The sequence below is a fragment of the Pinus tabuliformis genome, chromosome J, assembly GCF_031772625.1.
Source record: "Pinus tabuliformis cultivar Carrire ecotype Pingquan chromosome J, CPIR1, whole genome shotgun sequence".
In the NCBI taxonomy this organism is placed as follows: Eukaryota; Viridiplantae; Streptophyta; class Pinopsida; order Pinales; family Pinaceae; genus Pinus; species Pinus tabuliformis.
The window spans coordinates 212,184,704-212,320,160 of record NC_142295.1 but is presented as its reverse complement, the minus strand read 5'-3'; the positions used below and the strand labels follow the sequence as shown (position 1 = coordinate 212,320,160).

The 135,457-nt window shown below is 40.3% G+C and overlaps 1 protein-coding gene across 1 annotated transcript; it reads left to right on the top strand.

Annotated features, from left to right (window-relative positions):
* The first annotated feature begins 14,070 nt into the window (after positions 1-14,070).
* Positions 14,071-123,220, top strand: PDX2 (pyridoxine biosynthesis 2). Its single transcript, XM_089377494.1, has 7 exons — positions 14,071-14,256; positions 14,430-14,557; positions 68,498-68,585; positions 68,712-68,785; positions 69,097-69,285; positions 122,545-122,642; positions 122,792-123,220. The coding sequence occupies exons 1-7, from the start codon at positions 14,205-14,207 to the stop codon at positions 122,943-122,945; spliced, it is 783 nt and encodes a 260-aa protein (XP_089233620.1). The 5' UTR covers positions 14,071-14,204; the 3' UTR covers positions 122,946-123,220.
* The last annotated feature ends 12,237 nt before the right edge of the window (positions 123,221-135,457 follow it).

The following is a 135,457-nucleotide window of genomic DNA, read 5'->3' as shown; positions in this document are numbered from 1 at the left end:
CTCAACTGCAATTTTCACAATAAATTGCGGAAGAAAAATGGCGCTCGAAATTGAGAAAATCTAGCACATACACAAAATAAATTTGGCAGAACTATTTTTGGACAATTGTCCTCGGAAAAACCCAATGCCGGGAAAGCGGTGCAGCAGATGAGGATTTTATTATTATTCTTTAGCAACAAATATGAGTACAAAATTTAGATGCTCTACTAGCGATCTAATTCGAGGAAAGTACTGGCAAAATTATTATGAGAAATTTCGCTCATCCACAGCTAGTTTCTATACCCGAAACTGCCTCCCCAAACACACACAATCCTTCAATGTAACACCACCCAAGTAACCAGCCAATCGGGGTAAACATGTGATCAGAGGCTACTATGATTGGATTCAAACCTCCCAGGTGACCTTAAGGAAATGGGATCGATGGAAACACATCATACAAACCTTCCACATCAGCTACAGGACTCCCAGGAACCATCCCAACCACTCAGGTAGCTAGCCCATGGGTCCCACTAAGGTTTTAGACCACTTGACCTCTGAACGCTCCCATGTTATGAGCCTAACATCATCTAGAAGGCTCTAGACGCTCTCATTACAAGGCATGCCAACGTCCACGGACTATTTTTCTCAGTGTTTTCCCATTGTCCCTCGGATTTGAGCCACTTTTTCAGGCCCAGAGCCCAGGTCACTGGCCAAAATTGAATGACATCTTTAGAACATAATGATAACAAGGAAACAATGATGCAAATGTAACTACTTAAACAAGCCCTTAACCGAACTCCTACTAGCCATGACAACCATTTCGTCAAACATATCACAAATATGTAATCTACTAGTGTAAACAACAGATTTAAGCATAGGGATCTCATACTTATATGAGAATAGCTAAGAACCAATGTTCCCTCATATCATTTGCTGTATTATCATCTATTAGGTCATAGATACATTGTTCATTCATTTACAAGTAAAAAGATGATGAGAGCCATACATAATCATTGTCATAAAACGTATACATAACCAACATCATAGTAACAAAAATACCAAGGAAATCACAACCATATAATCCACATATAAACTAGTATAATACTCATATAAATACAAGAGAGAAATAATCTCATATTAATGATGCAAAATCCATACCCGGAATGGGACTACCACGTTCCACCTGACCATAGAATGGTTGAGCCAAATCTGTCTTCAGTCATTCACCCCCATGCCATATTCCAAGCATGAATATGGGACTCAAACCAAAAGAACCAACCAGGACATCCCGAGGTTAAACCACCTCACCCTCATCAATAGAACCAAGCTTTATTGTAATCCATCCTAGATCACTAGGCCAGTACAATTAACATGTAATAACAGGCTTTACCATGATCTCCAGCAGATCACTAGTCCAAACAAGCATGGATGCCATCAAATTTCTCCACCTACACCGTGAGGAATTTTCCTGTCTCCTATTCTCTCAGGTTTTACCGCAATCCATAGTCTTATCCAAGGATCAATAAGCCCTAAACCTAGACACCACCCTCTAGGCTTTACCGTATATCCCGCCATTCATCGTGAAGGATTCCTAGGCCTAATCAAGGGCAACCATCTCTAAGCTTTACCGTATATCCCTCCATTCACCAACAACGATTCCTAGGCCCACCGAGGCAACACAATCTTGGCTTTACCACAACCCATAGTTTGGCTCAGGGGTCACTAGGTCAGTGGCTTTACCGTGATCCACAGTCTAGTTCAGAGACCACTAGGCCATGTGCTCTATCATTCAAAGATCCACCTCACTCAACTTTGAATCCATTCGACAATCTAACTCAACCAAAACATGAGAACCCCATCATACCATGGCTATCCAGAAATGACAAGGCTAGGCTGAAAACATTGTCACACCTGGCAAAACCCATGCCATAACAACAAAATAACCACATGCAATACCATGCACACCAAATCTAGCAAGTAAAATACACATGTGAATCAATTCCTACAAATAATATTGCCTGCTTGATCCTGCTCTTCTTTGCTTGATCTCTACTTCCTCTTGCCTTTTTTGCCTTTCTTGATCCAATGCCAAAATTCTCCAAGAAAAGTCAAAGTGTCCAAGAGCGAGAGACAAAGAGAGAGAATGATGAGAGAGCTCCAAAACTGAACTGACAAAATGTTACAAATTGATCCTCATGAGCCTTTTTATCAATGAGGCCTCTATTTTCTTCATTTTCATTATTTTCGTTCAATTTCCTCCTCATATGCAACCTATGACCTTTCCCCTTCCTTTTCTCCTAATTTCCTTTATTTTCATAAATAAATGTGCCAAAAATGCCATTTTGCCTTTCCAAAGCCTTATCCATTGCCTTTTCCAGTTTCCTTTAGCCATAATAACCGAAATGAAGACCCACTAGGATGTTTTAACCACCATTCGTCTTGGAATATGTGTCCCATCAACCATGGTCTTATATATTTTTACATGGAGTTTTAACTAGGGCTGTTACATTCAATGTCAACCTTTGCACAGTGCTTGCGCAGTCCCTCTAGGAATTTCACACTTCCTCTTACTACATCTCCCAGAACTAGAATACTTCCTCTGGGAATGCTACTGACCTCCTCTACCACCTGCTACTCACCTTTTGGTTCTATCTTCTCTGCTACTGAGAAAATCGAACTGCCTAGGCAATTGAGTATCTGCACTTGTGTTCTCCATCACCAAATAGATCCCTTCTTATATCTTCATTTTGGGACTCTAACGACCAATATTAAATCTTAATCGATGGCTCAGATCATTTCTGGATCGATCTCGTGAGTTTCTAGACTATTCTCACTTTGACTTAATTAATTTTGATTAATTAGCCAGTTTCCCTAAGTTTAGACTTGGGAAACATTAACAAATGGGTTAATAATCTAATTAAGTCATATCTAGGTGGAATTTACAGAAACAATTTCTGGGTTTTGGAGATCTCATGCATTCTATCCTCTCCACAAAATTTTGTAGCTAAAACACATTTGATGATATAAAAACTAGCACTCCCTCTTAGCAAGGATTGTGTTCTCTCTAGTGTTGCACGTCCTGCCACAACACCCTGTCTTTGTATCACCTCCTGGCATGCTACTAATGTCTGGACATACTCCCCGCCAACCACTAAACAACTTTGATGCTGCATTTATGCTGTTGCTGACACTACCATATTGCTGCCAACTCTACATCTGTACTACAACTACCTCTCATTTGTTGCTGCTGCAATTGCCACTATTACAACTGAGAAGCATATGAAATAATCTGTCCTTGCTACTAAAACGGGTTCTCCACCATACCCATATGTTCTCTGAAATAGATGAACTTATCTCTCCCTGGAGCTTTTGTGAGTATATATGCAACCTGCTCTTATGTGGGAACATATTGTAGCTGGACCACTCCACGTTGTACATAATCTCTGATGAAATGACATTGAATATCTATGTGTTATGACCTATCATGAAACGTTGGATTCTCAAAGAGCTTAATGCAACTATGATTATCACAGTGGACATTGGTCTCCTCCATCCTCTGCCTGAACAAGCTTGCTAACAGCTTCTGAAGCCATATAGCTCAGTACGTGGCTGTGCTTGGTACCATAAACTCTACTACTACAAAGCTCAATGCTACCAACTTCTGCTTCCTGCTACACCAAGAAAGCATCCCTGATCCAACGTTGAAACAATACTCATAGGTACTTTACTGTCCACTAAATTGCCTGCCCAATCTACATCTATGAATCCACACAGTCTAACATCATCCCCTCGGGTATATTTCAACCAATACTTGATTGTGCTGCACACATACTCAAAATATGTCTCGATGTTTCCCAATGTACCCTCTTCAATTCTACCATAAACTAACTGAGGGTATTGATTGGAAGAAAATATTTGGCCTAGTGTTGACCAGATATATGAGAGAACCGATAAGTCATCTATACAAGGTGGGGTTGACATCCTTGTCATCTGATGCATCTATCTTCTTCCAGTTGGTGATCATGGGTCTACAATCCTGCATTCTGAATATCTTCATAATGTCTGTAACATATATTCCATGCCTAAGGAAGATCTCCCCATCCTTCTTCCACACTTCCAATCCTAGGAAATAGTGCATCAACTCGAAATCATTCATATCAAACTCTTCTTCCAGGTTCCTCTTGCAGTCCTCTATGAGTGTTGATGATCCTGTCAAGAAGAGATCATTCACATACAATACTAGGATTAGTGGCTCACCCTCTACCATCAAATAGTAAAGGTTGAGATCCATGTCGCTCTTGATGAATCCCATCTGCTGCAAGTAATTGTTGATCCGACCATACCATGCCCTAGGAGCCTGCTTGAGCATGTATAAAGCTTTATTTAATTTGCACAGTTGAGTGCGCCTCTCGTGAGTCTCAAAGCCATCTGGTTGTTCAATGTACACCTCTTCCTCTATCACCCCATTTAAGAATGTTGTCTTGACATCCATCTGGTGAATCTTCCATCCCATCTGAGCTGCTAGGAATGCAACTGACCGAATAGAGGTGTATTTAGCAATTGGAGTGAAGGTCTCCTCATAATTTATCCCTTCTTTATGTGCGTACCCTTTGCTACAAACCTAGCCTTGTACTTCTCCACATTTCCATTTGTATCATACTTGATCTTATAGATTCATCGAGAACCTACAACTGACCTGCCCTCAAGCCTTGGCACCACCTCCCAAACATCATTCGTCATGATAGAGTTGTATTCTTCTACCATGGCATCTACCCACACTTGATGTTGTGCGACTTCTTGAAAGCTAGAAGGTTCTGCAACTTGAGCTACCAATGCTTGATATCTATCAGGCTTCCTGCGCTCTCTTTTGCTCGTCTTAGGAGCTCCAACAAACTCCTTTGCATCTCTCAATGTCTGACAAACCTCTCTGTTGGTTCGACCACTAGTAGTGGGAGGTTCTACCAACTCCTCCTCATCCTGCCCCTGCTGCTCTGTTTCTTGAGATCTCATTGGATTCCTACTCCTAAGGAAATGCTAATGTTGGTTACTATACTGGATCCCTGTGATTGTCCTATTGCCTGCCCCTGTTGCTGGACCAATGGAGCTTCAACTGGCTGATTCTGATCACCTGCAGGCATCTCATGAGATCTCTTGAAAGCTCGATCTTCCATGAACTTTACATCTCGTCTTACTACAATCTTCCTATTGCTAGGAATGTAGATCCTATATGCCTTGGAGGTCTCACTATATCCAACGAGAAACCCCTTCTCTGCAGTCTGATCCAATTTGGTGCGCTTCTCATCTGGCACATGGCAATAAGCAACACTACCAAAGATCTTGAAGTGACTAACTTCTGACTTCTTCCCTATGAAGACCCTTCTGGTGTTTTCTTCCCCAATGCTCTATGAGGAGTCTTGTTCTAAATATACACTGTCATGTTACATGCTTCTGCCCACAGAAACCTGGACAAATCCTGGTCATATAACATAGTTTTTGCAGCCCCAACTATGGTTATGTTTTTCCGCTCCGCTACCCCATTTTGTTGTGGATTATATGGAGTTGTCCATTCTCTTCTGATGCCTTCCTTCGCACAAAAATATGTGAAGTATTTATCAATATATTCTCCACCATTATCTGCGCGAAGCACCTTCATCTTCTTCCTTGTCGCATTCCCCACGAGAACCTTAAACTCTCTGAAACGATCGAAGAACTCGTCTTTGTTTTCAAAAAGTAGATCCATGTTTTTTTTTTTTTTTTTCTGAAATGGTCATCAATAAAGGTGACGAAGTATTCGACACCACTTAGAGATCTAGTGGACATCAAGCCATAAATATCTAGATGTATAAGTCCTAACATGCCATCTGCCTTGTTGTCACTTCTTGGGAATGTTGCCTTAGCATACTTCCCAAGTACACATCCTCTGCACACATCATCGTGTTCTATGCCAAGTTCTGGAACCCATGTTACTATTTCCCTGAGCATCTTTAGTGCTCCATGTTATATATGTCCCATTCTCCTATTCCATAACTCATCTAGTTCCTTCCCATTACTATTGTCACTGCCTATTAGTGTCATTGGAGAGTCGAGCTCCAATTTGTACAATCTGTTGCTTCAAACTCCAACCTGTCTTACCCTCTTCCAGCTTGAGTGTTTGACAAACACTTTTTTCCCTACAAAGTGGATACCATATCCCTTGTCCTGTAACTGGGATACTGAAATCAAGTTCATACCCAATCTTGGCACATGTAATACATCTGTAGAGTTGGTTGCTTGCTCTTGACTTCCTCTGAAAATTGATGTACCTCTCCCTACTTGAGTACACTTCGTTATGTTTCTCATTGTAATATGGAAGTCCATGTGCTCCTCCTTGTAGCTAGAGAAATATTCTCTAACCCCTGTCATATGAGTTGATGCTCTATTTTCTATATACCAGACACCCTGTGAGGCTAATCCCGACAAGCAAGCAAATTTGTCCTCTAACCTGGAAGAGGAATCTGAAGCCTCCCGAGTGTTAATTATGTCCATGGTCATACTGAAGAATTTACTGTGTGTTATTCCTCTTTCCACCCAACGTTGATTCTGCAACTCCAAACTATTGCAAAACCCTCTGCTTCCAAGCAAGGAATTTGCTCAATGAAAGTCTGACCTGTTCCATTAGAACTTATTTCCGGTGTTTTTACTTCCTGCCAGAACTACTTTCAAGCACTACAAATTTTTCTTGCCACGTGCAAAGAAAAAATCAAACCCTCTACCCAGAATTTCGAACTGCTAAGCCAACCTCTGCGCAGATCTGGAAATCATGCTGCCAAACTCTCTCTGAATCTGGTCGATTTCTACCTATCACTTTTGAGTATCCCACTTGATCATAATTGCTCTGATACCACGTGAAAATTTAATTTATTGCAACAACTAGAAATTATTCTTCTAATTATTAATTTAATTTAACAATTTATTTGCCCACACAAACAACGAATAATTCTCTACTGCAATTTTCACAAATAAACTGCGGAAGAAAAATAGCATTGGAAACTGAGAAAATCTAGCACACACGCACACACACAATAAAATTGACACAATTATTTTTGGACAATTTGTAGAAATTTCTCTATAGATCAGTTAGCTCTGATACCGTGTAGAACTTCTCACTGTAGATCACTTGATAATGCAATATACTAAAGCAAAATACTTGATCTACTTCTACAAACAAACTTGCGAAAGCTTAATCGATTTTGAGCAAGATCAAATAGAACACATATAACAGATGAAGAAGAAATCAATCACACATGAACACATAAGAATACACTGGGGAAAGCCTCATCTAAAAACCCCGCTATCTGTATTATCATACAAGTGGAAATATCTCAGGATTACACAAAGATTTAGCTCACAACCTATCCAATTCTCAGTACAATCCCTCACTGCTGCTCATAGATAGAATAGACAACACCTGTGCCTTCCTTCAATCCTCCAAGCCTCCTATTTCCTTGTGCAGTTTCTCTTGGGTCCTCAAGCTACCACCTATGTGTAATTACCTCACACACTGCTCACTAACCTCTGAAATAACTGCGCAATCCTGAAGGAGATAATTCCTTCTGCATGGATGAGTTTCCTTTATAGGAAAATTCCTCCAATTGATAGTACATTGTCCCTTCCTTTAATCTCAATTGGGTCTCTGTCTGAACTGACATGCATGAGTTATTTATGAGAGAATATTCAGTTATCTGGATAACACTAGTTGCATGCATGCATGCATTAACTGACTGAACTCACAATTAATTCCTCAAACTATTTGGAACTAATTTAACTGGACTTAACTCAGTTAACTGAGCTAACTAATTACAACTCAAATACAACTCATCCTTATCTCCTTAATTAAGGGATAACTTCCTCAATCAAAGGGATAACTGTTGCATGTCTTCACAAAGACTTCATGTTTGATTTTCTCCAACTAATTAACTCAAGATGAATTAATTAATTATTTTTCAAACAGCTGCTGAGACTAAATTCGAATTTTAATTCTCAATTTTAATTCAAGGACAAATTAAATTGGAATATATCCCAAAATGCTATTTATAGCATTTCTATTTTTTGCTATTTCCAATAGAGTTGGAGTATATCCTAAAATGCTATTTATAGCAATGCTATTTTTAGAATTTCTTGTTGCTATTTTCAACACTCCCTCTCAACAAGAAAGGCATTCAACTCAAACCCGATCTTGAACCTTTGGAATGTTCTTCATGCAACACTTCTCTCAAGTGTTGTTGCTGCAGCAACTCCAGAAACAAAAAATATACAACCTGAATCTGTATGATGCATCTGTCATCAAAGTCTCTGACTACTATTGCCTCTGTCGACTGAAAACTCCGCACCTTTGTGCTCTTCAGTATCAGACTGCTCTAGCCTCTATCACTTTGATCTCTGACTACATCAATCCCATTGATTCCTCCTGTTGCATCCGTGCTATTGTTGGTCCTATCTCCTAGCATTCATTCGCACTGCACCTCCTCTCATCATGTTGCATTGTGCTACCCACTACTACATTGCAACTCAGTCATTGAGAAGTAAGTAATTGATCTCCCAACTGACCTCCCTGTTCGGCTAGAAACACCCTCTGATGCTGAAGCTCCCTCTACCACTCCATCTGCATCTGTCTCTACCCACTCAGCTAGTCCTGCTACTCCTCGTCGGGGCTCCTATAGAAAGGTATAATCAAAGAGGTTGGGTACCTCAAGGATCCTGCCCCTGTTTCAGCCCTCTTGGGACCATCACTTCACATCGCCCCACCTCACACCTTGAGGTATGGTTGCATGTGATCCCTCTACCCACTTGGCTCAAAATTTCTGCTATTGGAGGTCTCTGCATGAGTGGATGCCTCCACTTGGTCTCCTCTCGGCCTCTCCAGTTGTGGCTGTTCCACAACCTCCTGAAGCTGCTTCACCAATTGTGGCTCCTCCACAATTGTTTGAGACTTCTTCTGGTGCTGCATGTTGAGAGGTAATGGACTCTCCCTCTCAACCACCAAGTCTCTAACAGTTGCCTTGCTCCTTAAGGCCTTGCATGCATCTTGAACCTCAAGAGCATACAGGTTCTGTACCCGTGAACCGATCTGTTTCACCTGACCCGTGGTGATGTGTCTAAGGAAAACCTTTCCCTTACTGAAGACAACATCGTAGCCTTTGTCCTCCATCATCGCGATCGATACCAAGTTCTTCTTCAGTCTAGGCACATACTTCACATCTATCAAGGTAATGAGAGCTCCATGCTCCCTCTGAAAAGCAACTGTGCCCACTCCTAAAACACTATACCTTTCATCATTACCCATCTCTATGCGCATCTGGAGGTCTTTCTCCTCCAAGGTACTGAACAAACTCTTATCGCCGGTCATGTGGAATGAGGCTCCACTGTCAAGAAACCAACCACAACCCATCATCGATGAAACCATGCATGCGATGAGGGTAAAATCCAATTCGAACTGAGAGGCTAGGGCCTCACCTTCAGATCCTTCCGAGGATCCCTTCTTGGATTTCTTCAATGGACAATTAGTTGCATAATGGCCCACCTCATGACAATTAAAGCATCGCACTTTAGATTTGTCAATCTTCTTCCCACCATGAGAAGAACTGATTTAGAATGAGAATCATTCTCCTTCCCTTTCCTTGCCTTATTGGCTAAGGCTATATTTTCTTCATCCTCCTTGGATGAAGAACCATCTCTGGTGCTCCTCCTGATCTCCTCTTGCATCAGATTCGACCACAGTCGTTCCCAATTTGGCAGTTTCTCTCTTCCATTCACTGAGTCCTGGTAGCTATGCCAGCTCTTAGGAAGACCGAGGAGAGCAAGACTCACCATGTCATCATTGACTGTCGTGATTCCTACACTTCCAAGCTCATCTCTGTAGGTGGTGAGCTTGTTCAGATATGTAGAGATCGTGTCGCCCTTTTCACACTTGATTTTCCAAAGCTTGTCCTTCAACGCCAGCTTCCTCTGGTCACTGCTGTTCTGATATAGATCCTTCAATGTCTTCCACATTGAAAATGGTGTCTCCTTCCCATGGAGACTCGAGACAATATGGTCTCGAACTCCCTCCAGAAGAATCCTCCTCGCTCTCACCACACATTTCTTCCATTCCACCAATTCTTGGGCATTAGCTGCTGCTGGCTTGGGGACTTCTTGATCAATGAAGTCCTTCAACTCGTTGTCCTCTAATACTACTTCCATGTGATCCTTCCAGGCTATGTAATTCGAGCTACCATCCAGGGCCTACTCGAGTCTCAAGCCATTGAACGCCATTAGTGAATTTTGAGATGTGATAAGAAATCGATTTTGTACTTACAATCAAGAACTTCAAAACTTCGAACTTCTCCCTTCTTTGTATATTGTTCTCCGCTTTGATCACCTTTTCTCCGATACCATGTAGAAATTTCTCTATAGATCAGCTAGCTCTGATACCATGTAGAAATTCTTATTCTAGATCACCTAATAATGCAATATACTAAAGCAAAATACTTGATCTTCTTCTACAAACAAACTTGCGGAAGCTTAATCAATTATGAGCAAGATCAAATAGAACACATATAATAGATGATGAAGAAATCAATCACACATGAACACAAAAGAATACTATGGGGAAAGCCTTAGCTAAAAACCCGTCTATCTGTATTATCATACAAGTGGAAATATCTCAAGATTACACAAAACTTTAGCTCACAAGCTATCCAACTCTCAGTTCAATCCCTCACTGTTGCTCATAGACAGAATAGACAACACCTGTGCCTTCCTTTAGTCCTCCAAGCTTCCTATTTCCTTGCGCAGTTTCTCCTGGGTCCTCAAGCTGCCACCTGTGTGTAATTACCTCACACAGTGCTCACTAACCTATGAAATAACTACGCAATCCTGAAGGAGATAATTCCTTCTGCATGGATGAGTTTCCTTTATAGGAAAATTCCTCCAATTGATAGTACACTGTCTCTTCCTTTAATCTCAACTGGGTCTGTGTCTAAACTGACATGCATGAGTTATTTATGAGAGAGTATTTAGTTATCTGGAGAACACTAGTCGCATGCATGCATGCAATAATTGACTGAACTCACAATTAATTCCTCAAACTGTTTGGAACTAATTTAACTGGACTTAACTCAGTTAACTGAGCTAACTAATTACAACTCAAATAGAACCCATCTTTATCTCCTTAATTAAGGGATAACTTTCTCAATCAAAGGGATAACTGTTGCATGTCTTCACAAAGACTTCATGTTTGATTTTCTCTAACTAATTAACTCAGGATGAATTAATTAATTATTGTTCAAACAGCTGTTGAGACTAAATTCGAATTTTAACTCTCAATTTTAATTCAAGGACAAATTAAAATTGGAATATATCCCGAAATGCTATTTATAGCAATGCTATTTTTAGCATTTCTATTTTTGGTTATTTCCAACAAAGTTGGAGTATATCCTGAAATGCTATTTATAGCAATGCTATTTTTAGCATTTCTTGTTGTTATTTTCAACACAATTGTCCCGAGAAAAACCAAATGCGGGAAAATCGAAGCAGCAGATGAGGATTTTATTATTATTCTTCAACAACAAATCTGAGTACAGTAATTTAGATGCTCTACTGGCGATCTAATCTGAGGAAAACACAGACAAAATTATTGTGAGAATTTTTCCTCACTCCACAACTAATTTCTATCCCCGGAACTGCCTCCCCAGGCACACTCAAATCCTTCTACGTCAACCTCTGTGCAGTGCTTGCGCGGTCTCTCTGGGAATTTCACACTTCCTCTTACTGCGTTTCTTGGAATTGAAATATTTCTTCCGCAAATGTTGCTGGCCTCCTCTATCACCTGCTACTCACCCTCTGGCTCTATCTTCTCTATTTCGTTTCTGCTACCGAGAAAATAGAACTGCCTGGGCAACTGAGTATATACAATGGTGTGTTCTCCATCGCCACATCAATCCATTCTTATATTTTCTTGTTGGGACTCCAACGACCAAGATTAAATCTTAATCGATGGATTAGATCATTCTTGGATCGATCCATGTGAGTGTCTAGGCTATTCTCACCTTAACTTAATTAATTTTGATTAATTAACCAATTTTCCTAAGTTTAGACTTAGTAAACATTAAAAAATGGGTTAATAATCTAATTAAGTCATCCCTAGGTGGAATTTCTAAAAATGATTTATGGGTTTTGGAGATCTCATGCATTCTAGCATCTCCACCAAATTTCATGGCTAGAAAGCATCTGATGTTATAGATACTAACACCCAAGTGGCCCAAAATTGTCTGAGAAACAAAATCCATCCCACCTCCATCATTAAACTACAATATTGCTTAGTGCCGAATCGTCGAGGCCATTGTCCCTACGTTGGATATCATCGATGAATCCAATGATCTTGTTATGGTCATTATTTCTATCCCTAGATAGTTGTTTAAGTGCAATTGTCACTTGAAGAATATGCGCTTCAAGCGAGTCAAACAACGGAGGCAAGTCGACATGCTTAGGGGAGATGGCATTCGACTGCTCCAGCTCCTCTACATCATCCTAATGCTCCATATGATGCGCCGCCCCCTAGCCCTAGGGACCCACTCGTCTCTTGGCCCGACCACATTGGCGATTCATGATATCCCCACTATAAATCTTATGCGACCCACACCACTGGCTTTGGCCCACTCTCTGACCATCAAAACTAAAGAGATGTCCCTGCAACTAAAGTCCCCCAGAAACCGGCACACCCACACTCCACATGACCATCCTACAACCACTTCTTTCCCTAGCATTGCAACAATGCTCACCTAGAAACTCAAGAGTGGTTGACTGTTAACTCCATGCTACGGAAGCAAGCCACTAGCTACAAGACCACCCCCCACATTCCGACACAATCCACAACTAACAATCCCAACCACTAGGAATTAAGACCTTCAGCTTCTAGCTTAACCCCACTTCGAACCAAATGTGGCCAACAACCAACACAAGACCAATTACACGTCACCCAGGGGTATTTACCAATCGAATTGGCCCCCTCGACGTAACCTCAGGGACCTCCTCTCTCTCTTGCAGGAATATAGAAACTCTCCCAACCAAATTCAACAACATAAAAACAAGATATTGCGGCTAACTCCAATAAGGTAACCACACAACTCCCAGACAAAGGTTTCCTTGGGAAATTCCCCTTAATTATCCAACCATATATTACAAGGTGATGACCACGCACTAGAGAGCACCTTGCTACCACAATAGTACTTCAACCAAAATCAAAACCAAGTAAAGCATACCAAACACTAAAATCAACAAAAGACTGCCTAACAAGAATTACCTATACACGAAATCAATGAATGCAAACCCAAGACCCAACTGCCACAGCCCCGACCCACCACAACCATTCCAAGCCTAATTATACACCTTACCAGCTCCAAAACCTTCGCCTTTGGAGCACTAAACGAAACGTCTCTTCCACATCTTGGATTTATTTATACACGAAATCAATGAACGCAAACCCAAGACCCAACTGCCACAACCCCGACCCACCACAACCATTCCAAGCCCAATTATACACCTTACCAGCTCCAAAACCTTCGCCTTTGGAGCACTAAACGAAACATCTCTTCCACATCTTGGATTTATTTATGACCAGTAAAGAAAGAATTATTACCTTTGCCCTTAGTTACCTGATCTTCATTTACCACCCCATAGGAGAAACCTATTAAACATTTTTTATAAAGTAAACTCAAAATATATGTCATACAATTTAAAATACTTTTAAATTCAATAATATGTATCTAAATTTATATAATATTAATTGATATTTTTGAGATGTATATTGGTAACCATTTTGCATTTTCTTTCAATATATTTAACTCATTTCATGAAAATACAATTTCCAAAATATATTTCAACGCATTTAATGAGTAATACAATTTCTAAATATTTAAACTGATTTCATGAATAACACCATTTCTAAAATATATTTTTAAACCTAAAAGAAAGTAAACCATTTTTAAAAGGACTCATTCTCAATAAAATAAAATAATCAGATGTCAACGCTAAAAGTCCAATACACCCGAGATATCACCTTTACCGTGCCGCACGTTGGATTTGAGAAGGCTGAGGTTTTACACCCTTTTTGTTAATGAGAAATTTATTATTTGTGGAGACTGAAAAGTGAGAAACACATGCATTTTTAGCATTAGATTCAGGTAAATTACACAACGGAGGAGGAGAAGATGTCGGTGGGCGTGCTTGCCCTCCAGGGCTCTTTCCACGAACACATGACTGGTGAGCATTCTTCTATTCACAGTGTCTCCCAAATACTCTGTTTTCATGGAGGTTTATTTTACTTAATTGTTTTGGTAAACTAGAGAAACAACAATACAATATGGGCAAGAATGCAAACATGGCAGCGTTTGAATGGATTGAAGGTAATGTTTTGTGTGGTGGTGTGTATACAGCTCTGGGGAAGCTGGGAGTGAAGGGTGTTTTAGTGAAAAAGCCTGAGCAGCTTGAAGGGCTCGTGGGGTTAATAATTCCTGGTGGGGAAAGCACTACCATGGCCAGGCTTGCAGAATATCACAACCTTGTATGCTTTTTTTTTCAACCCACCAATTTCAATTTTCTTTCTTATATCAGATGTGAGGGAAGGCAGGCGAACTTTTGGGAAAATCAGAGTTGCTTTTAACATTGTTTGGTTAAACCATTCTTCTTCTTGTTCTTATTATTATTTCTTCGTAGTTGTATATAAAAGTACACATCGAGGTTGGATGGATTTCTTTTAGCTTAGATGACAGGTTTGAGGATATTTATTCTACCATCACTGTGGACTTGCACCTGGCCTCTGACCCTTTTAAAAATAACCAGAAGGGTGGGGCAGACCGCAGCCAGAATACAATTCTGGTGGACGGACTTCATCAGTGAACAAAGGCCCCGTTGGCTATGATATCATATCTTATACCATGCTATGTTCTTTGGAACGAAAAACGTGGGCTATGGTAAGGTCTGTTAGTGTTGGGGTCTATATCCTGTTGTCTCTACATGCAGTGGAATTGTCCTCTGTTCATAAGCTTTGATTGGTGACAAAAGATGCGTACTGTTGCAACAGACACCATGGCTGTCATTAGCTTAACGGTTCTGAACTTACTTTTAGTTTAATGCCATGTGTCCCTAATTATCAAACACCTGGAAAACGGTCAACAACAAGTATGTCAATGGCCCAAGAAGTATCATAAACTTGGGGTGCACTTTCTTGGATACTTCAAGAAGCAGTTTCTAGAAATGGGAGCAAAGCTTTTTCTAGTAAAATGTATCATCTCTCTAGCAAATTGTTAAAATTGACAACTAGGGCCAAACTCTACCTAGGTCATCTTATTTATGACAGCTAATATTTTTCTTGGATTTCTCTCTTCGAGAGGTGTAGGATCGATTTAAAGATCATCTGATTTTGACATGTACAAATGAAGTTATGAATTTATTTTGATTATGGTCAAATTGTCAAGGTCGGCCAGCGAACTTATGTAGGCTCAGAAACCCACCAATCACGTCTATTCATCCTCAACATTGCATAAAAACAGAAGGTGACTTAGCCTCATTTGGACAGAATCATTTTCACACTTCTCTCTCTCTCTCCTCATTGATTGAGTACGGATTTCTGGGCCTCTTTCTCTCCACACGTCCGAAAAATCTAGAGAGCGAAATTTCAAGAGGCCGAAATTTCAAGAGACCGAATTTTTGGACAGTTTGACCAAGCGTTGACCAGCATGCGTTGAATCATTTGACTGCGTTTTTGTGAGGGCTATTTTTGTTTGGGTAGGCCACATTTTTGGGCAGAGAAATCGAGGCTAAGCGTTGATTGTTGACTGCAACTAGGGCTGATCACAGGTGGGCTGTTTGACCAGACTTTGACTGGACTGAATTTGACTATTTTATCTTGTTGTTTGGAGGCCGAAGTTGACTGAAGTTGACCGATTTGCTGAGGGTCAAATCTGCTCTGTTGACCAACATTGACTTTTCTGGTTAGGGCTTTTTTGCTGCTGTTATAAATTATCAGATTTGTAAATTGTACTATCTCTCTCTGCTGAACTATTGAAGACTAAAAGAAGATTTGATCAAGGGTTTCCTCACATTGGGGTTTGTCCCTGGCTGGTGCCACATCTTGTGTCCTCTTGTCTTCTACTATTTATGTTTATGTTCTATCTGCATTTTACTATCATGTTGATGTGATTGCTAATCTGAATATTGATACGGGCTAATAAAGAAATTGAAGTAAAATTGCTCTAAAGCATAGAACATACCATTGTTGCCTAAAATTAACATGGTATTGGAGCTGAGGTGAAGACAAAGCCCAAGCAAGAGTGAAAGAGCAATCACCAAAGGCAATTGGACAAGGACAAAAGGTTCAATGGGTTCCTCATCCTACTTCCCAGTTGAAGACAAGCTCCATGATAAATCTGACTATCATGGATGGAAGATGTCTCTTGATTTGACCTTGGAAGAAAAATAAGTGATGGACTATGTGCAGGGTAAAATCCCTGAACCTCCTTCAAATGCACCAATTGTTGCGAAGACCAAGTACAATAGGGTTGAAGTCAAAGCAAAGAAGATTATCAGGGATTCCATTGACAAGCATCTGGTGGCCTACATCTCTGAATTCAAGACCTCCAAGGAGATCTATGACAGGTTGGTCAGCATGTTCAAGGTTAGTAATGCTAATCAAATTCTATTTCTCAAGAATAAGTTGAAGGATATTAAGAAGGGAAAGGACGAGGATATTCAATCCTATTTCTTGAGGATTACTGAGATCAAGAATGATCTACTCTCGATTGGAGAAGTCATTCCTGACAGGGAACTTACTCTCACCACCCTTGGAGGACTCCCACTTGAGTGGTATGTATTTAGAACCACTGTCCTCAACAATGATCGAATTCCAAGGTTTGAAGAATTGATGTTGAGATGCATTCAAGAAGAAACAAGAATGGTGGAGCAAGAAATGTCTTCTAATAGAAGCAACCCCACTGCATTCTCCGCTCATGCGAAAAGGAGAAATAATGCAGGGTCTAAAGGTCATTTCCATGGAAAGCTTGGATCTAAGGGAGGAAGGAAGGGCAGGTGCTTTGTTTGCAATAAGTTTGGCCACTATGCAAGGGAGTGTCCAAATAGAAGGGACACATTGCATGATGATGATCACAATCATTCCAGGGGAAACTTCAACAACAACGATCAAAGGAATGGTAGGTCCAATGGCAAAGGAAAAAGGAATGTGGGACATCAAGGAAATGGTTGACCCTCCAAGAAATCAAGGAACTCCAGGTATGAAGAATAAAATGTTGTTAACAATAAGCAAAAAAAGTACTATCTTATATTGATCCTCTCCACTGCCTCTCCTCCAGACACTTTGGGAAATTGGCTGATTGATAGTGGTGCCTCAAGGCACTTCACCGGATACAAGGAAGCCCTCTCTAATTTGATAGAAAAGGAGACAAACTTGGAGATCATCTTTGGAGACGATGCCACCTATCCCGTGAAGGGAGTAGGGAATGTTACCCTTCAATTGAATCAAGGTAACATTATTCATTTGCAAGAAGTACTAACTGTCCCTGATCTCAAGAAGAACCTGGTGTCCATTTTAGCCATGGAGGACAAAGGATTCAAGGTGGCATTCATTGATGGAAAGGTACGTGTTTGGAAAAGAAATTTTAAAGATGCTTTTACTCTTGGGTTCAAGGTTGACACTTTGTATCAAGTTGGAGGAAGTCCATTGGGAGCCATGTCTTGCAACACATCTCTACAATCTGAACTATGGCACCGAAGGTTTTCCCATCTTCATTATAAGGCCCTACCCGATGTGAGACAAATGGTGACAGGTATGCTTGAGTTCAAAGTAGAGCATGAAGGTGTATGTCTGAGATGTGCTGAAGGAAAACTTACAAGGGGACCATTCCCCTCAAGTAATAGCAAGACCACAAATATCCACTTCAACATATTTGGTATGATGCCCGTAAACTCTTTGGGAGGATACTTATATTATCTCATCTTTACGGATGATTATTTTTGTAAGACCTAGATCTACTTCTCGAAGAAGAAGGATGAAGTGTTCACTTGGTTCTAACACTTCAAAGCCTTGATCGGAAACCAATCCGAGAAGAAAATCAAGATATTGAGGACTAATAATGGGACCGACTACGAATCCAATGAATTCCAAGATTATTGCAGAGAAGCTGGCATTAAGAGGGAGACTACAATGCCATACACTCCTGAGAAAAATGGTGTGGTTGAAAGGAAGAATCGTTCTATTGTAGAAGCAGTTCGTGCCATGTTTCATGATCAAGGTCTTCCGAAATTCCTATGGGCTGAAGTTGCAAATATTGTCGTGTATGTTCAAAACTAATGCCCTCATCAAGCATTGGACTCCAAGGCTTTCGAAGAAATGTTCACTGGTAAGAAACCCGATGTCTCTCATTTTAGAATTTTTGGAAGTCCCGTATATTTTCATGTGCTGAAAGAGAAAAGAAGCAAATTGGGTGCATCTGGGAAGAAAGGAATCTTTGTGGGCTATAGTGAAAATTCTAAGGGATATAGAATTTATGTGGCTGGTCAAAAGGAAGTTGAGATAAGTCATGATGTCACCTTCGACGAAGATATGGCCCTCAGGAAGATCAACAACCTTCCTATCCTAAGGACAAAGAAGTTGACATCGGAAATCAGGGTGCAAAAGAAGACGAAACGATGCCTGATGTTGATGAACCTATGGATCCTATTGATCCTCCTCCTCATGAGCCCTCCTCCAAAAGGAGACCCTCATGGCTTAGGGAGACTCTCGAAGATGCCGAGAGACACATTGCACCAAGGGGGACTTTCCGTGAAAGCAAGAAGCTGAACATGTATCAAGGATATTTGACTGCCATGAGCACTATCATTCAAAATGAGCCTTCATCATTCGAAGAAGCCGTGAAGCATCAAGTATGGAAGGATGCTATGAATGAAGAATACGAGTCAATTATGAAGAATGATGTTTGGGATGTGGTCCCTAGACCCTAGGACAAATCGGTTGTCACCTCTAAGTGGCTCTACAAAATCAAGCATGGAGCTGATGGAAGTGCAAACCCTCTCATTCACAAATGTAAGAGGGAGTTGGCTTCTGAATTTGAGATGAAGGACCTAGGACCGATGCACTATTTCCTAGGGTTGGAGGTCTAGCAAAAGGTAGGTGAAATTTTCCTCTATCAAGGAAAATATGTTATGAAGATATTGGAAAGATTTGGGATGTTGGACTGCAAGCGTGTGACTATTCCAATGGAACTTAACTTTAAGAAGTTATGTGGTAGTGCTGCTGAACCTGAATTGGGAAATGCTTCTGAGTATCGTCAACTCATAGGAGCACTGATGTTCTTGGTGAACTCCTATCCAGACATATGTTTTGCAGTTAACACATTGAGCCAATATATGGTTGAGCCTCATCATATACATTGGATTGGTGCCAAGAATCTTCTGAGATATCTTCGGGGCACAATCACTCATGGACTGAGATACACTGTCGGAGATGTGAGGCTGCATGGTTATTCTGATGCTGATTGGGCTGGCAGTGTGGTGGATCGCAAGAGCACTTATGGATGCTATTTTTCTTTGGGTTCTGCTTCGATATCCTGGATGAGCAGGAAGCAGAAATCAGTTGCCTTGAGCACCGCCGAGGCCGAATACATAATTGCTAGTATGGCCTCCTGTGAAGCTGTTTGGTTGAGGAAGCTCTTCAGTGAGTTGTTTGGACATGTGTTGGATACCACCGTGATCCTCTGCGACAACCAGAGTGGGATTCGATTATCAGAGAATCTCATGTTTCATGATCGCTCCAAGCATATAGATATCAGGTACCACTTTATCTGGGATATGGTACAACGAGGAGCAATAAGGCTCCATCACATTGGCACTGATGAGCAAGTCGCTGATATTTTGACAAAGCCCTTCGGGAAGGTCAAGTTCTTGTCCTTCCGAGAACGACTTGGAATCGTGGAGAGACCCTCTTATGAGGGTCCTGTATGAGATGGACATTGAGCTCTGGGGGGCTTGGGGTACTTGGAGCGATGAGCAACCATAGGGTGTGTGGTTCAACCTTCCCCTAGTACTTTTTTGTGTACAGGGTGAGTGTTTTAGCCTTCCCCTACGATACCCCTTGGTGACATGTAGGCAGGATGAGTGGTTCATCCTTCTCCTGCTGAGACATCCTACCCATGCAGTCTGAGATTCATGGGAAGTACCTCTCATTTAGCCAATGACTAGGGAAATGAGGATAGGGACCATAGTACTACCGATGGACGCATTATGCTACCATACTCCCTATGCTAGGATGATCGATATTGATCTAGGATCAATTGGAACTGACTTCAGATCAGTAAGAGTGGTATGAGACACTCTCTTTTGATTGGAACTGACTCCGGATCAGTGAGAGTGGTATGAGACACTCTCTTTTGATTGGAACTGACTTCGAGTCTGTAAGAGTGTTATGACACACTCTCCTTTGATTGGGACTGACTTCAGGCCAGTAGAGAATGGTATGATACATTCTCGATCACTTCTTCTTCATAGTTCATCATAGCAGAGTAGTGCAGAGTAGTGTATTGATGGCAAAGATAGTACAAATTGGCAAATGGATTAGCAGATGGAGTTCTCCCTGTTCAAATTTCTAAATGTGACACATTAGACAAACACACAAGGGACACCATTAGTTTTGGACAATCGTCCTTGGAAAAAGCCAATGCGGGAAAATCGGTGCAGTAGTTCTGAGAGTTTTATTATTATGCAGATTTCTTGAGTACAACTAGGGTGCCGAACTGGCTCACCCAACAAAGATTGTTAGACGACAATAATACCTCTTCTCGAAGACAGATATTCAGCTAGTCTGCCCCACAAAAATCCTTCCGGCGTTTCTCCTAGCCTCTGTATTAGCCCTTCTAGCCTCAGCGTAGCTCTTGAACCCTCTGCGTTAGCCTTTTGCCTCTCTGCATCAGCTCTCTGGCCTTCTGCGTCACCCACGCAGGCCCCTCAGCCTCTGCGAGGTCTCTAGTTGCCTCTGCATGGCTCTTGTTGCCTCTGCATGGCTCTGGCTGCCTTTGCGTAGCTCTGGCTGCCTCTGCGTTAGCCTCTTCAGTCACTGCGCTGACCCTCAGGCACTATCTCTGCCTCTCTGCTATGTACTCACTGCCCCTTGCTGCAACAGATCACTTGTTCGAATTTTCTCAGCAAACCCCGCTCTAGAAAATCGAACTGACTGATCAATCTTGGTGTGTCTCCAACTGACCCTCAAGCCTCCTCTTATACTTTTCCTGTTGAGTCTTCAACGACCGAGATTAAGTCTCTAATCAACGGCTAAGATTAGATTTGGCTTGATTCATGTCATTTAGAACATTCTCACCCAATTTTATATTAATACCCATTAATATTTTAATTTTCCAAAGTTTAGACTTAGGAACTCCTTTAAAAATATTAATTATTTTAATATCTCTCTAACTGGGTGGAATTTCCCCAAATCATTTCTGTGTCTTGGAGATCTCATGTGCTTTAGCCTCTCCACCAATTTTCATGGCTAGAGCACATCCAATGCTACCACAAATCAACTCTCTAGTTAAGAGGGAGTGTTAAAATTGGCAACTAGGGCCAAACTCCACATGGGTCATCTTATTTATGACAGCTGATATTTATCTTGGATTCCTCTCTTCGAGAGGTGTAGGATTGATCTAAAGATCCTCTGATTTTGACATGTACAAATGAAATTATGAATTTATTTTGATTATGGTCAAATTGTCAAGGTCGACCAGCAAACTTATGTAGGCTCAGAAGCCCAACAGTCACGTCTATTCATCCTCAACGTTGCATATAAGTAGAAGGTGACTTAACCTCATTTGGACACACTCATCTTCACACTTCTCTCTCTCTCTCCTCATTTGATTGGGTATGGATTTCTAGGCCTCTGTCTCTGCGCACATTCGAAATTTCAAGAGAGCGAAATTTCAGGAGGCTGAAATTTTAGGAGAACGAAATTTCAGGAAGCCGAAATTTCAGGAGACCGAATTTCTCGAGTGTTTGACCAAGCGTTGACTAGAATGCGTTGGCCTCATTTGACTGCATTTTTGTGAGGGATATCTTTGTTTGGGCAGGCCGCATTTATGGGCACAAAAATCGAGGCTAAACGTTGACTGTTGACCATTGTTGATTGCAGCTAGGGCTGATCGCAGGTGGGCTGTTTGACCAAACTTTGACTGGACTGAATTTCACTATTTTGAGGGCTGTTTTATCTTGTTGTTTGGAGGCCGAAGTTGACTGAAGTTGACCGATTTGCTGAGGGTCAAATCTACCCTGTTGATTAGCGTTGACTTTTCTGGTTAGGGCTCTTTTGTCGCTGTTATAAATTATTAGATTTTTAAATTGTACTATGTCTCTCTGCTGAACTATTGAAGACTAAAAGAAGATTTGATCAAGGGTTCCCCACATTAGGGTTTGTCCTTGGCTGGTGCCACATCTTGTGTCCTCTTGTCTTGGCTTGTCTTCTACTATTTATGTTTATGTTCTATTTGCATTTAATTATCATGTTGATGTGATTGCTAATCTGAATATTGATACTGGGCTAGTAAAGAAATTGAAGTAAAATTTCTCTAAAGCATAGAACATACCATTGTTGCCTAAAATTAAACAAATTCATAGTTTGGTTTAAATATAAAGCAATAAAACTATAAAATATAATTTATAACTTGAATCTCCTTGCCAAACTAAAAATTGGACATTATACAATTTTCATAATCCATAAAAATATTTTTTAGGATTCTGGAAACAAAATCATAAATGCCAAAATGTCTAATGGCAGCATCATGGCTCAATTGGCTACTTAGGTGGTGCCTCGAGATCGAGATATCATCCAGTGAGAAATTGCCCCCAAAACCCTGCTGAGTTCTTTTTTGCTTTTGTTTTGAGAAATCATAATTTTTTTGGCTCTTTCTTTTTAAAGTATTTTTTTGTGTTTATTTTAATGGGTAGAGTTATGGATTCGTTAGTATTATTTAGTATTGTATCTACAAATAGGAATTGTGATTGCCAATGAAAATGTATACATTTAGATATTTTTCCCCTCCATTCGCTCCTCATTAACATTTCCTTTCTTGGTTATGAATACACAAATTGTTTATCGTGTTCTCTCATTTTTGCTATATATTTCTAGAGGCAAGTGGGGTAGTTTTTTTTTTTTTAATAAGATTTTTTTTTGTTAAGTTATATTGATCAACCTTATTGCTTGTTACAACAAAATCTAGCACCCCCATATGATGTAAAGTCCCAAACATCATTGGGTTAGTCTTGTGCAACTTAGGAAGGCTACCTTCTATCACAAACGTAATTCTTCCTCTCTCTTTTGGTTTGCTTTTCTCCAACTCAAGAGGAGCTTCCCCAAAGATAGTATTGCTAATTGGCTAATGCTATAGAGTGGAGGCACAAGGTGACTTATTGAAGATTTAACTGAAGAAAAACAAATGGATGTAGTGTCTTTGGAATAATGAATGGTGTGAGAAGGAAAGGCGAAGGTAGAAACTCCAAGACCAATTGTCTAATCACACAGGCAAATGGAATCAAGGAAGCATGGATAAAGAGGGTGAATGCATGAAAATGTCGAGAAATAAGGGCTACTATGCATGCCGCAAATCAGCCCAAGCTCACTAAAAGTTATAGTGGAAAATTGCCTTGGAAGGCTAAAGGTTACATTTTCAAGCATTTTTTTGAAAGTGAGGTTATGTTAATCTAGCAAAAATTGGGTTTATTAGATGAAAGGTTAACACAATATTAATATCGATAAGAGGGATAACATCAATGTTCCACGAAGTTTCCGAGATGCACGAGTGTGGGAGCGAGGAAATGCACATGGGGGACATGTGGAGATACCCCCCAAATTTTAGGGAAATACATGGGGTATACCATGTGGGGGGGCGATGATGTCCCTAGTAGAAGGAAGCTTGTCTTTAAAATTATAAAAATTAAAATTGAAATCCCAACAATAATAAGTCATCCCATGCAAATTTATTATTATGTAATGTAAATATTAAATTCAAATTTGTAAATGATATAAACATGATTCATATTTAGAAATGAAATGAAATACTTTGGTTTAGATTCATCATTCTAAATAGTACTAATTAAAATAGCAGATATTGAAGTTTGAAGTAGTAAATTGAAATTACTCAAAGATAGATTTGGTCTGAGGTCATCAATATCTAGAGTCAAAAGTTAAAATTGAAAAGTAACAATGGATAATGAACATTGAAAATAAAATGAGCATCAAGGAGTCAACACAATTGATTAGTCCTCTACATTATTGTGTTTCTTTCTTACACAACAATATATTTTTTTAAAATAAGCTTTTAGGGCTTTCGACAAAAAAACGAGGGGGGGGGTTGAACATGTGTCCTACTTTTTGAGGTGTGGGGGGGTTTTGCCCACAAGCCCCCCATTTTATGAAATGTGTTTCAATCTTCAGGGCACAGTGCTATTCAACAACAAGGCTTGAAGCCATTACAACAATATACTTGTTATGAGCTCAACATGTCACTTGTGGGAATTGAACCTGGGTTGTGAAAATAACAATCATCCCTTCCAACGACCCGAGATAAACCCAATTTACAGTACAAAAATTAGGATATGAAAATAAAGTGCACAATGAAAGTCTCATGAAATGATATTATACCTCCAATCCTCCATTCAAGATCCAAGCATATGATGTACAAATGAAGTCCAAAGGAAGAGCTCCTCAATCCCCTCAACACTCAACAACCATGACAATGAAGAGAAAGATGAGTCTTTTGTCTCATACAATAAAGAATTATTATTTGCTAACTAACTCCATGACAAGTCAAAGAAATAATATAAAATTGGAGTAGTTAGATCCCTCCTCAATCCATGGTTGACCATGTCACAATATGTGGACACAAGCCTCTCAAGGAGAACTCACCCTCATCCAAAATAGGAAAGAGATTACATCGAAAGTCTCCAAGAGAGGGTGTACTACTAAGAATAGGCATGATGACTAGGTCAACATGCAAAAGGTCCACATAGAATTCGCCTCCCAAGAATGGATGCATGCAAAATATAACTAAGTAATGTTCAACCTAGGATGATGTGCTTAAGGCTCCTTCTAGAAAAGCTCACAAGGGCGTACTTCTAAGAATAGGCATGATGACTAGGTCAACATTCAAAAGGTCCACATAGAATTCGCCTCCCAAGAATGGATGCATGCAAAATATAACTAAGTAATGTTCAACCTAGGATGATGTGCTTAAGGCTCCTTCTAGAAAAGCTCACAAGGTGCATGAGAGAAAAAAACAAATAAAATATTCCTCCTAGGAGAATTCTCCATAATCATCCTCCAAAAATATCAAAGTGGTCCACAAAGTGCATTTAACCAATCCATGTGTGAATTCTAAGGCAACCATGCAAGGCACCAAGTAGATGGAGCTCTCCATAAGAAAGGAAGTGGTCAAACCCCAAAATAGCTAATGGACTATCTCCAACAAGATGAATCCAAGAATATAAGGTAAAATTGATGTTTTGACCATGCCAAAACTCCATGAAATGATAAATTATATACCTCCATAAATAGTAAGAAGTGTCTCCACAAGTGTGCCCTTCAAGGATTTGCTCAAATATAGTAAGAAGTCATGCCAAAACCATGTGTTATTTCCCAATACCATCAACAAATCCCACTAAACCATGTGCACAAGAGAAAGTATGCCTTGGGAGAATGTGTTGACTTCTTTAATAATAATAAAATAACCATGCAAGCCTTAGAAATTGTTCCCAAGAGAGGAGCGTTCCATCCAAGAAATTGCTCAAGAATTCAACCCCACTTGTGATCTCCAACAAAAAGAGTACATTGGAGCCAACATTCCGTGGAGAGCAAAGATTCTTATTGCTCAATTAAGAACTAACTCACATCAACTTCAGTGTGAAACAAGATGGTGGAAGAGACCTAAAGAAGCTTGGGAAGAATGAGTGTGTACTTTTTGCACTTCTGGGGCAGTGGAATCGGAAAAGCATTTCATTTTGGAATGTGATGCTTTCAGAGACATCAGGGACAATTATGGTAGTATGTTAGCCTCAATTCCTTGGCATTGTCTTTTCAGTGAGGGGACTGTTAGAAGGTTGGGTCAGCTCATCATCAATTTGAGTAAGAAAAGGATTGAATTGCAAAAGGAAAAAAAAACAGGGAGGTTGGTAGTCCCATAGACTAATTTTAGTCTTGTGGACATTAAAATATCATTCATTCATTTATTGAAGTCTCCTCCAAATAGACCGCTCTAAGTGTGAACAACTACCAAGTGAAGTAGGGCGCTCAAGCAATTAATCTCCAAGGTAAATAAATGGATTAAATTAACCATTAAATAGTTAAATCAACCTCAACATTATGCACAAAGGTTATTGCTCAAATAAAACCATAGTATAACATCTATAGAGTCACGAATTGATTAAATCAACATGAACATGTGTGACAATGAAGGGGTTGCGCTCCAACAAGCATCGTATTAACAACACAATGACAAAATAGAAGCTCCACCCCGGTTTGAACCTAGGGTGTACCACCAAAAGACTGTAATAGAATAAAATCAAACCTTAGAAACATGCATGATCATCAAAGATGTTTATAGTAACCCCCTCCCCTCCTCCCCAATCTAGCTCAAACTCAGGAAAAGGTACATCAATGAGGGTACAACTGTTGGAAAAGTAACTAGGTTCAATCTTCATATTAATTTGTATTTTATGTAAATAAAGAAAAATAATATAATTCGTTTCAAGCATGGGTTTCATGCTCAACTCTAGGTTAAGCATGTTCTTCATGCTTTTAGGGATTTGTTGAGTCAAAGATTTGAAATTGAGTCAAAGTCCATTTGGACTCTTTGTAAGAAAAGGAAAAGAAATTTTTGTTTAATAAAAAAGAGTCAAATTGACCTCCATAAGATCAAGTCGGCCCTCCAGATGGTCAAGTCGGCTCACTCAAGGAGACGTGTTTGTTCATATGTGAAAACAACTATTTATAAGCATGAATCCCTCCAAAACAGAAGTAAGTTTGGTGATATCTTTGTGGAAATATATGTGAGTTCTGTAGCAAAATCGTTCATGTTCTAAAATGTGAAGTGAGTTTCAGAAGCAAGTATATGCGAGTTTCTGTGGGAGAGAAGACTTGTAGTTACAAGATTGAAGGACGAATTGCAGACCTATAGTTGCAGGATTGAAGGACGAGTTGCAGACCTATAGTTACAGGATTGAAGGAGGGGTTGTAGACCTGTAGTTGCAGGATTGAAGGACGAGTTACAAACCTGTAGTTGTAGGATTAAAGGATGAGTTGCAGACCTATAGTTGCATGACCGAAATCTTGACTTGGAGTAGATTGACCATCTTTGACTTGGTGAATGTTGACTTGATTGAAGAAAGTTTTGGAAGGGCTGACTTGGTGCTTGGAGGAGGTCTAGGTTTTTGGGTCTTGAAGGTCTCATTTTGATCTAATTCTATAAGGAGATTGTTCGGGTTTTCCCCAAGTTGTGGGGTTTTGCCCTGGCGTGGAGCCTATATCTTGTGTCTATTGTCTCTTGTGATCTTCATGTTTACATTTTGATAATTGTTTGATGAAAGAGAATAAATATAATTTAATAAGAAGCCAACAAAGTTCACAAGTAATTATCAAATCAAGGAAAATCTACATCTTCTTTGAATTTCCAACACTAACATTATTAAACATTCGACCTAGTTGATATTCAACAAACGTTACAATATTAAGTCATATCACCTAGGGAAAACTAACCAAGGCGAGTGCACTACTGCAACACATCCATCATCTAACCACATCAACATCATAAGAGAAGGGGACAATAAAAATGCTAACCCATCTAATCATCAAGTATGTATGCACCATGCATCCATGAAAAGAGGACCACGTATAACACCCCTCATAGTGACACAAGGAATAATCACATCACCGTGCAAAGTTACTAGGGAGCTTCAACATCATCATGAAACATCTACCTCCTAACACCATTGTCATCTAACCCCTTTGAGTGCTAGACCAATCATCCAAGAACAAGATGTAGCACATACAAGATAAACAAGTACATCACAACCGTGCCATAATGAGATAGTATGCTCTATAACCATCAATTATGCAACCAAAGGGTGATCAATAAGGCAAGCACATGTGAGAAGATCACAAAACTAGCAAGCACAATCATTCAACCAGGGAGAAGTGAGATTCTCTCCACCCAAGACCTCCATCATGTTGAGAAATGTAACTAGTTTCGGTCTTCATAATTATTGTACTCATTTCAATATGTATCTTATGTAACAAACAAGAAAAGAAAAGAAAAAGTTATTATTATTAAAGCATGGGTTTCATGCTCATTATTGATGGTCTTCTAGGTAAAAGCATGTTCTTCGTGCTTCTAGGGTTTGTTAGGTCTTAGGATTTATTGTCATGAGTCAAAGAAGTCAACATCATGTTTATAAGACCCTTCCGGGAAAAAATATATTTGTAAAAAGAATTATTTTTGAGTCTAGAAAGTCCTGGAAGCTCCAAAGTACAAGTTGGCCTTGGGAACATCAAGTCGGCCTAAAGGAGGGAATTTGACCCCTTGAGAAGGCTATATAAAGAAGCAGTTTGACCTCATTTGGACACACTCACTCCACAAGTTCGATCTATAAAAGAAAGAGTTCGATCTGAAACTGGGAAGCAAGAAGAAGAAGAGCGAAGGTCTGGAGAAGAAAGAAGGACGAAAAATTTATGTTTTGGTCTCTATATCTTTCACATGTGCAAAGTTCTAGGGTTTCTGGTGCTGCAGAAGGGGGCCGAAGTTGCAGTAGGATGAAGTGCAACATCTTGTAGCAGGAAGGATACTCTATCTATACCTCGTTGACCTTAGGAAGAGTTGTCTTGCTCCAAGAAGGTCCCAAGAGGAGGTTATTCTAGGGTTTCATTAGAAGCCGCAAGAGCGAAATTGCAGGGTTGAAGTTGCAGGTTGAGTAGTAGTATCGAAGCTAGCAGGTCGAAGTTGTAGTGTGTAACAGTTTGGTGTAGAATCAAGAAGGACTTGAGGAAGGGCTGACTTGGTACTAGGAGGACTTAGTCTAGGGCAATGTTGCGAAAATCGCGATCGGGATTAAATCGGCGAGGGGAAAAAATCGGAAAAATCGGGAAAAAATCGTAAAATACAAAAATATTCATTTTTTTCAATTTTTTTAATATCTAAAGCATCTACAACATAAAATAAATACATTGACACATAAATATGATAAAAGAACTAATATATAAGATGTGTAATATCATTTCTAGTGCTACATCACACATAACAGTGAATCATGTCCTGAATAGTAAGTCCTGACTCCTAAGTCCCAACTCAGCCTCAAAATATCAACAAAAAATATAATAATGTATCTCATATCATGAGTCATAATTTCATATACAATGAAATGAACCAAATAACTAATACCACTAATTTCCTCTACCTCTCTTGTGAGAAAATGCAATAGCTTTCCCCTTCCCTCTAGATGTAGATGCCGATGGAGTTGGCAGTGGACTTTGCTGTGCTCTAGAAGCTGAAGAACTAGGAGCTACAGGAGGTAGACCACGTCCTCTACTGGTGGCAGGGGTAGCCTGGGTAGGTGGTGTCACCTCCTCCTCCTGTTGCTCCTCCTCCTCCTCCTCCCCCTCTATGCCTTCCACTACCTCCTGCTCTAACCAATCATCGACAGACTCCATGAGAGGCCTCTCGGCCTCAACCCTCCATGCAACAGTGGTGTCAATCCCATCCAATGAGATGGCCTCCATATCAGGTATCCTCTCAAGTTGCCTCACCCACAATCGAAGATTGTAGTAGACGTAGACCATGTCATTAAGTCGCTGGGACTCCAACCTGTACAAAGATCATAAAATAATAATTATAAAAAAATATTATTTAATGAATTCAAAAAATTAATTGGAAATTTGGAATATTTTAAGTTTTAAGTTTAACCTGTTGCGCTTCTTGTTGTGTATTTTTTCAAATACACTCCAGTTGCGCTCGCATCTTGAGGAGCTACATGTTTGGTTGAGGATTCGAATGGCAAGCTTTTGCAGATGGGGTACTCTGGCACCATAGCGAGTCCACCATGCATCTACAACAAAATTACAAATAAGATAAACATAAGAAAAAAATGAAATTTGAAAGTTGAAGCAAAGTATGAAGTTATGAACTTGAAGAGACAATGAAATTTGAAACAAACTAAAAAATACCTGGCATTTTAGTCTTCCTATCAACCACAACCATCTCAAAGCTAAATGTGCCACCTCCCATCTTGTATATCTCCATTTCTTTGGAGATTTCTGGACGTTCTGCTGGAGATCACACCATCCTCTGAACACAGGTTAAGAATCCATCCATGATCTCAGCATCAAATAAGAATCCACATGGGTAAGAAAATGCGGGGTTTAGGTAGATCCCTGCAGCATGAATGGGACGATGGAGTGTGTTGTTCTATCATTCATCAATCACTTCCCATAGGAGGAGTTGTTTCTGAAACCCCTCATCTCCCTTATCATCATAGTAGGCCCGAATGGATTCTTTGGTCCTGTCCATGGCTTCATACAAATAGCCCATTGCGGGCTTCTCACCATCAACTAATCGAAGAACCTTTACCAAAGGTTCAGTAACACTGCACACCTCCTGCACTCCCGCCCATAAGTTTTCCTGGTATGAAACTAATCTGCATATGGTCTCTCCCTCTGGTTTGCGGCTAAATGTCAAAGCACGCCACTCATCTGAAAGAAACATTCTCTTCACATCCCACATAGAATTCAAGAGGGATTGAAGAGATATGAAACTGGTGGCAAACCGTGTAATGGTGGGGCGCACCAACTTCTTGTTGTTGGTGAATTTTCTCATCAAGCTAAGCACAAATGCATGATTATATATAAATTTTGTAATGCTTTTTGATAAGTGAACAATATCTTTGACAAAAGAAATTTTTCTTATGTCCTCCAACATCAAATCAATACAATGTGCAACACAAGGTGTCTAAAATAAAGTAGGATGCGTCTCCATAAGCATCTTGTTAGCAGCAACATAATTTGCAGCATTGTTCGTTATGATTTGGACTACATGTTCTGCACTCACCTCCAAAATAAACACATCCAGCAAATCACATAATAATTTTGCATCTTTGATATGTGAAGATGCATCAACGAATTTCATAAACATTGTCCCCTTGGGACAATTAACCAAGAATTTTATAAGGGTTCTCCCCTTTTGGTCAATCTAACCATCTAACATCACAGTGCATCCTGTTTGTGTCCATGATGCCCTAAACTCCTCTAATCTTTTGGTGTAGTCAACCTTTTCATCTTGAAGAATGCGGCCTCTAAAGTCATCATAAGAAGGGATTTTTTACCCTAGGTCAACAATTGCAATAACATCAACAACAGGCTGGAAAAATGGATTATTCCTTGCAACGCTGAAAAGAATATCACTCCAAAGGAGAAACTTGCCCAACAACGTGTCAGCTTGTTCTTTCTCCTTTTTTTAAGCATTGAAGTGATAGATGGTTGTGAACCAGTCGTGGTTCTAGGAACAAAAAATGATGAGGTAGCTACATGGTTGGTTGTAGACATTGATGCTAAAGTAGAACCAGTGACACTTCCATATTCACATCTTAACACACTCCCTGCTAGTTGCTTCTTCAGATCTGCTTTGGTCACTTTGTCTTGCTCTAATTCTTCCAATGATCTCATGGCTTTTCGGATGATTTCTGTATTTGTATTGGTGCAAGGCCCAACATCACGTCCAGGGATTTGTGTAAGGTGATACTTCAATCTATAAACCCCCCTTGACATATGCTGCCCACACAACTTGCAAGACAAGTTTATTCTATCAAAACCTCCATCAAGTTCACCAAATTCCCACAGAAGGTCCAATTTCCTTGGTATGTTTGTAACTTGGTTGAACTCTTGAGTTTTAAAGTAAGATGAAGTTTGAAGTTGAACCTATGGCACAATAACAATTGCAAGTTAAAAAAAACACTCAATTCAATTCAACAATAATAGAAAAATGCACATTCAAACCCAATAAAAAATGATTCAAAAAAATAGAGCACAAGAAAAATTAAACTAATAAATCTAACAATCAAGTTTTTGCATTTTTGACCAAAATGAACCCTCTCCACTTTATGCAACAAAATGAAAAAAAAACACCATCAAATCCACTCAAAAATCATTGATAATCAATGGGTTATAGAAACTCAAGCAAAAACAAGAAAAAACCAAAACAAAATGGCCAAATTTGGTGCCCATACCTGGAAACCATGATTTGCCGAAGAAATTTGGTCCAAACACGAAGTTTTCTTGCTTGAGATGCTAAAATCTCTCGTTTTTCTCCTCCTTTGCCCTAGTAGACGCCTTCTCTCCTCCTCAGCTCTCAAACAAGTCCGCTGTCTGCTAAAAATGAGAAATACAACTCATCAAGTCCCAGCGGGTCGCGATTTTTTCCTTTTGAATCGCAATTTTTTTGGAGAAAATCGCGATTTTTTCAAAAAAAACTTTGTAAAAATCGGGCTATAATATCGGCTAGGTCAAAAAATCGTGATTAAATCGCGATTTTCGCAACACTGGTCTAGGGTTTGGTTCTTTGTATCTCATTTGATGCAAATTCTAAGAAGAGAAGAGTTTCCGGGATTTCCCCTTGGAGGGGTTTTGAACTTTTGCCCTGGCTGATTTGTGTCCTCTATTGTTGCTATTATTTCTTGATATTGTTTGATGAAAAGGTCTAACTAAAGAACACATGAAAGATAAATAAGATTCACAAGAAAATATCAAGGTTAAGGAAAATACGATTAATAACTGCCACTATTGCTTTTCCAACTCATCAAATGATCAATGCGATGAAGAGATATGGCTTCATGAAGATGTATCCCCCTCAAATCAGTTCCATGCTTAAAGGTACCAGCAACAAATCACGCCAATGTGATGAAAACCACAAAGTGGAACCTCATCCAATATGAGGTGTAACAACAAGCTCCAACTTGGGGACATGCACTCTTTTTGAGAGTGCACGAGAACCCCATAAATCTCTGGTCAATCCTATAAAAAAAAGAGAGGAGGCAGGACCATGTGGTCAGATGGATATATCAATATCCACAAACACCACATATTTATTCTTCTTCTTCTTATTTTCTTTTTTATATATCACGAAGAGTTCAAAATCTGACTTCAACAATGCCCAGAAGATATAACTAATGCTTACATGTGTTGAGTTTATTCATCGTACATTACTCTAACATAGGATGAAACAAAAGGCTAAGTTAAATCAAATAGCAAATGCAACCTTCCAAGCATCACCTCAAGGCCATGGATCCTACCCATGTGTTTCGTAATGATCCAAAACAAGGTTACATCAAAGGTGAAATGAATATATGCTGGAATCTCTACTACATTATGGCTGTAAAATGAAATTACATCACAAATATGGCAACCAAGACAAAAATCTGGAATAGAATAGCATTTTCTAACAGATGCTAACTCATTCCAATGTTGAAAAGGGCTGAAAAATGCACATGGCAGCCCATTATCAACCTTCAAATAATCAAATATTGACCTACTAAAAGGCGAATCCGCATGAAAAACATTAATAACACCCTCGAACATTGAGGATGTAGGATGCTCCAACAAGAAATGTCTACAACCAAGCATAAGGATGACGCAGAATATGAAATTTCAGATCTGGAAATGACTTTCTGCGCACTATTTTATGGCTGGAAATCACTTCTCGAAATCTGCACTTAGTATCTTGCTGCCCCAAGCAATTTTCAGCACCAAAAGCACACTTTCCAGTTGAAAAATCACAAGTAAAATTATATAAATCTGGAGAAGTAGATGACTGGAAATTTCCAGCACCTGCATAATCCAATTTCTGTAAAATTTCTAGACTGTATGGCAGAAAATGGACGAAAGTTTTCTGCACTATCATTGTCAAAAACATGGTACAAATGCTGAAATAAATCTGAAGTATGTATGGGAAAACAAGGTTGCAAAATTTCTAATTATACCCCCTCATCTTCAACCAACTCATCCACAATATAGGGTTGTCCAAAGGACCCAAAATCCTCAATGTTTTTTTCAAAAAATCCACTATTAGTATGATAGATGGGGTCTTCATAAAAACTCCAACAATCCCACAATCCCACAATGATTACTAATAGGAAAAACTCGATCTGCATGGCTTCCCTTGAACAAATCTAAACAATGTTCTTCTTCCAAGGGTTAGTCTTCTAATTTTTTTTTCACGGTAAGTGGTGAATCGGTAACTTCGGAGGGCTGTTCTGGACGAGGTCCAGGATCGAATCACAACGGCTGCCACTATTCACCTCAATCTCAAGATATTCAAATTTTCCTGCACCTGGCTTATAGGAATTACTCATCATGATTTTCAACTTGTTCAAATTTTTTCCACATAGACTAACATGTCTTTGGAGAATAGAAACCAGGTGGAGGGGGATTTAAACCTGCTAGCTACCACTTGAGCTATTGTCCTTTGACAGGGTTTGTCTTTTAAATTGTTTTCTTCAAAATCACAAGAATTTTTTTCTTCAAAATCAAAATTTTGAAAAGTATCAAAACTTACCAATTCCTTAACTTCTTGAGTGGATGACGTGGATGCCCCATCACCAACAATGTCCTCCTCATGTAGATCTTTAATGGAAACATAAGGTGATCCTTCATGTCCTTGATCTTCCACAGGGGATGATGTGGGTACTTCTTCAACAATTATTTCTTCAATTATGGCTGTCCTAAGATTCTCAAAAGCTCTCATACTTGTTTTCTTCATAATGAGGATCACAATGCTTGAGAATTTTTTTTATGAAATCTACAAGTGAAGAAATTTCTTTCCTACCATGATTTTCATACCATTTTAACGATTCTAACCTAATAAGAATCTATAGTGAGCTGTGGTTTGTTTGTCTAGTCAATTGAGAGCATCTCCTGCTTTCTTGGACATGCCTTTGACTTGGCAAATGCTGCACTCTAACCTGGAAATATTGTAATCCAATTGCCTTAGTTGACCATGCAGTGGGGTGAATAGGTGCTATAAGTTAATGTGATCTTATCAGACTATGCTCTTGTTCACTCTAAATAATGCATTGCCCTTTTGACTAATATAAAATCAATAACATTTTTTACCATAGATTGCCCTTTATTACATGTAAAGTAACTTTTTCACAAGAAGAATTCAAAACTTGTGACATAGATACTGCTACATTTGCTTTCATGCATCTACCACTATATTAAATATAAAAGGTCGAGAAAAATTAAGCAAGATTAGGGCAAGTGCTTACTAAAACATTTGAAATTATGTAATCTGGCCTGATCTTTATTCTCATTGTTGAACTGCAGCTGTAACAAATTTGTAGGTGGAGATACAATTTCTGAAAATGTAAAATATATATTTCATTAAATGTGAGTAATCTCAAGAATGATTTTAAATGGCTCAATTGACTTAGGGACCAAGCCATTTTGGTTTATATTTTCATGCACCTTTATGCCCAACTAACATAGGATGGAACTAGCTAGTATGGATGAGTTCATCGCCTCATGATCCTGAACAGGCCTCTGTACTGGACCTAATAGGTTGGTTCTGTCCCAAAATGATCTTCAACCTATGGACCCACTAGAACGCCATTTCGGGGAAAATACCAAAAAAGGGGGAAGCCAACAATAATTGGTAATACTAAATTCTTAAAATAAAAGTTGTCATTCCTCTATATTTCCTTTTATATCCTTTTACTTAAAATTTTAACATTACTGTTAATAGCTCTAAGATGTTTGAGGGTGGTTCCAACCTCATCAGACTTCATATAAAAGAATTTCATAACCCATTCAATAGACTTAATAGTCTGCCTGATTTCGACATTTCAGGTTTGGCAGGATTGTAGCACTTCAAAATTGAATTCTGTAATCTAAGAGGGCACGGGGTTGGCATTTAATCAAGAGCACCAAACCCTCTATGTACCCTAATGTTGGCGGTGTTGATTGTTATACTCACACATCATGACCTTAGTAAAAATGTACCCTTCTCTCTAGAGTCTATCCAAAACCATTAGTTAGGCATTTTAAATTTTCTGCCTCATTTTAAGTTTCATCAAAATTGGAGGGTGTTGAGCAAAAACAGGGTGGATGGACTCAGATCCAACTAAGGTCCTTGGAGTATTGAGGCAAAGGGACCTACAGTCCTACTGATGATGAGGATCGCAATATCAACAATGATTTTAATGAGGACAAGAGGAAAGAAAAGGCAGACATGCACACAAAGTTTGATAAATTTTGGTAAGGACCATGTAAGATTTAGGAAAAAGTGGGAGTTAATTCTTATTACCTAATGAACCTTGAAGGAGAACACCTCCCTTTACCTATAAATGGGCAAATTTTAAAGGCTTTTCTCTTTGTTGAAACTTGATGCATGTAGTAGTAAGTAGTTAGGTTAAGATTGTGTTCCTTGCATTCTTGTTTTTGAATGCTTCTTTGGTTACGTGCATGATAATTTTCCTTGCATATTTAGATAGATTTCAAATTTTATTTTAACTAATACATTATTTATTATCTCCTATATCGCAAGGGTGACGATCAACATCTTGCTTAGTTGCTATCAACAAGTTGCTTTGAGTGTATAGGTAACATGTCTGTAAACACCAAGGATTACTGGGATTCTCGTGCACTCCTAGTTCGATCTCATGGATCATGCACTCTAAGGTGAGCACATGTCCTCGAGTTGGAGCCAAATATCACCCACCCAAGTGGGTAGCCCCTAGGAGAAATTTTTTCTCCTCTTTGGTTAGCCAACTAACAAATAACCCTATGATGATCCATAGGTAGCTTCACTTCAGGGCTCTCCACTTATGCTCTGGTTAGTCCTCTCTCCCATCTAGCGTACTTCATGAAAGAAGGTGGGTCATCTATCAAAAGATACACTAACCGTTTTTGTAATTCGGTGCTTTCATTTAATGTTAAGGGCATTCGAAGATGGCTCACACGGTGAGTTGGATGATCCACTGTTGTTGTTTGTATCCTTGTTTCCACACTTCACTTGGGAGGTTATCCTTTGCCCCTAGTGCATTGTGACTTCCCTTAAAGCCTTTTATTTCCATTATTCAGGATGGGCATGAACAAGAGGCACTGATTGATGTAGCGTGCCCAAGATAATCCATACTTGTCACTTTCCATCTGTCCCTAATATCCTCTTCCATTCTTTGGGTTGATTGTCACTTGTCACCAGTATTAGCCCCTTCAGCTAAATCTCTAAGTTAGGGCCTAGAAACTTTGCCTTAAGAGGTTGATGCAACTGAAAGAAAGAGAAAAGCATATATAGTCACAAATGAAAGAAAATGAATAATGCAAAAGATGGCTGGGACTGATAATAAGCACGTGGGAAAAAGCCTAGGCTGAGCTCTACCCTCATTAGCTATCACTGAGTTCTTAAGCATATCATGCTCTCTCCAAATCAAAGAACTCATAAATGTCCCAACCTCGATGAGCAATAAATTGCTACATCTTTAAGGTATATTGAAAAAACATTAAGTAAGTTGGTCACCCAAGATATGCAAGAAACAAAAGAAAGATCATTGAAGTAAAAGGCGCAATAGAGGGGTGGTAAAAACAGGCCTTGGAAAGGGGTAACTCAGATCTCCACAATTTCCCCCTCTTATCATCATTACACTCAAGATGGTGGACCTCTTTCAACTGGCACTAAGGCAGTGGCATTTTCCTTGAAGTCTTTCCCATTCCGCGTACACATTTATCACATGCACCTATTCGTTGATGGATCTACCTTGAGGCTAGGAATTGTCCTTCTCCTTGGTGCTGGAAGCACCTAATAGGGATAATTTTATAATCATCCCTAACACAAGTGTGGTAACTTGCTTAGAAATCATCAACTGGAAAGATATTTGAAGTGGTGTGAAATATTTTTGTGCCCCTATCATTGAATATGGTCCGCTATGACACTTTAATGGTTTCTTTACCTAATGATGTTGGTCTCACTTGATCTTGAGGGTATGTTTTAGGTTGTTTCTCATAAACTTATACTCCTTGAGGGATGGTTTGGTCCTTCTGCAACACAATAAAGAGAATGTCTACCCCAACATGAGAGCACTTGTGACCTTGCAACCTCAATGTTCCCCCCTAGAGATGAGCGTTGGGCCTTGAGGAGCCTCCACTTGGATATATGGTTCCTTTCACACCTCTAGATGATGAAACGTTGAGCCAAGAAGTCAGGTCATTGGCAGGATTCCTGAGGTGCCCCAGAAGACCCAGGATGCCCCCAAGCTAGCCTTGTATCTATTTGATGGGTTTTGCTTGGTTCCAGAGTGTAGATGAAGATGGTGATCACTTGAGACACTTTGGAGGGCTGACACACCTTTTCTTAGTGATGACATCATGCTCTAGGGTTACTGCACCCACCCATGCAAACTCTAGGATGATGACGCATGGCTTCTTGATGATGATGTCATGCTCTAGGGTTGCCAGTCCACCCATGCAAACCCTAGGATGATGATGCATGGATTCTTGATGATGACGTCTTGGATGAGGGGTTGTGGCCGGGAGATGCACCCATTCACTTTGATGAGGTCTCCTGGAGTGAGGAGAACTCTTGGACCAATTTTGTCACCTTGCTTGATGGAGATGCTCATTAAAAGAGGATAACATCATGTTGGAGAGACATTTCTCCCACACATGGAAAAGGATGCCATTTTATTATGTTTTATCATTATGTGAAGATATCTTTAGGTCAACTTGTGACCCACTAGCCTTGTTGAATGCTTAAAGTTAATTTTTAGGGCTTTTGATTGTAAATTAAGGGAAATTTGACTGAGTTACTCTCCTATAAATAGAGCAGAGTCAAATTCCCTTGGATCATTGTCACACACTCATTTCTCTCTCAAAAAAGAGTGTGCACTAGTTATCTTATTTTCTCTTGGACACAATGGCTAAGTAGGAGTGTGAATTGCCTTGGGGAGGATGTGTTTTGCATGGAAAAGTCTTCCTATGGATTGATGAAGTGATACTTCTTGAACAATTAAGTTTAATGCTATTTTCTTCCATTTTACATAAAATTGCTGAAATCAAGGTTTGTCATATGCCATATTAAAGGTGTAATATCTTCCATGGAATCTTGTTTCTTATTTATTTTATGCAAAATTTGTCATCAAATATCCATCAAAGGGACTAGATTTGCATCCTTTGACCTTAAATCTCCTAAAAAACAAAGTCGCTAGGGTTTTGAAAGTGAAACAAACTCTTCCTCTACCCTCTCTGTCCAAGCTCTTCTTGCATATACCTCCTCCTATTGACCTAATTGCCCAATTGATGGAAGGTGCTAGTCTATGTGTGTTGATCAACCCAGTTTTTCCATTTTTATTTGTTTTATGGTAAGCAAGGGTTAGGGTTTGGTTAAATCTGCATTTATAGCATAATTCCATCTATATGATATTGTCCTTTAGGTAGGCATTGCTTCTATTAATTATTAAAAAGAAAAATCTATCATTTTATGCATGTTCTACCCTCAATCTTATAGCTGTTGTCTAGATTATTTATGTTGTTTTGTGCATTTTCAACCTTTAAAAACACATTCTTGACCTATCCCTTGTTTACCTCCTATAACAACCTCAACCTTTTGTTGATCTTAGCATTAATAGGCTATTTTTATAGTTGTTGTAATTCTTTGGCATGCTATAAACTTGCGTGCTTTTGAAACCTTAATTTACAACATCATTTTATAAGTTGATGGTGGCTAGTAGAAAAACTTACTTGAACATCCTTAGACATTATCTCAACCTCCAAGGCTTTGTTGGTAGTTTCTTCCAACCCATCATATCCTTTTCATCCTAAGCCTTTCTTAATTGAGGATCATGCTTGGGTGTATGTTTTACAGGCTCCTTAGAGAGCCACTTGGCCTAGGATCCTTCATTATCTAACCTTTAAGTCTTGCTATGGAAGCCCACCTTGTGGGGATAATATCCAACCACAAAACAATAGGGGGGAAGCTACTAAGGTGAGAGTGGTCGTTGATCTTTTTGTTGCCCTAAGACCTAGAGTGCCTAGTGAGGCTCTACTAAGGTGAGAGTGGTCATTGATCTTTTTGTTGCCCTAAGACCTAGAGTGCCTAGTGAGGCTCTATTAAGGTGAAAGTGGTCGTTGATCTTTTTGTTGCCCTAAGATCTAGAGTGCTTAGTGAGGCTTTGCACTAGGTTGCTAGATTTTGTGATAACAAGGGCAACGGAGATGGAGAATAATCTTTTAGTGTAAGGACATATCCTAAGGTGTGAAATGGAATTGTTATGAACATAAATATATAAAAATAATATAAATAAATAATTATAATTAAATAATAATTAGTATAATGGAAGGACATGTCTCAAAGGACATGACTATCAATGAAAGGGCACTCTGCTTAGGTATATATACAAGGCCCCATTGTATCAAATCATATCATTCTTTCAAACATTTATTCAATATATATTTATTTACCTTAAATGGATACTTTTATTTTCCAAGTCTTTTGGAAACTTTAATGGTGAGCGATAGTTTAGCTACCGCATTTGGTATTAGAACCTTGTTTTTTAATTTTATTTTGGCCACTCTTATTCCTGTAATTAAGAAAGAAGAATAAGAAGTAAAAAGGTAAATATTGTGGCCAGAATCATTGATATATAAAATTTTTCCAAGTGTTGTTAAGAAGTTCATGTGAAAAAGTAAAAAGTGAATTTTACTAATATCCTTAAGAGTGTACGAAGAAGAAATATGCTATAATTAGTTCACCATTGGTGGTTTACAAGCTCGTGGTTTTGGCAACCCATGGTAATTTCCCACTGTATTTTCAAGGTAAAGAAAAACAAAAGGAATACAAACATCTCTTTCTATGAATGGTAAATTTTATCTTTTTACATGGAGGAAATTAACCAAGGAGTTAAAGGTGCATAAATGGACATATATTTTATATTATATCCCAAAAAGGGTGAAGGAAATTGTATATATATATATATATTTTTTGAAGTTATAAAAAGGTATTCAAAGATATATATATATATATCTTTCTTGAAGTTATACTTTATAAAATGTAATAAGCAGGGATCAAATTATGTTAAGTTATGGTATGTTCTATGCTTAGAGCAGTTTACTTTTTTTTTTTTATTAGCCACAGATTGGCAATCACATATACATTAAGTAAAGTGCAGATAGAACATTAAACGATCAACAGAAAACAAGCCAAGGCAAGAGACACAAGATGTGGCGGCTAGCCAGGGACAAACCCCACTGCGAGGAAACCATTTGATCAAATCTTCTTTTATCTTCAATAGTTCAGCAGAGAGATAGTACAAAATCAGAATTCTGTAATTTTATCTCAGCAGTAGCAAACCCTAGATCAGCAAAGTCAAACTTGGTCAAACAAGTTGAAATTGACCTCCAATATACTTGGTCAATTTCCGGTCAACTAGCCCTCGAACAGCCTGAAGAAACAACCCTTGAACAACCCCAAAACACAGTCAAACTGCTATTGACTGAAGTCAACCTGCTGCCCAAAACTAGGGCAGTCAACGCTAGTCAAACCCGTGGACCGATTGCCTCGATTTTTGTGCCAAAATTTGCGGCCTACCTAAGAGAGGAACCCACACCAAAACCGCACCCTTGATGAGTCAACGCTTGGTCAACGCAGGTCAAAGAGACCTTCAGCAGCTTTTGTGTCCTCCTTGCTCTAATGCGTCCTCCTTACCACGTGTGAGCTGCTCCTTGTATAACCCAAAGCTAAGGAGAGAGAGGGAAGAATGAGTGAGATGAGATGATGAGGAAATGAATCAACCTCTCTTGTATTTATATGATTCACTGGGCATGTGTGCCACACATTTAACTGCTGGTCGACCTTGACAATTTGTCAAGTAAATACAAATATATTCATATCTCCATAAATACTTGTCAGAATCGGATGATCTTTAGATCAATCCTACACCTCTCGACAAGAGGAATCTAGGAAAAATATATGCTACCATAAATGAGGTGACCCACATGGAGTTTGGCCCTAGTTGCCAATTTTAACCCTCCCTCTCAACTAGGGAGAACTCCATCTGCAATCCGTCTGACCGTTGCTACTATCCCGGCCATCAAATGCACTACCTTGCACTGTTTGGCCTTGCTCTGCTCTGCTTGAACTATGAAGAAGAAGAAATGATCAAGGATGTATCATACCATCCTCCACTGACCCGAAGTCAGTCTCAGAGTGTGTCATACCACTCTCATTGATCCCAGATCAATGGAGGTCATCCTAGCATAGGGAGTACGGTAGATACATTGATGCATCCATTGACTGTACTACTAATGGTCCCTAACCCCATTTCCCTACTCATTGATCAAATGAGAGGTACTTCCCATGAGTCCCAGACTGCATGGGTAGGATGCCTCGATAGGAGAACTAATCATCCTGTCCACAGGAGAACGAATCATCCTGTCCAACAGTCGCCACAGGAGAACTAATCATCCTGGCCCATAGGAGAACTAATCATCCTGTTCCACAGTCGCCATAGAGAACTAATCATCCTGGCCCACAGGAGAACTAATCATCCTGTTCCACAGTCGCCACGGAGAACTAATCATCCTGGCCCACAGGAGAACTAATCATCCTGTTCCACAGTCGCCACGGAGAACTAATCATCCTGGCCCACAGGAGAACTAATCATCCTGTTCCACAGTCGCCACGGAGAACTAATCATCTTGGCCCACAGGAGAACTAATCATCCTGTTCCACAGTCACCACAGGGTGTCATAGGGGAAGGTTGAACCTTTCACCCAGTACATAGTGCACCACTAGGGGATGGTGAGTCGCCATGTGGTTGCATGTTGCTCCAAGAAGTACCTCGTTCCCCCCTTGGAGCTCCCAGAGCTCAATACATCATGCTCGACCCTCATACAAGGGTCTCTGAATGACACCAAGTCGTTCTTGGAAAGTCAAGAATTTGACCTTTCCCAGGGGCTTCGTCAAAATATCGGCGACCTGTTCATCTGTACCAATATGTTGGAGCCTTATTGCTCCTTGCTGCACTATATCCCGAATATAGTGGTACCTGATATCGATATGCTTGGAGTGATCATGAAATACAAGATTCTCTGGTAAACGAATCCTGCTCTGGTTGTCACACAGGATCACGGTGGTATCCAATGTAAATCCAAACAGCTCACTGAAGAGCTTTCGCAACCAGACCGCCTCACAAGAGGCCATACTAGCAACAATGTACTCTGCCTTAGCGGTGCTCAAAGCCACCGATTTTTGCTTCCTGCTCATCCAGGATATCGAGGCAGATCCCAAAGAGAAACAACACCCAGAAGTGCTCTTTCGGTCCACCACACTGCCTACCCAATCAACATCGGTATATCCATGTAGTCTCACATCTCTGGCAGTGTATCTCAACCCATGAGTGATTGTGCCACGAAGATATCTCAATAGATTCTTGGCACCAATCCAATGTGAGTGGTGAGGCTCAACCATATGTTGACTCAACGTGTTGACTGCAAAACATATATTCGGACGAGAGTTCACCAAGAACATCAATGCTCTGATGAGTTGACGATACTCGGTAGCATTTCGTAAAACGAGTCCGACAACACTACTACTTAACTTCTTGAAGTCAAGCTCCATCGGGGTAGTCACGGGCTTGCAGTCCACCATATTGAATCTCTCCAATATCTTCACCACATATTTTCCTTGAGATAGGAAAATCTTCCCTGGCTTCTGCCAGACTTCTAGTCCTAGGAAATAGTGCATCAGTCCTAGGTCCTTCATCTCAAATTCAGAAGCCAACTCCCTCTTACATTTGTGAATGAGAGGGTCTGCACCTGTTAGAAAGAGGTTGTCAACGTACAACACCAGTATGAGAGGATTGTCATCTTCAACCTTAAAGTAAAGGTTAGGGTCAACTTCACTCCTAGTGAATCCTAGATTCATCAACTAGCTATCGATCCTCTCATACCATGCTCAGGGTGCTTGCTTTAGCCCATAGAGGGCCTTCTTTAACCTGCACACATGAGATTCTCGATCATGAATCTCAAATCCTTCGGGTTGCTCCACATAGATCTCCTTTTTGATCGAACCATGCAAGAACGCAGTCTTGACATCCATCTGATGTAGGTTCCATCCTTGCGAAGCAGCAAGGGCTATGATCGAGCGGATGGTGGTATATCGGGCAACAGGGGCAAATATCTTGTCATAGTCTATACCTTCCTTCTGAGAGAAGCCATGAGCGACAAAACGAGCTTTATACTTTTCTGAACTTCCATCAATTGCATGCTTTATCTTGTAAAGCCATTTCGAAGTGACAACTGCTTTGCCCTGGGGTATGGGGACCACATCCCAGACATCGTTTTTCATGATGGACTCATATTCCTCAGTCATAACATCCTTCCATACTTTATGCTTGACAGCTTCTGCGAATGACGAGGGCTCATTTTGGATGATCGTGCTCATGATGGTCAAGTATCCCTGATACCTGGTCGGTGTCTTCCTTTCCCGGAAGGTTCCCCTGGGTGCAACATGCCCTTCAACATCATCAAGTGTCCCCCTAAGCCATGAAGGCCCCTTTCTAGAAGAGGAAGGCTCTTGCAGAGGGGGATCAATAGGATCCATAGGTTCTTCCACATCGGGCATCGTCTCATCTTCCTTTTCCTTTGGTTCCCTGGTGTCAGCGTCTTTAGATCCCTTTTGAGTAGGAAGATTGTCAACTTTGCTAAGAGCCATATCTTCGTCAAAGGTGACATCATGGCTAATCTCGATTTCCCTTTGACCAACCACATAGATTCTATAGCCCTTAGTGCTTTCGCTATAGCCCACGAAGATTCCTTTCTTTCCAGATGCACCCAATTTATTCCTCTTCTCCTTCGACACATGAAAATATACCAGACTTCCAAAAATTCTAAAATGAGATATGTCAGGTTTCTTACTAGTGAACATCTCTTCGGGAGTCTTGGAACCCAATGCTTGATGAGGGCATCAGTTTTGCACATATACGGCGGTATTCGTAGCTTCGGCCCATAGAAACTTCGGAAGTCTTTGATTATGGAGCATAGCACGGAAAACTTCCACAGTCGTACGATTCTTCCTTTTCGCCACACCATTCTGCTCAAGAGTATATGGTGTTGTAGTCTCCCTCTTAATGCCAGCCTCTTTGCAAAAGTCATGGAACTCATTGGATTCATACTCAGTCCCATTATCAATCCTTAAGATCTTGATCTTCTTTTCGGTTTGATTCTCGATCAAGGCTTTGAAGTGACGAAACCAAGTGAACACTTCATCCTTCTTTTTCAAGAAGTATATCCAGGTCTTGCGAGAATAATCATCTGTAAAAGTGAGGTAATATAAATATCCTCCCAAAGAGTTCACAGGCATCATACTAGATATGTCTGAGTGAACCAACTGCAATATATCGGAGGTCTTGCTTTGGCTTGAGGGGAATGGTCCCCTTTTGAGCTTCCCTTCGGCACATCTAGGACATACACCTTCTTGCTCTACTTGGAACTCGGGCATCCCTGTCACCATTTGTCTTGCATTGGGTAGAGCTTTATAATGAAGGTGAGCAAACCTTCGATGCCATAGTTCGGACTGAAGTGATGTGTCACAAGACATGACACCCAATGGACTTCCTCCAACCTGATATAATGAATTGACTCGAAACCCAAGAGTGAAAGCTTCCTTAAAATTCTTTTTCCATACACGTACCTTGCCATCAATGAAGGTTACCTTGTAGCCTTTGTCCTCCATTGCCGAAACGGACACCAGGTTCTTTTTGAGATCAGGTACATATAGGACTTCTTGCAAATGAATTGTATTACCCTGATTCAATTGAAGAGTGACATTCCCTACGCCTTTCATGGGATATTTTGCGTTGTCCCCAAGAACAATTTCCAGGTTGGTCTCCTTTTCTATCAGATTGGAGAGAGCTTCTTTGTAGCCAGTGAAGTGCCTTGAGGCACCACTATCAATAAGCCAATTTCCCAGCGAGTCCGGGGGAGTAGTAGTAGAGAGGGCCGCTGGTAGACAATATTCATCTTACTTATTGTTAACAACATTAGATTCATACCTGGAGTTTCTTGCCTTCTTGAAGGGTTGTCCTCTTCCTTGATTTTTGGCATTTCTTTTACCTCTGCCATTGGACCTGCCATTCCTCTGATCGCCTTGAGAGTGATTTTGGTCATCTTCATGGTGTGAGTCCCTTTTATCAGGGCACTCCCTCACATAGTGGCCCATTTTGTTGCAATTGTAACATCGACCTTTTCTTCCACCCTTTGGTCCAGCCTTTCCTTTGGATTTAGCCCCAGAATTGTTTCTTCTTTTAGCATGAGAAGAAAAGGCAGAGGGATGGCCTTTAAGTGCGGGCATTTCTTGCTCTTCCATCCTTGTCTCTTCTTGAATACATCTAGCCATCAATTCCTCAAATCCTGGGATGACATTATTGTTGAGAAGAGTAGTCCTGAATATATACCATTCAGGTGGCAGTCCTCCAAGAGTTGTGATAGTCATTTCCCTGTCAGGAACTACTTCCCCAATAGATAGGAGATCATTCTTGATCTCGGTGATCCTTAAGAAATATGCTTGCATACTCTCATCTTTGCCCTTCTTAATTTCCTTCAGCTTATTTCTAAGGAACAAAACTTGATTTGCATCATTAACTTTAAATAAACTCACCAGTCTATTGTAGATTTCCTTGGAGGTTGTCAGCTCGGAAACATAGGCCACCAGGCGCTTGTCGATAGAGTCCTGGATGATCTTCCTTGCTTTGACTTCTCCCTTGGACCACTTGCTTTTGGCAGTAGCGGATGCATTTGATGGAGGCGCAACAGTATTGCCTCTCACATGGTCCAACACTTCCTGATCTTCTAAAGTCAGATTGAGAGACATCTTCCATCCGTGATAGTCAGACTTCTCATAGAGCTTGTCTTCGGCGAGGAAGAGTGTTGAGGACCCCATGAAGTTTTTAGGATAGCCTTGCCAACCTTCTTTTTGGTGATTGCTCTTGCTTGGCCTTTGTCTTCACCTCAACTCTGATACCATGTTAAGTTATGGTATGTTCTATGCTTAGAGCAGTTTACCTTTTTTATTTTTTTTATTAGCCACAGATTAGCAATCACATATACATTAAGTAAAGTGTAGATAGAACATTAAACGATCAACAGAAAACAAGCCAAGACAAGAGACACAAGATGTGGCGGCTAGCCAGGGACAAACCTTAATGCGGGGAAATCCTTTGATCAAATCTTCTTTTATCTTTAGTAGTTCAGCATAGAGAAATAGTACAAAATCAGAATTCTGTAATTTTATCTCAGCAGCAGCCAACCCTAGATCAACAAAGTCAAACTTGGTCAAACGAGTTGAAATTCAACTCCAATATGCTTGGTCAATTAGCCTTCAAACAGCTTGAAGAAACAAATAGCCTGAAGAAACAACCCTTGAACAACCCCAAAAACACAGTCAAACTGCTATTCGCTGAAGTCAACTTGCTGCCCAAAACTAGGGCAGTCAATGTTGGTCAAACCTGTGCACGGACTGCCTCGATTTTTGTGCCAAAATTTGCGGCCTGCCTAGGAGAGGCAGCCACACCAAAACCGCACCCTTGATGAGTCAAAACTTGGTCAACGCAGGTCAAAGAGACCTTCAGCAGCTTCTGCGTCCTCCTTGCCCTAATGCGTCCTCCTTCCCACGTTTGAGCTGCTCCTTGTATAATCCAAACCTAAGGAGAGAGAGGGAAGAATGAATGAGATGAGATGATGAGAAAATGAATCAACCTCTCTTGTATTTTATGATTCACTTGGCATGTGTGCCACACATTTAATTGTTGGCCGACCTTGACAATTTGTTAAGTAAATACAAATAAATTTATATCTCCATAAATACTTGTCAGAATCGGATGATCTTTAGATCAATCCTACACCTCTCGACAAGAGGAATCTAGGAAAAATATTTGCTGCCATAAATGAGGTGACCCACATGGAGTTTGGCCCTAGTTGCCAATTTTAACAAATTACATATTGAAGGCATATTTGATGAAGTGGGTTTTCCACACCTTATACATTCACTCATTACGAAGAATACATAATCTTCATTATTAAAACGTCGTTTGGTATAAATTATGAACAAAGCAAAATGGAGACTAGTAGTGGAAGATTCTCTTAGAAAGGTTTCCCAATTGCAAATTGCATATTTTTACATCAAAAGGGATTATTCAAGGAAAAGAGATTAATATTATTATCTGTAGGAACAACAAGGAATCCATCAATATTAATCCGGCAAATCAATTTCAATTCCATGATCAAATATAGGTGAAAAGGAAGATTTTTTTCACAAGAAACATTATAAAATTAAGGACTTACAAGTGACAATTGATTATTATGAACATATACCTCAATTCAATGCTGTATCTATGTTTGAAGAAAAATCGACATAATTCTTGATTTACTCTAGTTTGAAAAACTAGGTACCTCCATCTTAAACATAGAGATTTTTTTTTGATATTTCTCAATAAGAAGAAGAAGGTGGCAGTTTAGGAAATTACGATGAAGTCAGATTTCATAGTGCCTTCATCCAAATATCTGAAGGATATGAAAGGTAAACAATTAGGAAAGTAGCACTTGGGCGTATATCTCATGTGGTCGGGATGGATGGCTTTCCGCCTCCCCACCCGTGTTCGAACCCTTGTCGCATGATTGCGCTGCCCGACAACTATTGTGAACATTGCGCTTCTGTACATATATGTAAATATTGTGAAAAATTGTGAAAATTGGGCTAATATATAGCTTCTAGTTGAGGGACTCGCCCGCCGCCACCCCCCCCTGCTTCTTTAAAAAAACAATCAGGAAAGTCAATATCAAATATGCAAAAAGAATTTAATGAAATTATCACGAATAAAAACAAGGAAATTTCTTGCTTAAAAGAGAACGATTAGAAATTACTTGCACAAGTCAAGGAGTCCAAGACTACGAAGCAAAAATTAGAAGAAGAAAATGAAGACATCGAAAAGAAATTCAATGAAGGCCTTTCAGAATAAGATGAAGAAAATTCCCACTTGAAAAGACTCAATCAAATGTTGTTGGAAGAAATTAAAACATTAAAAAATAATGTCGATGAATTAGAAAATGAAGAACCCTCACATTTAAATAATCATAATCAAGATATACTCACTTAAATCAAGAAGCTTAAGAATGATAAACAATCATTGGAAAACAAAATAGAACAAGTTATACAAACAAAGTCATCGAAGTCTTTAGGTAAAAAAAGTCTAAATTGTGGATACAGATCCCATTAATCTCGTAGCTCCCAAATTTTGGAAAAAGGAACAAAACAGATGATGGATCCCATGAATCTCATAACTCACAAAGATGTTGATCCAATCAAAGTCAAAACATACTCAGATATTGCAACACAAATGATGGAAATTTCAAATGAAGATCTAGCAATCAACCCAATAACATTAGTATGTGAAGATCATATATCGAAAATAAGCCAAGAAAAAGCTAAAGGCACAATAAAGGAAAATCATGTTACAAAAATACCTTATTGACATCCTCATCACAAAACCAAATACTTTAACTAGTTATTGTATTAGCATAACTGACTTATGTTCTGAAAGATATTGATATCGACAAAATTTAGTCTCATAATAACAATTTACCTCGAGTATCAAATAACTACAAGGTTCCATAGAGGTTCCACAAATATGCTTTGAGGAGGAAGCACTTCCAAGGGGAAGGCAATGTCATAAACATAAATATATAAAATAATATAAATAAATTATCATAATTAAATTATAATTAGGATAATGAAATGATGTGTCTCAAAGGACATGACTATTAATGAAAGGGAACTTTGCCTAGGCATATATACGGAGCTCCATTGTATCAAATCATATCATTCTTTCGTACATTTATTCAATATATATTTATTTATCCTAAATGGATACCTTTGTATTCCAAGTCTTTAGGATCTTTACTAGAGAGCCATAATTTAGCTATCACAAGAACGTTCAAATTTGTAAATTTGTAAACAATGGTTCCAAGAATTTGTAAATTTCCCTAGAACATCATGGATTTTGGCTCATTCCTTGTCAAGTCTCATAGTTCTAGCTTTGTTATACTTGAGGATCTTGTATCCTTTAGCGGTACCATTGATGGCTTGTATCATTTCATGCCAATAGGGTGAGCAAAGAACATTGAATGGTACACCACAATCACATAGAAACCTGAAAATTTTTACATCCATATCATCCTTACAACCTTGGTCAAGGAAATCTGGTATTGTTATATGCCCTGAATGCGGATGTGAGAATACACTAGCGTGGGGGGATGGGGATCGACCACTAAACCTTCTTTGTGAATTTTCATGTTCAATCCTTGATCTTTTGGATTTGTTTTGTGTTGCTTCCTCTTCCCTCTTGTATTGAGTTTGTCTTTTGGTGGCACTTTCACATAGGTTTTGATTCCTATGGTCTTACCTTCATCCCATGGCATAATCCCACATAGATGCTTTCCCACGTGGGTATAATAACATGTGTAAGTAGTATGACAATGGGGGCATAAAATTTTTGTGATTCCACCCCCTTCACCTCCCCTAGGCCTTGTCATATATTTCCACAAGGGTGTTAAGATCTCTTTGGGTTTTTGTGCATCATCACTATCATTTTCATTTTCTTCATCCCCATCCATTTCATCCTCCTTTCGATGGTATGTGTTGTGCATTTCTATTTATTCATCATTATCATGCGTATTTGATGGCCTCCAACTCCTAACACCACCATCATAATAAGAATTGGAACCAAAAAGATATACCACATTGACATACCTATGTGCTTGTTGAGTTTGCCCGCAATAGAATGATGGAGGAGAAATGGGAATGACTGGGAGGAGATCATTCAAATATTCAACATAGTATGATATACAAGTTTACAACATATGCAAAAAAACCAAAACAAAAAAGAACAAGAATGGGTTTTAGAGCCTACCCTTTTAGCTTTCTAATGGTGGTTGAATCTCCCTCTCAAGCTCTCCAATATCCCTTAAATCTTTGTATGGCAACCTTCAATCTCCTCAAGAACTAGCAAAAACCCTCTCAAAATCCTCCTAGCAAAGATAAGTGAAATGAGAAATAGAATGAGAGAAAATTGGAGTGAGTGAGTGTTTTAAATCTCACAAACCCTACACATGCATTTTGAACCCTTTTGGAAGCCTACCTTTTTAGCTTTTTAATGGTGGTTGAATCTCCCTTTCAAGCTCTCCAATCTCCCTTCAATCTTTGTATGGCAACCTTCAATCTCCTCAAGAACTAGCAAAACCCCTCTCAAAACCCTCCTAGCAAAGATAACTGAAATGAAAAATAGAATGAGAGAAAATTGGAGTGAGTGAGTGTTTTAAATCTCGCAAACCCTGGACATTCATTTTGAACCCTTTTGGAACCTTGGCTTGGTTCCCAAGCTCCAGTTTTTCTGGCCAAAATCGTCTAATTGAGTAGGAGCATTTTTCTACTCCCATGAGCATTTAGGGAGCGCTTCCAAAATGGGTCGGGAGCAAAAATTTATGAAGGTAACTGCATTCCTGCAATATGTAGGGAGCAAAAAATTATGAAGGTAATCACACTTCGTAAAAATGGAAGCACACTTCGGGGGTTGGGGTGGGGTGCTCCCTTGCAACATAGCTACAATCATCTCCTTTTTCCTAGACTTGTCTTCAAGCTAATTGGGGTGCTCCCCTGCAACATAGCTACAATCATCTCCTTTTTCCTAGACTTGTCTTCAAGCTAATTTTGCAATTTTATCCAATCTTCTCTAAGGGACCATGCATGGGGCAGCTTGGGCTCTTCTAGCAACCAAGTATTCTTTCAACCTATGAATCCCATCACCCCCACCCGCACCCTCACCCCCTTATGCATTCCTTTCAATATTTGCAATAAATTTTCTCATCAACATTGTCAGCAAGGATTCATGCAAGGTCTTTGAATTATGGGGCCATGGTAAAATTCAAATATACGACATTGAAAACTCCATCTTAAATTCTTATTATGTAATGTTCTTACTTCAAACTTCAAAGTTCAAAGGTCTTTGAATTTTGGGGCGATGGTAAAATTCAAATATGCAACATTGAAAACTCCATCTCAAATTCTTATTATGCAAAGTTCTTACTTCAAACCTCAAAGTTAGATCACCATTTTTCAAGGTTGATCCAAAACTCCAAATGCTCAATAAGAGAGGTGTGAAGTATGAGACAATTGTTAAACCAACACCAAGCTCAAGCCTCACAACTGTTGTTTGAGATATCATCTTGCTTCAAAACTCCAAATGTTCACAAATGCTCAATGAGAGAGGTGTGAGGCAAATGTGTGGTGGTGGGCGGGGGGTGTTAATCTACTTGGTCGACTAGGTATGGTCATTTTGGTGTTGAACCAAGCTAAAGGCTGAGTAGAAGTGGTCCCAAGTAAACTCAGCCAAGTTGACAGACTCCGAGTTGACTTGGGCTGCTTTTTAAAACATAGGCAACGACGTAGGTGTTGTAGTATAGTGTGTGGAAATTGTTAGTTCTTAGCCTATGTTTAGTCATAGAGGACAAATTTAATCTAGAGGATCGAAAACAGGTTCAAGATCCTTTGTGGTTGGAGTTCCCTCCTAGTTGACCTATGAGCTTTTGTAGACTTGTTTGCCAATAGGCTTGGCAAACTGTTGATCTTGGATGTTTGACGCAATTATTTTCGTGGTAGCCTTAGGGTTTGCATAGAAGTTGATTTGAAGAAGTTGGCCCCATCTAGTTTAGTTACGACAATTAATAGGGTTAGTTAGTAGAATATGCACATTCTAAATCTACCCAATGTTTGTTTTTCCCTTAAAGTTCAGGATCACAGTCTGTTGTCTAGACAATCCAAACCTTTACAGTGCAATACTAGAAGCAATAATAACATGACCCTCATCAATTGTGAATATTGCATCATTAACATAAGATGTATGACGAAAAACTTCCTTTAATGCTCTGCCAGATCCGATACCATGTTTTCTTGCAGTACTGTCAAAAAATGTATTTAAAAGATGACTGCCATCACGATAAAAGGAAAGGCTTGTGACACCCTGAGGATGTGCATGCTCTACTAACCTGTTTGTATATGCCATACCTTAATTTTCCCATCCTATGAACCAGAAGCCAGCTTCTGCCATTTCCTTCACATGGTTCCTAATGTAAATTTGCTTGAGAAAGTCTCATGTAAAAGATCAGAATGTCAATCCAGAGGTACAACTTCCTTGATTTTATCAATGAAACCAGACCGATACCAGAATTCTTTTCCTGAATGGTTTCAAATAAGAAGCTTCAAACTCCTCCATGCATTCCCCCTGTACCAAGGAGTATAAAAGGGCCCCTTGTTACTCCAACTTCACTGAGTGCCCATCCATTTTAGCAACAATCACAGCTCCTGTGCAGCGTGGACAAGTTTTCTTGAAATGCAGCCTGTTAATGCACTCTGTGGATATCAACTGTCATACAGGATGGTGGGTAACACCTCACATCATCATTATCCAACCCCTTGGGGTGATATTAGATAAAACCATTATACCTGGACAAAGGTATAGCATTCTCTAGATACGATGAGCAATATACCAAGAAAAGCACCATGATGCCAAACATGTAAAGTAGCAAGCATCCATGAAACATATAGAAAGAGGGATTCATGAATTAAAGGCATCAACATGAGGAATACTAGTAGATGTCAGAAGAACCATGACCATGCCATTCCACCAAGTAGAAAAGTGAGTTTCCTTAACCAAAACACCAACCCAATCAAATAAAAAAGCATCTCCAAGCATATGAGCGCAAGCCAAAACCATCATGAATGGAAGAAGCTTCAAGGTGTCTACCCGAAGTCCATCCCATGCTCCATCCATGTCATCCTGAAAATCCTGTGATGTGATGAAAATCACAAGTTTATCCCTCCTACAGTGTGAGCGGTAACACTACTTTAGTCTGACCATTTGTTTGTGGATGGAAGGCAATGCTACTCTTCAAATTGGTGTCCATCAATTCCCTTAGCCTGCCAGAAGTAGCTGAGAAACCTACTGTTGTGATGAGTATTGGAAAAATTGACATCAGCAAAAAATCGGTGAGTGTCCAAAAAACATCTTCTTGGAAACTTTGTCAAAAAATCATCAAACCATAGCAAACTTTTAAAAATACAAAATATATTCATTTTTTCAAAATCAGAAAAACTGGCAAAAAACTGTAAAAACCGTTAAAAGGAAAAAATGGTGATTTTTTCAGGCTGAAAAAATCACGATAAAAAATTGGTGATTTTATCAACACTGGTTGCGATCAAAGATGATTGATGATAAGCCAAAGTGCATCCATAGCTTTTGAAAGAACAATTGTGTGGCTTGCTGCATTGAAATTGTTGTCTTGCATGGTATTATCATGACCATTTTGTTTAAGTGATTCATGACTGTTGTCAGATAGTTATTGCACCTACTGGTATTTGGGAGAACCCTAATGAAATGGCATTGACCTTTTACCAATTTTTTAATGCATGGTTCATTGCCCCCATGGTGCTCCTAGGCAGTTATAACTCCAAGTGCACCTTATAATTTATTAATATTAATATTATGCTATATTGTTTTAATACAAGTAGATACAAATATGATGACAAAATACTTACCCTACCTACCATTACAAATCAGAATTACAACACAAGTCTTCTACAGACAACAATTACAAAACATTACTCAGCAATTGAATTTATTTCTCCAATACATGAATTCGACAATAATTAACTAAAAAATATCACTACCACAATTTCTGCAAAAGATTTTATGAAGGAAAACAAAGGATAATACACCTATAGATTTTATTGCATTTAATAGCCTAGCCTGTCTCTCTACACTCTCAAACAGACTTTTCATCTTTCAGGAAAGAGCCCTTTCTCCTTCTGTTTTTGCTGCTTCTGTCAGTCTTCAGCACAGTTCTGCACTAAACTCCAACTCTTTGCCTCCTTTCACAGACGTTACAATGGAAGCCAAGGAGCTTCTGTTATTAATCCCGTACACAACCCCAGTCAATTGCATGGAAGTTCAAACATTTAAGTAAAACAGCTGTTTTTGTTGTTCTATCATCTGAACATAAAAATGTTAATTTTTCAGTGTTCTATGCTGTAATAATCACTTAAGACAATTTCATTCACCCCAGTAACACTTAAACAATCATAGATAGAACTGTAAACAGTAATGGACAACAGAAGATAGCCAAGCACAATGAGACACAAATATTTTTGGTCAAAGACTAGGGAAAAATTCCACAAGGGGGAAAACCCAGAATCAATTCTTCTTCTTCTTAGTCAATCAATGTTCAGCATGAGATACATAGTTCAATAGTACATCCATAAACCAGTGAAAGTCAACCCTTTGACTATCCAAGTCAACCAAGACAAAGATCAGTCAAATGAGAGAGTCAAATCTGATCAAAGTTCAGATATGCAACAGAGGGCTGAATTTCGGCCTGTGGAAGTTTGGTCAAATGCCTCAGTCAACATGCGGTCAAAGCCCAGTGAAACCTTTGGTCAACGCACAGAAAACAGTCTCAAATATTTGACCTTCTTTCTTCAGTCAGAACTCGGCCAAAGAAAGATAAATTCCTCCTGCAATCTTCGGTAAAAAATCTCAGTCAAAACCTGCAGTCAAACCCTAGTCCAAATCTGCGGTCAACCTCAGTCAATGTGCCCAGAAAACAGAGATGAATTTGGTCAAACAATAGTCAAATAATCCTGGAATATTTGGCCTCTCAAAACAGTCCAAACAGCTCGGTCAAATCAGAAAGTCAATGCTGGTCAACTCAGTCCAAAACAGAAAATCAACACTGTTCAGAAAAGAATCCTCTCTCTCCTCCTTCGCACGTGTTGATGCCTCCTGCAAATTTCAGATCAGATTTGATTGATGTGATGTGTTGATGTGATGCTCCAAATGAGGTCAACGATGGTCAATTTATATGTGATTTAGGAGGACCATTTTCCTCTAGGGGCCGACTTGACTTTAGGCTAACTTGGTCAAAGGTCAAAATACGAATTTTCTCCATCAATTTTAATGATGAAATTCTGACCATAGCTGCTAATTTTCAACGCTCCCTCTCAGCTAAGGAAGGATTTCCGGCGGCACTCATCTCGGATGTACATGTCTCAACATAAGAGAAGCTCATCTCATCTCAGTCGAGCAATGATGACCTGATCCAAAGAAGAAGAAGAATGATCAACATGACAATAGGGGAGATCGATTTACCACAACCCAGTCCATGGCAGTCATAAATGACCTTGGTAAAGATTGTTGAGAAATATAGGGCATCCATTTGGGTTAGTTTATTACATGATTTCTCTTTAACATTGACATTTACGTGACATATATTATCACTTCATCATCATCATTATTATTTCTTTTCCATCATCAAAATAAATGCTAGCAAGAAGATCACGATGCAAACAAAGAGAGACACAGGAAATAGGCTCCAAGCCACGGCAAAACCCCTCCAAAAGGGGAAAACCCAAAGAACTCCTTATAGAATTTTCAATGAAGACTTCCAAGACCAAGACACTAAACCATCTACCAAGAGACCAGGTCAACCACCCAAACAAAATCTGTTCTTTACTTCACAATTTCAGATCTGAGGCAATCTGACCTTCCACAAAGAATTCGGCTGCCAAAGAGAGAGATAAACCAAAAATTCAAGACCAAAACAATCTTCCAGATTCGCTGTCCTTCTTCCTCCTTTTCGCACTTTTGATTTTCCTTAGATCTCCCTTAGTAAGTCGAATGCATAAGAATGTCTTTGGAGGGCGAATTCAAGATAGTCTCTATGACAAATATTTTTCTTTACATTGATACAAGAGCCCTTATAGGGGTTTCACATTATGACTTTGACTTTAACTCTCTAGAGCACTCAATGGGTGCATAACCTAGGACCAAAACCACTAGCAAGAAAACCATGTATAAATAATTTTTCTTTTACAAAAATAAATATTTTCTTTTATTTCTTTTTGAAAAGTACAATGATTACATCAAGTCATGACATCATAATTATGAAGGCTGACACTAGTTCCATTTTAACAAAGATCACACACCCTATGTCCACTGATTGATCCTCAGTAATCAAGTGGTAGAACACCTGACTCCAACACTTAGGGGAGATCAATTTACCTTAACCAAGTCCATGGCAGTCACATCTGACTTTGGTAAAGAACACACACACCTAAGTCTCCTCACCCACTGGCCAGATGGGTGGCTTTCTCAACAAGCTTAACCACCTCAATATGGCTCTTGGTCAATAAAGACACAAAGGTGACTTGCAGGTAGGATGCATACTGGGGCATTTACTTAGCCAAGTCCATGGCTTCAAGGAGTAACCTCACACCCAGGGGCTCTGCTGCTCATTCCCCCCTCATCAATTCAATGGCTAGTCGAAAGACTAGGGGAAGAGCATATGCTTAGTGTTCTTGATCAGCAGTGTTCCCTTACAAGGAGGGTTAGATTCTCCTGCACTCCAAGCTGCTCTTTGAAGAATAATAACTTCGCTTTCAACAAAGGATTGGTGAGAATGTTTGCAACTTGCTCATTTGTAGAGATGTGTTGGAGCCCCACTGCTCTTTTGTGTACCTTATCTTTGATGAAGTGTTACCTAATCTCAATGTGCTTCAACTTGTCATGAAATATTGGATTCTTTGAAAGTCTGATCCTGCTTTGATTGTCACAATATATTACAGTTGTATCAAGCCCCTGATCAAACAAATCTGCAAAGAGCTTTCGCAACCACACCGCCTCACAACTAGCCATACTAGTTGCAATGTACTCTGCCTTGGCTGTACTAAGAGTGACAAATTTTTGCTTCCTACTCACCTAGGAAATCATGGTAGATCCCAAGCTAAAGCAGCACCCTGAGGTGCTCTTCTTGTCAGTAACACTCCCAGCCCAATCTACATGTGTATATCCATGTAGTCTCAAATCATCATCGGAGGCATATCTCAGCCCATAATTGATCGTTCCATGTAGATATCTCAACACATGTTTTGTCGCTGCCCAATGAGCATGCAAAGGTTCCACCATGAACTAGCTCAAGGTGTTAATAGCAAAACATGTATTAGGTATGTTGTTGACTAGAAACATCAAAGCCCCAATCAGCTGCCGGTACATAGGATTCGCTAGATCTGGTCCTGCTTTGATTGTCACAGTATATTACGGCTGTATCAAACACCTGATCAAACAACTCTACAAGGAGATTTCGCAACCACATTACCTCACAACTAGCCATACTAGCTGCAATGTACTCTGCCTCGGTTGTACTAAGAGCGACAAATTTTTGCTTCCTACTCACTTAGGAAATCATGGTAGATCCCAAGCTAAAGCAACACCTTGATGTGCTCTTCTTTTGGCAACGCTTCCAGCCTAATCTGCATTTGTATATCCATGTAGTCTCAAATCATCATCGAAGGCATATCTCAGTCCATAATTGATCGTCCCATGTAGATATCTCAACAGATGTTTTGCAACTGCAAAATGAGCATGCAAAGGTTCCACCATGAACTAGCTCAAGGTGTTAATATTAAAACATGTATTAGGTCTATTGTTGACCAGAAACATCAAAGCCCCAATCAGCTGCTAGTACATAGGATTCACTAGATCTGGTCCTGCAGCTTCACCACATAACTTCTTGAAGTTTTTCTCCAGCCATGGATTTGCAATCCACCATCCCAAATCTCTCCAAGTGTTTGACAACATATTTTCCTTGGTTGAAGAAAATCTATCCAAGTCTCTGCCACACTGTTAATTTTAGATAACAATGGTATGTTCTATGCTTTAGGACAAGTTACTTCAATGTTCCTTATCAACCCAATGACAATTTCCAATTATCTTCAGTAGCAATCACATTAACTTATACACATTGACATCAAATGTAGATAGAACATAAAAACATATGCAGAAGACAAGCCAAGACAAGAGGACACAAGATGTGGTGGATGCCAGGTACAAACCCCAATGTGGGGAAACCCTTTGATCAAATCTTCTTATTATTCTTCAACAGTTCAACAGAGAGAGAGAGAGAGTACAAATATAAGAAATACATGCCCAAAACAGTTCTGCCAAATCAGCGGTCAATGCAGCCCTAACTAGGAAGTCAACGGTGGTCAAAGCTACCCCAAAACGTCCTCCAAGCAGCTCGGTCAACAACAGAAGAATGCGACCTTCCAAGGGAGTCAAAGTCAACCCAAAACCTGCTCGGTCGACCCAGTCAAAGTTTGTTGTAATTATGTGGTCAAACTAGAAAGTCAACGTAACAGTCAACTCGGTCAAATAGTCCCCAATCACCTCGAAATCTATGCCAAAGAATGCGGCATGTAGAAATCGAAATTCTTCCCACAAAACAGAAGTCAACGCTAGTCAAATACTCCAAGTCAATGCTGGTCAACGCTTGACCTAAGCCCTGAAATTTTTGGCCTCCAAAACCATTCCAGAAATTTGCCTTCTTCCACACGTGCGAAGGAGAGAGAGAGCCTCCAAGTTGTACGAACCAATCAAGAGAGGAGAGAGAAGAAGATGTGATGGGATGAGTGATGTCCAAATGAGAGAAGGGTCACTTCTATTTATACAGTTCGTTGAGGGTGAGGAGACACATCCATTGGGCTTCTTGAGCTTACATTTGACTGAGGCCGACCTTGACAATTTGTCTATGAGAAAGAATAAATTCAAAATTCCATTTCTACTTGTCAAAATGAGATGATCTTTATATCAATATTGTACCTCTTGAAAAGAGGAATCCAATGCAATAATCATATCCATCATATGAACTGTCCTAAGGTGGAAGTTGGCCCTAGTTGCCAATTTTAACAATAGCAAAACTTGTATTAGGTCAATTGTTGACCAGAAACATCAAAGCCCTAATCAGCTGCCGGTACATAGGATTCACTAGATCTGGTCCTGCAGCTTCACCACTTAACTTCTTGAAGTTTTCCTCCATCAGTGTGGCCATGGATTTGCAATCCACCATCCTAAATCTCTCAAAGTGTTTGACAACATATTTTCCTTGGTTGGGGAAAATCTGTCCAAGTCTCTACCATACTTCTAAGCCCAAGAAATAGTGCATCAACCCAAGATCTTTCATCTCAAATTCGGAGGAAAGCTCCCTCTTACACTGGATGATCGGAGGCTTTGCTCCTGTTAAGAACAAATCATCAACATATAAAACCAAAATCACAGGCATACCTTGGACAACCTTGGGTCTCTACCATACTTCTAAGCCCAAGAAATAGTGCATCAACCCAAGATCTTTCATCTCAAATTCGGAGGAAAGCTCCCTCTTACACTGGATGATCAGAGGCTTTGCTCCTGTCAAGAACAAATCATCAACATATAAAACCAAAATCAAAGGCATACCTTGGACAACCTTGAAGTAGAGGTTAGGATCGACATTGCTTTTGTTGAATCCAAGCTTCATCAGATATGCATCGATCCGAGCATACCAAGCCTTGGGGGCTTGCTTCAATCCATAGAGGGCTTTCTTCAATTTGCAAACATGGGTTTCCCTGTCATGTTCCTCAAAGCCTTGCAGTTGCTCCAAGTACACTTCTTCCTTGAGTATGCCATGAAGAAAAGTTGTCTTCACATCCATCTGATGAAGACTCCAACCTTGATTAGCAGCAAGAGCAATAATAGATTGGATGGTAGTGTATCGGGCAACAAGAGCAAATATCTCATCATAATATTCTCCCTCTTTCTGGGAGAACCCTCTAGCCACAAATCTTGATTTGAACTTCTCAACACTACCATCAACTGCATGTTTGATTTTGTATATCCACTTGGAAGTCACAACAGACTTCCCCTTAGGTCTCAGAACAACCTCCCATACATCATTTTTCATGATAGACCGATATTGCTCTATCATGACATCTCTCCAAACCTGTTCCTGCACTACTTCATAGTTGTTCATGTTGATTTGGGGTAGCATCATATGTGCTCTAGCCTTGAAAATTGGCGGAGAGGCTAAAGCACATGAGATCTCCAAGACCCAAAAATGGTTTGGGCAGAATCTAACTAGTTTGGGAGATATTAAAATAATTAATATTTTTAATGGAGTTCCTAAGTTTAAACTTAGGGAAAATAAACTATTAATGTGAATTAATATAAAACTGAGTTAGAATGGTCCAAAAGTCATGGATCAAGCCAGATCTAATCTTAGCCGTTGATTAGGGACTTAATCTCGGCCGTTGAATTGTCAACGAGAAAAGTATAAGAAGAGGCTTGAGGGTCAGTTGGAGAACACATCAAGTTGATCAAGAATTCGATTTTTTGGGGCAGGGCTTGCTGAGGAAATTGAAGGAGTGATCAGAGTTGCAGCTGAGGGGCAGTGAATACAGTAGAAGAGAGGCAGAGATAGTACCGGGAGCATCAACGCAGAAGCCGGGAGAGGGTTGACGCAGAGCCAGCTAGAGGCCACGCAGAGGCAGCCAGGAGCTGCGCAGAGCCTGAGGAGGGCCAGCGTGGGAGACACAGAGGCTGACACAGAGCCCCGAGAGGCTAACGTTGGGCCAAATAGGCTGACTCTAGGCCAGAGCGGCTGACACAGACCCTAGAGGCTGACGCTGGGATATTTCGTGGGGTAGATTGGAACTGATGTCTGTCTCCGACTGAGAGGTACTACTGCCAAGGGCATTCTCTATTGGGTGAGCCATTTCTGGCACGTAGATTGTATTCTAAAACTACTTAATAATAAAACCCTCTAATAGCTGCACCGATTTTCCCGCATTGGTTTTTTCCAGGGACATTAGTCCAAAAATAACTATGTCACTTGTGTTTTGGTCTCTTTCAGTTGATGATCTGTATGTGTTGATACTATACTTGTATTTATTTTTAGTATTTACATGGTAAATAACTTGTTAAGTAAATGAACAAGTAGGAAGAAATAAATCAGATAGTACAGGAAGAATTTTTGATGGATAGACTTGGAAATTCCAACAGTTCAGATTGTATAATGTCACTCATCAATGCAACATATCCTTGATATCTACAAGCTTGCTTACTTTCTCCGAAGGTGCCTCTTGGGGCTGAATGTCTCCCTGCATCTTGTAAAGTATCACAAAGCCACAAAGGTCTCTTCCTAGTAAGAGGATCACAAGGAGGAGGATCTAAAGGATCCATGGGTGCCATAGGCTCATCTGCAAGGTCAGGCTTTGGCATGGATGGCTTTGCATCTACATCCATAGTATCATCTCTTCTCTCAGTGTTGGCAGGGATAGGAGAGTCCCTTGCTTTTCCAAGGGCAACATCTTCATCAAAGGTCACATCCTGACTGAACTCAATGTTCCTTTGACCTGGCACATATATCCTGTAAGCTTTAGAATTTTCACAATAACCAACAAATGTAACTTTCTTTCCTGAAGCTTTTAGCTTTGACCTTTTCTCCTTTGGTACATGGATGTAGACAGGGTAGCCAAATAGTCTGAAGTGTCCAACTTCTGGTTTCACTCCTATAAGGACTTCTTCAGGAGTCTTGTCTCCCAAGATTTGATGAGGGCTTCTATTTTGAAAATATACAACAATATTTGTTGCTTCTCCCCACAGAAGCATGGGAAGATTTTGGTCATGAATCATGGCTTTGGCTACTTCCATGATGGTCCCGTTCTTCCTCTCAACAACTCCATTTTGTTGAGGGTTGTATGGAACAATTACCTCCCTCTTAGTTGCGACATCTCTGTAGAAGTCTTTGAAATCATTATAAGTATATTCTCCTCCATTATTTGTCCATAGGATCTTGATCTTCTTTCCAGTTTCATTTTCCACTAGAGCTTTGATGTTCTTGAACATGTCGAAACCCGATCCTTGGTCTTCAAGTAGAAGATCCAAGTTTTACGGGAGAAGTAATCATCAACAAAGACCACATAATATAGATATCCTCCAAGTGATGTCACCGACATGGGCCCATGAAGGTCAGAATGTATAAGTTGAAAAATCTCCTTGATCTGCTGCTACTAGAAGGGAATGGTTCCTTGACATTCTTTCCACTAGGGCTTCCCCGACATACACCTTCATGTTCCACTCGAATCTTTAGAATCCCTGTAACCATCCTGCTCAAACTAGTGAATGCCTTATAATGAAGGTGAGCAAATCTCCAGTGCCAAAGCTCACACTGATTAGTAGTATCATTTACGAATGCTTGAATTGGTTGCCCACAAACTCTGTATAGGCCTTCGTTTCTGACACCGAGTGTGAAGGCTGCCCTCAATTAGATCTCCTTGGCCAGGCAAGGACTTTTCCATTAATGAATGCAACTCTAAACACTTTGTCTTCCATGGCAGAGATGGAGACAAGATTCTTCTTCAAGCTCGACACATGCAACACATCTTGTAGATGAATGGTTTGACCAGGATCCGAATGAAAAGAAATATAACCAGACCGTTTGACAAGATGAATAGAATTATCCCCAAGTATGATTTTCAAATTAGTCTCCCTCTTAACCAAATTTGAGGGGACTTCACAATACCCAGTAAAGTGTCTAGGTGTCCCACTATCCACTAGCCAGCTATCAATGCTATTTGAAGATGAGCTAGAAAGAGCAACAACAAGACAATGTTTAGATTGAGTACTAGCAACATTATTAGCATACTTGAGTTTCTAGACCTCTTTTAAAGACGTTGGGTCTCTCAACACTTACATGGGTAGCAGGACCTCTTTCTTTCCTTCTATTGTTGAAGTTGTTATTGTTTCCATTATTGTTGTTGTTGTGGGGCCTTGAGCATTTCTTCTAACAGGACAATCTTGCTGGTTTTTGTAGCATCAGAGGTGTTCTAGTATCGAAACTTTGTGGAGAAGCTAAAACACATGAGCTCTCTCCATAACCCAAAAATCATTTCTAGAAATTCCACCTAGAAGTACCTCAATTAGAATATTAGCCTATTTTTAATTATGATCTTGGTCCTTGATTAAGTTTTAATCTTGGCTGCTGGAGGTCCAACAAAGGATTATAAGAAGAAGTCGATGGGTAAATGGAGAACACACTTGTGAGAACCACAAAGAGTTGTACTGCAACTCAAAGTGAGTCGTCCAAACTGCGCAGCCCTATGTCACCCTTGCGCAATCCTTTCTATGCTTTTCCTGAATCAACTGCTCATGTAGCCGTCCTGTCTGCCACTGACTGAGAAACTGTCTCTTCGGCCTTTTGGAACCCTTTCCCGGCCTTCGGAACTGAAACTCGACTACTCTCCAACAAAATCGAATTGCCTCTAGAGGCTTCTGTGCAACCCTTGCATCAGTCTCACTGTGGCTCTTTTTGCCTCTTTGTAATGCACTTCACTGGATCTGGAAAACTTCCTCTGGCTCACTATCCCTGCCCCTCTTTGTCATTGCTTCCCTATTGAAGCTCGAACTCTTCCAACACTGCTGGCTCTCTAGAAAATCGAATTCTCCAAGGAAATTGAATTGTCTGTGGTTCTCACAAGTGTGTTCTCCATCTACCCATCGACTTCTTATAATTCTCTGTTGGACCTCCAATGGCCAAGATTAAAACTTAATCAAGGGCCAAAATCATATCGTAGTCGATCCGTGTGAGTTTCTAGATGATTCACACCTTATCTCAATTAATACTGATTAATTAACCCCTTTTTCTAAGTTTAGACTTAGGAACTAATTAAAATTAGGCTAATAATCTAATTGAGGTACTTCTAGGTGGAATTTCAAGAAACAATTCCTGGGTTATGGAGACCTCATGTGTTTTAGCCTCTCCACAAAGTTTCGAGACTAAAACACCTCCGATGCTACAAAACTAACACTCCCTCCTAGCGAGGAAGGTGTTATCTCTAATGCTGCACATACTGCCACAACACCTTGCTTCTGTACCACCCTCTATCACGTTGTTGATGTCTGGCTACTACCCACCAACCACTGCACAACTCTGATGCTACATCGGTGCTGTTGCTGACACTGCCATACTGTTGCCAACACTGCACTGCACTCCTCAATACTTGACTGCTACTAATCTGCAACTGTCACCTTGGAATCTGAATGCATCACTGACACTGATCCATCCTGCTACAGAATACTTTGGGTCCCTGTAGCAAAGGTGATGGTCTCGTTGGAACAATCCGGAACTGATCTGACTGATCTCCTTGTTGCAACTACATTGGACCTTGACCATTCAACATGCTTGAGTTTCATACTCCTTCTGGATTTGGTGCCTCACTATCTCCTTTCAAGCCTAGTCCCTGGATGGGACCCTTCCTTTCTTTGCAACTTGCACTAGACAACTCGCATTTCCTCTGGTATTTGTTTCCAGCAACTAGAAGTCGAATTGCTGCCCAGTTCTGCATTCTGGGTAACTTGCACGACCTCCTCTGGCAATCTCGTACGATCATCCCTTCAAAGCTGCAAAATCTGTGAAGCTCAAAAACTGGGAAAAATAAACCTGGATGCTCCTTCTCTTCCTTGCTTGACTGCTAGCACTGCTATTCACACTCCTTTATGGAGTGAGAAAATCTATCTGCTGCTACTTCCATCTGCAACTAGAAGTTTGGATTTCTAAAACTCGAAACCCCTTGAGAGAAATTTCTTCTATGTGTGCCTTTCTCTTCCACCCGGCGTTGATTCTGCGACTGCAAACTGTTGCAAAACTCTTTTGTGCCCAAACAAGGAATATGCCCACGAAAACACTTGAGTTGCTGCTCCCTTTGCTTGCTAGAATCACTCTATTGGCAAGCTGAATTTTTCTGCCAGCCTGCATTGAAAAATCGAACTTCCTTGAGCAACTCTTACTGCCTGGTTTAGGCTCTATGCAACCCCCATAAAAATTGCCCTACTGCTCCCTCTGAACAATGAATTGTTTTGTCTCCACTTCCGAGCTTCCCTATTTGATCAATCACGCTTTGATACCATGTGAAAAAAATTTCAAGTCTGAAATCCTATTGCAACAACTGGAAATTATTTTTCTAATTGTTAATTTAATTTAACAATTGATTTGCTACGACAAACATCAAATAATTCACACTGCAACCTTCACAAATAAACTGCGGATGATAATAGCGTTGGAAACTGAGAAATGCTAACACACACATAAAAAATTAACAGAGTGATTTTTGGACAAATATCCTAGGAAAAACCCAACTTGGGAAAACCAATGCAACAACTGAGGGTTTTATTATTATGCAGTGGTGAGAAATTCTGAGTACAATCTGGATGTCGAAAACTGGCAATCCTACAGAGAAACTACTGGCAAAAATTTTGTGAGGAATTTTCCTCACCCCCACTATCAATCCGAGCTTTGACTGCAGTTCCAAGTGAGCCGTCCAAACAGCCTCTGCGCAGTTTATTTGTGAAGGTTGCACTGTGAATTATTTGATGTTTGCACTAGCAGATAAATTGTTAAATTATATTAAAATTAGAAAAATAATTTCCAGTTGTTACAATAGGATTTCAGACTTGAAATTTTCACAAATCTCGGGCTATGTGGCCAAATTTGTCACACCTATATCATTGGACTTTGGACAAGTCCCTCCTATTATTGTTGAATGCTGGAGCTGGCTTCTTTGATTTCCATTTGGAAGGTCTTCCTCCTCCTTTTCCTTTATTGACATTGGCTGCAAATGTTGTAGGTTCTCCCTGTTCTTGTCTCTGAATTCTTCCTCTGGAAATGAGCTTGGATTCTTCTTGAGTGCAATTGCCCAAAAGCTCATCAAATGAAGGGAGCTCTTTTCTGCAACTAATGCTTGTAATGAATGTCTCCCAAGACATGGGGAGTCCTCCAAGGGTTATTTGCAAGAGCTCTTTGTTAAGAATGATTTCTCCAATGAAAAGAAGTTGATCTCCTATTTGAGAAATTCTCATGAAGTAGGCTGTTATAGATTCTGACTTGGTCATCTTGATGTCACGAAGTTGACTCTTCAAGGAAATGACTTGGCTAAGATTGTTGACCTCATACATCCCAATCAATTTGTCATACATCTCCTTTGACTTCTTTAGCTTGGACACATAGGTGATGAGATGGTCTCTAAGAGAGTCAATGATGATCTTCGTAGCCTTGATCTCACCCTTCTTGTACTTGGATTTGACACTGGCATTGACATTCTCAACAGGTTCAGCTACTTGGCCCTACACATACTCCATCACATCATTCACTTCAAGGGTAAGATCCAATCTATCCCTCCATGCTGCAAAGTTGGAGGCATCATTCAACTTCTCTTCAATCTTGAAGAGGAAGTCATCATGTCCAAGAGAGTTGATTCCCAGTCAGCAAGAAAAGTGTCTCAAAGGGATGTTCTCTAGTCTCCAATGGCTAATCTTCACCTTAATTTTTCAGTGTTTTATGCTGTAATAATCATTTAAAACAATTTCATTCACCCCAGTAACAGTTAAGCAATTATAGAAAGAACAGTAAACAGTAATGCACAATAGAAGATAACCAAGCACAAGGAGAGACAGAGATTTTTGGTCAAAGACTAGGGCAAAACCCCACAAGGGGGAAAACCCAGAATCAATTCTTCTTCTTCTTAGTCAATCAATGTTCAGCATGAGATACATACTTCAATAGTACATCCATAAACGAGTGAAAGTCAACCCTTTGACTATCCAAGTCAACCAAGACAAAAATCAGTCAAATGAGAGTCAAATCTGGTCAAAGTTCGGATCTGTAACAGAGGGCCGAATTTCGGCCTGTGGAAGTTCAGTCAAATGCCTCAGTCAACCTGCAATCAAAGCCCAGTCAAACCTTTGGTCAACACAGAAAACAGTCCCAAAGATTTGGTCAATGCAGTCAAAGATTCAGCCATCTTTCTTCAGTCAGAACTCGGTCAAACAGAGATAAAGTCCTTCGGCAAGCTTTAGTAAAAAATCTCAGTCAAACCTGTGGTCAAACCCTAGTCCAAGTCTGTCGTCAGCCTTAGGCAATGTGCCCAGAAAACAGAAATGAATTTGGTCAAATAAAAGTCAAACATTCCTGGAATACTTGGCCTCCCAAAACAGTCCAAACAGCTCGGTCAAAGCAGAAAGTCAACACTGGTCAACGCAGTCCAAAACAGAAAGTCAACGCTGATCAGAACAGAATCCGCTCTCTCCTCCTTCGCATGTGTGGATGGCTACTGTGAATTTCAGATCAGATTTGATCGATGTGATGTGTTGATGTGATGTTCCAAATAAGGTCAACGATGGTCAATTTATATGTGATTTAGGAGGACCATTTTCCACTCTGGGGCCGACTTGACTTCCTTAGGCTGACTTGGTCAAGGGCCAAAATTTGAATTTTCTCCATCAATTTTAATGATGAAATTCTGACCATGGCTGCCAATTTTCAACAAAAAAATGTTTGAAGAGAGCACGAGTTGATAAAAATGTAATGCAACATTTTAACGAAGTTGGATTTAGATATATTGCATAAGTTTGGGCGTCTGCCATCAACATATTTTATTTTAATCTTATATCTCTCAACATGCAGATTCAAGCATTGCAAGACTTTTATAAAAAAGGAAAGCCAATATGGGGTACATGTGCAGGACTTATCTTTTTGGCAAACAAAGCAATTGGTGAGTCACTGATTTGTAAAGTTTGCCATTCATTAGAATTGAGGGGTGCAATTGTTTATGCAATTAAAGTAATGATATGTTGAATGATTTAAAAAATTAACTCAGAATTCATGATGCTTTACTCAGGACAGAAATCAGGAGGGCAGGAACTTATTGGAGGGCTGGATTGTACAGTCCATCGTAACTTCTTTGGCAGCCAGGTAACTGTCATCATCTGTAAGCTAATGTTCCTCAAGGTTTTGTTATGCATCTTGTGAGAGAAGAAGCTATCAATCATATATATTATGTATGCCAAGTCTAAGGAAACTAGGACAATCCGGTGAACTAACATTTGTTGAGGATTATGTTTCTTTGTATAAAATAGATGTATTAGAGTTTTAACTCATTAATATTGTTTGACCTATATTAAATGGCACTTTGTAGGTACTTCGTAGGTACAATATATATGGTCGATAGAGTTAGTCACACAAATAATGCCACTAAATGCATTCCATTTTTGGATTGAATGCAGCTGAATAGTTTTGAAACAGAACTCCCAGTTCCTAAGATTGCAGCAGAGGAAGGTGGACCAGAAACTTTTCGTGCTGTTTTTATTCGCGCTCCTGCTATTCTAGAGGCAGGTCCATCTGTTGAAGTTCTAGCTGAATATACCATTCTCTCAAAGGAATCAATGTCTACCATTGAAAACATGGAGAATGAGGTTTGCTATCTGTACTCTTAATAGCATTCCTTGATTAGTTAAAATATTCTTGCCTTGTTATAGCTGAGAAAATGAACAGTTAACAGTATTAATTGTGGAAACTGCATGCAGCCTAGATAGTGTGTACAATTTACTAGCTTAACCTGATTGATGGGGAGTGTGTATTGACCCTTTATGTGGCATACACATTTGAGTTCTGATTCTATTGTTCAACAAAAGGTTTCTGATTTGTGTTGCAAGGACTGCTTACTTTTTTTGTAAAATCCTCCATCAGATGGTTAAGCAGGTATTTGATTTGAATTATGTTTTATTTTTTATTGCTAAAACAAATGTAGTCATAGTTTCTTGTTGCTAGATCCAGGTGCGGTTAGTGATATTTAAGTTTGTAAGCAAAATTACACTCAGAAGATAGCAGCATCGTAGAAATTACTTTTATTCAATGTACCACCAAGTTTCCAGGACAGGGGAGAGTGGGAGCGGGGAGATGCACATGGGAGACGTGTGGAAACACCACCAATTTTTGGGGAAATTCAGGGGGGATGTCAGGGTCCCCATCTCAAAAAGTACAAAAATAAAAATAATGATGATAAAATCCCAACAATAACATATCATCCCATGCAAATTTGTCACTGTGCAATGTAAATAATAAACAGTAAAATAATACTAAATTCAAACTTGTTGATGATATAAACATGATTTAGATTAAGATTCAGTAATGAAATACATTGCTTCATAAACCTTAAATAGAAATAATAAAATATTGATACATTGCTTTAAATTCGTCATTCTAGAATCAAATTAGTATTAAGAAAAATTGTAGATACTGAGTCTGAAATAATAAATTGAAATTACTCGAAGTCAAAATAGAAAAGAGTGACAAGTCAAAGGCTCAGTCTGGGGGTATCAATATCTAGAGTGAAGTCTCAAAAAAGGTTAAAACTAAAATTATCAATGGACACTGAACATTGAAAATAAAATAAGCATTGAGGAGTAAAATTGAATAAAAGGTAAATAAAAGTGAAAGTGAGGAAACGATTTTTTTTAATATATCGTTTTTGCTTCTTTTCTTTCTTTTTTTTGTTTTACCATTTTTAAGCCTTTATAGGCAAAATTTGGGGGTTATGCCTAGAAGCACCCTTTTCTAGGGGGGATGCCCAGAAGTCCCCCTTTTGGGGAAATGTGTCCCCCACCTTGGGGAATCATTTCCCACTGCATTTGCCCAGGCGTCCTTCCCATCCTGGGAGCATGGGAAATGTGGGGGCTGTGTCCTTGTGGAATCCTAATTTTATTGGTCTAGGCATCCCATTTCTCAGTAGCTATTAAGCAGCAGAATTTGGTTGACTTCTCTCAAGTTACTTGGCATAAATAATGTGCGGAGTCATGATGCTGCTAGTGACCATTTTCAGGTGCATTCACCTTATTTTGATATGCTGGAGCATTTGATGTTGAGATACTTTCAGCCCGAATTTCCACAAAGTAATTCAAGGAAGAATGGAAATTGCCATTGGAATAATTTTCTTGTCAGCTCTCTTTGTTTTTTAATTTCATAATGGAGGCATGATCCATTCAATTTGTCAATCTCTTTGAAGCTACCAGCAGCTCTTGTCATTTTTGCCCACTTGGAATGGATGTGAGAATTGCATGAGATATATGATAGAATAATTATATTAATGTCCAACGAGTCATTTGACCTTTGGACGATGTAAGAGCTATAGAGAGGTCAATTTCCTTACAGGGAAACTGTGTTTTGAAACAAACTAAGAAAGTAAAAATATTCAAATGTCAAAGATCACCTAGAAAGCATAAGATAAGGTAACATATGATAATATTATTAATGTCCAATAAGTGACCACTACAGCAGGTCAAGGGTACTGTTGGGTACAATGATGTCAATACAAAGTGGGAGCGCTGAAGCGGCTCCCATAAAAATAAAATGTAGAAAGCAAGAATGTGAATTTTTTCCTTACAGGGAAACTGTGTTTTGAAACAAACTAAGAAAGTAAAAATATTCAAATGTCAAAGATCACTTAGAAAGCATAAGATAAGATAACATATGATAATATTATTAATGTCCAATAAGTGACCACTACAGCAGGTCAAGGGTACTGTTGGGTACAATGATGTCAATACAAAGTGGGAGCGCTGAAGCGGCTCCCATAAAAATAAAATGTAGAAAGCAAGAATGTGAATTTTAGCGGCTCGCATAAAAATAAAATGTAGAAAGCAAGAATGTGAATTTTCTCTAAATCATGAGGAAACAATATCGAGATTCTATAGCTTTAAGTCAATTTGAGAGGAAGATGCACAATATAAGTAGATCCAAGATATGGAAAATGGAAACAGGCAATGAGCTATGTATCTCATAGTCTGCTGGATCTGGATCTGTCTCTCCTAGCAACCAAGGCTAAATGGAGGAAGCTCAAGATAGAGACTGCCAAGATCAATTTCTATGCTATTGGGCAATGGAGACATGATCAAAGAACAAGCGGGTCTAAATATTATTGAGAGAGCTATTCACTAATGTGCCATAATAATCCAAAATAGATTTTTAGGATGCAGGAATAAGTGAAAGCTTATACAAGATGCACCATCACAACTATGAAATTACAACCAAGAATAACATGTAGCCTAATATGAAACGAAGAAGGACAACCATAAGATGAAACCCCAGATGAACTAGACAAAGTAGGACCAGCCTTCTTATAGAATAAATTGACAACAATACATTATATATTCAAATCTGATTTACCAAAAGTTCAAGAGGGCCAAATAGGTCTCACGTAGCCTTCCTCCCACAAAGATGAAGTAAAATAGCCCACAAAGATGAAGTAAAATAGCCCTAACTAGAAAATTACAGCAGCAAATCCTTCAATAGTTCGAGATTGCTTCAAAGATTGAAGGTTCAACAACCTCAACCTTACTCTCTTCTTTTTAGAGCAAACTTGCCCTTCTACATTTATTATTTCACCAGCGAACCCTAATGCAATTCTCGCAAACCCTCATCCATTAAAAGAATTAAAAAATGGAAAAGCCTCACACTGGACTTGCCCCCTTAACTTCTTCCTCCCAAAGATACTCAATTAAGCTTGGAGGGGAACTCCCAATCTTCCAACTATGCCTTTAGCAAACAAGGTTCCCTATTTATCGCTTTCAAACCAAACCCTAATGAATAAAATAATAATAAAAGTGAGCTAGAAACCCTAGAAGTAGGGTGCTTCTCTTAGTGCTTTTAAGGGTTTGACTTACTGACAAATGACACGTGTCAACCTGTCCTTGAATTCATGCCTCAAAATATGTGTCCATATGCCTTGATCCACGTGAAATCACTGAAATGCCCTTCTAACATGTTTTAAATGCCCTCTTGAAGAGAGTGTCCCTCTTTGAGGGGTTCGTAACTAGTTCTATAACCAATCGAGCAAGTACCATTCTTTTTCATTGTATGTGTGGATTGCTCCTCTTCAAGTGACACCATTCACTACCACATGGCATTATCTAAGCAAGGGCTTTTTTCCTTTTGCCACATGTCATGCTTTGGTCCTCCAATGTAGGATGTTTTCTCTTTATGTATTTGAGTGAAAAAAATGGGTTAATAATGCCACTTGTTATCTTCAAAAGTAAATGTTTCTCTTTTGAGTGTTTGATCATGTCCACAATGCGACATGGCACCTCTTCATGCAAAAAGGTTACCTCCAAATATGTAGAAAAGGCCTCGAATAACACACCTTAACTCCAAATACCTCAAGAGGTGAAAAGTGCCTCTAAATATGTGGAATATGCCTTGAATAATATGATATGCCCCAAAGGGCCCTCTTTGATCATATAAATACTTTCTAGTGCCACATGGAACCATTTCAAGCAAGGCACTCCTCCTTTAGCTCCTTCCCTTGCCACCTATCATGCTTTGGGCCTTTTCCAAGGTAAAGTGTTTTGCTCCTTTGGTTTTGTCTTATAACATGTCATGCCTAAAGCTCAAATGAGGTAGGTGTATCTTCGAGGGCTTTCTTTGATCCTTGCCTTGCCATAAGTCATGCCTTGAAAAATAATGCATTGTAGGGTGTTCATCATTTAGGGTTGTGTCTAGCCTTGTTGTCATAAATTATGTCTTGGGCACTTTTTAAGCTAGGGTGTTCATCTTTTATGGTTTGCTTGCTCATGTTCTCCATTTATGTGGCTTGGGGTCCTACGTGCAATGAGGGAACAAATTGTTGAAAAACGTGTAACTAGGTTCGGTCTTCATAAATACGAAATAGACTTTTGATTCATGTAAATTATAAAATGAAAGAAAAATATTATTATTATTTTTGGAGCTGGGTTTCATGCTCAATGTCTTTTATTTTATAGGTCAAGCACCCATTGAGTGCTTCTAGGGTTTCTCCTAGGTCAAGAAGTCAAAAAGAGTCATTGTCATAAGTTGAAGACCCATTCGGGCATATTGTAACTTGTAAAGAAAATTATTTTTGTCCTTAAAAGTGTCAAAATACCCTCCAAGATCAAGTTGGCCTGACAACTGGCAAGTCAACCTAATTTGAGGAGCCATGTCCACCTTTGAGAAGCCTATATAAAGGAGGAAACTCGACCTCCCTGGAGCACATTCATCTCTCACTCATTCAAGTGAAGGAAGAAGAAGAAGAAGACAATGAAGAAGGAAGAGGATGGAGAAGATTTGATTTTGGGCTAATTCTCTCTCACACATGCGAAGGAAGGCTAGGGTTTCTGCAACATATTTATGGTTTTCCTCTAGAAGATCGAACTTGAAGAAGAGAAGGCAAGAAGGTCAAGCGAAGGTCACAAGAAGCCATCCTCAAGCTCCAGAAGTCAGAGAAAGCCAAGCAAAGGTCTAAGGAAGTCCTGGGAGGCTAAAAGAAGCTCACATGTGTGGCAACAACAACTGCAGGAGGGCTGAAAATTTTAGATCTGCAGTGGAGGCCAAAATTCTGCAACTAGAGGTCGAAGTTGTGCTACTGGAAGAGATTTGACTAGGTTTGACTTGGACAAGGAAAGCACATCATCCAGAAAGGTTGGACTTGGTCTTGGTCTAAAGGTCTTGGAATTCGTCAATTGAAGAATCTATAAGGAAGAGAAGAGATTTGCGGGTTTTCCTCTCAAGTGGAGAGGTTTTGGACTTGGCTTGCAACCTATATTCTGTGTTCTTGTTCTTCTTGTTTTTGGTAGCTGTTTGATGATACACAACTGGTAGAGGTGTTACTAGGAATGGTATCAGAGCCAAGTTGAGCCAAGTTGAGGCTTAAATCTTCATTTTCATTCAGCTGATATAGAGGATAGCAAGCTACCAAAAGTCTTCAAACAGTGAACCATACTTTTGAAACTTTGCCAGAAACTCAAAGACTTCAACAGTTTAGAGGGAGAGAGGTTCTAGCTTCCAAATTTGCTTCGTTTTGTTGTTTATGGGGTCATGGCTATTGGGTTGAGAGTCGAGGATAGATTGATGGGGGTTAAAAACTTTGGCCCATGGAAGGAGAGGATTATGCTTTTATTGGAGGAGGTGGAAGTGTGGGATGTTGTTGAAGCAGTTGTGCAAGCACCCACTAATCCAGCTCAGTTGGTGGAGTTCAACAAGAAGAATGTGAAGGAAAAGAGGATCCTTCTAGATGCCATCAAGGACCATTTATTCCCTCATGTTTCAGGGATGAGATATGCATATCAGATGTGGGAGTCCTTGGTCTCTTTGCACCAGAGTTCTAATGAGAACAAGAAGATGGTGTTGAGACAAAAACTATGCAACACCAAGATGACCAAGACTGACAGTGTGACATCCTTCCTCACCAGAGTCTCACAGGTGAAGGATGAGTTAGTTGCCGTTGGAGAGGTTGTTCTAGAGGAGCAGTTGGTTTGGATTGCCTTAGATGGGTTCACTGAGAAGTGGGATGGCTTTATCCATGGCTTGGTGGCCAGAGAGCACTTTCCTGGTTGGACGAGGATGTGGGACGATTTCATTTAGGAGGAGGTCAGTTGGAGTGTGAGAGGTGGCAACAAGAGTGGTGGGGGAGGTGAAGAGGACAATGTTTCTCTTGCGGCAAAGGGCAAGAAGATCAAGAAGGGGTCTTCTAGTGGAGCAAAGCAAGAGAAGGGGAAGCAGAAGGCTAAGGAGAATGACATGAGCAAAGTGAAATGCTTTGCTTGTGGGAAGATAGGTCACTATGTTGTTCAATGTCCCAACAAGAAGGGTAAGAACAAATAGAGAGTCGCAACTTCAGCAAATGTGGATGATTTTGTGCTATGTTTGATTAAGAGTGTGCTTTGGTGGTGAGTTTAGCCACTCATGTCACTTCTTCCCATTGCATGGTTCATATACGGTGGAGGATCCTGCCATATGACCAGATTTAGAGAGCACTTCACGAGCCTTTTGGAGGATGACATTGACTTGGAGGTTGTGCTTGGCGACAACTCCAAAGTCAAGTATGGGGATAGTTTCATTTCAGAGGGAGTCATCACCTCTTCTGAAGGTGACATATGTTCTTTATGTTCTAGGGTTGAAGAAGAGTTTGATATCAGTCTCTAGCTTGGAGGACAGGGGGTATGAGGTACTATTCCAAAAGGGACAAGTGTTGATATATCCCAGGGGATCCAGTATCAAGTCTGCTCATGTGATTGGAGCTCGTAGTGGGAGACTATACAGACTTTTGTTTCAGCCTCTTCGAGTTGTGGTAGCACGGACAAGTAGTAGTGACTTATGTGAGTTGTGGCAGAGGAGGATGACCCACTTGCATCATAGAGCTTTCAAGATGTTGAGGGAGATGATTACAGGGTTACTTGACTTCAGCACAGATTATCATGATGTGTGCAGGGGGGTGTGCTTTGGGAAAGTACACCAAGACACCTTTCCAGAGCAGTGACAACAAAGTTGCAGGTGTCCTTGACTTGATTCACTATGACGTATGTGGTCTTATGTCCCATGTTTCATTGAGTAGATATGAGTACTATGTGACATTTATTGATTACCTTCTCCAGGAAGACTTGGATTTACTTCTTGAAGACAAAGGATGAGGTCTTCCGCCGATTCCAAGAGTGTAAGGCTCTTGTGGAGAACCGGACAAGGAGGCAGATCATGGTGTTGAGATCAGACAATGGCTGAGTACACTTCAGTAGAGATGAGAGATTTTTGTGGGAGTGTTGGCATCAAGAGGGAGCTCATATTGCCCTATAACCCTCAACAGAATGGGGTGGCAGAGAGGAAGAATAAGACCATTGTGGGTGCAGCTAGAGCCGTGTTGCATGATCAGAGTTTACCTTTCTTCTTGTGGGCTGAGGCATGTAACATTGCTGTTTATTTGCAGAACATGAGCCCACGCAGTGTCTTGGAGAGCAAGACTCTTGAGGAGATATATATATTGGCAAGATGCCAAAAGTTGGGCACATCAGGATATTTAGGTGCCTTACATATTCACACGTCCTTGAGGAGAAGAGGACGAAGTTGAAACCCACTGCAGAGAGGGGTATCCTAGTGGGTTACAGTGAGACCAACAAAGCCTACTGCATATATCTTCCTGCATAGAGGAAGATTGTCTTGAGGTGGGATGTGACATTTGAGGAGGAGAGGGCTTTGAGGAGGTCTCGGGAGGTTGATCAGGTAGAGTAGCAGGCTCCTCAACAGGGGGCCACACCACAGGTTTCAGGGGCATCAGGTGGTACACTAGGATTAGGAGGTTCACCTTCTTCAGGGGTGACAAGTTCACAGGGCACAATACTTCAGAGTTCAGGATCTCCCTTAGTTATTTCAGAGCCTTCCTCTCCTAGAGGAGAGGCACCAGTTGAGGATTTTATTACCACCACAAGAGACTACTACAGGGAAGAGGAAGCCAAGATGGCTTTGGGAGACCCTAAAGGAGGCAGTGGGGAAACCCAAGTTGTCAGTGAGGGAGAGTAGATCGCTAAAGAGGTTTGGTGGCTTTGTGGTAGATGTTGCGGAGACAAAGCCATCTAGTTTTGAGGAGGCTGCTAGATAGCAGATCTGGAGGGATGCCATGGTGGAGGAGTATGCCTCTATCATGAAGAATGATGTTTGGGAGGTAGTGCCACATCTTGATGGGAAGTCAATTGTGAATTCTAGGTGGCTCTACAAGGTCAAACATGCTGCAGATGGTAGCGTTGAGAAGCTCAAAGCTCGGTTGTGGTGTGGGGTTTCTCACAGGTATAGGGAGTTAACTATAAGGAGACCTTTGCACTGATTGCTCGCTATACTTCCATTAGTGTAGTGATATCTATAGCAATTGAGATGGGATGGAGGATTCACCAGATGGATGTGAAGATCTCCTTTCTCAATGGTGTTATACAAGAGGAGGTGTACATTGAGCAACTTGAGGGATTTGAGTTGCATGGGAGAGAGTCTCATGTTTGTAGGCTGAAGAAAGCCTTGAATAGACTGAAGCAGGCACCGATGGCATGGTACGAGAGGATAGATGCCTACTTGCAGTAGATGGGATTCCAGAAGAGTGATGCAGATTTGAACCTTATACTTTATTCTAGTACGTGACAATCCACTCATTCTGGTACTGTATGTTTATGACTTTTTTATCATAGGGGAGGAAAGTTTGATCCAACACTGCAAGAGAGATCTTGCTTCAGAGTTTTTATGACTGATATGGGGTTGATGCATTACTTTTTGGGGTTGGAGGTTTGTCAGGAGGATGGACATATCTTTGTTGGCCAAGGGAGGTATGCAGGAGATATTTTGAGGAGATTCTATATGGATGGTTGCAGGCCTATGGCTACTTCTATGATCACCAACTGGAGGAAGTTGCATGATGCTGATTCCGAGTTAGTGGATCCCACTTTGTATCGTCCGCTGATCGGGTCATTGATGTATCTGGTCAACACTAGACCAGATATTTGTTTTGCAGTCAACTCATTGAGTCAGTTTATGATGGAGCCCAAGACAGTACTTTGGGTGGCTGCAAAACATGTGTTGAGGTACTTACAGGGCATAGTGGATTATGGGTTGGACTATGTCAAATGTGATGGGGTTAGATTGTTTGGTTGCACAGACTTTAGATTGGGCTTGCAGTGTTAGTGACCGAAAGAGCACTTCCGGATGTTGTTTCTCAATGGGCTCGGTAGTTGTGTTATGGTTCAACAAGAAACAAAAGTCAGTGGCATTGAGCAATGCAGAGGCAGAGTATATGGCAGATAGTCAGGCAAGGTGCGAGGCATTATGGCTTTGCAATATGCTTCATGGTCTTTTTGGTAGATGCTGAGACCAATTACGATTTACTGTGGCAATCAGAGTTGTATTAAATTCTTTGAGAATCTAGTATTTCATGATCGGTCAAAGCATATAGAGATCAGATACCACTTCATTAGAGATTGGGTTTAGTGAGGGGCAGTGAAGCTTGAGTATATATCCACTGATGAGCAGGTAGCAAACATTCTCACCAAGTCTTTGCCAATAGGAAAGCATGTTTTCTTCAGAGACATGATGGGAGTGGTGAGCAACACCTTCCTCAGTAAGAGGGAATGTTGGAAATAGTACCAAGGAGAGTTGTTACTAGGCATTTATCCCTTTTAGCCTACTAGACACATTAATGACTTTTGTCTTGGTGACATTTATGAGTTATATTAATGTCACAGGTGGAAAAGGTACTTAAAAGTGTTGTACTTGTATTTTATAAAGTGACTTTATGTGTAAAGTACTAAGTGTATTTTTCTAATATTAAAGTCACATGTACTTTATAAAGTGACTTTATATGTAACGTACTAAGTGTATTTTTCTAATATAAAGTGAGTTGAAAAATCACTTTATGAGAAAAATATGAAAAGGTACACAACTTGAAAAAGTTACTAGGAGGCTTTTAAGTAATGGGGCCAATGTGTGTGGGGCATCAATTGAGAGAGTTAATTTCAACCACACATCTTGAGATTTGAAGATTAAATCTCATCCATTGGATCCTAGGTTTAAGGATTCAATCTTTTCTAAGAGACAAAAGGAGAAAAGGGAGACTCATTTTTTACTTCACACTTGAGAGAGCATGAGGAGAAGAGAAGAGAGAAAACTTCAAGGAGAGGAGAGTTTACTAAAGAGAAATTGCAGCAAGGAAGGAGGCTCGAATTTCTAGGAGGGCAAACAATAGCACAATTTTTGAGGAAGTGGGAAGCTACAGCTGGAACAATTTTCGAGGCAAGGATGCACACTTTTTGAGGGCTGTAGCACACATTTCGAGGAGCTGTTTTGCCCAAAAATCGAGGAGGTTTTTGCTGCTGTCAGCAGCCACTGTCAGCGGAAATTTCGAGGCAGCAGACATGCATGAATTTCAAGGCAGTCTGTCTCAGTGTCAGCGCAAATTTCTATGTACCTTCAGCACAGTTTTCAATGCAGATTTCTGGGCACAATTTCCTAGGAGCTGAGCTGAGAAATTGCAGAAATTCTGGGCAAGAGATTTTGTGAAAATCTGAATTGTTCAGTGGGCACAAATTTCCAGAAATTGTAATTAATGCTACAGCAAAAAAAGGGAGATAAGTACAGTGAATTTTTGTACTTTTTTTGTAATTTCCTAAGCAATAAAATCCTCCTTTGATGACCGGTTTTCCCCTAAAGGTTATGGGGTTTTTCCGGGGTCACCTTGACCAAAAACTTGTGTCTCACATGCTTGAATGCTTGCCTAAATTTTGTATTAATTTCAGCTGATAGGGAATGTGAAAAATAGTAGAAGTACTCTTTGAATGTTACAATTAATGCATTCTGAAATTTATATCAGCGTGACAAAACATGTGGGTTAGACCTAATCAACACATGCAAACTTGTAAACTGGGTTAAGAGTGTAGATCATAATTTTTCTACATGGTATCAGAGCTAATTGAGTGTAGTTGAGGCTTAAATCTTCATTTTCAGTCAGCTGATAAAGAGGGCAGTAAGCTACTAAAGTGTTCAAACAGTGAACCATACCTTTGAAACTCTGCGAGAAACCCAAAGACTATAGTAGTTCAAAGGGAGAGAAGTTCTAGCTTCCATATTTGCTTCATTTTGTTGGTTGTGGGGTCATGGCCATTGGGTTGAGAGTAGAGGACAGATTGATGGGGGCTGAAAACTTTGGCCCATGGAAGGAGAGGATTATGCTTTTACTGACAGTGTGACATTTTTCCTCACCAGAGTCTCACAGGTGAAGGATGAGTTAGTTGTCGTTGGAGAGGTTGTTCCAGAGGAGCAGTTGTTTTAGATTGCCTTAGATTGGTTCATCGAGAAGTGGGATGGCTTTATCCATGGCTTGGTGGTCAGAGAGCACTTTCTGTTGATTTGGGGTAGCATCAGATGTGCTTTAGTCATGAAAATTGGTGGAGAGGCTAAAGCAGATGAGATCTCCAAGACCCAGAAATGGTTTGGGCAGATTTTCACTAGTTTGGAAGATATTAAAATAATTAATATTTTTAATGGAGTTCCTAAGTCTAACTTAGGAAAAATAAAATATTAATGGGTTTTAATATAAAACTGGGTTAGAATGTTCTAAAAGTCATGGATCAAGCCAAATCTAATCTTAGCCGTTGATTAGAGATTTAATCTTGACCATTGATGGACCAACGAGAAAAGTATAAGAGGAGGCTTGAGGGTTAGTTGGAGAACACACCAAGAGAGATCAAGAATTCGATTTTCTGGGGCAGGGTTTGCTGAGAAAATCGAGTGAGTGATTTGAGTTGTTGCTGAGGGGCAGTGAATACATAACGGAGAGGTAGAGTTAGTACCAGGAGGATCAACGCAAAGCTGGGAGAGGTTGACGCAGAGCCAACTAAAGGCCACGCAGAGGCAGCCAGGAGCTGCGTAGAGCCAAAGAGGCCAGCGTGTGAGACGTAGAGGGTCTAGGGGTTGATGCAGAGGCTCCAGAAGTTGACGCAGAGGCCAGAGAGGCTGACGCAGGGCCTAGAGGTAGTGCTGGAGGATTTCGTGGGGTAGACTGGGAGCTAAAGAGCTGGATAGGGTGACGCAGTCCCTATAAGAGTGACGCAGAGCGGCAGAAGTTGCATTGTTGCTGTGGGATCGTTCATCTGGTAATTTAGCCGGAATATCTGTCTCCGACTGAGAGGTACTACTGCCGAGGGCATTCTTTGTTGGGTGAGCCATTTCTGGCACCCAGGTTGTATTCTGAAACTGCATAATAATAAAACCCTCTGAATAGCTGCATTGGTTTTCCCACATTGGGTTTTTCCGGGGACATTTGTCCAAAAACAACGGTGTCACTTGTGTGCTTGTTTACTTTTAGTTGATGATCTGTATGTGTTGACACTGTACTTGTATTTATTTTCAGTATTTACATGGTAAATAATTTGTTAAGTAATTGAACAAGTAGGAAGAAATAAATCAGATAGTACAGGAAGAATTTCTAACTGGTTAAACTTAGAAATTCCAACACGGTATCAGAGAGAGGTTGCAGATCACAGGATAACTGAAGGCATCAGCTAAGTAGAGTAGTAGCAGCAAAAACAATTGTCTTGAGTGACAAAAGTTGTTCCTAGCAGAAAGCAGCAAGGAAGGGGTGACATAGAGGGCATGCATCATCAGTTCGAGCCAGGAGGAGGATCAGCGCAGAGGCAGAGAGGAGTAGACCTGACCTACGCAGTGCTTGATCATCTTTCTCAGTCAGGAAGGATCGATGCTGTGGCTAGGAGGTGCAAATTTTGCCGGTGCCAGGATTGCGCAGAGCCTAGAGACTTAGTCTTTCAAGTTGCTGGGATATAGGAGGCCGCAGATAATTTGCAGAGCGAAGCTGGTGGGGTACTGTGGTCAAAACAATACCTAACAGGGCAAGACCAAGGAGGAGGGATTTCCAGAAGGGAAATCGAGACTCAGAGGGAGTTGAACCAAGGACTTCCAGGAGGGAAGTAAAGAGACTTAGAGGAGTCAGAAGAAGAGCAGCATAATGGCCGTGAATGGACTGAGAGATCAGGATAGGTTGGACGGAGCATCCAACTTCGTGGTCTGGAAGGCCAAGATCTTGTCCATTCTAGACAGATATCACATCAAGGACTTCGCCTTGAAAACAATAGCGATCCCAGTTGACCCAGCTGAAAATGAGAAGTACGAGGAGGCAATGGCCAAGGCGAAGTGCATCATTCTTGATGGGGTCAAGGATCATGTGGTGCCGCATATTGCCGAGAAGGACACGACAAATGAGATGTGGGATGCCCTGAAGAAATTGTACCAGCATACTTCCGTGCAGAGGAAGATGTTACTTGAAAATCAGCTGCGGTCATACCAGATGTAGAAGGGAGAGCAGATAGATGTCTTCCTCGGTGGATTGAAGGAGATCTATGACCAACTAACTTTCATAGGGGCCATGCTGGATCAGGAACTGATGGTGAGGACCACATTGAACGCAGTCTTAGAGGATTGGGAGGTATTTGTCCAGAGCATACTGGGCAGGTCGAGCCTTCCAGATTGGGAGGAATTGTGGGTGGCTCTTCGTCAAGAAGAGATCAGACAAGTGACCAAGGTGAGGAGTAGCAGAAAAGGTGTCAGAATCAAGGAGGAAGAAGAAGATGCGGCTCTCGCATTTGCGGGAAAGCAAGAGAAGGGAAAGGAGAAGGACCTCTCCAAGGTCAAGTGCTTCCATTGTGGGGAACTGGGTTAATATGCGAACCAGTGTCTGAGGAAGAAGAGTATGGGAGAGGCTTCTGACTCGAAGGCAACGCCAGCAAAAGCGGAGAAAGAAGTCGAGGAGGATGACGATTGTGCCATGAGTGCTCATGCGCCACTTGAGAGGAAGTGGGGTGACATCAAGCTGTAGTCAGACGGACTACAGGTGACGAGGGGCAGGATCCTTGAGGCACCCAACCTCTTGGATTATACCTTGCTACGGGAGCCTCGAAGAGGAGTAGGACTAGCAGATGTTGGTAGAGACGGATGCAGATGGAGCGACCGAGAGTGCTACAGTGCAGGAGTCCTGGGACAACAGGCTGCAACAGTGCGAGAGGCACGAAGAGTGTTGCAACAATGCAGGATGGCACAAAGAGGTTTGCAGCGGTGCGAGATGCAGGGAGTTGTTGCAGCATCACAAAGGTCAGTAGAGGGAGCTCTTGTTAGCGGCAGAGGGAGCTTTAACATCGAGTGTGTCTCTAGCCTGATAGGGATGTCAGAGTTGGGTGGATTAGTTACCTACTTCTCGGTAATTGGGTTGCAGTGCAACAATTAGCAGTGGCAGTGCTATGGGCATCACGATGCAGCTTGATGAGAAGGGGATGCAGTGCTGGGAGTATGGACAGCAGCAGTGGCAGTGGCAGGGGCAGTGGATGCAGTAGTGGCAGTGGCAAGGCCATGAGCAGCAGTACAAAATGCAACAGTGCAAAGGATGTTGGGCAGGGAGGCCTAGCATCAACACAGAGACTGGTGTTGGATAATCAGGTGATACTCAGTGTGGAGTATTACTAGAGCACATTCCTCGCTAAGAGGGAGTGTTGATTTGGGGTAGCATCGGATGTGCTCTAGCCATGAAAATTGGTGGAGATGCTAAAGCACATGAGATCTCCAAGACCAAGAAATGGTTTGGGCAGATTCTAACTGGTTTGGGAGATATTAAAATAATTAATATTTTAATGGAGTTCCTAAGTCTAAACTTAGGAAAAATAAAATATTAATGGGTATTAATATAAATCTGGGTTAGAATGTTCCAAAAGTCATGGATCAAGCCAAATCTAATCTTAGCTGTTGATTAGAGATTTAATCTTGGTCATTGATGGACCAACGAGAAAAGTATAAGAGGAGGCTTGATGGTCAGTTGGAGAACACACCAAGAGAGATCAAGAATTCGATTTTCTAGGCCAGGGTTTGTTAAGGAAATCGAGTGATCTAAGTTGCAGCTGAGGGGCAATGAATACATAGCAGAGAGGTAGAGTTAGTACCAGGAGGATCAACGCAGAGTTGGGAGAGGTTGACGCAGAGCCATCTAAAGGCCACGCGGAGGCAGCCAGGAGCTGCGCAGAGCCAGAGAGGCCAATGTGCGAGACACATAGGGTCTAGGGACTAACGTAGAGGCTCCAAAAGCTGACGCAGAGGTCAAAGAGGCTAACGCAGGGCATAGAGGCAGCGTTGAAGGATTTCGTGGGGCAGACTGGGAGCTGGAGAGTCGGATAGGGTGACGCAGTCCCTATCAGAGTGATGCAGAGCAACAGAAGCTGCATTGTTGTTGTGGGATCGTTCATCTAATGATTTAGCTGGAATATCTGTCTCCGACTGAGAGGAACTACTGCCGAGGGCATTCTCTGTTGGGTGAGCCACTTTTGGCACCCAGGTTGTATTCTGAAACTGCATAATAATAAAACCCTCTGAATAGCTACACCGGTTTTCCTACATTGGGTTTTTCCGGGGACATTAGTCCAAAAACAATAGTGTCACTTGTGTTCCTGTTTACTTTCAGTTGATGATCTGTATGTGTTGATACTGTACTTGCATTTATTTTCAATATTTACATGGTAAATAACTTGTTAAGTAATTGAACAAGTAGGGAGAAATAAATCAGATAGTACAGGAAGAATTTCTAACGGGTTAAACATAGAAATTCCAACACTTTCCTGGTTGGAGGAGGATGTGGGACGATTTCATCCAAGAGGAGACTGGGAGGAGTGTGAGAGGTGGCAGCAAGAGTGGTGGGGGAGGTGAAGAGAAGAATGTTTCTCTTTCGGCAAAGGGCAAGAAAGGCAAGAAGATCAAGAAGGGGTCTTCTATTAGAGCAAAGCAAGAGAATGGAAGCAAAAGGCCAAGGAGAATGACATGAGCAAAGTGAAATGCTTTGCTTGTGGGAAGATGGGTCACTATGCTGTTCAGTGCCCCAACAAGAAGGGTAAGAAGAAACAGGGAGTTGTAGCTTCAACAGATGTGGATGATTTTGCGGCTATGTTTGATTCAGAGTGTGCTTTGGTGGTGAGTTTAGCCACTCATGTCACTTCTTCTCGTGCATGGTTCATAGATAGTGGAGCATCTTGCCACATGACTGGAGTTAGAGAGCACTTCACGAGCCTTTTGGAGGATGACATTGACTTGGAGGTTGTGCTTGGCGACAACTCCAAAGTCAAGGCGATAGGTATGGGGACAATTTTATTTTGAAGGAGTCATCACCTCTTCTAAAGGTGACAAATGTTCTTTATGTTCCAGGGTTGAAGTTGAGTTTGATATTAGTTTCTAGCTTGGAGGACAGGGGGCATGAGGTACTGTTCCGAAAGGGACAAGTGTTGATATATCCCGGGGGATCCAATATCGAGCCTACTCATGTGATTGGAGCTTGTAGTGGAAGACTATACAGACTTTTATTTTAGCCTCTTCGAGCTATGGTAGCGCAGATCAATAATAGTGACTTATGTGAGCTATGGCACAGGAGGATGGCCCACTTGCACCATGGAGCTTTTAGGATGTTGAGGGAGATGGTTACAGGGTTGCCTGACTTAAGCATGGAGCATCATGATGTGCGCAGGGGGTGTGCTTTGGGAAAGTACACCAAGACACCTTTCCAGAGCAGTGACAACACAACTGTAGGTGTTCTTGACTTGATTCATTTTGATGTATGTGGTCCTATGTCCCATATTTCATTGAGTGGATATAAGTACTATGTGACATTTATTGATGACCACTCCAGGAGGACGTGGATTTAGATCCTCAAGACCAAGGATGAGGTCTTCTGACGATTCCAAGAGTTTGAGGCTCTTGTGGAGAACTAGAGAAGGAGGCAGATCAGGGTGTTGAGATTAGACAATGTGGGTGAGTACACTTCAACGGAGATGAGAGATTTTTGTGGGAGTGTTGGCATCAAAAGGGAGCTCATTGTGCCTTATAACCCTCTCTTGTTAAGAATGATTTCTCCAGTCGAAAGAAGTTGATCTCTTATTTGAGAAATTCCTCCAGTAAAAGCATAATACTCTCGTTCCATGGGCCAAAGTTTCCGGCCCCCATCAATCTGTCCTCTACTCTCAACCCAGTAGCCATGACCCCACAACCAATAAAATGAAGCAAATTTGGAAGCGAGAACCTCTCTACCTCTGAACTGCTGAAGTCTTTGGGTTTCTGGCAAAGTTTCAAAGATATGGTTCACTGTTTGAAGACTTTGGTAGCTTGCTGCCCGCTATATCAGCTGACTGAAAATGAAGATTTAAGCCTCAACATGGCTCATCTTGGCTTTGATACCATGTAGAAAAATTATGATATGCACTGTTAACCCAATTTACAAAATTGCATATGTTGTTTAGGCTCAACCCACATGTTTTGTCATGCTGATATAAATTTCAGAATGCATTAATTGTAAACATTCAAAGAGTACTTCTACTATTTTCACTTTTCCTATCAGCTGAAATTAATACAAAATTTAGGCAAACATTCAAGCATGTGAGACACTAGTTTTTGGTCAAGGTGACCTCGAAAAAACCCCACAGCCTCTTGGGGAAAACCGGTCTTCAAAGGAGGATTTTATTGCTTAGGAAATTACAAAACAAGTACAAAAATTCACTGTAATTATCTCCCTTTTTCTGCTGTAGCATTAATTACAATTTTTTGAAATTTGTGCCCAGAAATCTGCCTCAAAAACTATGTTGAAGGTACTTTGAAATTCGTGCTGAAGGTGAGCAGACTGCCTCAAAATTTGTGTCTATCTGCTCCCTTGAAATTTGCGCTGACAGTGGCTTCTGTCCTGAAATTCATGCCTCGAATTTAGAGTCTGGCAGCAGAATAAACTCCTCGATTTTCGTGTAGAACAACTCCTCGAAATGCATGCTACAACCCTCGAAATTCGTGCCTTATATAGCTGCCCTCTTCCTCGAAAATAGTGCTACTACTTACCCTCCACCTAGAAATTCGAGCCTCCTTCCTTGCTGCAATTTTTCCTTAGAAAACTCTCATTCTCTCCTCTCTTCTCCTCATGCTCTCTCAAGGGTGAAGTAAGGAATGAACCTCCCTTTTCTCCTTTTGTCTCTTAGAAAAAATGGATTCCCTAAACCTAGGATCCAATGGATGAGATTTAATCTCCAAATCTCAAGAAGTGAGGTTGAGATGAACTCTCTCAATTGATCCCCCTCACACATTGGCCATGTTACCCACCACTTTGTGGGTGATATCCCGAGGATAAATGTTTCTCCATGATGAGCCCCAGTCAGCAGCCAACAACCCCTTGATGCCTCCTACTAGTTCGTTGTGCCATTTCTCTGCCACCTGAGCCAGCGATGTGGTCCCTCTCCCACTTGTATTGGTCGTATGTTTGAAGGTGGTCCTCCTGAATCTAAAGGTATGTCTTGTCATTTGGTAATTGAGTATTGGGTTTACTTACCATGGATACTTCTAGGTGTAGATGATGGGGGGTTTTGGCAGAAATAGTGGGTTGTCCCCTTGATCCCTTTTGGTTGTTACCCTTGGATCTTAGTTTTGTGGGATCTCCTTTATTGACCATTTGGTTCTTGGGTGGTACTACTTGGGAAACTCCAAAATTGGGTGCGTGGTCCTGCTCCTTTACTTTCACATATTACTCCCTTTCCACTCATTATACCCCCCACCCCATTCATTGTTTTTCCCACCTGGGCCCACATTTCCATTTTGGGTCCACATAGGGCCAACCACCTTATCCCTTTCCCCCCCACCTTGGGTCAGGCCTAGAATGATGCCCCGGAGGTTGAAGCAGCTAAAAGAAAAAAAAACCATACTTGGCCACATTTAACAGGAAATTGTACCACAAAATGCAAAAGATGGATGGGACAAAATAATCAGCATGTGGGCAAAAACTAATGCATGAGTTCTGCCCCAATCCATGACCATTACCCTGGTTCCATAGGCCCTAGATGACTCTCCTTTATCATTCAGGAACCCATGATTGTCCCAACCCCTGGAAGGCAATGAACCACCCTACCTTAAAAGGGGTAATCACTGCTATATCTTACACATCATGCTCTTGTCCTTTGAGCCCGAGCAATTAATTAAAGAAAATTCATAAAAGGCAAAAGGCATATAAAGAAGGGTGGAAAAATCAAGGTCGGGGCACCTCATGTACCACGATTGCTCCCTCCTATACATTACATACCCAGGTGTGGGCTTCCCCTTATCTAGCTACCCCTATGCCCCAATATGTGGCCCAGGATTGCCCCTCTCATTCCCTACTCCATTCCACTTATTTATCACTTGCCACCCCCATTAGAGGGATGTACCTTGGACATACTATCCCCTTTAAGGGCTAAAACCACCTAATAAGGTACTTGGCTAACCCCCTTTGGAGCTTGGAGACACTAGCACATGCCAAAGCCCACTACGGAAGGGCATGCCATTATGAAGTGCCCACTTTGTTATCCATGATTTGTAAGCTCTTTTACCCGATTATTTTAATGACTGGTTGTACTGGAAGCCTAGGGGACACATTGGATCTTATGCAGGATTATAGGTGGTTTCCATTTGGGTTTGGTCTCCCTATATGGGATCCTAACCCCCAAAGGTCTACATTGGCACATGTAGGGTGTGCATAGAGAGCCATTGGCCTCCACAGCAACAGACAACACTCCACGGATCTTCATGGATGCTCAGAGACTACTAGCGATCCACTTTTGGGATGATGGTGATATGCTTGGTACATTATGCCCCATGTTAGCGCTAGGAATTTCACCTCAGGCTGAAAAAGGTAAACTCCAAGGCAACATCAAACCACTTAGCCTCGTAGCTAGCCTTACGGGGCAGGAGAGGGCTCTCTCCGGTTTATCTCAGTAAAGATCTTCAATGGGCGAGATGACCAATAGGGAAACACTGATTTTAGGCTAGTAAACTGATCAAGAGGTTTAATTTTGGGATTTTTAAAGTTTTGGTGGAAAATCGGGGAATGGCAATTTCGGGTGCGGGGATTGGACACAGTTTTTGCAGGGGGTTTTTTGGGGCGAGGTAGGAGACAGTATTGATGCCTTTGATAGAGGTGGATGGATGAGAATGACCGGTGAGAAGTTAAGGAGAGCAAGCAATAACCTTGAATTCCCCTTAAACAATTGAAAACATTGATATTAAGCAAACTTAAAAGGAGAGCATGACAGTCATGAATTCTACTTTAACACTTCATTTGCCTAATTTGCAGAAGGAAAAGTAAGGAAATGATTCACATAACACACTTACAAGTACAAAGAGAAACACACCATCAATACATGTGACCACAAGAATCCCAAAAAGGACTGCAAAACCCTGGTCTTCCTTTGCCAAAAATTGCAGAGATATAGTGAGTAATACAATAAGAGCTTCTCCCTCAAGAGTCCAACCATGAAAATGAGCAAGAGAGTACATAATATAGATCATCTAACATCTTTTCCTGCCTCTAGGGGTCGAGCTCACTATCCTAGGAGCTGTTTCAACCAATTCTAAACTAAGCACTGAAAACTAGGCAGTCAAAACAACTTGCCTCTATAAACTAGGAAACCAATTCATTCATTTAATTTTCACCTATCTCATGAATGAATCTTCCAGAAGAGATACATAAGTGTAAAAGTGTCATAAATTTACATCATTTACAACAAGAAGGATAAAAATCAACTCCAAAAAGTCAAACACAGTCAAAACTGCGTTTTGCTGAGCTGTACACTGAAATTTTGAGAAATTTGCCTGATGGGTCGCGCGCCATTCCCTGACGGGTCACGCGCCTTTGAGGGAACTTTTGGGGCACTTCCAGGTGTCCAAATGGGGCAAGAGTAGGCTTGTTGGAAAGGTCTGGATGTCTACTTTCCAACCCAACTGGAATTTCTGAATTTGGTGGTCATTTGCCCCTCCAAAATTGCAATCTCCCAAGACTGCTTTCTGTGTGTCAAAAATGTGGCAGAAAGTCATTTTTTGCTTTTTTTTTGACTTTCAGGAGGCCCAAAACTTCATAAAATCTCTTGGCAATGGGTGAGCATGTGTAACTTTTCATGCCAAATCCAAAAATGCTGAGTTTTTTGAAAATAGAGTTGCCAAGTGAAAGGGTCGCGCGGGGGGTGAGACCCGTCAAGCGGAAAAACCTGTTTTTTGCCTTAAAAACCAAAAATCACCCAAAATGCTCAAAATTTCTTGGAATTTGTGCTGGAGTTGAGCTATTTAGTGCCATGCTCCTTCAAGGAAGCCTCGGCCAAGATGTGGAGGGGATCGGGCCTTTTTCTCCGTTTTTGTGCTTTGACCAACCGCCTTTGGAGCACCTTCATCTTTGCCTTGCACACGTGCATCTGTGCCCAATAATGATTCTTCATGTTTCTCAGCAATTTCTTATCTTGGTTGGCCTTAGCCAACAGCCTCTCTAAATGAGCATTGAGCCGGATAAGCATAGCCTCTCGCTCAACTGGCACTAAATCACCGGGTCTTCTTCGATTCAAGTTGCGGTCACCACGAATCCTCCACAACTCATCAAGAGTTTGCTCATCCTCCAACTGCTTGTTGCGCTGTTCTAGATATGAGATTGTCCATTGTGCCCCTTCTAATCTCTTCTGCAATGCATCATTTTCAGCTCTAAGGTGCTGAATGATCTCCTTTGACTCTAGGCTAGGAGAACTGACATCAAGATCAACAAGCTCTATATCTGGAACACCTGATGGCCCCTCATCAATCCTGGACTGTTTGCCCCTCTCTGATACCTGTGCTGCTGTCGGAGACGAGGCCCCTTCCACCTGGTGTGGAGATAACACTCGTGGTGCTGATGAAGAAGGCGAGACCCCTTCCACCTGGTGTGGAGAAAATACTCGCCTAGCTGCTGCAAATAAGGCCCTGTGGCCTCTCTGATAAGTGACCAATGGAGAAGAGCTGACATGGCTAGTCCCGGGGATATCATGCTGCTGTGATGGTCCTCCCTCCTTATGAACAATCTCTGGATGTGGTGGTGGTGCTGTAAAGAACTCACGAGAGATGAACTCCTCCCATGTGATGCCCTGCTGAGCCAACTGATGTCTGACCACAAGTTGAATCAAACCGTAATGATAGAGGCTCCTATACTGCTGTGCTGGGCTCTTCCTCTGCATCAAGGGCACCATCCTCTCAATGTTTTGGCACATGAAAACAGGGATGTTCATCATCCGTACCCGTGTGAAATGCATCATCAGGCGAATATGGTACGAATATATCTGTGAAAATCTGCCCTCACAGGTGAAAAAGAGCATGATAAGCCTCATCATGGGAGCATACTCACTCCTCAAAAATCTGAAAGGAAATACACCCGTCAAATGTCTCATGAATGCAGGTCTAATGAAAGGCTCAAACTGAACATTGTCCAACATCCTGCGCTTGTTCCACACCTCTCCGACATTAGGTATCCCTGTGGCCTGTGCAATCACCTCGGGTGTCAATGTAAAATCCACCCCGGCAAGGTTGACATGTCCATCATGCAAATGTAAAACAAATAGGCGAGCCAACTCCCTGTGATGCTGAATCCGAGAGATCCTCTCGCAAAACTCATAGCAAGACATATAACGGAAACATGAGACTGCCATAGGACAAGCCTGTAAATCTGCCAAAGAGGTGGGCTCCTCTCTTCTATGATGTCCACCCTTTCCACCCTTATGAGGCCTCCTCTGTACCTCAATCTCTGAAGCTGATGCCTGGTCATCACTTTGCTCATAATTGGTTTCGGTTTCTGACATTGTTTTAAGAGCAAAGTGGCTGAAATATACTGCTGTTTCTGCTTTGTAAAATGCTGTTTCAAGGGGACAAGGAGCACGAGGGGAATGTTAGGGGAGGGATACTTTAAAGGGAAAATGGGATAATAATATATAAAACAGGGATTTTAGGGAAAAATCATAGCAAAATCATTGCATATGCATCATTATATAAATTTATTTACATGGATATTATGAGAGGTAGGGTTAGGGTTTGATTTTTATTTCTTAGGGAAGAGGGGTAGGGTTTAGAGCCTTTCACCAATTTTGCAAGGGAAATTTACATAGAAAGACAAGGAAAAAGAAATGGGAAATGGGGAAAAAATGATAACAAGGGGATACAAAAATGATAACAAGGGGATACCTTAAAACAGCATATAAACCCTAGCCATTTTTACAATTTTAAACCAAAGCAAAGTGGAGCTTTTCATTTGCAAATGGAGACCTTTGAAAATGCACTCATGATTTCCTTTAACCATAACAAGCAACAAATTTTTGAGTTGGAGGGCCTACCTCACACAATTCGGTGATTTTGTGGCTCCTTGGTGAATTTACAGGCAGTTTTTACAATGAAGGCGCTGACGGGTCGCGCGCTTCACCCAAGGGGTCGCGCGCTTCACCCAACGGGTCGCGCGCCTCTGACGGGTCGCGCGCCTGGTCTGACGGGTCGCGCGCCTCTGCAACTCACAACTTCGGCTCGAACTCACTTGCAATCACTTGCTCAATGACTTGGATGCACAATGAGGCTCGATGGAGGGAGATTGGGGTTTTTATAACTTTATTTGAATTAATTTCATATCATAACCCACTTTATAATGTTTTTCTTTGACACTTTATAAACTTGATTTTTTTTTTGGTTTCCTTTTGTCTTGAAATTGACTAATTTGATGCTTTTCTTTGATACTTTTTGCAGGGATAGGCTCTGAGGGATCTTGGCAAGGGAGCCAGGGTTATATGTTGTCCTTTGAATCATTTTGAATTTTTTACAATTTTCACAAATTTTTTGAGAAATGACTTTGGCTTTAAAAACAGGGTTTTTAAATCCAAGGTGAAAATTAACTGTACAAGATAGAATCTTTTGAAAAAACACTTTAAAAATCATCCCTCTGGCTTGCTGGGTACTTATTGACCTTCAGAGACATGAGCTTGAAGACAAACTTGACCAAAAACCCTAGACCTAAAAATTTGATCTCAAGACAATAGACAAGTAACCTTGAAAAATTTTATTGACTGAAACAACGTGATCCAGCAGTGCCAAGAGGGGAATAAAGACACCAGCTCCTCCATCAGGGTTATGGCATGCCTAATGGAATGCAATAAGATGACACTGATGAGACACCTACTTATGCAAATGCAAAGAGCTTTGATCGCTGATGGAGGGCTACTAGACCGACTCTAACACCCCACAGGCCCCCAGAGGCCCCCACAATAGCCCCACACTCTTGGCAGGTGTCCCAAGACTTGTATGTTGTCATGGCAACATTCATTACACCACTTGGACCCTTGTAGAGGATCTACAGGGATCTCTGATTCATATGGAGACCCATGGGGTCATTTATGTGCCCTCATACCCACTGGGAGCACCATAGGTCTACTAATTGGAGAACAAGGGGCCACCCCCTTGTCCATCATATTTCGAGGAATTTATTCCTCAATATGGCACTTCAGGATATTATTGGGCCTTTGGAGGGCCCCACGACATGTACATATTATTATTTGGCCCCTTGTGAGGCTTTTTTTTACACTTTTGAGCTAGTTTGGTTGGCTTGTCACCAATAGGGGTTTTATTTGCACATTATTTTATCATTAGGGGCTAATGTAGGCCCATAGGCTAATTCGAACTCCTTAGGAGGCTATATATTGATGTTAGACACATTCATTTGGATCATCACTTGACTTGGGATCTCTCTAATCATAGAGAACTTCACATTTTTTCCTTGGGAGGATATTTTTTGGAGATGGATGAATTTTGACATATGGATTTGGACTATTTATCTTGTCTTGGAGTTGTCTTGTAAACGAAATGCTTGTTGGATATACTCTACAACGTTGTAAGTAAATTTTGATGTTATTATTCTTGTTGCCACATACTGCTAAAATTAGGGCTAGTTGCTGCATAATCGAAATGTGGAATTGAGCATGTTTTAGTTAATTTAATGTATGGGCCAATGTTATATGAATGAAATATCCTAGAGATTATTTGTCTCGATAAGCTTGCATGTTTGCTTTGAAGTATAAATGCTTGAAGGTCACTTTTATTTTCTTTCTCTCAACATTGGATGATGCTGACTTTTTGAGCCTCCTTGATCAAGAAACCAAGTTCTTACTCATCACCATCCTTGACTCCATATCCCCAAGTGAATTAGGCACTGGTCTCTTAAAAGGGGTGACTCCGATGAGTTTGAAGACCTATTCATGAAAAGGCAGTCTTGCAATGCCCAGGGAACCTTCAACATCGAGAAGTTTTATCAGATATCCAAGCAAACGGAAGATCTCTGGGAATTCATTCAAAAGTTTGATAGGGTTGTATGGGATATCCCTGATCACCTAAAGCCTTTCGATGCCAACATCCTTGATAAGTTTGTCAACGCTGTTGGGGGCCACCTAACCTATGCCTTAAGAGACAAGAAACCTTCCACATTGGCTGAAGCTAAAGAGATGGCAATGCAGGTTGAGGAAAACCTTTGTATCTCAAAAATGAATGTTGATGACCTCCCTAAAGCCAGAACTGAGACTAAGAAGGAGAAGTCAAAGGATCAACATGAAGAAACCCTTTGGGCTATCCTAAAGAAAATGGACAAACTTACTGAGGAAGTCCATTCACGAGATCGAATTGTTATGAACAAAATCACTGCTTTGGAGAAAGCCCAAAAGTCAAATTTTGTTCTGAGAGGGAAGCCTTTTCCAAGAAAGCAAGGTGAGGAAGATAAACCTAGCTCATCTCAAGTCCCAAATACCTTAGCCCCAACCAATATAGTAGACCAAGATTTATCCTCTGAAGATGAGCCTAATGAGAGTGATGAGAGTGAAGATGATGAAACAAACGAGCAAACTAACCTTGTAGAATCCAATATTTTCAACATTCTACTTGGACGTTCATACACTCATCCTCTCATTGATGAGGCCACAACCAAAGATGAGAAAGAGGAGCCTATTTTAAACACTGATAAGAATAGTGGAAGATTCAAAGGGGTCCAATATTCCCGAAGAGACAATAACAAAGACCCCGCAAACTCCAAAGAGCCTAGCAAAGAGGACTCTCTTCCCAAGCAAGATCCTCCCAAAAATGTGCCCTCTAAAGAGCCTCCCAAAGAGAAAGCCCTTTCAAAGAATCCTTCGAAAAAGGATTCCCAAACTAAAGCTGAACCAAAAAAGGGCCCTCAAAAGGGAGAAAACGCCAAAAAGAAAGAAAAGGGAAAACATGTTGGGCTTAACATTGACATGGATGCTGCTATTGGAAAAATGATCGTATCTGTCTCTCTAAAGGAGATTGCTAAACTTCTCGAGCAACAACAACAAATTAAGAAGTCCTTGGGTTTTGAAGAGGAAAAATTATCTAAAGACTTGCAAAAAATTCAAATTCCCGATCATAACCCCAGACATGAACCTTTTATGCTCACTTTGGCTATCAATGACCTCTACCTCCATAATTGTATGCTTGACTCAGGGGCTTCCGCAAACATCATGCCTTTAACTGCTATGAAGCAATTGGGTCTCAGCGTCACTCGCGACCATATAAGATGTGTGGATTTAACTCCAAACCTGTGGAAGTGGAAGGTCTCATTAAAGATCTTAAGGTTTCTCTGGCTAAGAACCCCGACATATCCCTTCTCATGGACATTGTTGTCATCGATATTCCTGATGTATGGGGGATGTTGCTATCTAGGAAATGGGGAGCCACTGTTGGGGGTCATGTTCAAATGGATCTATCATATGCTACCATCCCTCAATCTGATGGGACCCCCTTCATCCTTCATAGAGAACCTACCTACCTATCTCATGTAATTGAGCCTGGTCCCTATTATGAAGCACATAACATCGAGAAGCCTTCCCCCATTCTCCCTTCACAAGAGGTCTGTATCCTTAAAAGACCAAATCACAAGCCAAGCAAGAGGTGGAAACCAAAGAAAGAATACAAAATAGGGGACTTGGTCTTGGTGGACAAAGAGTTAGTTCCCATCAGGATTCATAGAAAAGTTGGGGATGACTATTACTACATTGCCAAACTCAACGACGAACTTTGGCCTTAACTGGTCAAAATAAGTCGCATCACTCCTTTCCTTAATACTTGAGGTTCTACTATATGCATCTTAGGGTAGGATGCATTGCATGGTGATTTTTGCATTAGAACTAATCGCATCTGATGTTTCTCATGATAGATTAGATTGCATATATATATATATATGCATTGCATGATGATTTTTGCATTAGAACTAATCACATCTGATGTTTCTCATGATAGATTAGATTGCATATATATATATATATTACATATTTTATTGGTTTATGGGCTAACATTAAGCATGGGTGATCATTAGACACCGTGAAAAACATGCTGCCCCATGGCTTTGATCCTTTACATGCGCAGATAACAGGTCTACGGTGACCAAGATATTGTTGGAGTTCTCGTGACCTCCCGTTTGAGTAGCCTCGCCCACTTCTTTGAGAGATCACGTCCCAGTTGGAACCAAATGTTACTCATTACTTTGTGGGTGATTATGATATCCCCAAGAGAAATGTTTCTCCATGATGAGTCTCAGCCGACAACGAACAAACCCTTGATGCCTCCTACTAGCTCGTTGTGCCATTTCTCTGCCACCTGAGCCAGCCATGTGGTCCCTCACCCACCTGTATTGATCATATGTTTGAAGGTGGGCCTCCCGAATCTAAAGGTATGTCTTGTCATTTGGTAATTGAGTATTGGGTTTACTTATCATGGATACTTCTGGGTGTGGATTGATGGGGGGATTTGGCGGAAAGAGTGGGCTTAGTTTGTGCTCTTGTCCCCTTGATCTCTTTTGGTTGTTACCCTTGGATCTTAGTCTTGTGGGATCTCCTTTATTGACCATTTGGTTCTAGGGTGGTACTACTTGGGAAACCCCGACTTTGGGTGCGTGGTCCCACTCCTTTACCTGCACATATTACTCCCTTTCCACTCACTATACCCCCATTCAACGTTTCTCCCACCTGGGCCCGCATTTCCATGTTGGGTCCACATAGGGCCAGCCACCTTATCCCTTTGCCCCCCCCACCTTAGGTCATGCCTAGAATGATGCCTCAGAGGTTGAAGCAGCGAAAAGAAAAAGAAAAGCATACTTGGCCACATTTAATAGGAAATTGTACCACAAAATGCAAAAGATGGCCGGGACAAAATAATCAGCACGTGGGCAAAAGCCAATGAATGAGCTCTGCCCCAATCCATGGTCATCACACTTGTTCCATAGGCCCTAGATGAGCCTCCTTTATCATTCAGGAATCCATGATTGTCCCAACCTTTGGAAGGCAATGAACTGCCCTACCTTAAAAGGGGTAATCACTGCTATATCTTACACATCATACTCTTGTCTTTTGAGCCCAAGCAATTAATTAAAGAAAATTCATAAAAGGCAAAAGGCATATAAAGAAGGGTGGAAAAACCAAGGCTGAGGAACCTCATGTACCACGATTGCTCCCTCCTATACATTACATACCTAGGTGTGGGCTTCCCCTTATCTAGCTACCCCTATGCCCCAATATGTGGCCCAAGATTGCCCCTCTCATTCCCTACTCCATTCCACTTATTTATCGCTTGCCACACCCATTAAAGGGATGTACCTTGGACATACTATCCCCTTTAAGGGTTGAAACCACCTAATAAGTTACTTGGCTAACCCCCGTTGGAGCTTGGAGACACTAGCACATGCCAAAGCCCACTATAGAAGGGCATGCCATTATGAAGTGCCCACTTTGTTATCCATGATTTGTAAGCTCTTTTACGTGATTATTTTAATGACTGGTTGTACTGGAAGCCTAGGGGATGCGTTGGATCTTATGTAGGATTACAGGTGGTTCCATTTGGGTTTGGTCTCCCTATATGGGATCCTAACCCCAAAGGTCTACATTGGCACATGTAGGGTGTGAATAGAGAGCCATTGGCCTCCACAGCAGCAGACAACACTCCATGGATCTTCATGGATGCTCAAAGACTAATAGCGATCCACTTTTGGGATGATGGTGAAATGCTTGGTACATTATGCCTAGCAGGACCCCACAGGAGCCCCACACTCTTGGCAAGTGTCCCAAGACTTGTACGATGTCATGGCAGCATTCATTCCACCACTTGGACCCTTGTAGAGGATCTATAGGCATCTTCGATTCATATGGAGACCCATGGGGTCATTTATGTGCCTTCAGACCCACTGGGAGCACCACAGGTCTACTACTTAGAGAACAAGGGGCCACCCCCTTGTCCATCATATTCTGAGGAATGTTTTCCTCAATATGGCACTTCAGGATATTATTGGGCCTTTGGAGGGCCCCATGACATGTACATATTATTATTTGGTCCCGTGTGAGGCTTATTTTTCCACTTGTGAGCTAGTTTGGTGGGGTTGTCACCAATAAGGGTTTTATTTACACATTATTTTATCATTAGAGGCTAATGTAGGCCCATAAGCTAATTTGAACTCCTTAGGGGGCTATATATTGATGTTAGACACATTCATTTGGATCATCACTGGACTTGGGATCTCTCTAATCATAGAGAACTTCGCATTTTTTCCTTAGAGGATATTTTTTCGAGATGGATGAATTTTGATGTATGGATTTGGGTTATTTATCTTGTCTTGGAGCTTTGTCTTGTAAACGAAATGTTGGTTGGATATACTCTATAACGTTGTAAGTAAATTTTGATGTTATTATTCTTGTTGCTGCATACTGCTAAAATTAGGGCTAGTTGTTGCATAATCGAAATGTGGAATTGAGCATGTTTTAGCTAATTTAATGTATGGGTCAATGTTATATGAATGAAATGTCCTAGAGATTATTTGTCTCGATAAGTTTGCATGTTTTCTTTGAAGTATAAATGTTTGAAGGTCACTTTTCTATTCTGTCTCTCAACATTGGATGAAGCTGACTTTCTACACCTCCTTGATCAAGAAACCAAGTTCTTACTCATCACCATCCTTGACTCCATATCCCCAAGTGAATTATTCACTGGTCCCTTAAAAAGGGTGATCATTTTAACCCTTTACCATTGTCCCCTTTTTCCCCAAGTGAATTATTCACTGGTCCCTTAAAAGGGGTGATCATTTTAACCCTTTACCATTGTCCCCTTTTTCCCCACGTTAGTCCCATTAGGTCACCTAAGGCATCAATTTTCCGGGAATTGACCCAAGGAAAAACTTTGATCTCCTACAGGCTACTGTGTTGGCGGGTCCCCTCCCAATTCGAACGGTGAATCTCCGGGAATCCCAAGCCCTAGCTCTAGGATCAAATTTTTCCTAGGCATCCCCAAGGCTAGACCTTAATAGGATCATTTCAATCTTTCGAAGTAAATATTCTTGTTTGGTCATTTCCTTTCACCTTGCCCATGATAGGAACATCATTGGTTGCTACATTCCATCCCCAAACCTGGACTGGGTCCACTTGGTCCCATGTGTTCCCACTTCCCAATAAAGATTATTTGTCAAGGGCCATTTGGGAATCCAAGTTTCCCAAGGATTATAGGGATTGAGAACCTTGCCTATAAGCCTATTCCTTCTCCCTCAACCCTCCTATCCTCACCCCTTACCCCTGGTGGACCAAGTCCCTTGCTTAAAGAGCAAGTAAGTTCCATTCTTCACTCCATGCTTGGGAAAGGGTTTCCAGGGTCACTTCTCACCTATCCATTGACATATACTTTACAAGTGATCCCTACACTACTAGGACTCCTCCCATCGGTGAAAGTTCGTAAAGAGTAGGGAGACTTAGCTGTGGTGATAGTGGGCTAAGCCTCCAACGTTGCCCTTAACCTAGCAGTTGTCCTTTTAGGAACCCCTTTTAAGTCCCTTGTTGGTTTGAGTTGTAACAAGCCCCATTACTTAAAATCCTCCTAGTACCCTTTTCAAGTTGTGTACCTTTTCCTTTTTTCTCATAAAGTGATTTTTCAACTCACTTTAATATTAGAAAAGTACACTTAGTACTTTACACATAAAGTCACTTTATAAAGTACAAGTGACTTTAATATTAGAAAAAGTACATGGTACAACACTTTTAAGTACCTTTTCCACCCATGACATTAATATAACTCATAAATGTCACAAAGACAAAAGTCATTAATGTGTCTACTAGGTTAAAAGGGATAAATGCCTAGTAACACCTCTTGTTGGTACTATTTCCAACACTCCCTCTTACCGAGGAAGGTGTTGCTCACCACTCGCATCTTGTCTCTGAAGAAAACATGCTTGCCTCTTGGCAAAGACTTGGTGAGAATGTTTGCTACCTGCTCATTAGTGGATATATACTCGAGCTTCTCTGCCCCTCATTGACTCTAGTTTCCAATGAAGTGGTATTTGATCTTTATATGCTTTGAACGATCTTGAATACTGGATTCTCAGAGAGTTTAATACAACTCTGATTGTCACAGTGAATCGTAGTTGGTCTCAACATCTGACCAAATAGACTATGAAGCATCTTACGAAGCCATAATGCCTTGCACCCTGCCTGACTAGTTGCCATATACTCCTCCTTTGCGTTGCTCAATGCCACTGACTTCCGTTTCATGCTGAACCATGACACAATTATCGAGCCCAATGAGAAGCAACATCCAGGACTGCTCTTCCGGTCACTGACACTGCCAACCAAATCTCAGTCTGTGCAACCAATCAATCTGAGCCCATCACATCTGACATAGTCCAACCCATAATCCACTGTGCCCTGTAAGTACCTCAACACATGTTTTGCAATCACCTAGTGTACTTTCCTGGGCTCCATCATAAACTGACTCAATGAGTTGACTGCAAAACAAATATTTAGTCTATTGTTGACCAGATACATCAATGACAGGATCAATTGGTGATAGAAACTGGGATCCACCAACTCGAAATCAACATCATGCAACTTCTTCCAGTTTGTGATCATAGTAGTAGCCATAGGCTTGCAACCATCCATACAGAATCTCCTCAAGATATTTCCTGCATACTTGCCCTGGCCCCAAAGATATGCCCATCCTCCTACCAGATCTCCAACCCCAAAAAGTAATGCATCAACCCCATATTAGTGATATCAAACTCTGAAGCAAGATCTCTCTTGCAGTGCTGGATGATATTGTCCTCCCCTGTGATAAACAAGTCATCCACATACAGTACCAGAATGAGTGGATTGTCACCTACCAGGATAAACTATAGGTTCAAATCTGCATCACTCTTTTGGAATCCCATTTGTTGCAAGTAGGCATCTATCCTCTCGTACCATGCCCTTGGTGCCTGCTTCAGTCCATACAAGGCTTTCTTCAGCCCACAAACATGAGACTCCCTCCCATGCAACTCAAAGCCCTTACGCTGCTCAATGTACACCTCTTCCTGCATAACACCATTAAGAAAGGTGGTCTTCACATCCATCTGGTGAATCCTCCTTCCCATCTCAGTTGTTATAGATATTGCCGCTCTAATGGAAGTATGGCGAGCAACCGGTGCAAAAGTCTCCTCATAGTCAACTCCCTCTACTTGTGAGAACCCCCACGCCACAAACCGAGCTTTGAACTTCTCAACGTTGCCATTCGCAACATGTTTGACTTTGTAGAGCCACCTGGAAGTCACAACTAACTTCCCACTAGGACGTGGCACTACCTCCCATACATCATTTTTCATGATAGAGGCATACTCCACCATGGCATACATCCAGATCTGTTGTCTAGCAGCCTCCTTAAGACTAGCTGGCTTTGTCTACACAACATCTGCCATTAAGCCACCTAACCTCTTTGGCGGTCTACTTTCCCATACTGACCACTTGGGTTTCCTCACTGCCTCTTGAGCCTTCTTCAGGGTCTCCCGAAGCCATCTTGGCTTCCTCTTCCCTGCAGTATTCTCTTGTGTTGGTATGGGAAAATCCTTAACTGGTGCCTCTCCTGTAGGCGAGGAAGGCTTTGAAATAACTAAGGGAGATCTTGAACTCTGAGATAATGTGCCTGATGAACCTGCACTAGATGAGCCGATACTAGGCAAAACTATGCCTTGTGAACCTGTCACCCCTGAAGAAGGTTAACCTCATGATCCTGATGTACCACGTAATGCCCTTGAAACTTGTGGTGTGGCCCCCTGTTGAGGAGCCTGCTGCTCTACCTGATCAACCTCCCGAGACCTTCTGAAAGCCCTCTCCTCCTCAAATGTCACATCTCTCCTTGGGACAATCTTCCTCTATGCAGGAAGATATATACGGTAGGCTCTGCTGGTCTCATAGTAATCCACTAGGATACCCCTCTCCGAGTGGGTTCCAACTTAGTCCTCTTCTCCTTAGGGATGTGTGAATATGTAAGGCACCCAAATTTCTGATGTGCCCAACTTCGTGCTTCTTGTCGGTATATATCTCCTCAGGAGTCTTGCTCCCCACGACTCTGTGTGGCCTCCTATCCTGCAGATAAACAATAGTGTTACATGCCTCGGCCCACAAGAAGAAAGGTAAACTTTGATCATGCAATATGGCTCTAGCTGCACCCACAATGGTCTTGTTCTTCCTCTCTGCCACCCCATTTTGCTGAGGGTTATAAGGCACAATGAGATCCCTCTTGATGACGAAAGTCTTGCATTCGAGAAATCAAAGGATCTCCCTATGGACTCTGATGATGAAGAACTTCTAGTATTTGAAGAAGTTATTACGGAAGAAGAAGAATAAAATCATGGAGATGAAGGTCCTAGTGAACCTATACAACATGTGGTTATCCCCGAAACTAGAAAGAGACCTAACTGGTTGAAGTCTACACTACTTGATGCAGAAGGTCATAGAGCAACACAAGGCACATTCAAGGAGAGCAAGAAGCCCAAACGATACTCTGGGTATGCAACCTACATGACAAAACTAATAGAAGGAGAGGCATCCAATTTCGAAGAAGTTGTCAATCACCAAGAATGGAAGGATGCCATGAATGAAGAATATCAATCTATAATGAAGAATGGAGTTTGGGAGATCGTACCTAGGCTTGAAGACAAATTTGTGGTAACTTCCAAATGGATCTACAAGATCAAACATGCAGTAGATGGAAGTATTGATAAATATAAGGCAAGATTTGTGGCTAGGGGCTTCTCTCAACAAGAAGGCATTGACTATGAAGAGGCATTTGCTCCGACAGCAAGGTATACAACTATACGTTCGTTAGTCTCTTTGGCAACATTGATGGGACGGAGCATCCACCAAATGGATGTTAAGGCTACCTTCCTGAATGGCAAAATTGATGAGGAAGTTTATATAGAACAACCCTTGGGATTTGAAGTTAAAGATAGAAAGGCATATGTGTGCAGATTGAAGAAGGTATTATATGGCCTCAAGCAAGCACCAAGGGCATGGTATGCTAGGATGGATGCATACCTTCAAAGATTAGGCTTCACAAAGAGTTTTGTTGATCCAAACCTTTATATTAAGGTGGTGAAGGGAGAGCCGGTAATCATTATTTTGTATGTGGATGACCTTCTCTTGATAGGTGTGGAAGGTTGAATTGAAGAATGTAAGAAGCAACTAGCAACAAAATTTGACATGAAGGATCTAGGGTTAATGCACTACTATTTGGGACTAGAAGTTTGGCAAGGACTGATGAGATCTATCTAGGTCAAGGAGAGTATGTGATCAAGATGTTGGAAAAGTTTGACATGATGGATTGCAAACCAATGAAAACCCCAATGATCACAAATTTGAAAAGACTAAGGAGTTTTGAATTGAGCCCTGTGGATCCTTCCAAGTATAGACAATTGATTGGCTCCCTGATGTACTTGGTGAATACTCGACCAGACATATGCTTTGTAGTAAATGTTCTCAATCAATTCCAAGTAGAACCGAAGCATGATCATTGGATAACAGCAAAACATATTTTGAGATATTTGCAAGGAACCATCCACTATTGCCTAAAATACAATAGGAGGAATGATGTTCACTTGATTGGATATACAGATTCCGATTGGGGAGGCAGTGAGCAAGATGGAAGGAGCACTATAGGAGGATGTTTTCATTTGGGATCCTCCATGATCTCATGGATGAGTAGAAAGCAAGATACAGTTGCTTTGAATAGTGTTGAGGCAGAGTATATTGCAACTTGTGAAGTAAGCAGGGGAGCGGTCTGGTTGAGGAAGCTGTTATCTGACCTATTTGAAGGACCTATGGACCTACAGTGATACATTGTGATAACACCAGTTGTATTTGAAAAACAAGCTTGGTCTGGTTGATATATCCTCCCTAGTTGAGAGGGAGAGATAGGCACATCATTCTTGTCTTCACTTGGGAAGACATAATGGAGGATTGGGTAAGCATCTAACATCCGATACTCTTTGAGGATGAGGTAGGGAATCCAAGATAAGAGTAGTCGTGGACCGATATTCTTTGAGGACTAGCTATCCAAGATAAGAATAGTCTAAGGAAGGTCATACTCTGTGAACACTCGGGTGGGGTATGTACCTTGAGAGACAATGATGATGGTGTCTATAAATCATTGGTCTTGTTAGCATTGTGCTCTTATCTTGTGGAGTGATGGAGCTGTTAGTCAAGGCCTTGCTATATGACAATGCTGGTTGTTATGATGCTAAACATATGGGTTACCAATCCGACTCTTCTTATGAGATCTCTTCAGATTGAGAATGTCCATGTACCATTTATGAATACCTCCCTAGTTAAGAGGGAGTGTTGAAAAATGTGTAACTAGGTTTGGTCTTCATAAATATGAAATGTACTTTTGATTCTTGTAAATTGTAAAATGAAAGAAAACTATTATTATTATTTTTGGAGCACGGGTTTCATGCTCAAGGTCTTTTATTTTATAGGTCAAGCACCCATTGAGTGCTTCTAGGGTTTGTCCTAGGTCAAGAAGTCAAAAGTCATTGTCATAAGTTGAAGACCCCTTCGGGCACGTTGTAACTTGTAGAGGAAAAATATTTTTGTCCTTAAAAGTGTCAAAATACCCTCCAAGATAAAGTCAGCTTGACAGCTAGCAAGTCGGCCTAATTTGAGGAGCCATGTCCACCTTTGAGAAGGTTATATAAAGGAGAAAACTCGACCTCCTTGGAGCACATTCATCTCTCACTCATTCAAGCGAAGGAAGAAGAAGAAGGCAGCGAAGAAGGAAGAGGACCAAGAAGACTTGGTTTTGGGCTAATTCTCTCACATGTGTGAAGGAAGACTAGGGTTTCTGCAACAGATCTAGGGTTTTCCTCTACAAGATCGATCTCGATTCTCGAAGAAGAGAAGGCAAGAAGGTCAAGTGAAAGTCACAAGAAGCTATCCTCAAGCTCGAGAAGCTATGTTGCCCGAAACTTCTAGGAACTCGGCTTTTTGGGCCGTACCTGTACCCGAAACTCCGAAACTTCGCTGAAACTCAACCATCATGTAATCATCTATGAGAGTTAATATATACTTGTTTTTCCTTCTAAATTGTCATTTATGGGTCTTATTCCCTTTTTTTTGCAAGATAATGTGTTATTCACTTATTTATATATATATATATATATATTTATATATACATATATGATGGTTCGACTAACGTTTCCTTTTTTGGGAGGTGACATTTCTAAATGTACCCATTTCAAAAATTCCGAAACGTTTCGTGCAACTTAGTCCAGAAGTCCGATAAAGCCAAGCGAAAGTCTAAGGAAGTCCTAGGAGGCTAAAAGAAGCTCACACATGTGGCAACAACAACTGCAAGAGGGCCAAAAATTTCAGATCTGCAGTGGAGGCTGAAATTTTGTAGCTGGAGGTCGAAGTTGTGCTACTGGAAGAGATTTGACTAGGTTTGACTTGGACAAGGAAAGCACATCATCCGGAAAGGTTGGACTTGGTCTTGGAGGGTATTGGTCTTGGTCTAAAGGTCTTGGAATTCGTCAATTGAAGAATCTATAAGGAAGAGAAGATATTTGTGGGTTTTCCTCTCAAGTGGAGAGGTTTTGGCCTTGGCTTGCAACCTATATTCTGTGTTCTTGTTCTTCTTGTTTTTGGTAGTTGTTTGATGATACACAAACATAATAATAATAAGTGAAGCTAATAAGTAAGATAAGTAAAAAGACATCACAAGCAGTTATCAAAGAAAGAGAAATCACTCTAATCATTTCCCTTTAGATTTCTCAACACAAATCTCATCATTAATGATGCAATGGATGATAGTGGAAGTCATGTAACCATGCCTCTGAATCAATATCAAGTGCACTCGAGTGGAACTTCATCGTGAAGTGTCTTCGAATTTTTTTCCATCTAAACCTATTAAAGTCTCTTACTACAACATGTGACTACCACTAAACTCCAAGGATCTATTGTGCTACTGAAAGAAAAAGGGCCCTTGAAAATGCAAAATGAACCTTGCATTTTCAAGGGGTAACACTCCACATACTCGATAATACAAGAAAATGGAAAATAAATATTCAAAAAAGTGACTAACGTGTATAATGATACTCAACATACTTGGGAGTACTTGATGGTACACGAGTATGGTGAGTATTGAACAATCAATGCTTCATTAATTAGAGTCAGAGGAGTACTAAGTTGAGTACACATTCCAAGCCACACTTGTTGTACTTAGGTGTACTTGGGAGTCATACTTGAGAATATCACTTCTATGGATCAAACCATGTGAGAATTCTATTGCAATTAATCTGGTAATTATTCACCTATCTTTTATAGATTATTTGACTTACCAAATTAATTTACCACAAATACTGAATAAAAACACAACTACAAATTTCACTAATTAATAAATCACATGAACTAAGAAAACATCACACATAAAATAGACACCAATAGTTTTGGACAAATTGTCCTTGGAAAAACCCCAGAATGGAGAAAACCAGTTCTGCAGATGAGTGTTTATAACTTTATATTATTAATTCTTCAGCAAATTGACAATGTACATAAATTTTATCTTGACACTGGCAAAGCTCTGAAATATTTCTCTTCACTTTCACTGATCAATCAAACTAGAAAATCGAAGATCTTCCTCTACAAATTAATTTGGCCTCAATTGGGCAACTCACAATTCCTTTGTGAACTTGCATTGCCCACTGGATATATGCACTAATCGTCCCAAAAATTCACATTCCCTCCGAGAAATTATTACATGAGTTTTTCTGCCTCCAACAACTTGAAAAGCCCACTTGTATTGCCCTCAACAAATTGATCTAGCAACTGGCAATCGAAATTGTCTTTGGCAACTCTCACTGGCAAATTTGTCCCCCCTCTTGCAGGATAATTCGACCTCCCTTAGTCTCTTAGAAAACCAGAATCACTATAAGAAATTACTCCAACAAATCTCTCCTCAATTTCTTATGTTGAAAGCCTTGCTGCTAGTGTCTCCCACGCTATCATCGTGCATCACTTCAACTTGAATAGTGATCTCTAAGAGCCCCATCAATTTCCTCTTTATAATCTCTTGTTGAGCGATCAATTGCCACAATCTAATCCCAATTGATGGCTAAGATCATCTTGACCCCATCAAATCACTTTTCTAGAAGTCACTAGAGAGAAATCAACTCGTTTCAATTAATATTGATTAATTAACCACTTTCCCTAAGTTACACTTAGGAAAATAATTAAAAACTGCTTAATAATCTAATTAAGACATTTTTACTTTATAAAATAACTGGGCTTGGAGATAATTAATCTAGTTGTGTTCCTGTCTTTATTGACACCACTCAAGACCAATGTTTTAAAACCTCGACTCCGACTTCAACTCGGCCGAGGGTCGACTCCGACTCGGTATCGACTCGGCCGACTCGATTTCAATGACTCGGTTGTTGTAAAAGATACATTAAATATTTTATTTATTTATAAAAAAAGATAATTTTAAAGATTTTCATTCATGTTTCCAAACACACAGCATTAGAATATAGATAGAAGATAACATATGATCAAAGTAGTCTCATGAATATATCCATTATATCAAAATGGCACCCAGTGCACGGTCCAATACATACATGATGATGATATAGAGATCAAAACAAAAACACATAACCAAGAAGTCTAGAAATGGCCTCTACAACAGAAGTAAACTGTGACCAGTACTACTGGCTACTGCTAGAGGAGCCAAGATCATCTGGCTCAACCTCTGGATCATAGTCAGACAGGCCAATTCGTGGCTCCTCCTCATCATCATCTCTAACTGCAACTGTAGAAGTGGTAGCACTAGCAGGCTGTGCAGCAGTTGCAAGTTGAGATAGACGAGATATGCGCTTCTGTCGTGGTTGAGCAGAGGAAGCGCCTGCAACTGGAGGACTTGGCGCTGGCCCTGAGGCTGGTACAAGTGGATCAGGATTTGCATTCAAATGAACATTATGTTCGAGTGATGCCTCCACTTGTAAATCCAAATCAAGATTCTCATCAGAATCAAACTCTACTGGATTACTCTCCACTACCCAACCTTATGTTGGATCAATGTCTTCCAACACAATGGGATCTGAATCAGGTCTTTTGTTCAACAATTGGTTGCGTCTGAGCCGGAGGTTGTATTGGACATAGACTAGATGATTTAACCGTTTTTGATCCAAACGGTTTCTCTTCTTTGTGTGAATCCTTTCAAAGACAGACCAATTGCGCTCACACCTAGTAGCACTCCAAGTTTGACTCAAAATACGAATTGCAAACTTCTGCAATTTAGGACAATGGCTACCAAAAGCCTCCCACCATTGTGCTGCAAAAAACATAGTAGTGTAATGAGTTAGCTCAACAAAATTACAAATTATATCCAACTTTCAAATTATAAACGATTTAACAAAATAAGTCTTAAGATTTGAAATTTGAAATTTTTGTTTACCTGGCTCATCTACTTCCCTTGCAATCTTTGCTAGGTTCTTCCCAAAGGTACCTGAGGCATTGCTGAAGGTTGTGGTCTGTCAGTGTATCTCTAGCTGATCACACTCCAATGGGATCATGCGATCAATGCAATCAATCAATCCATCTCTAACCTCCCCCTTCAAAGCTCCTGTCGCCTTAGCTTTATAATGATACCGTGGGTTCAAAAAATACCCAGCTGCATATATAGGGCGATGGAGTTGATTGTTCCATTTTTCATCAATGATTGCCCAAATGGGCCCATACTTAGCCACTTTATCCTTGTATGCCCTCTTTATTTGCTCCTTTGCTTGATCCATAGCCTCATAAATGAAGCCCATAGACAATCTTTCCCCATCCACCAACCGCAACACCTTAACTAGTGGCTCAGCAAGCTTCACAATCTCTGCTGCCTTTCTCCAAAATATTTCTTCATTAACTTTCTTTTTCAATTATTTGCCTTCCTGTTTGTGAGACCACTGGCTTTGATTCCATTCTTCACTGGAAAATATCTTTTGCAAGTTTCTATGTTGTGAAAGCATAGATTGTAATGTCAAAAAATGAGTAGCAAATCTAGTGATGGTAGGCCTAATAATATCCATGCCCCCTGTGTGTTTCCTCATCAGGTGCAAAATCCATGAATGGTTGTAGATAAATTTTGTTATGCTTTTGGCATGATCTACAATGTTTTTGACCTAATTTAATTTGCCAATATCCTCAAGCATGAGGTCTATGCAACGTGCAACACATGGGGTCCAAAAGATGGTTCTGTGTTTTTCCTCTAACAGTAAACCAACAAGAACATAGAGGCATTATCTGTGATGACTTGAACAACATTAGCCACCCCCACCTCCTCAACAACCTCATCCAGTCGCTGGAACAACAATTGTCCATCTTTTACCTTATCAGATGCATCAACTGATTTTAGAAACATGGTTCCCTATGGGCAAAAGATAAGAAAGTTTATGATGGTACGGTTCCTTTGATCAGTCCATCCATTTGACATGATGGTACATCCTGTTCTTGCCCATGAGTCCTTGAAATCTTCCAAATACTCATTAATGGAGGCAATTTCCTTCTGCAAACAGTACCCCCTTATCTCATGCATAGTAGGGCCTTTGAATCCTTTTCCAGCAGCATGTATGGCATCAAACATAGGCTCATAATATGGTGAACGGGAAGCATTGAAGGGGATATCAGCATCATACCACCATCTACATATGTAATCACAAGTAGTCTCCCTCAATTCTTTCTTCCAGTGGTCATCTAAAGTGCGCTAGAAAGTTCTACTAGCTTGAGGACCATGTGCATCTGATGGAGAGGAGGGTGTGACAGTGAAATAACTTTTGATATTCATATCACCCTTCTTTTTCATTTTACCCTTACCCTTTTCTTGAATAGACTCCAAAGAGGGAGGAACATATCGGAAGGGGTTGGATGCATCAGTACAAGGGATAGAGGAAGAACCCTCGAAATCAAAATGGGAGTTGGTAGCCATCATTTTTTGTATACTCCTCTTCCTCTCAATTTCAACCTCTATTTCTTTTTGCCTAGTGTTTTCTTCTTTAAACTTCTCAAAGTTGGCTAACAATTTCTTCCTAATCTCCCCAATTTCACCTGATTCACATGGAGTAATTTGGCCTCTAATCCCCGCCAAGTGTTGTTTCAGCCTATTAATGCCCCCAGGACCTTCCTTAATTTTTCTATGGCAAAATTTGCAATGCATTTGACTATCAACCATTTCAACATATGCCCAAGCAACATCTTTCACTTTAGGTGCCATTTTTTAACTTGGAAGTGAAAGCAAAAAATCTAAAAATGGAAACAAAAAAATAGCATTGCTTCAATGTTCATTTCTTTCACAAAAAACACTCTTCTCAATTTCTATATTTGCATATAAAAATTAATAAGCAAAAACATATTTTTACAAGTGAAAAAAAATAACTCTAGGCACAAACTGCCTCTTCAAGGTTGCTCCAACAAACCAACTCCTCAATGCTGCTCCAAATGGCTGCCCAAGAAGCGCTCCTCATTGCTGCTTCAAAAACAAACTCCACAACTCCTCACAAACTCTCACTCAAATTCTCACTCAAATGCAATGAGATGGCTGTGAGGAAATGAGAGAGGTTGAGTGGGTTTTATAGGGTTTAGGAGAGGGGAATGGACCCCAAATAACCTATAGGCAAATTAGAAATGGGTTTGGGGTCCCTAAAAAGCAAGTTAAAAAAAGGTCGCTCTTTTTTCCGTTTTCGGGCCGGGTTATTACCGAGTCGTCTGAGTTGTTAGACAACTCGGCTGGCTCGGTAATAACCCGGCTGGCCGAACTGGTTCGGTGGCCGAGTCGACCCGGTGAGGGCATGACTCGGACTAACTCGGCCGAGTCGGTTCCAAGCCGGGTGATTCTTAAAATAGTGCTCAAGACTAGAACACCTGTTTGAGCTACACAAACTAACAAACCAATGACCAATCTTTAAGAAGCCAAAACTTATGGAGCTTAGACATCCAAGCTATGTTATCAAAGCATGGACTGAGCATTTGTGATTGTTAGTAAGGGAGGATCCTAATCTAGTTGGTGAAAACAACCAAGCGGAGATGGGTACGAGGATGTCAAGACATGAAAATGTGTGTATGGTGGTGATGGGACCTGAAATGATCCGTTGTTTGTTCTATTTTGTCTATATTCTCTCCTTTTGATAGCAATTCTGGGAAAACTGAATAGTTCATGAAAATTTTCATATGCTTCGATATGAGGCCATTTATTAACTACTTGTTAATAGTTGTGTCTACCTACATCTGACATGTTAGTATAGACTTTGATACCCGAAATAGTTTTTGCATATTTCACCTATACCCCCACTGTCGGTGGAATGTGACTATTCCTGAGTGACTTATTGATGAGTTGTATAATGACTAAGGATGATGTAATTTTGTGACATGTCAAACTTTTCTTCAAGGGATTAATTGGACGATTGAGTAATATTGTGAGCCACTAATCCTTTGTAATTAGTAGCAAGTTAACAGTATGGTTTTCTTTTTGAAATGTACTTTCTTAAAAGCCTGTCTTTAATTTCATAATTCAGGTGGAAATAGGCTATAAAAACATTGGTTTTAGACATTTGATTGTGATTGGGTTGATTGCTTGGATAGTGGCTCCACCTTGCTGTAGAAATATATGCATTTTTTGAATTTTAATGTAAAACAGATTTCACCTCACGAGGAGATTTGTTGGATCTAGTCCCTCTGAACTTTAACCTTAGGGCTAATCTAAAATATCAATTTACAGCAGCAAGTGATGAACAATATTTTAGCACATTTCAATCCAACACACCAGGAAGCCCAAGAGTAAAGATACAATACATATATCAACAAATCCAGCCCTCAGGACACACTTTTCCAAGCATAAACCAGATCTAAAATCACTTCAATTACTACAGATTCACAGCAGTAAATCTGCTCTATTATCTTCAAGATATATTTGAAATTACTTAACACTTCAAGACCTTAGATATGTCAAATCAACATGCACACCTAGTGCTGGAAACTACCAAATCCAGAAGACAATGCAAACTGAAAGTCAAAACTGCAATTACACAAATTTGGAGGCACATGTTTGGCACGTGTCCTGTGAACAGGACTTGTGCCAAACATGTGTTGGATACATGCCTCATGTTACCATGTCCAACAGGTAGGATAGGGGACACAAGTCCTGTTTGGATGTGTCCCGTTGCTTAGATGATCATGTGTGAAACTGAAGGAACATAACGCTAGGCCAGTGCTACCAGCTGAACTCTGAATCACTACTCTAGAATAAGCAAGGCATCAACGTACCTATCAAAACTTCAACATCCCTAAAGTCATCATCATAGGCCAAAATGTTTTGATACTACATCAAGAGTTGGTCAGGACAGCTTGCAAAGATAATTACACATAGTTGTGGGGGAGCGCCCCCCCCCCCTCGAACCCGCTCCCGAATCGCGCTCCGGAGTGGCTCAGGAGCGCGCTCCCAAAAAAAAATTTGCGCTCCCTGCCATTTTCGGGAGCATTGCAGGGAGCGATCGCTCCGTCGCTCTCGGAGCGATTTTTAACGTCCGGGAGCGATCGCTCCCGGGCATTAAAAAATTGCTCCGGGAGCATTTCGACAGGGCCGGGAGCGATCCGGCGGAAAAAATTCCGCGAACGCCAAAAAAAATCGAATTTTAATTTTTTTTTTTTTGGTTTTAAAAGCCCAATGGGCCTAAAAAAATTTCATTATCACTTCATTGAGCAAGAGCAAAGGAGCGAGGAGCAAGTGCTGAGGAGCGAGGAGCAAGTGCCGAGGAGCGAGGAGCAAGCCTGCAGAGGTAACTAACTTAGTAATTTAGTTAGTTTAATTTAGTTAGGTTGTAATTTAGTTTATTGAGTTTAAAAATCATGAATTTAAATTAAATTAATAAATTAAATTAATTAATCCCAATAAGTTAAATTAATTTGCAGATTCAAGAATCAAAACCCTACAAACATCAAACACCATGGACCTGGCTATATTTCTTGGCATTTTCCTCTTCCTGGTCCCTTTTATGGTTATTATGGTGCTGGAGAGTAGGAAACGGAGGGGCCAAACTGAAGAGGGGGATGAAGAAGCTGGAGAAAGTCAAATTGGTGAAAACCCCGGTGAGGAGGAGCTGGAGGATGGTGAACATGACCCTCAAAAAACTAATCAAGACCAAACTCCATTGTGGAAATATGTTAACAGGGCTGAAACAGGGAGAGCGGGTGGAACCACTAAATTTCATTGCCCCCATTGCAACACTGATTACACAGGTTAATACACCCGTGCTAGAAGACACCTCTGCGGGAAAAGGCCATGGGATGGTGACAAACAAATAGGAATCAAAACTTGTACAACAGTGTCAGCAGCGGATAGAGCCAAATACATAAGGGAAGAGGAGGAAGCCCAATACAGATCAAAAAAATCAAGGGGTTTCTTTGAACCAAGCTCACAATCACAAAGAACTCCTTCAGCATCCTCCCAAGGCAGTGGATATGGAGGCACAGGGTCATCATCTTTAAGGTGTAGAACCATATCAGATTTCCTTGATGAGGGGTGTAGGAATGATGTGGATTCAAAGGTTTACAGGTTTCTCTATGCATGTGGGATACCATTGAATGTTCTTCTCTCACCTTATTGGCACGAAATGGTTTCTACCATAAATGATGCCCCTAAAGGATACAAGAGCCCTGGGTATGACAAAGCAAGAACCGTTGGCCTTGATCATGAAAAAGCAAAAATATCACATTCTTTGAATAGAATGACAAGTTCTTGGACTGACCATGGGTTGTCCATTGTATCTGATGGATGGACAAATGTAAAAGGCAAGCCATTGATAAGTGTTCTTGCTGTGTCTGTTAGTGGTCCCATCTTTCTAACTGCACATGATTACTCAGACAAGTTCAAGACCGCCATCAACATTGCAGAAGCATTACTTGAAACAATTGAGCGTATTGGCCCATACAATGTCATCCAAGTCATCACTGATAATGCTCCTAATTGTAAGGCAGTGGGAGCAATTATTGAGGATAAATACCCCAACATATTTTGGTCTGGATGTTTGGTTCACACATTGAACCTTCTGTTGCATGATATTGTCAAGAACAAAAATGAACAATACCAATGGATTGGTGATTTGTACAAGAAAGGCAAACAAATGATAAAATTTATTACAAATCATAAGAATACCCATGGCCTTTTCCGCAGTCACTCGAGATTGGAGTTGTTGAAGATTGCGAAGACCAGATTTGGTAGCTATTACCTCACCTTCAGGCGCCTTTTGAAGGTAAGAGAGGCATTAGCTAGCTTGGTATCAAGTCCACATTGGCAGGTACTAAAGGAAAGGGCTACAAATGCAGCTGACATGGGAGGTTTTGAAATGGTGGAGGAGGCCGCTCTTGATGGGCAGTTTTGGACAAGTGTGAGGCAGGTATTGGATTTCACCAAGCCAATTTATCACATGATTTGGTTTGCAGATACAGACAAACCAGTGATTGGCGAGGTGTATGAGCAAATGGATACCATGTTGGGGGAAATAAAAGATATTGTTCATAATAGAGATCCCAGCTTGTACAAACTGATTCATGATTGTGTGTGTGAACGATGGAATAGGCTTAATCTTCCACTACATTGCTTGGCGTATATCCTTACGCCAAAATACTACTCTACATCTTGGTTGGGCCAACCTGCAGCAGGGGGTGGGGTTAGGACCAAACCCCATTTAGATCCAGAGGTAACTAAAGGATATTTGGAAGCATTAGAAAAGTTGGTACCTGACAGGGAGGAATGTGCAGCTGTGCGCCTTGAAATAGGCAGATACTTCAGTGGCACTGGTTTGTATGGTAACTTCCATGCAATGGACGACAGAGATAGATTTGATACTCTCACATGGTGGGAAACATATGGCGGCCAGGGACTTTTGCCAAAATTGGCAAAAAAAGTTCTTTCACAAGTTGTAAATACTTCTTCTGCAGAGAGGTGTTGGAGCACCTACAGCTACATACATAATGTGAAAAGAAACAGACTCAATGAAAACCCAGCAGAAAGCTTGGTTTATGTGCACTACAACTTGAGGTTGTTGAGTCATTACTGTGATCGGGCTTATGAGGATCCCACATATAAAATTTGGGACAATCACCCAGAGGATGACAATTTGGAGTATGGCATTGTACATATAGAAAAACTGGAAGAGGAACTTGTAAGGGATGAAGATGAAGCAGCCATGCGACCTCCACCTCCACCTCCACCTCCACCATCTAGTAGCAGTGCTCGAGGTCCGAGTCTTGTTCCTTTGCTGTCGCCACCTCCATCTACACCCTCACATGGAGGTTCTAGTTTGGTCGTCGGTCTGTGCGGGAGACTCCTAGAAGACCACCACGACCTGCTTATACTCCTGGAGACTCTCGTGGCAAGGGCCACATGTAGATTTACAGTTTACTTGTCTTTTTTAGTTTCTATTAGACTTTAGTTTTCATAACTGTTGAGTTTTGAGTCCTTGACTCTTGACTCTTGACTCTTTCATATCATAATGATATTTTTTGTAAACAATATATCACTGTGACAATGAAAATTTGAAGTTTGCAGTTGGGCCTTGGCAATTATAACTCATTGGTAATGGTTGTGAATTATGAATATGATGCTTCGTGAAAGACTAAAGTTGTTTCATTTCATTTCATTATTCATGTTTCATTTTATAAATTTATAACATTTCATATCATGTTAACAGTTAAAAGTTAGGACTTAGAAATATCTTAGATATTACTTCTTGTAATAGTTAAACTTAGCTTACAAGTACAACTTTGGTGATCAATGATGATAAATGTTATTGAATTTTCAATTTTGAAAGCTTGAAGTTGAAACTTTAAGATTGAATTTGATGAATCATGATTCATGAGACTCAATATGTTGCAGTTGTAATATGTATTTTACTAACTTGTGGACATGGTTGATGACGATTATAATTTCTAGATGATTGATGTGATGTGGTTCAATGATCAATCTATGTTTTTTTATGTTTTTTTATGTCTAATTCATCATTCTACATGTTTTTGTTGACATATATGTATCAAAAATTAAAAAATATAAAAATATATATATATATATATTTTTAAAAAATCGCTCTCGGATACGCTCCCAAACCGGGAGCTTCTGAAAATGGTCGCTCCCGCTCCTGTTTTCGCTTCCGCTCCCTGCTCCCGCTCTCGCTCCCAAGCAACATGGTAATTACATCTACAACGTAACTGAGACAAGTGGATCAAATATATCAATCTTAGCATACATCTCGACTCGTTGAATCATGAAATGTAATCATCAAACTTAGAGCATGAGAATGTAGAGTTTGATAAATCAATGCAAGAAAAGGAATTTTGATAGAATCTAAAACATAAGAATGCGAAAGGCACATTCACACAATATACACAGGATATACTACAGAAACCCTTAACCAAGAAATCTTGCATAATTGAGAGTCACACCTCTCTCTATGTCATTATACCAACTTCACCATTCACAATACAATATTTTAGGTATTTCACAAGATCCAAAATCCCAATCCATTATTTAGGATTAGATTACAACTCTAATCCCTTAATTGGAATTACATTACAATGGGCCAAAAAACCAATGGTCGAAAAAGGACAAAATAGACCCAAAATTTTCTTTCAAGGGTTGTGCCTTTTGACCCTCTTTGGGTTAGAATGAGACTAAGTCTACCCACAAAGAGTACAATACATCCAATAAAAATTCCCTCTCATGCCCCTCAAAACCTCTAGCAATTGAAGTAACAATTCAACAAGAGCACCTCCTTCCAACTGAGAGAATCCTGAAGCAAGAGTATCATCAAAATCGACTCCCCATACCTGAGAGAAACAACATCCCTATTACTAGTGCTCATCACTACTCTGTTGAAGGAAGTGTAACTAGGTTCGGTCTTCATAAATGTAAGTTTGACTTTTGTATTTATTCAAGAAAAGAGAAATTATTTGTCAATGAGTTTCTTGCTCATTGAATTAGGTCAAGCACATGTTTAAGTGCTTCTAGGAAGTCAAGAGTCAATGTATTTATGTAAGACCCTTTGAGGGCATGTTACACTATGTATAAAATAATATAAAGGTCAAAGGAATACCTCCAAGACAAGTGCAAGTCCTCTCCATGCAGCAACGTCCTCCTCAAGAAGAAAAACAAAGAAAATAATGAAGAAATAGTCAAGTTGGCCTAAGGACAGCTAGTCGGCCTACAAGTCGGCCTAAAGGAGGGACAGTCCTCTATATATAGAGGCTGTCCACTCCTCCAAAGATAGCGAAGATCATCTCTGAAATCAGCGAGCAAGTGCAGCCAAGTGAAAGGTGGAAAAGTCAAGTTTAAGGGAGCCTCTAGAGCAGTGAAGGAGGAAAGATAACCGAAGAATAAAGGACTGTTTTAGGGTAAGCTGCAGCCACACATGCGAGGAATTGAAGGGCTGACTGCAGTCACTACAGCAGCAACCTTAAGGTTGCTCATCCATCATTGTTTGGGCTTCAAACTAGGCCTACTAGGCCTTCTATCCAAGCGAAGAGGGAAGGACATCAAGCGAAGTAAGAAAGAAGAAGACCGAAGTATAAGGGACTGTTTCTAGGGCTAGAAACAGTCACACGTGCGAGGTGCAGTGAGGTATGTCTGCGGCATAACAGCAGCTAGTGAACAGTCCATTGTTTGGGTGAGAAATCAAGCCTACAAGGACTCCCAAGCCTAGCGAAGGAGCCTATCTCTCTAGCGAAGGTGAAAGGACCCTAATTCACTAAGGGTACCCTCCACACATAAGAAAACTAAGGCAGCAGAACAACAGTACAGTCATACACCCATACATCAAGAAGGATCTCACTTGGTCAAAGAAGAAGTCTAATTGAGCAAGGGATAGAAGAGGAACACCTCATCTAGAAGGCTCACTCAAGGAAGGTCTATCTCTAGACAAGAAACAAAGAAGAAGGACAAAGTGCTGGGGAGCAAAGTGCCGGAAGGAGGAAGCCTATGTGCCGGGGAACAAAGTGCAGAAAAGAGGAGAGGACTTGACTTGTGCTTGGAGGATATCCTAGTCAAGGGTCTAGGGTTTGGCATTGATCAATAGAAGCTTCAATAAGATAAATTCACGAAAGGGTTTTCTTCTTAAGAGAAGAGAGGTTTTGGCCCTAGTAGAGAGCCAACATCTGGTGTTCTTGTTCTTATGTTTTGGTAGCAGTTTGATGAAGTACACACACATGCATTGATAATAATAAGAAGAAGATTAAGCTAACAAGAAAAAGTAAAAAGACTCCACAAATTGTTATCAAGTAACGAAGAATCATACTACACCTAATTTTGCCTAGATTCTTCAACATACTCAAGCTACTCAAATCAGTTGCAAGCTTGGAATCAATCACTAATTTCACCACCATAGGTTTTGAACCTATTTCCTAGTAAGGTCCTCCACACGCTTCTTCAATGCTAGCAATGCAAAAAAAGAGTGCTCATATGATGAATACAACAGGAGAGATCAACTCTCCAAGATTAGATACAAAGTACAAATGCACAAAATCACTGATAGCTTAGCATCACAATAGCTATCATATCCATGATCAATCTTTCCACAAATGTACAAAATATACAATGAATACTCTTCAAGGGGTAATGCTGGAAGCTCCCTCCATCTGTAATAATCACTAAAGTTGAGGAAGGTCATTATCCCTATAAACCAGTGTTGCGATACTTGTGATCAGGTTTAAATCGACAAGGGTCCGAAAAAAGAAAAAATCGTAAAAATCGGGATAAAATCGGTAAAAATTGACAAAATTAAAAAAATACAAAAATCGCGATTTTTTCAAAATGAAAAGATCGCTGATTTAATCGTTTCAGGCAAAAAATCACAATTTACACAACACTCTGGTAAACCCTTGAGTCACAGCTCAACTAAAACAAATCGGATAATAATCATCACTCGTCGTAGGTTGTCTTGGGCATATCACCTGCTGAAATGTAGATCATGTACCAGCCATCAATGAAGTAGATCCTCCACCTAAAGTGAAATCAGATAGTATCTACTGGCATAAATCAACTACCTATCATAGGTCATCCTAAGCATCTCATCCACTGAAAATAAATCTATGCTATCCATAAATGAAGTAGAATACATTGGTATCCACTAGAACAAATCAACCACCTATTGCAGGCCCTCTTGGACATCATATCTACTGAAAATAAATCCATACCAGCCAACAATCACATAGATCCACCACCTATCATGAGTAAGCATATTGGCAACCCTTTGAACGAATTAGCCACCTATCGCACATCTTCCTAAGGATCACGCCCACTGCAAATAAATCCACAACAGCCATCCATGTAGTCGATATACCACCAATCCCAAATGAAATCGTACTCTCATCACCAGAGGAACTAAGGTTTCAGCCCATCAAAACCTTCACAGGTGAAAGTGCTCATCTCAAACACACTAGTGTTTCACCATGTAATCAACATTAACAAGGTCAAGTTACCACACCCAGGTACAATGCAATTGAAATGCCAACTCCCTCCTCAGCAAAAGAATGATTTCCGCAATATGGCTTTGTTACAACGTAAAATTTTCTCTGTTCTTTGACTATTAATGCGAAACAAAACATTCACCTTAGGAGGAGGTTTCCCAGATCTAATCCCTTTGAACTTCACCCTTAAGGCTGATCTGAAACATTAATTTACAACTAGCTAACAGTGGATAATATTTCATCGCACCTCAACCAACACTATAGACAGCCCAAGAGAAAAGATACCAAAAATATGCCAACAAGTTCAAGTGCTAAGGTCACTCTTTTCCAAGCATAAACTATATCTGAAATCACTTGAATTACTGTAGATTCACATCTGTAAATCTTCCCTGTTATCTTTGAGATATATGTTAAATCACTTACCACTTTCAACCCCTAGTTATGTTAAATTAGCATGAACTGGTGTTGAAAATTATCAAATCAACAAGACAATGCAAATTGAAAATCAAATCTACAATTACACAATTTTGGACACCTAAAAACTTCATATTCATATATATATATATGAGATGGAAATGAAGTATATATACATACTCATAGTGCCTCACACATTGGTACAATTCTTCAAGCTCTCCAAAACCCTTGTTATGGAAACGACAAAAATCTTAGCCACCTTATAGATCCACAACAAGCAAGCATCAACATTGGCAAGTCCATGACTTCAAGAAACTTGTATCACACAAGCTTTCCGCACTGGCTCAGTTGTCTTCCTTAAGCTTTGCAAACCTTGGTCATTTTGTACCACACAAGCACATGGCAAGACAACTCTCACACTTATGTCCATCCTAGTGTTTGAGCCTTCAAACAATAGATCTTCAACTCTTGTATCAACACAAGCACAAAGACCTCCATGGAACATCAAAATACAATAATTGAGTCTTCTTCTAAGCAAGGCATCACATCAAGCTCATCTCTCTATGATATTTGCCTAGCATTACATCCCAAAAAAGCAAGGCTCCAAAATCATGTAGTGCATCAACTCCACTTCATGTCTTCTATTAGGGTAGACACCCTAGTGCTACAGCAAGAGCCACAAGAAATATCATCACCTCGAATGTCATGTTCTTTTCTAAGGTTTATATGCATAGCTCAAATCCGAGTCATCACAAGAGCAAACACTAGCATCACACAAAGAATATTCTCTACTTGAATATCCATGACTTTTTCTCTCTTTGTCTTCTCCTGAGGTTTTATCATGAACCCTAATGTCATTGTCCTAGTGTTTTCTCATGAGCCCTAACGTCTTCAAGACAAGTACAAAGAAAAGTACAATGATGATAATGAATACAAGAGCTTTCACCTCCCTTATATATACAAGTGAGGGAGGCTAGCATACAATAAGGACACGTGTCCATATGTGTAACCAACAAGGCAACCCCATATGGAGTGCTCTACAATATACGGATGTACATGTGTCAAACTAGGGTTTATCGAACCCACAAAGTGAAACACCCTCTAAGCATTATCATCCTTGGGCCCAATGCCCCTCCTCCAAGATGGTGTGCTCTGCAACAAGTCATTAGTCCATTGCTCCCCCTTTCATGGTGGTCCACCATCCAATTGTCCTCATGCTACCCTCATGTATGCCAAAGTGGCCACAAAGCTCTAATGCTCCTCTTCTTCAACATATGTGTTCAGGTCCATCACCAACCACCATGAAGTATGCTTCACAACCTAAGCATCATCAAGTCAAGTGTTCAATCTTTGAGGGTTATATCACATGGCCTCAATCTCCAAGGGCTAAGAGTCCTCCCTCCAAGTGCCAACATTCCTCTTCTTAGGTAGGTATATCCTCTAATTGAGCGACCAACTCCCCATTGTGTGCACCCGATGGGATAGTCAACATGTTGATCAATTAGCAACCTCCTTGGTTAGGGTACTATGCCAGCTTTTTAGCCAACGTCAAGCATCAAATAAAACTAAACCATCCATCTATCCATGACGCATTGCCAAGGGCCTAGGAGACATGGTGCTCTCTTAGCAAAGGCGAAAAGGCTTTTGGAGTAACCCCAAAAGTTAACACTTCACACATGTTGGAAATGTGTTAGCCAATCTTGACTTAGTGGACAGTAAGTGCCACTGATGTAAGGCCCGAATGGGCTATAATTAATTTGGTGGTTAGAAGGTGACCTTAGTGGTCCCTTATTAATATGGTAGTCAGAAGGTGGTATTAGTAGTCCCTTATTAATTTTGTAGTTAGAAGGTAACCTAGTGGTCTGTAATTAATGCAGTAGTTATGCTAGAGCTAAGCACTATATAAATGGGTCTAGCACCTCAATGTGACGCAACATGTGACACACAAGAACAAAGCAATGTCACTGAGAGTAAAATTTTCTACCCCACGGGAGCTTCTCCACAATAGATCTAGTGCCTATCTTTTATCTGATGATCTGCCTTTGATTTATCTTGGGCTCTTAGACCATTTCTCTAGGATGGTATCAGAGTGGGGGAACTGCTCCGCGATTCTATTTACTCCATAAACTGAATTTGAAATCAAGTAATTTTGCATGAGAAATAAGTTGACAGTATAACAGTAAGTTTGATGCATTCAGCTTTGTTTTGAACTCATCTTTATTTTGCATTTGAATTTAGAGAAGGGAAATTTGTCTGGGTGCTATATAGTGTTTAAGAGTATTTTAAGGTCACCTTGTTTGCAACCCATTTTTGTAGGGACAATATCAAGCAGGAGAAAAAGTTATTGTAGCTGTAAAGCAGGGGAATTTACTGGCAACAGCTTTTCATCCAGAGTTGACATCAGATACTCGTTGGTATGGTGATTCAGTTGATAATAATTAAACTCTAAATTCTGAATATAAAAACAGCAAAAAATACTGCTAGACATGAGGTTTTATTAGCTGCGTTGTTTTTATTTGAGTTTGATGTTCAGTCCATGTGACCTCTATAAGTTAATTTTCAGGCACAGCTATTTTTTGAAGATGCTAAGTGAGAATGGAGATCAAAGCTTGGTACCTGTCAAAGTAAAGCAAAGTCCAGAAAATTCTGTGTCATCTCCCCAACTTAGAGATCTCCCAATTTTTCGACAAACAGAAGTACTAAGTTTTGAGCTATGAAATTTGTGTAGCTTCCTTGATGACTGAATTCTTTCATCCTAATTGGATATTCTTGTTAATTTCAAATGCTATTTGTTGCAAATTGATAATAATTCGTTCTCTTTAGTGTTGGTAATAGAGATTCATTTACTGTTGAATCTTCACTTCATATTGCCTCCCTTTTTTTGGTTATTTGCATGCCACATGGCTCTTTCTTATTTTCCATAGGAAATTTTGCAGGTGATCCTGTAACATTGTATATAATATTTCTCATATTTATGTCAGTTAATTGTGTATGTTGTGGGTGTTTTTCACTTACTAATTACTTGTTTCGTTCACATTGTTAGTTCTGATTTTTGTTTTTGGTTTAAAAAATTTCATTCTACTGACATAGAAAGATACAGCATTTACAAGGATTCAATGGTAAATATATCTTCTTAAACCAGGCCCCTATGTGCAAGACGAGTAACAAAATTCGGAATGTTTAGAGTCTAGATCTTAAGGGCAGAAGATATAAGAAAGACCTACATAACACCAAAATGCCTCCAATTAATGTAAGAATCCGCTTAAGCAAAGTGGCTAATCACAAAAACGTGAAAATGGGAGAGTATCATCAAGTTTGTCCTCACTACTCCAGTGAAGCTTAGAACTGGCTTCTGAATGAAAAAATTGCTACAAACATCTGACAGAAGACCAAGATCCAAGAGCTGTATACTTATTATTGCCATCTTTTGGGTTCTCACTTTTTACCAATTGATCTCAGATTTTTGTAATTCAATGAGTTCAAAAGTGGACAGGTTTAGCCATGGAGAGAAGGTCTACCATCACACTTCAGCCAACTAGGATCAGATTCCTAGTAATTGTCTTCTGTGCTGGAAGCTTGCTGGCTTGGGCCAGTCCAGTCAGTTTTTTTTTATTGTTGTTTGAAGTTTCTCTTGCCCACCATAACAACTTCCATGGTGATTGTAACGAACAAAGTTCGTATACGCAATGGAATACTTGGAATATCTGGTATATAAGAATGTCCATCATGGGACAAATAATATATTATATAAGAAATGTTTGAATACAATAGATATGATGATTGTTACAAATAAGGCCCACTTATATTTAGATAGGTGCCTATTCATGGATGGTCATATCCCTTTAGACATACCTCTTTAGTACTAATTAGTAATTCATGATCACTAATTAATCATTACTATATTTACATTATTTTTTTTCTTCTTCAAAAAGCTTTGTTCTCAAATCTTATTTTGACAAGACGTGTCATCTGTTTCTTTGTCTTGTGATTTATTTTTATCTTTAACAGTTCTTCGAGTTGTCGTCTTCGTTGATACATTATGATAGGATCTTCTAAGTGATAAACAAAATTGTTGCACTGAGAAGGGATCTGACCATCCTAAATGAATATTTTGTGGAATCTTGCGGTTATTGGATACTTTAGATGACTTTTTATCAGAAGATTGAATTGTGGTGACAACGATATTCTTTGGAATATAAGTCACTTGTTTATGATCTGAGTGATATGGATTTGTAGAGTGATTGAGATGTCTACTTTTGTGATTTGGATGTCTGTAAGGGGTTTTTATGATCTGATCTCTCCTTAACCCGTTTGTAGCGTTTTCTTGGTTTATTGGAGGTATCTGATTCCTTTTAGAGACAGAAATCATTTGTTTAATCATTGGATCTTCGTCTTATAAATTTTTTGTTTGAACAACAACATCTAAATATGTCTTCACTTCGATTGGTTTATCCTCTTCTTGAGTTGTGATATTAATTGGTTCGGATTCCTTTATCATCAACTTGGATTGTTATGACTGGGGACTTCGATACTTCTTCTTGAGTAAGTTGTTTTAACTTGTCTTTTAACGATTTCTTGTCACCTTTAAGTTTTTTTATTTGTGTATGAATGTTTTGATTATGATTCCTTAGACATGAAAGTTCTTCGTTTTCTGGATCGTTGATTTTATTCTTAGTGTCCCTTAGTTCATCTTTTAAACTTTTGATTTGTTATAATAATTTTTTATTAAGTTTTTTTAAATGTAAATTTTCCTCTTCTTGTTCTAATAATTGTTTCTTGAGCTCTTTTTTTGTGACCTTAATCTTCTTGCCTTGTGCAAGTAATTTTTCAGCGTGGTCCTTAAAATGAGAAATTTCTTTATCTTTTTCCATTATTTCCTTGTAATGCATTTTCACAAGATCTTTATATTTTTGTTGTAACACTTTCTTGTCTTTCTCTTGATCTTCCAACTGCAATTTTTCGGTACACTAGATTACATCTTTTCGTAGGGGTGATGATGAGATTTTAACTTGCAATTTGGATTTCATTTTCTTCATTTCTTTATTAAAATCCGCATGTCATTAATATTGTCATTAATTGTTTTATATCTCTTGCTAATGGTTGTTTTTGTGTATCACTTATATATATATATATATATATATATTTATTAAATGTATCGCTTAAATGTTCAACTAAAGTAAAAGTTTTGTAACATTTTGTGTAAACAACAATTTCTTTTCTAAATGACTCTTGACAATTAGAATATCCCTACATTTGAAAAGAAACCACAATTCTTTGTGGCATGCATATTTTTGCTTTTCTTCTGAACTTTTAACTCTAACTATTTACTTGAATATATATATATATATATATATATATATATATGGAGTCATCTATGGAGGTGGAGGAATTCCCTGGACAACCAAAAGTGGCCGGAATCCGGGCAAAAAAATTCAAAATATCTTGTAGAGGCAGTGTTTGAATCCTGTTTTTGATGGTGGAAATGGATTCAGCATCATCAAAAACGTCCAAGGCACCTAAAATTGTGAATTTAAACAACTTTTACTTGGATTTACAAAAATCCCTACCAGGATTTTTCAAAACATCGCTGGAATTTCTATAACTTTAAAGACAAAAAAGTATGTTAAACAACGGCTATATATAACCTTCAAACTTTATTAATGAATCCTTATAATCCTTATCTGTTGAAAGTACGTCAATTACTTTTTCACCTCTTACTTCAATAGTGCTTCTCCTTTTTTTCCAATACTATTGAATACCTTATTGCATTTCTGTTTTAATAATAATAATAAACTGAAACTCGCTTTCACTTTTAATTATCATTTTCTCTTTTCAACTTAATAGTATAATGGAAATAATTCAAAAAATTGTTGGACCACCCTTCACCAACCTTAATTTAAGGCATTTTAAGATTTAAATATTAATTTTTAATTCACATTTAACCTGAAACGACAGTAGTGTGTTGGTTGACCGCGACATTACTATTGCATAGGGAAATTTAATTCCTATTTGCGGTGTGTACAAGCGAATGAAACAACTGCTGCGTATAACATACATGAATTCTTTCTTCGACAACCACTTTATCTTTTTCTAAAACCTTAGATTATCTAATTGTTGGATTAGAAACACAACCTTTGTGCAACATCTAATGTTTTTTTTTCTAGATTTTTGGTTCCTGTAAATTTCTTATTGAATGGTTTGCGGATGCGAGTATAGTATCGACTATGGCAGTTGTGAATTAGTCGGGTTGGAAATCGGCTATACGACAATGGGAGAAGCGGTCGGCAATAACGGTGGAGAAGTTACAGATTCACTGGACTGGGGAGGAACGCAGAACAAGGAAACGAGAAGGCTGGTTAGACTTAAGACAATGTTGAACATGATAACAGCTGTGGCCGCTGATGGTCGTCGGGCTGTGTTGACGGGATGGCACTGTAGTGTGGTGGCCTAGTGAGGGTGGCGTTGGACGTCGATGGCAACGGCTGTGTGGGGGTTGTGAGTGGACAAGAGAGGTGGTGGTGTGTCGCCGGTGTATGAGAGCCGGTGTATGAGGGATGATCGCTGGGGTTGTGGCTGTGAATTTGTCGGACTGTTAGTTGTGGTGGTGAGCTGGGTTGTCAGTTGCAATTAAAAATTAAAATTGTGGCGATGTCTAGGTAAATTGGTTTATTTATTTATTTATTTTTTTTAAATTTATTTATTTTCCTTCTTATTTATTTATAAATATTTTTTTGATTTTTTTTTAGTATATATATATATTGATTTTTTTAGTGTATCTATCTATATATATATATATATATATATATTTATAGATATATATTTTTTAATCTTTTCGTTTTTTTGGGGTTAATGGCCGAGGGCTTGATGAAAAATGCAGAATCTCCAACACGGTGTAGTGAAACGCTTCCATCACGATGACAACAAAGTTAACTAAAATTGATGACTGAAGGTTGGACCAGACTGGCTTTATGTAGTGGTTGAACGGCCAAAAGATCGAACAACTCTGATACCAATGTAACGAACAAATTTCGTATACACAACGAAATAATCAAAACATCTGGTATATAAGAATGTCCATCATGGGACATGTTACCACTCAAACCAACAGTGGACCTAAAAGGGATTTCTAAGAGGGCAACTACTAGGTTGAGGGCACCGGTGGAGGCTTAGCCCACTGTCACCACACCTAAGTCTCCCTTCTCTTTATGGACTTTCACCGATGGGAGGAGCCCGGTAGTGTAGGGATCACTTGTAAAATATATGTCAATGGATAGGTGGGAAGTGACCCTAGAAACCCTTTCCCAAGGATGGAGTGAAGAATGGAACTTGCTTGCTCTTTAAGCAAGGGACTTGGTCCTCTAGGGGTAAGGGGTGAGGATTGGAGGGTTGAGGGAGAAGGAATAGACTTATAGACGAGGTTCTCAATCCCCATAATCATTGAGAAACTTGGATTCCCAAATAGTCATTGACAAATAATCTTTATTGAGGAGTGGGACCACACGGGGCCATGTGGACGCAGACCAGGTTTGGGGATGGAATGTAGCAACCAATGATGTTCCTATTCTAGACAAGGTGAAATGAAAGGACCAAACACGAATATGTACTTCAAAAGGTTGAATTGATCCTGTTGAGGTCTAGCCTTGGGGATGCCTAGGAAAAATTCGATCCTAGAGCTAGGGCTTGGGATTTCTGGAGATTCCATTGTTATAATTGCCTCAAATTTGGAGGAGAGGGAGGGGGTCCATCAACGCAGTAGCTTGTAGGAGATCAAAATTTTTCCCGGGTCAATTCCCGGGAAATTGATGCCCTAGGTGACTTAATGGGGCTAAACCTAGAGAAAAAAGGTAAAAAGAGGGTTAAAATGATCACCCTTTTTGAAAGATCAACGCCTAATTCACTTGGGGATATGGAGTCAAAGATGATGATGAGTAAGAACTTGGTTTCTTGATCAAGGAGGCTTGAAAAGTCAACTTCATCAAATGTTGAGAGAAAGAAAAGAAAAACAACTTTCAAACCATTTATACTTCAAAGCAAATGATGCAAGCTTATCGAGACAAATAATCTCTAGGACATTTCATTCATATAACATTGACACATACATTAAATTAGCTAAAACATGCTTAATTCCACATTTCAATTATGCATCAAGTAGCCCTAACTTTAGCAGTGTGCAAAACCAAGATGTTAAAATTTACTTACAACGTTATAGAGTATATCCAACCAGCGTTTCGTTTGCAAATAAGAAGCTCCAAGATAGAAATATCCCAAATCCATACATCAAAATTCATCCATCATCCAAAATAAACCTCCAAGGAAAAATTGTGAAGTTCTCTAAAGATAGAGAGATCTCAAGTGAAGTGATGATCCAAATGAATGTATCTAACATCAATATATAGCCTCCTAAGGAGTTCGAATTAGCCTATGGGCCTACTTTAGCCCCTAATGATAAAATAATATGCAAATAAAACCCCTATTGGTGACAAGCCCACCCAACTAGCTCACAAGTGTAAAAATAAGCCTCACAAGGGGCCAAATAATAATATGTACATGTCGTAGGGCCTTTCAAAGGCCTAATAATGTTCTAAAGTGCCATACTGAGGAATAAATTCCTCTGAATATGATGGACAAGGGGGTGGCCCCTTGTTCTCCAAATAGTAGACCTGTGGTGCTCCTAGTGGGTTTGAGGGCACATAAATGACCCCAGGGGTTTCCATATGAATCGGAGATGCATGTAGATCTTCTGCAAGGGCCCGAGTGGTGGAATGAATGTTGCCATGACATCGTACAAATCCTAGGACACCTGCCAAGAGTGTGGGCCTCCTGTGGGGGCTTGCTAAGCATAATGTACCAAGCATATCACCATCATCCCAAAAGTGGATCGCTAGTAGTCTCCATGCATCGATGAAGATCTGTGGAGTGTTGTCTGTTACTGTGGAGGCCAGTGGATCTCTATGCACACCCTATATGTGCCAATGTAGACCTCTGAGGGTTAGGATCTCGTATAGGGAGACCAAACTCAAATGGAAACCCCCTGTAATCCTGCATAAGATCCAATGCGTCCCCAAGGCTTCCAGTACAACCAATCATTAAAATAATCAGGTAAAAGAGTACAAATCATGGATAACAAAGTGGACATTTCATAATGGCATGCCCTTTCATAGTGGGCTTTAACATGTGTTAGTGTCACCAAGCTCCATAGTGGGTTAACCAAGTACTTTATTAGGTGGTTTCAACTCTTAAAGGGGATAGTATGTCCAAAGTATATCCCTCTAATGGGGGTGGCAAGTGATAAATAAGTGGAATGGAATAGGGAATGAAAGGGGCAACCCTGGGCCACATATTGGGGCATAAGGGTAGTTGGATAAGGGGTAGCCCACCCCTGGGTATGTAATGTGTAGAAGAGAGCAATCGTGGTACACGAGGTACCTCGACCTTGATTTTTCCACCCTTCTTTATATGCCTTTTGCCTTTATGAATTTTCTTTCATTAACTGCTTGGAGCTCAAAGGATGAGAGCATGATGTGTAAGATATAGCAGTGATTACCCCCTTTTAGGTAGGGCAGTTCATTGCCCTCTAGAGGTTGGGAAAATCATGGTTTCCTGAATGATAAATGAGGCTCATCTAGGGTATATGGAACCCAGGGTGATGACCATGGATTGAGGTAGAGCTCATGTATTGACTTTTTCCCATGTGCTATTTATTTTTGCCCCGACCATCTTTTGAATTTTGTGGTACAATTTCCCGTTAAATGTGCCCAATTATGTTTTTTTTTTTTCACTGCTTCAACCTCCAAGGCATCATTCTTGGCCTGACCCAAGGTGGGGGCAAGGGGATAGGGAGGTTGGCCCTATGTGGATCTAGAATGGAAATGTGGACCCAGGTGGGAGAAATGATAAATGGGGGTATAGTGAGTGAAGGGGAGTAATATATGCAGATAAAGGAGTGGGACCACACACCCAAAGTCGGGTTTTCCCAAGTAGTAACACCCTAGAATCAAATGGTCGATAAAGGAGATCCCACATGACTAAGATCCAAGGGTAATCATCCAAAAGAGATCAAGGGGACAAGAGCAAAAACTAAGCCTACCTTTTTCATCAAATCCCCCCATCAATTCATACCCAGAAGTATCCATAAAAAATAAATCCAATACTTAATTACCAAATGACATGACATACCTTTAGATTCGGAAGGTCCACCTTCAAACATACGATCAATACAGGGGGTGAGGGATCACATCGTTGGCTCAGGTGGCAGATAAATGGCACAACGAGCTAGCAAGAGGCTGCAAGGGTTTGCTGGTTGCCAACTGAGGTCCATCATGGAGAAAAATTTATCTTGGGGATATCAACCAGGAAGTGGTGGGTAACATCTCGCTCCAACTGGGACGTGATCTCTTGAAGAAGTGGACGAGGATGCTCGAATAGGAGGTCTCGAGAACCCCAACAATCTCTTGGTCACTGTAGACCTGTTATTTTCACATGTAAAAGGTCAAAGCCACGGGGCAACATGTTTTTCACAGTGTCTTATGATCACCCATGCTTAATGTTAGCCCATAAACCAACAAGAAATAAAATATGCAATTTTTTTTTTCAAACCTAAATCTAATCTATCATGAGAAACATCATATGCGGTTAGTTCTAATGAGGAAAATCAGCATGCAATGCATCCTACCCTAACATGCATATAGTAATGTTAATACTAAGTGTAATCATAAAGCCAGTGCAACCAACATATCATCACATCAATATACATATGTCTGCCAATATGATTACTCATGTAGCAACCCCCAAATTGAATGAGGACATAGTCACATGGCAGATGAGGTGAGTGGGAGGTGGGAAAATATGATCTCCATTCGAGGTAGAGGGAGGTCCTAGGAGAAAGAAAACTGGTCATTCTAGAGGTCTAGGGCTCCCCTTTTAGGTACAAAATGGAGGAATGAATGCTCACTCTTGAGAACTCCTCATCACAATCACTGCTTGTAATATCATGCTTTGAGGATGTCACATGGTTGTGATGAGAGGGGAACGAAGGGTGAGAGAAAGGAGTGCAACAAATAGGTCTCTCAATGTGATGGTCACAGCGGGGAGGGGAGGTCGCGGAGTGATCATAATCCTGATGATGGGTCAAAGGGGATAAAGTATATTCAATGAAGGGTTCCTCCTTGACACCATATTCAGAAAGGGGAAAAGGGGCATTGTCATTGAAGGTCATATCAAAAGAGATGAGGAAATTACTTGAGGGAGACTCAAGGTGATGAACAAGAGGGGAAGGCAAAGGGGAGGGCAAAGTGTCATATTTGATGGGATTTCCTTCTCCACAATTTAGAGGCTCAAGTGATTTGAATACATAGCCATGAGGTGGGTAGGTGGGAGCCTCATTGCTTTCCTCATTATAAGCATCAAAGATTGGGCTTTCGTTAAAAGGAGAATCAATCATTTCCAACTGTCCTTCTTCATGCAAGGGAAAATAATAATACTCTTTCCCAAAGGTATCGATGGATATGTCATTGCAAGTAATGTTCGGGATAAAGGAAGAACCAATCTCAATCTCATCTTCCCTGTCAGTATCATAAATTGGAGCACAATCAAATTGGGGCCCAACAATTTCCCACTTCTCCTTTTTAATGAGGAAATAATCTCCAATGTCACTTTCCAAGGAGCTTACGGGATCACCTTCCTCAAGGTTTTCAAAAGGGGATTCATCAAGAGTGATATCCTTGAGAAAGGTAAAGTCAGTCTCGGCCCTACTTTCCATAACTTCATTCTCCTCAACAAATGTACTCTCAAAATCATCTTGTCCATCCTGCAGCCCCAATGAGGACTCATCTTCTTGCTCATCACTGAGATCCTCAAGGTCATCTTCATCTTGGTTGGTCGATAAGCGGGACTTCTCTTCTTCTCTCTTCTCTTAAAGAACAATGGCTAAGGTATTTGTTACATGATTTTGGTAGTATGCTTCAAGGAGTAGAGCGTTAGTAGGGTTCTCCTTATATTCACATTTCATCTTATGCAGCTTCACTTCTTCATCATATAAGCAAGAGAAAACTTCATTAGAATTATATTCCCTTACTACCTCCCTGCATGACCTACTATATTCATCCATTCTTTCTTTCGTGACTTGGAGGCTCTTGGGATACACCTCTTTGTCATCCCCAAATGAGGTATTCCTTTTCATATTAATGAGGTTATCCAAAATATTCACGACACAAGTTATGTGAGCAAGGTCAAGGAGACGACTAGGATCCTCTTTGTAAGCACACCTTACTATGTCGAGTTGTACTTCTTGCGACCTATAAAACCTGAGCATGAATTCCATATCCATGCTCTTCAAAATAATTTGAAAAGTTTGTGCATGTTCAACAACTTTCTTTTGCATCTCTTGAATCTCTTGGTTATTTAGTTTTTCAAATATAGGACTAAGAGAAATCTCCATCCTCTATGATTTTGCATATTAAAATTATAATGGAGTCGCCAGGGTGAATTGAGGTGCCTTGATAGATGCTTGCTTCACTCTACAAGCATTAACTTTAAAGCTCAATGAAGAACTAGGGCTTTGTTCTTCCAATGGAGTATCCAATAATGATATGTCAATATGTCATACGGGGAACGAAACACACATCTTGTGCCCCCGACAACAGTGCCAGAACTGTTACCACTCAAACCAACACGGGGCCTAAAAGGGGTTCCTAAGAAGGCAACTGCTAGGTTGAGGGCAACGGTGGAGGCTTAGCCCACTATCACCATAGTTAAGTCTCCATTCTCTTTATGAACTTTCAATGATGGGAGGAGTCTCGATAGTGTAGGGATCACTTGTAAAGTATATGTCAATGGATAGGTGGGAAGTGACCCTAGAAACCATTTCCCAAGGATGGAGTGAAGAATGGAATTTGCCTGCTCTTTAAGCAAGGGACTTGGTCCTCTAAGGGTAAGGGGTGAGGATTAGAGGGTTGAGGGAGAAGGAATAGGCTTATAGATGAGGTTCTCAATTCCTATAATCTTTGGGAAACTTGGATTCCCAATTGGCCCTTGACAAAAAATCTTTATTGAGAAGTGAGACCACATGGGGCCAAGTGGACCGAATTCAGGTTCGGGGATGGAATGTAGCAACCAATGATGTTCCTATCCTAGACAAGGTGAAATTAAAGGACCAAACAAGAATAATTATTTCAAAAGGTTGAATTGATCTTGTTGAGGTCTATCCTTGGGGATGCCTAAGCAAAATTAGATCCTAGAAGTAGGGCTTGGGATTCTCGAAGATTCCACCATTATAATTGCCTCAAATTTGAAGGAGAGGGAGGGGACCCATCAGCGCAGTAGCCTATAGGAGCTAAAAAAATTTCCTTGGGTCAATTCCCGAGAAATTGATGCCCTAGGTGAGCTAATGGGGCTAGACCTAGGCAAAAAGGGGAAAAGGGTAAAAAGAGGGTTATGATCACCCTTTTTAAGGGATCAATGCCTAATTCACTTGGGGATATGGAGTCAAGGATGATGATGAGTAAGAACTTGGTTCCTTGATCAAGGAGGCCCGAAAAGTCAACTTCATCCAATGTTGAGAGAAATAAAAGAAAAGTGACCTTCAAGCCATTTATACTTCAAAGAAAATGATGCACGCTTATTGAGACAAATAATCTCTAGGACATTTCATTCATATAACATTGGCCACATTAAATTAGCTAAAACATGCTTAATTCCACATTTCAATTATGCAGTAACTAGCCCTAATTTTAGCAATGTGCAGCAACAAGAATAACGATGTTAAAATTTACTTCCAACATTATAGAGTATATCCAACCAGCGTTTCGTTTGCAAATAAGAAGATCTAAGATAGAAGTAGCCCAAATCCATACATCAAAATTCATCCATCATTCAAAATAATCCTCCAAGGAAAAAGTATGAAGTTCTCTAAACATAGAGAGATCCCAAGTCAAGTGATGATCCAAATGAATGTATCTAACATCAATGTATAGCTTCCTAAGGAGTTCGAATTAGCCTATGGGCCTACATTAGCCCCTAATGATAAAATAATGTGCAAATAAAACGCCTATTGGTGATAAGCCCACCAAACTAGCTCACAAGGAGCCAAATAATAATATGTACATGTCGTGGGGCCCTCCAAAGGCTTAATAATGTCTTGAAGTGCCATATTGAGGAATATATTCCTCAGAATATAATGGACAACGGGGTGTCCCCTTGTTCTCCAAGTAGTAGACCTATGGTGCTCCTAGTGGGTTTGAGGGCACATAAATGACCCCATGGGTATCCATATGCATTTGAGATCCCTGTAGATCTTCTGCAAGGGTCCGAGTGATGGAATGGATGTTGCCATGACATCGTACAAGTCCTGGGACACCTGCCAAGAGTGTGGGGATCTTGTGGGGGCTCGCTGGGCATAATGTACCAAGCATATCACCATCATCCCAAAAGTGGATTGCTAGTAGTCTCTGAGCATCGATGAAGATCCGTGGAGTGTTGTCTGATGTTGTGCATACCAATGGATCTCTACGCACACCCTATATGTGCCAATGTAGACCTCTGGGGGTTAGGATCTTGTATAGGGAGACCAAACCCAAATGGAAACCCCCTGTAATCCTGCATAAGATCCAATGCGTCCCCTAGGCTTCCAGTATAACCATTGATTAAAATATTTAGGTAAGAGAGTTTACAAATCATGGATAACAAAGTGGGCACTTCATAGTGGCATGCCCTTTCGTAGTGGACTTTGGCATGTGCTAGTGTCTCTAAGCTCCAAAGGGAGTTAACCAAGTACTTTATTAGGTGGTTTCAGCCCTTAAAAGGGATAGTATGTCCAAGGTACATCCCTCTAATGGGGGTGGCAAGTGATAAATAAGTAATAGGGAATGAAAGGGGCAACCCTGGGCCACACATTGGGGCATAGGGGTAGTTGGATAAGGGGAAGCCACATGGGTATGTAATGTGTAGGAGGGAGCAATTGTGGTACATGTGGTGCCCTGGCCTTGATTTTTCCACCCATCTTTATATGTCTTTTGCCTTTTATGAATTTTTTTTCACTAACTGCTCAGGGCTCAAAGGACAAGAGCATGATGTGTAAGATATAGCAATGATTACCCTCTTTTAGGTAGGGCGGTTCATTGCCCTTCAGGGGTTGGGACAATCATAGATTCCTGAATGGTAAAGGAGGCTCATCTAGGGCCTATGGAATAAGGGTGATAACCATGGATTGGGGTAGAGCTCATGTATTGGATTT

Bases quoted from the DNA above. Each gene is read 5' to 3' on its own strand.
- PDX2 (XM_089377494.1), top strand. From the start codon at position 14,205: ATGTCGGTGGGCGTGCTTGCCCTCCAGGGCTCTTTCCACGAACACATG. The intron at 14,558-68,497 runs GTATGCTTTTTT...CTCAACATGCAG, and splicing joins TTGCAGAATATCACAACCTT to ATTCAAGCATTGCAAGACTT. The intron at 69,286-122,544 runs GTTTGCTATCTG...CCATTTTTGTAG, and splicing joins TTGAAAACATGGAGAATGAG to GGACAATATCAAGCAGGAGA.